We start from the raw sequence: 131,939 nt of genomic DNA, 5'->3' as shown, positions 1-131,939 counted from the left end.
CTCTTCTATCTAGTTTCGCTTCCTCTTGTTTCGTTAAAGTTGTTATAGTTTATATAGGAAATATAGTAGGGTGAGGCAATTTTGGACATCTTTTTAGCAACCTTTGTACAAAATCTATATTAATAATTTATGACCAAATACCAAACATGTTTTAAAGAGAGGGAGGTCTCATCTATAAAAATGGATTGTTTCATAATCATCAAAGAATTAGAAATTCTCGTATTACAGTAATAAAAAAATATCTCAGAGGCGAGGCAATTTTGGACATTGAGGCAATTTTGGACACGTCTGTATCTCCGTTAAGCGCCAATGCTCAGTTGGGCAAACTATGAAAATTTGTGGTCCCTATCAATATAAATATGCTAGAAAAAAATTATAGACTTACATAAATTTTTGTGTCCGTAATTCAAGATTGTCCAATTTTGCCTCGCCAAGAAAAAAGTGAGAAGTTTGCCTGTCCAATTTTGCCTGACCATGGTTTTGAAAACTGTCCAATTTTGCCTTACTAGATGAATATGTAAATCAAACTTTGTATTCGAGCACACAAATATACTTTTATGTATAGATATGCATATATGTAATAATAAAAATTAAAAAAAAAAAACATAAGGGGTGCAGTAAAAGGGGTGTCTGCCCAAGGTGACACCCTAAAAAGTGAGTGACACCCTGAGAGTTACATTAAAAGAAAAAAAAAAGTTTCTTTCTAGCTCAATGGTTATGATATGATTTTCAAAAAGTTATTTAATGCTGGGGACACTCTTAAAGCTGTTGACACTCAGGGAGTGAAACCTTCAAAAAGATTGACCAAAACATGGTAACATCCTCGAGAGGGGTGTCAACCCAAATGCTAGAAATATCTAAAAAAAAACTCTACTATATACATTGTTCCTATAATAATTCACATATCCAAATGAAAATTTCAGGAATTAAAATAGAGTATATTTTCACTGTCCCTGCTAATTTCCATGTTGATAACTGTCATGTTGCCTTTTTGATATGGTGTTAAATGGAGCAACATCAGAGTGAACAGCATGATAGATACATCAGGGAGGGGCAAAGCTGATCCCATAAACAATATTCGTCCTAAGTTGTACCTATCCATTTTATTCTTATCATTGTTACCTCATACTATGAACGAGCCATCAAAGAGATACTTTTACCTACAAAAGAAAGGGATACAATCGAAGATTTAAGAAAAAAAGATGAAATGAAGAAAAATAAAAGGAAAAACACAAAGAGAGATAGAAACATGACAAATCACGGAAATACAAAGCAACCAAATATCTCCCGATTCTTTAAGAAAAAATGTCTGCAAACACTAACGTAAATACAAAAAAATCTAAATTGACCAGGTAATAAATAGGGATAATTGAACCGCCAGGATAGTCCCGATAGTGAATGATAAGGATTTATTTATACCTAAAATAAAAGAAATAAAGAAGAAATTCAAATTATTTTGGAAGATATTAAGGATCGTCCATTATTTTGCATTGGTAGAGCAACAGAAGGGTTTTTAGAGGAAGAAGGAGGCTAAGTGACTCGCCTTGAGCTAGATGCTTGAAGCCACTGCCCACATATCATTATCATCTCCTCCCACGCCTATTGACGCAAAGGGCCTCAATTAGATTTCGCTAGTCATCTCTATCTTCAGCTTTTAATTCAATACTTCTCCAATCACAATATCCTACTTCATGCTTTATAGTCCTGAGTCTTCCAACTCTTCTAGTGCCTTGTGGAGGCCAGTTTAAAGTTTGGTGAACTAATGTCTCTTAGGGAGAACAAAGAGCATCCCCAAACCATCTCCATCTACCCCTCACCATGATCTCATCCACATGTGGCGCTCGAGTAATCTCTTTTAGTTTCATTTCTAATCCTGTCCTGTCATTTAACACCCAATATTCTTCTGAGGTCTTTGTTCTTAAATCTACAAAATGAGTTTCATTGATATACCAAGATTCACGACCATACAGTAACACCGATCTCACTAAACTGATATATAGCCTGATTATTATATGCAAGGCCAATTGGCCTTGATTATATGTAATTTTAGGCGACCTGATTTCCAAATTTGACTTAACCTAGCCATCCTCTGATTTGCTTTTTTCAATCTTTCATTAAACTCAAATCCTAAAGCTCCTATATTAGATATCAAAGTTCCTAAATATTTAAATAATTCTATCTCAATCGTTTATCCTTCCAAAGATATTTCATCCATTGCATATTCCGTTCTCATCATCTGTCTTTCTTCTATTCATCTCGAGCCCAACCTCATGTGATTTTTTATGCATTCTGGTAAGCAAGCTTTCCAAGCCCTGTGGTGTTCTGCTAATTAGGACAGCGTCATCAGCATACTCTAGGTCTCCTAATTTTCTGTTACCAATCCAGTCCAATCCTTCTCCACCATCCCCAACCGATCTATGCATTACAAAATCTATGAGGAGGATAAACAACATAGGTAACAACACATTCCCTGAGAGTACTCCACTTTTCACTGGAAATTCGTTTGATAAGACGCCACTAACATTAACCTTGCATTTGCTATGCTTAAGAACAGACAATTAAATTTACATATTTGAGAGGAACTCTATAATGTCGCAGGACTCTCCACAAAATTTGCCAGAGCACATAATCAAAAGCTTTTTCATAGCCCACATATACCATAAAAAGTGGAATTCTATATTCTATATATTGCTATACCACATGTCTTAAATAAAAATGCTTGTTCATCTCTCAACTTTTCATCAATCTTTCTCTCTAGTCTTTTTAGAATGAGCATTCTATATATTTTCATGACAGCTGACGTAAGTGTGATGCCTCTGTAATGATTGCAATCAGTTAGATCTTTTTATGTCATTTTCACCAGCACTCCTAGCTCCCATACATAAGGCTTTGCCTCTTCACGCCACATTCTACAAAATAATCTTGTAGGTAATCTGGGAGTCACTTCATTTTCAGGCAATATCATCTCGGCAGTTATTCCTCCGTATCCATGGGTTTTCCATCTTTTGAGTTTTTTTAAGAATAGCTTCGACTTCAAACACACCTAATTCATTCATGGGCACATCAAGGTCTTCATCAGTTTCAGGTATATCAACCAAATTATTCCCTTCGTATTTCCTATTCATGACCTCACTAAAGTGTTCAATCCAACGTTACTTTTCTTCATGTTCTTTCGTTATAACAGATCCATCTTTCTTTTTGATGGGTATATGCTTCTTTTTTCCCGTAGAGATTTCATTAATAATTCCAAGAACAATTCCTACAACAAAGCCACTCCCTAAATTCATAGCTTTGTCAGCCTCATCTGCTTTCCTGTCTAAATATTCTCTCCAATCATTCCTGATATTTCTTTTGACCTCACTATCAATACTGAAATACTTGGCATGTTCTGCCTTGTAATTTTCATTACTTCCTCGAAAACTTTAAGAAATCAATTTCTGTCTTTGCCTTCTTTTTATAGTATCCCAAGTATCATTTGATATCCATGGTTTTCTCCTTGTAACTGCATGTTCCAAAACTTCGTCTCTTAAAGTCTCTTAAGACTGTAAATTGATTCCTACATTCAGTTACAAAGATTTCTGTGCTCATCCTCTAGAAGCTTAGTTGTATCAAACTTAGGTATTCTATCTACATTTCTGTTGGGCTCTTTCAGTTTTAATATTTGTGTGGCAATGGGGAGCTGGTGATCACTACCAATAACTGCACCTCTATAGCTTGTTACATTTCCAAAAATCTCCTTCTCTCTTTATCAATGGCTATGTGATCTATTTGATATTTGTAATTGCCACATGGTGAAGTCCTTGTATATTTGTGGATCTCCTTGTGCTAGAAAAGAGTACCTCCAGTAACAAGATTGTTTGTTGAACAATAACTTAAAAAATGTGCCCCATTTTCATTTGCAACCTCGCCAAGAACCTCAACACCCATCACATTTTCTATCCCTTGATTATTCCTTCCAACTTTAGCATTGAAGTCATTAATCACAATTTTCATATCTCTCTAGGTTCTCACCTATTATACTCTGCAGTTCTTCACAGTATTCATCTTTCCTTTCTTCAGGGGAATCATTTGATTCGCCTTGGAAGATGGAATCTTCGGGATCTTGAACCTTTCTGTAAAGCCTCTTCCATTTTTGCCCGGCGGGCATACTGGCATGCGTTTGCGGGGAGGGGAACGGGGCAATTTTAACCTGTCAAAAAGTTTTCATTCTTTTTGCCTCTCACGCGAGTGCGAAGGGGAGTACTGGAGCGTTGGCGCACAGGATGCTGCTGGTGCTCAGTTTCTGCTGAAGCACAGTTTTTGGTGAAGGCGCAGAAAAGCGCTGGCGCACAGGAAACCAATGCGTAGGGTGAATACACAAAGAATAGGCCAGACTATTTGGCCTCTATTTTGAGGTACCTTACCCCTAGCATTAGAGGCTCTTTGACCTTTTATTTTGATGTGCCATACTTAACATTAGAGGATATTTAAGCTCTATTTTGAGGTGCCATACCTTTAGTATTAAGGGCTCTATGACCTCTATTTTGAGGTTCTATAATCTTAGCATTATATGTTCTTTGATCTCTAATTTGAAGTGCTTTACCTCTAGCATTAGAGGCTCTTTGCCCTCTATTTTGAGGCTCCTTACGTTTAGCATTAGAGGCTCTTTGACCTCTATTTTGAGACTGCTCACTCTTAGCATTAGAGTCTCTTTCACCTCTATTTTTAGGCTCCATACTTTTAATATTAGAGGCTCTTTGACCTCTTATTTTAAGGGTCCTTACTTTTAGCATTAGTCTCTTTCACCTCTATTTTTAACCTCCATACTTTTAGTATTAGAGGCTCTTTGACCTCTTATTTTAAGGGTCCTTACTTTTAGCATTAGAGGCTCTTTGACCTCTATTTTGAGACTTCTTTTAGCATTAGAGGGTCTTTGACCTCTATTTTGAGGCTCCTTGCGTTTAGCATTAGATGGTCTTTGACCTCTGTTTTCATGTTCCTTACTTTTAGCATTAGAGGCTCTTTGACCTCTATTTTGAGGCTCTGTAAGGTTTAGCATTAGAGGGTATTTGACCTCTATTTTGAGGCTCCTTACTTTTAGCATTAGAGGATCTTTGACCTCTATTTTGAGGCTGCTCACTTCTAGCTTTAGAGTCTCTTTGACCTCTATTTTTAGGCTCTTTACTTTTAGCATCAGAGGCTCTTTGACCTCGGTTTAGAGGCTCCTTACATTCAACATTAGAGGCTTTTTGACCTATTTTGAGACTCCTTACTTTTAGCGTCAGAAGCTCTTTGACCTCGGTTTAGAGGCTCCTTACATTTAACATTAGAGGCTCTTTGACCTATTTTGAGGCTCCTTACTTTTAGCGTTAGAGGCTCTTTAACCTCTATTTTGAGGCTCTTTACTTTTAGTATTAGAGGGTCTTTGACCTCGATTTTGAGGCTCCTTACTTTTAGCATGAGAGGGTCTTTGACCTCGATTTTGAGGCTCTTTACTTTTAGCATTAGAGGGTCTTTGACCTCGATTTTGAGGCTCCTTATTTTTAGCATTAGAGGCTCTTTGACCTCTATTTTGAGACTTCTTTTAGCATTAGAGGGTATTTTACCTCGATTTTGAGGCTCCTTACTTTTAGCATTAGAGGGTCTTTCACCTCGATTTTGAGGCTCCTTACTTTTAGCATTAGAGGCTCTTTGACCTCTATTTTGAGACTTCTTTTAGCATTAGAGGGTCTTTGACCTCGATTTTGAGGCTCCTTACTTTTAGCATTAGAGGGTCTTTGACCTCGATTTTGAGGCTCTTTACTTTTAGCATTAAAGGGTCTTTGACCTCGATTTAGAGGCTCCTTACTTTTAGCATTAGAGGCTCTTTGACCTCTATTTTGAGGCTCCTTACTTTTAGCATTAGAGGCTCTTTGACCTCTAATTTGAGGCTTCTTATGTTTAGCATTAGAGGTTCTTTGACCTCTGTTTTGAGGTTCCTTACTTTTAGTATTAGAGATTCTTTTACCTCTATTTTGAGGCTCCTTACTTTGAGCATTAGAGGCTCTTTGACCTCTATTTTGAGGCTCCTTACTTTGAGCATTAGAGGTTCTTTGACCTCTATTTTGAGGCTTCTTACGTTTAGCATTAGAGGCTCTTTGACCTCTATTTTGAGGCTCCTTACTTTTAGCATTAAAGGCTGTTTGACCTCTATTTTGAGGCTCCTTACTTTGAGCATCAGAGGCTCTTTGACCTCTATTTTGAGGCTCCTTACTTTGAGCATTAGAGGCTCTTTGACCTCTATTTTGAGGCTCCTTACTTTGAGCATTAGAGGCTCTTTGATCTCTATTATGAGGCTTCTTACGTTTAGCATTAGAGGGTCTTTGACCTCTGTTTTGAGGTTCCTTACTTTTAGTATTAGAGATTCTTTGACCTCTATTTTGAAGCTCCATACTGTTAGCATTAGAGGGTCTTTGTCTTCTATTTTGAGGCTCCTTACTTTTAACATTAGAGGCTCTTTGACCTCTGTTTTGAGGCTCCTTACTTTTAGCATTAGAGATTCTTTGACCTCTATTTTGAGGTGCTATACTCTAGCATTAGAGTTTCTTTGACCTTTATTTTAATCCCCTTACCTCTAACATTAAAATCTCTTTTGACCTTTATTTTTGGGTGCTTTATTTCTAGTACTAGAGGCTCTTTGAGACCTCTGTTTTAAGGCGACTAACCGCTAATAGTAGAGGCTATTTGACCTCAGTTTTTAGGTGACTTACCTCTATAATTAAAGGCTATTTTTTATACTTCTTCTTATAAAGGCTTTCCTTCTCTATTCTCTTCTGTCTTTTATAGTTTTTCAATATCTTCTTTGCTTAGTTCGCCAGTCTCCTTCGAGATTTCAAGAGACATTTCATTGCTGTTTGTCCTTGGCTCGTCAGATTCCTCGGAGAAATCGATGGCTTTCATGTCTTTACCTATAAGGGCGATGGGTAAAGACATGGATGCCATTGATTTCTCGGCATACACTATACGCCTTCATACTAAAGTCAACGAAGAGTAACATAATATATTTACCAATGCTGTCCTGATGAGTTCTATCTTCAATGCCGAATTTTGAAGAAACACGCGTCGCCCACCGCTTTGCACCAATGCAATCCAATTACAGGACATCGTCGCTAAACCGCAAGCAAATTATCCTTCAAGGCGCTTACGTTATCTGCAAAGCTCGCCAACTTCGGCAGCACCTATCCAAACTATCTGTAGATGAAGGTGTTTCGAATAGCCTCCAGTTCATCCTGTAGCTGTAACAAAATTCTCACAGTCAGTTACCTGTTCCGCCAGAACGCGAACTCTGTGAGTAAAGTGAAATCCTCCTCCCAATGTTCACTGCGTAAACTTCCATAGCTACAGTACTTACAGATCGTGAGGTGTTGTAAGGTATGTTTAAAAAAAAAAAAGAGAGAGAGAGAGATCAGGTCTTCAGAAGTCTTTTGGAATCCGGGGCGGAGCCGTTCAGAACTACTCCTGGAAGATTCCGTTCTGGAGTCATTCAGAGCTCTATGCTAAGTCTACGGCAATTTTTTCTGAAGTCATTTGGAGAGGAGATTCGGGAAGATTTTCTTCCGAAATCGTTCAGAGATTTCTGGAATCATTCAGAATTCCATGCTAAGTCTATGGAAATTTCTTCTGAATTCTTTTGGAGATGCACGAAGATTTTCTCCCGAAGCCGTTTAGGACTCGCGAAAAATTCTCTTTTTTTCTCTGATTTCAATAGGCCCTAATAACTCATAACAACAACAACAACTATAACTATAACTATAACTATAACTATAACTATAACTATAACTATAATAATCATAATAATAATAATAATAATAATAATAATAATAATAATAATAATAATAATAATTTTTGTAAGTAACAATCTGCTACCTACAGCTCTCCATTTGGTTAATGCCTTTTCTGCTCTCGGTGTCATCATCATTATTCCTACCCCTTCTCTTCTAACTCCACCTGTTCCCTAGGGCCAAGATATCCAAACTATATTTCATAAATTCATTTTCTACTAGCTGTAACTTCCCAGTTTGATTCATGGTTCTAACATTTCAATTACCAATTTTCAATTTTTATTTAGTATTTACAAACCGGGAGTTTCTTAGCAACCCACTACGGCCGGGACTGGAGGCAATTCTTTCATTTTCGCTTTCCATAGACTGACTAATAGAGGATTCATAGGCTAAATTCATCAAAGAATAGCCAGTATCTTAGTGATGCGCAGCGCCTATCTAAATAAGGCATGTGACCCCTGCCGGTCCATACTAATTCCAGTAAGATCAACTGCCGGGCATTAGGAGTAGAGGAGTATCCAGACCACCAAACGGATACATACCTTTTTCAAATTACAGATGGAATTAATGGTCCTTTATTTATGGAACCCATGCCTCAGAGAGGATGTTTAGTGCCGTATTTAAAAGAACTGAAGCTGTTTTTTGAGCATTCGGTTGAATTAAATAGACCCGTCATATATTCAAGCATTTAAATTGTCACGTATATGGTTATAGTATATATTGAATTGTTCACCTTTATTTCCAATTTTGTACTTGTCCCTATTTTCTCATTAGTAATAGGTTTGATTATCATTTTCTATGAAAAGAAATCTTTTTCTTTTTTATTTTCTTATAAATCAATATGATTTTCTATTGAAATAAATGATAGAAATATTTTCAAAGAACTATCATTTATCTATATTTCTAGTTGAAATTATTAAGAATATATATATATATATATATATATATATATATATATATATATATACACATATATATATATATATATATATATATATATATATATATATAGATAGATAGATAGATAGATAGATAGATAGATAGATAGTTTACAAAATCTATTACTTAATAACTTAACATAATGAATTGATGTTTTTTTTCAAATTAAGTGTCAAAAATTGCCTTACCATTTTTCAAGGCGAGGCAAAATTGGACACTAGATATTCCATATTTTTTCATTCATTTTTTATTTTAAACCTTCCTTTAGCATCATCCACTAATTTGTTTTTAGAAAAAATAATTTCATGTATTATTTCTGAGAATCCCTAAAATGAAGGTGAGGCAATTATTGGACACTCATATTCAACAATTTATGTAGGGGTACTTAATACTTTTTAAAAACGAGACATACTAATATTTATAAAGCAAAAGATTGGGCAATTTCTAATAGCATTATAGTTTTCGAAAATTATAAATAGTTTTAGAGATATTGTATCTGTCCAATATTTGCCTTACTTGTCCAAAATTGCCTCTGTCCAAAATTTGCCTTACTTGTCCAAAATTGCCTCTGTCCAAAATTTGCCTTACTTGTCCAAAATTGCCTTTGTCCAAAATTTGCCTTACTTGTCCAAAATTGCCTCTGTCCAAAATTGCCTTACCCTACTATATTTATTTTAATGTTGTTACTGTTCTTAGACTATTTTTTCCTTGTTTCTTTCCCTCACTGGGCTATTTTCCCTTTTGGGGCCCCTGAGCTTATAGCATCCTGCTTTTCCAACTAGGGGTGTAGCTTAGCATTTAATAATGATAATGATAATTCCCTTTTATGTCTAATATCAGATAGATAAAAAGAGTGTAAGATATTATGGGTTACCTTAAAAAGAGGGAAAATATTATAAGCAACAAACAGTTATCAAGAAATGACAGGAAAAGTTTATTAAAGAAAAACAACAATTATGTATGAGAGTACCGGTGAACTGTTCAAGAGCTGGAACAGCAGTTCCAGTTGTTCACCGTGATATTTCAACTAATGAACAGGCCGTAAATTGTTTATTGGCTTGTAATGAAGCTGTTCCATACCTCCTATTTCTGCATACACATTGTCCCAACTTGTATGGAACATGGGCTCTTGCTCATAGCAGCCTTTCAAATGGAAGGGTTTAGGATTGGTTGATTAAGATTACCATGCCTCATTTGGCATGGCACTTCTTGCTCGTGTGCAGTCCAGAAGAGATGATGGCTTTTAAAAGGGTTCAACATAAGTTCAGGACATCGGACAAGGATGATTATGATATAAGAATAGCACCATAGATCAGTGGCGGGACAGGAAAGGATCCGTAGCTGAAAAATCCATATGGGCTGGCAGTTACAGATCAGTGCCCTTGAGCTGGTTCCCCTTCGGGCCTCAATACGTTTTCTAATGCTTAAATCGTCCTCACTGGATGAGCGTCAGAGAGGGAATTATCAAGTCAGGGTACGATTGCCCCACCCTATATGTGACACGGGCTCTTGATTAATTTCAAGAAAATGTGACAGTGCAGACGTTATAGTAGAAAATTGAACATTGTATTTATGGAGGTTCGATTTGTTGCTGAGTAGTGTTCTTCGTAGACTGTTTGTTAGTTTCAACTCTTTGGATTCATCCTCAATTCGCAGAGAAAGATAAGAATGAAGCATTGACAACTGCACTTACATACATACATACATACATACATGCAATAGATAGTGTATGTGGGACAAGGTATGTGAATTCACATGTAAGCCTCACAATAAGGGCTGATGAATATAATTTAGCTAGCAGAAATAAACTACCAATCCTTGCGGCCGTATAGAAAACGGGATTTATCTATCCCATTTCCTCGGGAGTTGTTTGTAGCTGTTTATGAGTAGGTTGGCCCAACGAATTGATACGATTTAATCACGTCCTATAACATGTGATATTTAATGCCTCTTTTTTTTACTTTCCTGCCATGGATTCACGGATCTTATAGACCTGCCTTGCAATCCAAGCAAACTTTATCTGAAATCAATAAGCGCTTCGCTGGTCATGAAATCTCACATGACACTGGTTGAATATACACTTGTGGACCCTTCATGCACTCAATATCAGTCATGCTAAAAGGGAAACTTTCAGATGAATTTAAGTGAACTGATCTTGTCTATATAAAAAAGTATACAAGTTATTCAGTGTTTGTTGCGTCATTTGCACTTCTTTCGAATTAATTTTTCGCTAATTTCGTCTGCATTACAGCCAAGGGAAGAGCAAACATTGAAATGCTCTAATGTGAACTGATTTTACGTCACGATTTAGAATTAAACTGTGAAGATTATAGATTCATCGGGTGCACTGTGGTCTGTAGCCTGTGTTTGGCAAGAAGGGTCCGGCAATCTCAACAAGATAACCAAGTCTAGTTACCGAACTGGTTTATGACTTCAAAATCAATGTGCATTGACCTGATATTTACTATCTTGTAATGTTTTTGGCTTTCCATAAAAATATGTAATTACGAATTTATAGTCTTTGGCAATGTAGATCGATGTTTAAACATTAAAATCTTTTAAATGTAATGAGAATTCTGTCGTGAAAGGGCATATTATGGCTACCGATGTTTAATAGACAAATATCTCGAAGAGGCGATGTAAACGTGGATGATTGGATGATTTTACATAGATATCAAATCGTATCAAGCAAGTGAAATTGTATACTCTACAGTATATGTATTTAGGTTAAAACGTAACACAACACTATCAATTTAATTGAATATTTAAATCATGAGAATCTGGATAACCATATAATCCATTATATATTCACAGTGTAGTAGGTTGGCTAGGGCACCAGCCACCCGTTGAGATATTACCGCTGCAGAGTTATGATGTCTTTTGACGGGCCAGACAGTACTACTTTGGATCCTTCTCTCTAGTTACGGTTCATTTTCCCTTTGCCTACACACACACACACACTGAATAGTCTGGCCTATTCTTTACATATTCTCCTCTGTCCTCACACACCTGACAACACACATTACCAAACAATTCTTCTTCAATCAAGGGATTACTGTGGCCACATTCCTCTTGGTAAGGGTAGAAGAGACTCTCTAGCTTTGGTAAGCAGCTCTTCTAGGAGAACGACACTCCAAAATCAAACTACTGTTCTCTAGTCTTGGGTAGTGCCACAACCTCTGTACCATGGTCTTCCACTGTCTTAGGTTAGAGTTCTCTTGCTTGAGGGTACACTCGTGCACACACTACTATCATATTTCTCCTCCTCTTGTTTTTTTTAGAGTTTTTATAGTTTATATAGGAGATATTTATTGTTGTTACTCTTCTTAAAATATTTTATTTTTCTTTTTTCCTTTCCTCCCTGAGCTATTTTCCCTGTTGGAGCCCCTGGGCTTATAGCATCCTGCTTTTCCCTCTAGGGTTGTAGCTTAGCAAGTAATAATAATAATAATAATAATAATAATAATAATAATAATGATAGTTATAGTTATAGTTATAATAATATTCATGATTATAATTATAATTATAATCATTATCATTATCATTATCATAAATTATAAATTATAAATTATAAATTATAAATTATAAGTTATAATTAATAATTGATAATTAATAATTAATAATAATTATAATAATAATAATTAATAATAATAATTAATAATAATAATAATAATTAATAGTAATTAATGTTAATTATTAATAATGATTAATAATAATAATAGCTGAATGGTTTCTAAGCAGTTAACTGACTTATTTTAAGTATAATCCATAGCATTTATAAACTGATTGTCCGAGTAGATTTCAGTGAAAGGGAACATCATATTGATTCCTAATTATAGTTGATAATTGAACTCTAATTGAGAAAATTTGTTTATTACTCTTCAACCTTGAAGTAAATTGTTCAGTTTTTTACGAAACGCTGAACTGGTTGACGATGGCACTTTGGGACCCATGTTTCCGTTTCTTTTTATAAGCAAAGAGCAGTTCGCTACGAGAAGTCAGTGTTTTGAGAATCTACAGTCGCTCTACATCTGCGTTGAACTTTTTATTGAATATGGCTATCCACGTGAACCTTGTAAGGTAAGAATAGTCTTGATTTTGGAAACAGACTTATTTGTTAACTTCATCCTAACAATGTTTTTATGCTTTGAATGTGAGAGTTTTAGAAATCATTTTCCATAAAGTGGAATCCTTTAAGACGGACTTCATAAGAGTGCTTTAATTTTCATGCAATTGGGTTTAGCCTACAATTATGTTTGTGTGGTATTATTAGGAAATTGATTTCTAAGTCAAAGTAAAACTATACTGGCATCTAATATCCAGCAATCGAACGCAACAAATCACGGATAAAAAGTTCGTAATTATTAATCAGTTTTTATGAATTCACTTTTACAATGAAAAAGTTTTTTTCATAATGAGTTTACCAACACTTTAGCAAATAATTAGGCTTAACCGTATGCCTTTTGTGTGGTAGCGTTCTCTGTGCCATTCACTTTTGAAGGCAGATACTATAAAAGATGTTTAATTTTATATATATATATATATATATATATATATATATATATATATATATATATATATAAAATATATATATATGATATATATGATATATATATATATATATATATATATATATATATATATATATATATATATATATATATATATATGGCTGGTTGTCAATTTATTTTAGGTTTGAAATTATACAACTTTGTGGTTTCAAAAGCAAAGACATCTCTCCGGACAAACTGAATTCCAGTTAGGTTTCGGGATAAGATGAAAACTGCATTTACTTCTATCCAAATTATAATTTGGGTCGCCACAGTCTTTCGAATCACTCTCTATACATTTCCATTTGAAGGCTATTGGGGGAAAATTAAGATACATATATATTTGGTGACTTACAGCCGTTTCTAGTCCACTGCAGGACAAAGGCCAAAGACATGTCAGTTCATTTCTGGAGTCTGGCCAGTTTTCGTCACCATGCTGGTCAGTGCGAATTGGTGATGGTGGGAGATTTCTGTTTGATCACTTATAGTAAAGTATGAGTGGCCCTGATATATATATATATATATATATATATATATATATATATATATATATATATATATATATATATATATACACACACATATATATATATATGTATATATATATATATATGTGTGTGTGTGTGTGTGTGTTGGGAGAGGTATTGACAAAGAAGAGCTTCAACATCCGGGGAGCAAGAGAATGCTTTGCTTTTTATCAACGTTTTAAGTTAAACGATACAGCTCTCAAAGGCCTAGGTTTTGTAGGCTTAATTCATTTTATCAACGAACAAGTTCATTATAGGTAGTTGGGTAGTTGGTTGGCCAGGGCACCAGCCACCCGTTGAGATTGATTGATTGATTTAAAGTTTTCAGGCATCCTGACATCTGAGGTCATTGACGCCGTTGAGATGCTACCGCTAGAAAGTTATGGGGTCTTTTGACTGGCCAGACAGTACTACATTAGATCCTTCTCTCTGGTTACGGTTCATTTTCCTTTTGCCTACACATACACACACTGAATAGTCTAGCCTATTCTTTACATATTCCCCTCTGTCCTCATACACCTAACAACACAGAATACCAAACAATTCTTCTTCACTCAAGGGATTACTGCACTGTAATTGTTCATTGGCCACTTTCCTCTTGGTAAGGGTAGAAGAGACTCTATAGCTATGGTTAGCAGCTCTTCTAGGAGAAGGACACTCCAAAATCAAACCATTGTTCTCTATCGTGGGTGGTGCCATAACTTCTGTACCATGGTCTTCCACTACCTTGGGTTAGAGTTCTCTTTCTTTGGGATACATTCGAGCACACACTTCTATCTTATTTCTCTTCATCTTGCTTTGTTAAAGTTTTTATAGTTTATGGGAGATATTTATTTTAATGTTGCTCTTCTTTTCTTTTTTTTCCTTTCCACACTGGGCTATTTTCCCTGTTGGTGCCCTTGGGCTAGTAGCATCGTGCTTTACCAACTAGGGTTGTAGCTTAGTAAGTAAGTAAGTAATAATAATGATAATAATAATAATAATAAGAAGAAGAAGAAGAAGAAGAAGAAGAATATCCCCTACATAAGTTTGAGGCTTCACGCGGGAAAGTAGTATTTTTACTTACCATTTAATTTTTCAATGACGTCCATCATTGTCATTCTTTATGCTTTGCTGACGATTGCCTCCTATCCATCTGACATAGTCTATTTGTTCTTCCTTTATAGTTTACAGATATTTTTAATATTTTTTTTATATCATAGATTTTCAATATGCTTGTGTCTTTATTCCATCTCCAATACATTCCCATTGACGAATTTGAAAGACTGCATCTATATTTATTGATGTTCACTTGGGTCTCAGTTACTGCCACTTTTATATTTTTTTCCTTTTGAACATGTAGGCCTAGGTTTATCTGCCCATTTACATTTCTTTAACCTTTGGTCCTCTCCACACTTTGGACATGAGACTGTACCCTTGTCCTGTTAGTATACAGATTTCACCCTACTGGAGTATTGCGTCAAATGGCATTTGTTATCAACAGTCGGTACGTTATGGGTACACCATAAAGCTGGACTATCTTAGTTATCCCGGTTTCCTCTCATCAGTATTTATCATAAAGTGATGCAATGTTTCATCTCCGGTTATAAAATGTAACAGTCATCTTTTAAGTCCTTTTACACCAGTTTCTTGTTGTTCGTGTATTCAATGTGTAAAACGCTAGCTATCATCATCTTTATTCTTTGTATGATTTTTAACTAGAGTGCTTATCTATCACAATCTTACCATGAACTCTTTAGGAAAGAGATAATATTAGGTTGACTTTTATCCCAATAAGGGGGTGGGGGCTGGTGTTTATATATATCTTGGGTGGGGTAGCGCCATTAGCGTATCCTACGGGGTGTACTGTAGGTATTACATTATAGTTCTTGCAGCATCTACTTTTTAGCCTTGTTTTTACCGCCATTCCCACTTCCCTTTTTAACTAACTATCTTGCTGCCAGATTCTTTCGGTAACATGCAACTCGTATAAAATCCAAAGTGCCATTCTTGATTGCAATTACACTTCAAAGAAATATAAACAGTCTCTTTTAGTAATTACTCATAAGGTCGGTATCTCTCAAGATTTGTGGAGACCTGTCTATTACTAGGAAATTCTTTCATTTTTTTTTCTGCCTTATCTATACTATTGTTCTTTTGTCTGTTCACCCGCAGCTGACTTTGATCATTTATTTGACAGAAACTTTTTCCTGATCCCTGATTTGAATACTATAATCCAGTTAGCTCTTTGTGTAAGCTGAACAGGATTTTCCATAATTCTGACCATCCTTTGGATTTAGATCTTCTTAGACAAACTATACCATTCACCGTGTAGTACAGCACAAGGTTTGCTCTTAATTACCTTCCTAATAAAATGGTTAAAATTGCACTTTTTTGAGAGGGGTAACCTAATCATGTTTCATAAGTTCATGTTGCATAATTGTGTAACATATTTTTTTCGTATTTTATTTTGCATTTATTACTCTACGCTTGTAATATATTTTATGCACTAGACTGCTTTTCCTATGATATAGCCCCTTGGCCTTATAGCTTTCTCCTCTCCAACTAAGGTTCAACTTAGCTTGTAATAATGCAATTTTTATTGAATGATTCTAGAAAACCTTACGAATTATAACTCAAAATTTGTGCATATTCTCTTTAACACGATGGGTCACCGTTTTACTATATTAGGTTTCATAACTCTCAAGTTAAATGAATCCATGCGCCACTTCTCCCGTAGGGGACAATGCCAGCAGTGCGCCTGAAAGGGTGAAACGGTTACTACGATCGGTCAAGTATAGTACTGTCCTTTACGCCTTCATTATCCCAACTTTTTAGCCTTCTTCTTTACCTGCGTTCCTTTCTTCCATATTGTGGTGGCCTGCTGGTAACGTCCTTGCCTGGTGATCGCCAGGCTGGGGTTCGAGCCCCACTCAAAGTCGACAGTTCCTTTGGCCGCTGCAACCTCACCATCCTTGTGAGCTCAGGATCTGGGGTTTGCGGGAGCTTATAGGTCTACCAGCAGAGTCATCAGCACCCTTTGTCTGGTCCTCTCTGGTCGTAGTTTGGGTGGAGATGGGGCTTGGGCGCTGATCATATGTATATACGGTCAGTCTCTAGGGCACTGTCCTGGTTTTGCTAGGGCATCGTCACTGCCCCGCCTTTGCTAGGGCATTGTCACTGTCCCGCCTTTGCTAGAGCATTGTCACTGTCCCTTGTCTCTGCCATTCATGGACGACATTTAAACCTCATTTATTATTACTTTTTTAGTGCGGCTGCAGAGTTTTCCGCTAGTTACACCTTGACGCTGAATGATCTCGGCCCCACTTCTTAGTCATATTACCCAAATTTCATAAACAGTACGTCATTTCTTAGATCAAAATGAAAAAAAAGTAGTACTTGGCTTATTCACTTCTTTATTCTTTATTTCTACTAAACATACTTATGAATGAATTGAATCTCAGGTCGTTTGCTTGTTTATTACTGTTTTGTGATCTCTGGCAGTTTTATTTATTTTTTTTTTTTGCTAAGACGACTAAAGATATATTTAAAAAATATATATGGAATTTTCTAGCGTTGGATGAGTCCGTGGATGTTTTACCACATCAACTAAATTTTCGCTCCTTTAGTCACTGGGTTGAAAATCAACAACATCGAGTCTACCCGAGCATAGGTAACTGTCATATTCATAAGGTGGCTCTCTTTCACAAGGACTCCTCCCTATAACCTATAAGGTCACAGGTGGGGGAGGGTATGTAAGGACAACGATATTTTCGTCGTCCAGAAAATCGACAAACTACTTATTTATTTGAATTCTCTTTTCGCCACACTGTGGTTTCCCATGTATATATATTCCGGTCTACCAGAGCTACGTTTTGACATATGTATCATTTCATAACATGTTTCTGTCAACCCATAATTCATATATTTGTAAGTGTAAGAAAACACATATATTTTGGCGGGCGCTTCAATCTGATTTGGCGCCAGCGTCATCCTACCTTTCCGTCCGCACCTTGTAATATACTCCCATGCACATTTGAATAAAGTATCAGTTGATCTTGGTGACGCTTGTCTCACTGTCCTTACAACTGGTGACCCCGGAGTTGAAAGTAGCATCAGCGGTTTTGGCTTTGCCATTAACGGACTTATTACGGCCGTGCTACCTTCTTCCATACTCCGTTACCTTAGGCACGAGCCTGCCTTTGGTTCTCCCACACTTCGGTGAACGTAAGGCAGTAGGATGAGCTTAACCGACATATCAACTTCTCACCTCTTCGCCGACTCGTCGTCTGGCCACGATGCAGGAAGCAACACGCCCATCGCACCCAACGGCCTCGCCTCCACGCCCAAAGTCAAATTGCCCCCCTTTTCTCAACACAACACCGCTTCCTGGTTCCTGAGAGCGGACGTACTCTTCCACGTCGCTAGACTCAGCGACTCCTGCGCCAAGGCTGACATCGTTCTCACCTCCATACCTGAAGAGGTATTCGACAAGATTTCCCCATGGCTCGACGCCCAGGCCGGCCAAGTTTCATACGACGACCTGAGAACGAAACTCATCGGTATCTACTCCCTCTCCGTCTCAGCAAGGGCACAGAAAGTACTGGACCTCGCCGGCAAGCCCATGGGTGACACCTCTCCTGTCGAGGCGTGGGACAAGCTAACCGGCCTGCTTATGCTCCCCGAAACAGACAGCCACGGCCGACGACGTGAGATTAGCTTATCTCGCGAAATCTTTCTTCGACGCCTACCACAGGACGTATGGGCCCAATTGACAGACGCCGACACGCTCCCGATGAACGAACTCCTGTCGAAGGCTCAGAAGCTCCACGAGGCCTCCAAAGCATCTCGCCTCGGAGCATCATCGTCAACACCGCCTCCGTTCTCCTCCTTCAGCAGCTGCTCTTCCATAGACTCCTCGGCAATGGCCCTTGAAGACGACGTGATCAACATTCTATCAAGAAAGGAGCCACCGCAACCGACGCGAACGAACCCTAGGCCTAACCCAGCATGGTGCTTCTACCACCAACAGTTCGGCAGTGACGCCAAGAAATGTAGAGCACCATGCAGTTTCCCTAGAAGATGACGCCAGAAGCATCCACCTGCCACCATCGCAGCCGCAGTTAACCAAAACAAGAATGGTTTCTATATCCTCGATACCATTTCCAACCGTAGACTCATGGTGGACACCGGCGCAATGCAGTCAACGTTCCCTCCTTCAAAGTCCGACCTAGACCGTGGTCCCGACAAAAACGCTCCCTCACTCATCGCCGCCAACGGATCTCCCATACGGTGCTATGGGATCAAGACCCTCAAGATATCTATCATGGGCCGTTCGTATTCTTGGCCCTTCGCTATCGCCGACGTCAATCGCCCCCTCCTCGGTGCGGATTTCCTCGCCCACCATGGACTCCTCGTCGATGTTGCTAACAGACGTCTCATCGACACGGGAACCTGCCAGTCCCGCGCCCTAGAACACGGCCTTTCAACAATGTCCGTATCCGCCGTAACGACGCACCCCTACGCCGACCTCCTACGAGAATTTCCCGAGGTTTTCAAGCCCGAGCTCCGACACTCGCCAGGTTCCCCGTCCAAGCATGGTATCTACCACCACATCACAACGACAGGACCTCCCACTCACGCCAAATTCCGCCGCCTCCCGCCCCAGAAACTGAAGGATGCCAAACGCGCCTTCGAGGACATGGAACACATGGGTATCTGTAAGAAAGCATCGAGCCCCTGGGCATCACCCATGCACATGGTTAAAAAGCCGGACGGGTCCTGGAGACCTTGCGGCGACTACAGGCGCCTCAACCTCATCACAACGCCCGATCATTACCCGCTGCCCAACATGCAGGACCTAACAAATGCGTTGCACGGCGCAAAGTATTTTACCAAGATGGACCTCCTCAAGTCTTATTTCCAGGTCCCCGTATTCCTGGAAGACATCCCGAAAACTGCCATTGTAACGCCGTTCGGGTCCTACACCTTCGCATACTCAACCTTCGGTCTACGCAACGCCGGGGCGACCTTCCAACGACTAATGGATAGCATTCTGGGTGACATACCTTTCTGCGTCTGCTACGTCGACGACATCCTGATATTCTCGAAAACCAAGGAGGAACACCGGGGGCACGTCCGCACCGTCCTCAAACGCCTACAGGAGAACGGCCTAGTCGTACGCTTCGACAAATGCACGTTCGGTGCGGAAGGAGTGGATTTCCTTGGCCACCGCGTATCCTCGCGCGGGGTAAAACCCATGACAACCAAGGTCGACGCCATCAGGAAGTTCCCAATGCCTACGACCATCCGCCAACTTCAGGAGTTCCTGGGAATGGTCAATTACTACAGGCGCTTCATCCCCAACATCGCACAAACCCTGTCACCCCTCGACGACGTCCTGAAAGGAAAAGCAAAAAAACTCGAGTGGGGTTTGCCCCAGCAACAGGCATTCACTCGGACGAAGGATGCCCTTGCAAATGCAACCACCCTGGCTCATTTCGACGACAACGCGCCCCTGCGACTAACGACCGACGCCAGCAACGTCGCCCGTGGGGTTGTGCTTGAGCAACTCGTCGATGGTTCTCCTCGACCGCTGGCATTCTTCAGCAAGAAATTGAAACCCGCTGAAACAAGATACAGCACCTTCGATAGTGAACTCCTCGCCGTCTACCTCGCCGTCCGCCACTTCAGGCACATCTTGGAGGGTACCCCCTTCACAATCGCGACGGACCATCAACCCCTCATACACGCCTTCACGAAATCGACGGACACATGGTCCTCCCGACAACAACGTCATCTCGCATCAATCGCCGAATTCGGGTGCACCATACGTTACGTCCCAGGAAAGAAAAACCCAGTCGCGGACGCCCTTTCAAGGATTGAAATTGACGCGATCCACCTGGGAATCGACTACGCCAATCTTGCAACCTAACAACGCACCGACCGAGAAGCACAGGATCACCTGACGGGGCCATCCGCGCTCAAGATAAGTGCGATTCCCCTCGGACCAGCAGGAGTAACTATTCTTTGCGACACCAGCACGGGCCGCCCACGTCCCTGGGTACCAGCCTCCTGTAGAAGGAAAATATTCGATATCATCCATGGACTTTCACACCCCTCAGGACGCACCACCGCTCGCCTTCTCTCTGAAAAGTTTGTCTGGCCAGGGATAAAAAAGGACGCCCGGGAATGGGCGAAGTCATGCATCAACTGCCAGTCAAGCAAGGTCAGCCGTCACACCGAATCGGGGGTAGGCGATTTTCCCCAGCCAAAAAGACGTTTCAGCCATATTCACATCGACGTCGTGGGACCATTGCCCCTTCTGGATCTGCTCGCTACCTACTTAAGATCATCGATCGCTCCACGAGGTGGTTGGAGGTATCGCCGATGACCGAAGCTACGACTCAAGCATGCGCCGAAGCCCTCCTGTCAAGCTGGGTGAGCAGGTTTGGCGTTCCTGACGACATCACGACTGACAGAGGCCCCGCTTTGCTCTCAGAAATATGGCTCGCTTTGGCGAACCTGATGGGGACGACGCTCCACAGCAACACGGCATACAACCCCGTGGCAAACGGCATGGTCGAAAGAACTCACCGCGCCCTCAAGGCGTCCCTGATGGCGAGCTGCACCGACGGGAACTGGAAATCACGACTTCCTTGGGTACTCCTCGGCCTTCGCACCGCCCCTCGCGCAGACGGCGAACCTTCGCCCTCCGAAAAGGTTTACGGTGAAGCGCTCGCAGTTCCTGGCGAATTCTTTCCCTCATCAACTGACGACACGCAGCTGGATCACCTAAGGGACATCGCCAGGAAGTTCAGGCCGTGTCTCAAAACTTACCAGGACAGAACCAAGCACTTCAAGCCAAAAAGCCTGGATGACTGCAGGTACGTTTTCGTCCGTGTCGACGCTCATCGACAACCACTGACTAGACCTTATCGAGGTCCCTACCGGGTAATTAAAAAAACAACGAAAGCCTTCCTTCTCGACGTCCATGGCCAAGAGGACTGGGTCTCAATAGACCGCGTGAAACCAGCATTTCTCGAAGGAAGCGACACCGCCTCCGCCGGACCTGGCAGATCCAGAGTTCCGCCTCAAAACAAGCCGCCCAACGAAAGAAAAATCATCAAACGACGACAAGAGGAAGAGATCCTTACACTGACCGCCAGCGCGCCCCTCCGTTCAAAAACAAGAGGAACCCTCCGACGCCCGAAAAGATACGAAGATTGATCATCAGCCCTCTACACCGCCCGATGTCTTGGTGGGGGGGTGAGTACTTGTAAGGACACCGATCCCTTCGTCGTCCAGAAAATCGACAAACTACTTATTTATTTGAATTCTCTTTTCGCCACACTGTGGTTTCCCATGTATATATATTCCGCTCTACCAGAGCTACATTTTGACATATGTATCATTTCATAACATGTTTCTGTTAACCCATAATTCATATATTTGTAAGTGTAAGAAAACACATATATTTTGGCGGGCGCTTCAATCTGATTTGGCGCCAGCGTCATCCTACCTTTCCGTCCGCACCTTGTAATATACTCCCGTGCACATTTGAATAAAGTATCAGTTGATCTTGGTGACGCTTGTCTCACTGTCCTTACAGGTACACTATTGCCCCAGGTGGAATGTGTGTGTGAACAGTTATTGCATGGATGCACTTCCACAATTGTTAATGTCACCACAGCCACCATTAAGATCTTGAGCAGTATCCTGTGTTGAGTTTTCCTCTTTTGTAAGATGCAGATGATATCAAAGTGTGGTGTAACTGAGTTCTCTGGACCAGGTTTTCGATGAGGCAACACAAGCAGTATACCTGGAAAGTTCACAAACCAGTTTTGAAGAAGCGTTAGACGATGCAATACTGGAGGTGTTTCCGTTATACTTTCATGATACCATATGATCATTTTTTTTTTCAAGAGTCTCTCTCTCTCTCTCTCTCTCTCTCTCTCTCTCTCTCTCTCTCTCTCTCTCTCTCTCTCTCTCTCTCTCTCTCTCTCTCTCTCTCTCTGAAAAAGTTTAGCTTTAACCTGGACCACCTGTTCTTATTAATGTACTTTTTTTTTCTGCAGATTGCGTGCATACTTTATTAATAAATTGTAAGCTATAGTCAAAACTTAAGTATTATCTGCCTTCAAGACTTGACTGAGCTACTACCGTAGTTTAAGGATTGTGTAAGGATTTATAGTTTAAAACTTTTTATTACTAAAATTGTCTCTTTTGAATTTGGTTAAAGGCTGGTGTATATGACAGTTTGTTAAAAAAAATCCAGTAATTCCTGGTATCAAAGATTACGTCACTTGTCTTAACCAGTTGTTTTCCTCCCAGTGATAGTTTTAGTTTATTTTAGTTTTACGATTAGGACAAAGGTCTCGTACCTTTGAAATTATTTCAGAGAGCTAATTACTATAATTCTAAAATGTTGAAATACTAAAAGGAATTTTCGCTTTCCAATTCTTTGTACGTTTGTTTGTTTGTTAGATGGTGTACTTTGTCACAGCCTTACTTATTACTGCGCGTTGAAAATTGTCAATTTGATTTTAGGTAGACTTCATGAATGAGATTCATAAGTAAAAGAGAGAGAGAGAGAGAGAGAGAGAGAGAGAGAGAGAGAGAGAGAGAGAGAGAGAGAGAGAGAGAGAGAGAGAGGGCGTTAATAAGTAGGAAGTCTTAACGATTGAACTGGGATTAAAAGTTTGATTCTTCTTGGTTGAACACATTTCGTACGACTCTTCGAAAAATAAATAACCAATACAAATTTGAATAATTATAAAGTGCTAAAGACATAAAATAACGAAACAAGAAGGCTGAAGGTATTAATTGCAAGCTGAACTGTTCAAAAAATATTGCTATTTTTTTTTTTTGCTTTGAAATCCAACAAGATCAGTCTCAAGATATTCCAGGAAAATTACAGATTTATGCACTTCCATGAAGTGGCTGGTGCATCAATTCCTTATTACATTCCAACCTGGACTAAACCTGGCAGTTTTTCTTTCTATTTCGTAATTCCTATCTTCTCTCACCATACCCTCATTCGTTATATTTACTTCCACATATTTATGTAAAACAACTATTTCTTTTATTCTACCACCCATAACACCATTAATTCCTAAGTACATATATTTATTAAGAATCTATACTCTCTAGAGGCTTGTCCATAACTTATTTGTTGTCTCTGCATTTTCATTGAACATTATCTTAGTTTTTACGTCTATTAATTTTCAGTCCTACATTTTTGCAAATCTTAAGTTAAGTTATTCCCCATTAATATTAATTCATACGTTTCCTCAATCTAAATTCTTAAAAACAGAACCAAAGGCTTTCTCGTTGTTTATAAATGCCATATATAGTGGTTTGTCATACTCTTGATTTTTCCATTAGTGAGTTAATTGCATGGGTATGGTCAGTTGTTGAAACCCACTTCTAAAGCCTATCTGCTATCTAGGTTGATTGAAGTCCTGCTGTCTTTCTATTCGGTTTAGCATGATTCTTCTTCTTCTTTTCCCACCTTTATGTGGGGTCGATGTTTCTGGCCAGCGTTCTCCATCTACCTCTCTCCCACACTTCAAATTAAAATAGCGTATATAATGTGTATATATATATATGTAATAATAAAATTTATATATATATATATATATATATATATATATATATATATATATATATATATATATATATGCACACTATATTATAAACATACATAATATATACTGCATGGATACAGTACATGTATATATACAAAAATATGTATTATTGTATACTGTAGTACCGGTAAAACATTTCACAGTATGAAGTGAAATGATGCTCAAGATAGGAAACACGTGTTAAGATCAGGTTTTAAGGTTTTGTTATATCCTAGTATCACATGCTCTTGTGACTTGAGGCGTTTCTATGTAGTTATATGTATTAGGGTTTATAAATTAATATACAAAGAATCTAACGATAGTCCTAACCAATTGCTATTACAATGGGTAAAAATAACCAATTGCTATTACTATGGGTAAAAACTTGGTAAAAGACCAGTTCTAATTTACTGCCTTTGAGCTTGGAAAAATATTTAATCATATTCTGAAGATTTTAGTATAGTATTAAACTGGCATTGTTTTAATTATGAAGCCAAATGAATAAATAAATATTCTTAATGACAAACGACAAAATCTTATAGCAACCATGACTCGTTACGTAAGCACTAAATAATTTTCTTTGATTGCATTAAACCAAATTGTGAAAAATTTAGATATCAAATTAAAATTTCTGCACCATGAAAAAGTGCAATAATCTCCCCAGTGATAGTTTTACTTATGGGAAATTTAATGTCAAATTTATCTTTTAAATCATTGATTGCATGTCTTTCTGTCTTTAGAATCTAAACAGTATTTGGGTATTTGTCAAACAAGATTGCCCTTAACCAGAGTGTATTCTATATTATTGAAAGTTTTATATTATTTTTTTATTTCATATCTATCATTAATTCATTATAACAGGCTTCAGTGATGTAAGATAATTGCTAAGTTTTTAGGTTCAATTCAGCCCAAGTTGTTGTAGTCTTAATAGCTTTATCTGTCTTCATATCATTTATTATTTTTAACTGTGTAGTATTATAAAATTAATGTGCTATTGAAAGGAAGCCTAAAAAAGTAAGGGTAAATAAACAACTATTTTACAAACACCTATCATATTTACATCCATAAATATTTCAATATACATAATAGAATTATGTATTGTAATTTATTACAAAAGTTATTTACAAATATGTACACGTATTATATACAAAACCAATCAGTAGTATAATGAGTTGTTAAAAATGTCTTTTGAAATACATTTCACTGCTAAATCTATATCAAGAGTTCACACTGAAATGATACAAGCCTGAATTTAAACATTCTCAAAATGAGTTAACCCTTTTAACCCCCAAAGAACGTACTGGTACGTTTCACAAAACTCATACCTTTACCCCCATGGACGTACCGTTACGTCCTTGCAAAAAAATGCTATAAATTTTTTTTTTTTTTCATATTTTAGATAAATTTTTGAAAAAATTCAGGCATTTTCCAAGAGAATGAGACCAACCTGACCTCTCTATACAAAAATCAAGGCTGTTAGAGCAATTTAAAAAATATATACTACAAAATGTGCTGGGGAAAATATAACCCCTTGGGGGTTAAGGGTTGGAAATTTCCAAAGAGCCTGGGGGTAAAAGGGTTAATTTACTCGTTCTTAATAGCCTCTTATGGATAACTTCTCGACAGAGCTAGTGGAATATATATATCTTTATTTTCACCCATACTCCATGGCAAAGGGATTCTTATTGTGTTTTGAGCTGAGGCATGTAGGAAATACAGTATGCAGATCTTACTTAATTCAATTCTACTTTGATGTACGTACAGTGATAGTAATTACCCAGAATAAAAAATACCATTGACAGGACAAGCAGATATTTCTAATGAAATAACAATAAAAAGATCTTTTATATGATAAATTACAACAAAATATCAAGACAATGAACAATTATAAACTAAATATGACTACATATCTATCCACTTAAACTTCAAAACATGAAAATAACATAGTCATAACTGTTAAACATTCCTCCAATTATGAGTTTGCGAAAGCATAAAATATATTTCATCATAATGAGAATAGAACTTTCCTGAACATTCTAATTCAGTACAGTTTATGTTAGAAACATTACATAATACCACTTAAATAGACAAGCTTTTTCACAAATTTCTAACTGAAATTATGTCATTTGGTCTGTATCACTGTCATAGCTAAATTACACCACGCTGGCAACAGAAACAACTGAGACCTGTACTCTTAAAGCACACTGTAAATAGCTAAGAGAATAAATATATGATCTACAAACTGTACTTGTGTCTGAAATCAATTAAAAGGATTACAAATTACCCCAAATGACCTATTATAGGTATGACAAACAATATTTGAATTGATAAGAAATAACAATCCTTTAGGGTGCACAAAATAGTTCTTGTTTATTAAAGATATATTTATGGAAGATGAAATGAATATCCTAAGTTATGCATATGATTACAGTACAATTACATAAGATACTTGTAAGATTTTTCACAAAAAACAAAAACATATAGGAGGAATACAAAACATTAATAAGTTCCACAAATTAGAAAATGTAATACAAAATGGCACCCTACACAAACTATACAAATAGCTCCAAATCTCACTCTGTTGTAGGATGTGATGAAATCATCATGTATTGAATCATGGTTGTTCTTTTTACCTGGCAATGTTTCTATTTTCACAGGAGAATTATTTGCACTATGGTCATCAGTTAAAATGACTGAAAACATGCTTCCACATATATTCAAAAATTTTTTAATGTCTAGGAGTGTTTTAAAAGAGATTAGGTTTTAATGTTGGGATATGATAGATAGCTACTTTTATGGATATTCAGGAGAATGGTGATGCTGATAAGCAGCCATGTCTTTATCTACCATGATCAAACTAAATAATGTATAAATGAATATTCCCCTAAATCGGTTACCTTTATGAAATGGGAAGATTTGTGGAATAATTGATTTGATGTCTATAAATTGATGCAATTGCACATACAGTACTATTTATTTAGTGATTATTTCAGAGCATCAAATTGAAATCTTTTATTGTAATTCATCAACATCCACCCTTTTGGCAACTTAAATTGAATGATAATGATGATAATTTTCTATTTTCTATACACTCTTAGTTGCCTATAATGTTCAACTAAGTACAGGTTCTAAATTACTGGTGCTCTTTGTCCACTTAATCTAAGTTAACTTAGATAAGCATCTTACAATTAAAAAGTTATTTCGACAGATAACACTACCTGATGAGCTTCATTATTTCAAAATTTTACTTTATAAATCTTGAAACCCCAAACTAAAACTTGATGCAAAAAAGATTATCATAAAAGCTGTCAAGTCAAGTACTTCATCAACCACTTATACCTTTAATACCTACATGGAAAAGAATAAATAGCATAGGAATTAATTCTGATAGAGCTAAGACGATCTTGGATTAACTGAAAATAAATTTTGGGAGCATTTCTTAATTTCTGATAAATATAAACTGTCAATATGTATACCGTAAAAATACCATCACTTACTATACTTTCCAAGATATTTTACTAATGGCAGCATATTGCACTGAACTATGTAACATTTGTCAATATTTGGAACTTTTGAAGACAATAACAAAGTCCACATTGGTGTCAAGAACAAACATCATAAAGAAATTTCCCCTTATCAACCTTAATAAAATGGACTTTGATACACAATTGACAGGTATAATTCTATATGTGAAACATGAAATAATGGAATGCATACAAAACACACTATGTACTGTAATTCAGAAGATAGCAACAGCTCAAATTGCTGTCTACCATCAAGAAACTTCAACAAATGCCTTGCAATACAACTTGCAATGACTGAATGGAAAAAAATTATGAAAATATTAAGATGAAAACTAATTTTATAAAAAACCTATTGTAATAAATTTTCAGCACAGAAATAACACATTAATCCCAGTATTTTATGAGTCCGTCCCATCCTGCAGTGGCAATCTTACTTGTCTCATGAGGGTGCCATAAAATTCCAATGCAAACATCATCGTGAGCTTTCCACTTTTGATACAACTTAGTGGTTTTCCAGTCCCACACATATGCTTTACCATCGGCGTCACCTGAAACTAGATAAGACATGTCTGGTGAAAAGTCCAGAGTACAAGCATATCCAGCAACCATGTGTCCTGTAAATGTTTTTTTGCGATTCATTTTGAAACGATCTAGGGCAGAGAATATTACTATCTTATTGTCCATACTCTGACATGCTAACCATTTTTTATTTGGTGAAAGGGTCACTGCTGGCATAGAATGCATAGTAGGGTCTGCAATGTACTTAAAATCCACTGGGATATCCCACTCCCACACACGTAAACTTTTATCATCTGATGTTGACACAAATCTTCTGTTCTCATCAATAAAGGTAATGGAATTAACAGCACCTAAGTGCCGATCATACTCTTGCACGATCTCGCCAGTCCGTATATCCCAACAAACTATCTTCTTATCAGAAGTACCAGCCACAAAGAGATTTTGCTTATCTTCATCAGGATGAAATTTAACACAGTAAGGGATTTTTCTACTCGTAAATCTAGAAATACAATCTCCTGTCTCAGTGTCCCAAAGTTTAATAAACCTGTCATACCCTGCTGAAAGGAACTGTTTTCCTTCTATATCAAAGCAAGCATCTCTGACTGCTTGCTTATGACCCATGTAAGTTCTTATACAACGACGACTGTTGAACACCTCCCAGATTTTAATCTTCGTGTCCATCGAACAAGACAGCATCAAATGTCCTGACCTTGGGAACCATCTTATTGCAGAAACTCCCTTGTTATGCCCCTTCCAAGTGTGAATCAATTTCTTGGGCATGAAACATTTTTCTGGAGGCTCTGGGGATTTCAAGTTTACTCCCACATCTTGTGGAATATGCAAGAAAGATCTGCCTTGATAATCATAAGCATCCTTAATATGTAAAAGTGATTTTTCCTCAATGGGTTTATCATCTGTTTGTTTCCCTCGTTTCTGTCGTTTAGCTAAAATCTCATCTAAAGCATGTTGCTCTTCTTCTGATGGTCTCATTACTGTCTGTTCATTTTCATATTTGGCCCATGGCCCTTGGAATCCATCAATATCACTAGCATCATCATTTTTGTCACGCTTGCGTTTTGGTATTTGGTCGGGCTTGTGTTTGGTTTCAAATACTGTAATGCCTGAAGTTTCCTTTGCTGCAGACACATCGCCCACATATCTACGACCGTCATCAGGATTCCCTGATATAGATGGATCAACGGCATAACCTGAAATATACAAAGGCAAATTTAATACAACGTAACATCTCCATTTTTTCTTGAAAAACATGTTGATTTAAAATTTTACACTAGACTCGCAATCTATCCACAAAAATCAACAGAATTCTTTCCAATGATATATGAAAAAACTAAATACAGCTGCTCAATCGCAATCTGATAATAAATTCTGATAGCTTTGATTACTATGAATTCTCGCTTTAAGTAACTTCAGTCACATCTCACTCTTGTTATCTAACTGACTAATATTACTAATAAACAATAACCTTCCTACATAAACTACAATTCTATTTTTTTATGTGAAACATAACAGCACATTACCAACAGGAATTAAACTCCAAATTTATTTTTCTAAAATTCTTGAAAAAATAAATGTATTGCATTTTAATGTATTATATATTACAGTAGTGCAATTGCAAAATTTTCTTCAATTTTGTCATCACTTTTCATTGACCAAGAACAAAAATGTACTGTAAATAATAAACTAATTGTAATTATAATTAGTACAGTATTCTACAAAGATTGGCTGACTTTCCTAGATGAAGGTTTATCAACCTTTCCTCGATGTACATCCTAGTGATGCTATATGTATATTCTTTGCAAGCAATTTTTAAGGTTTTAAGATCTAATGGACCAAACAGAAGTAATATCAAGCAACTGCAAGGGAGATTTATATGAAAGCCATCTTTAATCCCAAGTGTCAAAGATGGTAATACTGTACTGTATACACGATTCTGTAACACCGGAATGCTTATGAACAGTCCTAGAGGACTTCATACAGTACAGTATATGAAAGCACAAAACTAATACTAATGATAAATAAACCAATATTATTACAGTATTGAATATATTGGGAGAAGTCCTCTTTAAAACATGAACTGTGAAAGATTATAACTAATTCAATTGTGTTAATATTTTTCTTCAATGATCACTTTTCAGCGTATACAGTAGACATACATTACGTCAGTTCTCCAATGAACATACCATAAAGAAAGTGGGTACGTTAGTGATTAATGATATTAGGCATTCATGCATAGTTATAATTGGCAAAGTCTGCATGAATAAACTGGGCGAGTGGTGTCAAGACTGATGTGTCAATTATCCCATCTGATTTACCCACTTTATAAATTTGTAATACTGTAGTTTCAAAATCAAATTTGTTTGTTACAGTATGGAAAAGATGTTACATTAGCAGGGGGTTTAAGGCTCTTGTTATATTGGGTTTCAGGGCACACTTATAAAGGTTGTCCTTAGCCTCACTATTAGTTTCTGCATCCTTCAAAATAAAATCCCTTGTAGACCCCCCCCCTTGGTCATGATCTACTTTTTGATTAAGGATGCAGAATTTATAATCCAAAACAAATGGATAAAGTTATATATTGTACTTAATTTGTCTGTGTGATACTGGTGAACCTTCAATAATGCTGTTATAAAAAGGTTATAAATGCAAATATCTCTCCTGTAAGGGCTCAATTCTAAATGTTAACTAATGAAACACATGGTCACACTATCAGTTAATATATATACAATTTATGTAAATTACAAGGACATGTTATTCAACTTACCGTAGGAAGTGAAAGTACGTCTTTGTGATTCAAATTCAAACGCATTGAAATGAGCGGGTTCTACATATCCAGCAAGTGTGTTTCGAGGAGCCTCTTGGTATTTAGATTCTTCTGGTCTGAGTGGACCAAGAGTTGGTGCAAATAGTTCTTCATACTTAGGGTTGTACTTTAACTCGTTCTCCCGAGGATCAATGTGACGTCTATCATCTAGTTCTTTCTGTAAATGTATTAAAATATCAAATTAGACTTGCAGTCCTCCAGTGATTACTATACAGTACATCTTGGCATTCCAATTCAGACCAATATTCTAAAGAAAATATTTTAGCTAGTGCATAGTATTTAACCTATCCCCATTAAGTATCTTGGAGAAGCAAAACACTGCTAACCAGGTATTTTTCATAGCTAACAAAATATACCGTATCTTGATAGACATTTTTCTTTATATTGCTATTACTATAGATCATAATATGACAAATTTGGAAATATGTATTTTTCCAAGCCAAACAAACCTGTAGTTCTTTATGTAGGAGATACATTCAGTGCGAGCTAGTGTTCAAGCCATGAAAATTTAGAGCAAGGTGGCACCCAACCTCCCGGCAGAAGTGGGGGGGGGGAGCAGACATTCCTTCAATTGCCTTCACACACACTACCTCAACCACTTCAGATTGCATACAGGACCTTACTGGGGGAAGGCAATGGAATGAGTTTGTGTAAAGGACTACAGGCTGGATAACCTCCAGACAGGAAGTCACATATGAACTACCCTGTGGTACATCTTCATGTCTGGTTGACATAGAAGGTGGGCCACAAAGAGTTCTCTCTCAGAACCTTGACTAACAGATATAGCAGCAGATCAGGATACAGCAAAGCTAAAAGCCAATGATGAGCCAGAAAGGTCTGAATCTCTACAGCAGCCAACAAACACACTTGAGAGAGAGAGACTTCCTGTCTGTTGACAGATGCCACCAAGGCTGCGCTGCCTATTAACACAACTAAATGGCCCCTCAGTCAATCCAGAATGTATGAAGAACTATCAATGGTGCAATCATCTCCAGAATATTCATGTGCAGGTGAAGGTAATCTGCTGTCCACACATCTAAAGTGAATAGGTCCTACTGGTGGGCACCATTCTTTTCCCTTGATACGCCAGATCACAGGAGAATGTCTAGAGGAGAGAAGAGGAGTTTAAAGAAACTCCAGTTGTTGAGCTACCATATCAGGTCTAACCTAAATTCCTGGCTTATGGGCATAGGATGAGAGGGGGGAACCATGGAGGCTGACCATTATTGTTTAAACACTACTAAATTGAATGTTGGAGGAGGCACGAGCTTCCAAGGGCGAGTATCCTTCCGCCCCGGAGCGCCCTGACATGGTAACGGAGAGAGGGGGAACTACGCAAAATTCTTGGTCGGTAAATGACGAGATCCCAGATCCTCCTAAGAAAGTAGTTCGAGGTAAGTACTCCGTGTTGGAACAACTCATTATTCCAAAACAACTCCAGCAAGTCCAAATCAAGGCATTCTAAACAACTCTATTATCAAAAGACAAAATTGTGCCTTCAGGAAATGTCAAGGTTCCTTCTTGAGAGCCATTGTGCTTATGAATTAGATCAATGATCTCAAGTGCTTTTTCCAACTCAACTTACATAAGTTTTGAGACTACTGTACATGGCCATCAAGTCTCAGAAAGCCCCATGCTCCCTGAGAAGATTAACTCCCCAGAAAGGGTCAAGACACATTAGTGAATACTCTTGTTAATATGAGGCTTGGGGCTAAGAACCACGCAGCTGAGGATAAAGCAAAGTAGCGTGCAATCTTACCAATTCTTTCTTCGTCCTTAGCAAAGGATTTGGCAACACACACTCCCGAGGAGAGAGAAATGGTAGTAGTGACTTATTGTATGAAACTCTTATCTATCAGTCTTGAAGGACTTATCGTCCAATAAGGGAAAAGGAAGGGCAGGGGCCATGTTTTCTTCTGATTGGTATTGTGTTGTGTACTGTGCAAAGTCAGCTGACTGACTATGTCTCTGAGATCAAGGGAACATGAGGCTCGTCAATACAGGGATCCGAATATGAGCAGCTCGCACATTCCAGAGAGGGCACCCAGGAATCATGTCTCCTCAACTGGTCTTGAGGATACATCTTTCCTTGGGGGGAGCATGCTAAGTAAGGTGAGCGCAAATCCATGGGATGAGTGTGAGTGTGTGCGCACTGCATAGTTGCTAATACTAAGTGCGTGCCATAGGACCATTAATGTTAAGCTCGATAGTGTGAGAGCAGAATGTTGTGTGCGTATCGGGAAGAAGCCGAGCATAGACAAGTTCTGCCGAGCAGGGTTTCCAATCTAGTCGGGAAAGAGAGCTTGTTCTTTCCGAGCCATCTTCCAAACTTGGACAATCGGGAAAGTCTGATTCAAGAGCGAAATATTAGCCGGCCCAAGAACAATGTCATAAGAAGCTAATGTTCATTCCCCTTCCGAGGGATTAAGTCCACAGGTGTATCAGTGTCGAACCTGAGAACAAGATTTCAATACCTCAAAAAAAAAAAAAAAAATTTAAAAACCAAGTTTGCCCAACTGTAGACATCCTATGGCAGCAAACAATTACAACCACACTGGAAAGAAAAATGTTATTTTCATTAGTAAAATAAATTTTTGAATATACTTACCCGATAATCATGTAGCTGTCAACTCCGTTGCCCGACAGAATTCTACGGGAGGGATACGCCAGCTATCACTATACTAGAAGGGGGTGTACTCACCAGCGCCACCTGTGGCCAGGTACTGCAGTACTTCTTGTTGACACCACCTCACTTTTTCCTCGGTCCACTGGTTCTCTATGGGGAGGAAGGGTGGGTCAATTAAATCATGATTATCGGGTAAGTATATTCAAAAATTTATTTTACTAATGAAAATAACATTTTTCAATATTAAACTTACCCGATAATCATGTAGCTGATTCACACCCAGGGGGGTGGGTGAAAACCAGTGTACATGACTAAAGGATAGCTAAGTATCCCGTATTTCATATAATCAGTTATTTCAGAATAACAATGAAATAATAAGTACCTGGTAAGGAAGTCGACTTGAACCGTTACTCTGCCTTTATTAAGTTCGTCTTCCTTACTGAGCGCAGCGTTCCTCTTAGGAGGCTGAATCAACTCTAAGGTGCTAAAGTATACAGGGCTGCAACCCATACTAAAGGACCTCTACACAACCTCTAACCCAGGCGCTTCTCAAGAATGAATTGACCACCCGCCAAATCAAAAAGGATGCGGAAGGCTTCTTAGCCTACCGTAACAACCCAAAAAACAACAATAAAAGCATTCAAGAGAAAGGTTAAAAAAAAGGTTATGGGATTAAGGGAATGTAGTGGCTGAGCCCTCACCTACTACTGCACTCGCTGCTACGAATGGTCCCAGGGTGTAGCAGTTCTCGTAAAGAGACTGGACATCTTTAAGATAAAATGATGCAAACACTGACTTGCTCCTCCAATAAGTTGCATCCATAATGCTCTGCAGAGAACGGTTCTTATTAAAGGCCATCGAAGTGGCTACGGCTCTCACTTCGTGGGTCCTTACCTTCAGCAAAGCAAGGTCTTCATCCTTCATGTGAGAATGGGCTTCTCTAATCAGAAGCCTTATATAATACGAAACTCCATTTTTGGACATGGGCATCGAAGGTTTCTTGATTGCACACCATAAGGCTTGACTGTCCTCGTATAGGTTTTGACCTATTAAGATAATATTTCAGAGCTCTGACAGGGCAAAGAACTCTTTCTAGCTCGTTACCTACCATGTTGGAAAGGCTAGGAATTTCAAACGATCTAGGCCAAGGACGTGAAGGAAGTTCATTCTTAGCTAAAAATCCGAGCTGTAAAGAACATGTTGCAGATTCGGATGTGAACCCAATGTTCTTGCTGAAGGCATGAACCTCACTGACTCTTTTAGCTGTTGCAAGGCAGACGAGGAAAAGAGTCTTGAGGGTAAGGTCCTTGAAGGAAGCTGACTGGAGAGGTTCGAACCTAGGAGACATAAGGAACCTTAAGACTACGTCTAGATTCCAGCCTGGAGTGGGTAAACGACGTTCTTTAGAAGTCTCAAAAGACTTAAGGATGTCTTGAAGGTCCTTGTTGGAAGAAAGGTCCAAACCTCTGTGGCGGAGAACTGAAGCCAACATACTTCTGTACCCTTTAATCGTAGGAGCCGAAAGGGATCTCTCATTCCTTAGATGTAATAGGAAGTCAGCTATTTGGGTTACAGAGGTATTGGTAGAGGAAACTGCATTGGCTCTACACCAGCTTCGGAAGACTTCCCACTTGGATTGGTAGACTCTACGAGTGGATATCCTCCTTGCTCTGGCAATCGCACTGGCTGCCTCCTTCGAAAAGCCTCTAGCTCTAGCGAATCTTTCGACAGTCTGAAGGCAGTCAGACGAAGAGCGTGGAGGTTTGGGTGCACCTTGTCTACGTGAGGTTGACGTAGAAGGTCCACTCTTAGAGGGAGAGTCCTGGGGACGTCGACCAGCCATTGTAGTACCTCTGTGAACCATTCTCTTGCAGGCCAAAGGGGAGCAACCAGCGTCAGCTGTGTCCCTTCGTGCGAGACGAACTTCTGAATGACTCTGTTGATGATCTTGAACGGTGGGAATGCGTAAAGGTCGAGATGGGACCAATTCAGCAGAAAAGCATCCACATGAACTGCTGCTGGGTCTGGAACTGGGGAACAGTACAAAGGAAGCCTCTTGGTCATGGAGGTGGCAAACAGATCTATCGTAGGCTGACCCCACAAGGTCCAAAGTCTGTTGCACACGCTCTTGTGAAGGGTCCATTCCGTGGGGATGACTTGATCTTTTCTGCTTAGGCGATCTGCTGCGACGTTCATGTTGCCCTGAATGAACCTCGTTACTAGAGTGAGGTTTAGACTTCTTGACCAAATGAGGAGGTCCCTTGCTATCTCGTACAGGTTCCTCGAATGGGTCCCTCCCTGCATGGAGATGTAAGCCAAGGCTGTGGTGTTGTCGGAGTTCACCTCCACCACCTTGCCTAGCAGGAGGGACTTGAAGTTCATTAGGGCCATATGAACTGCCAGTAGCTCCTTGCAGTTGATGTGGAGCGTTTCCTGTTCCCTGTTCCATGTTCCCGAGCATTCCTGTCCGTTCAAGGTCGCGCCCCAGCCCGAGTCTGATGCATCCGAGAAGAGATGAAGATTGGGGGTCTGAATCGCTAACGATAGGCCCTCCTTGAGAAGGAGGTTGGTCTTCCACCACAAGAGAGTGGTCTTCATCTCTTTGGTGACAGGGATAGAGACTGCTTCGAGCGTCAAATCCTTGTCCCAATGAGCTGCTAGATGGAATTGGAGAGGGCGGAGGTGGAGTCTCCCTAACTCGACGAACAGGGCTAATGATGACAGGGTCCCTGTGAGACTCATCCACTGTCTCACCGAGCAACTGTTCCTCTTCAGCATGCTCAGGATGCAATCTAGGGCTTGGCTTATCCTTGGGGCCGATGGAAAAGCCCGAAAATCCTGACTCCGAATCTCCATTCCCAGGTAAACTATGGATTGGGAGGGAATGAGCTGGGACTTTTCTAAGTTGACTAACAGACCCAGTTCCTTGATCAAGTCTAAAGTCCAGTTGAGACTCTCCAGACAGCGACGACTCGTGGAGGCTCTCAACAGCCAGTCGTCTAAATAAAGGGAGGCTCTGATGTCCGATAAGTGGAGGAATTTTGCAATATTCCTCATCAGATGCGTAAACACCATAGGAGCTGTGCTTAGGCCAAAACACAGGGCTTGGAATTGGTACACAACCTTTCCAAAAACGAATCTCAGGAAAGGTTGGGAGTCTGGATGAATAGGAACGTGAAAGTAAGCGTCTTTCAGATCCAACGAGACCATCCAGTCCTCCTGCCTGACCGCTGCTAGGACCGACTTCGTCGTCTCCATAGTGAACGTCTGCTTGGTGACATAAGCATTGAGCGCGCTGACGTCCAGCACCGGTCTCCAACCTCCTGTCTTCTTGGCCACCAGAAAGAGACGGTTGTAGAAGCCCGGGGATTGATGGTCCCGGACTATAACCACTGCCTTCTTCTGTAACAGGAGCGACACCTCCTGGTGCAACGCTAGCCTCTTGTCCTTTTCCTTGTAGTTGGGAGAGAGGTTGATGGGAGAAGTGGTCAGAGGGGGTTTGCGGCAGAATGGTATCCTGTAACCCTCCCTTAGCCACCTGACAGACTGGGCGTCTGCACCTCTCCTTTCCCAAGCTTGCCAGAAGGTCTTGAGTCTGGCTCCTACTGCTGTCTGGAGAGGAGGAGAGTCAGTGTTTGCCTTTTGAAGTCTTGGGACCTTTCCTAGACTTGCTCCTGGAAGAGTCTGGACGGGAGCTTCCTCGGCTGGGGGCTCTGCCACGAAAGGGCGGAATAAACCTTGTAGCAGGAGTATCAGCCACTGTGGTGCGGTAAGTCCTGGGAACTGAGGGAGCAACCTTAGTCTTACGAGCTGAAGAGGCCACAAGATCATGAGTGTCCTTCTGAATCAGGGCCGCAGACAAATCCTTGATAAGCTCTTCGGGAAACAAGAACTTAGAAAGCGGAGCAAAAAGGAGTTGAGACCTTTGACAAGGTGTGATGCTGGAAGAAAGAAAGGTGCAAAGTTGCTCCCTTTTCTTAAGAACTCCTGACACAAACATTGAAGCAAGCTCGCCAGACCCATCCCGAATTGCTTTATCCATGCAGGACATTAACAGCATGGCCGAGTCCTTGTCCGCAGGGGAGGTCTTCTTGCTTAGGGCCCCCAGGCACCAGTCTAGAAAATTGAACATCTCAAAGGCACGAAATACACCCTTTAGGAAGTGGTCTAAATCGGAGAAGGTCCAGCAAACCTTAGAGCGCCTCATTGCTGATCTACGAGGAGAGTCGACCAAACTTGAGAAGTCAGCCTGGGCAGAGGCAGGGACTCCCAAGCCTGGTTCCTCTCCTGTGGCATACCATACGCCTGCCTTAGAAGTGAGCTTAGTAGGTGGGAACATAAAGGAAGTCTTCCCTAGTTGCTGTTTAGACTGCAACCACTCCCCTAATATTCTTAAAGCTCTCTTAGATGACCTAGCAAAGACGAGCTTAGTATAAGTTGACTTAACAGGTTGCATGCCCAGCGAAAACTCAGATGGAGGAGAGCGGGGGGTAGCAGAAACAAAATGGTCCGGGTATACCTCTCTGAAAAGAGCCAGGACCTTACGAAAGTCAATGGGTAGAGGAGAAGACTTGGGTTCTTCCACGTCTGATGAGGGATCCAGGTGCGCAGCTTCCTCCTCAGAAACCTCATCACCAGAGTGTAGCGAAGTGAGAGGTAATGTAACAGTGGTATGCTGAACAGCAGAATCTGAACAAGCGGGTGCATAAACGCTAGTGGTTTCATCCTCAAGTCTCTGTTGTTGAGTTAAAACCTGAGGTTCAGGCTGCAAAGACTGGTCAGGAAGAGTAGAGGAAGGTAGGCGCATGGGTTGAGGTGGCTGACTCCTAGCATGAGTTTCTTGTCTCAAGAGTTGCGCTTGCTGTAAGGGTAGCGGATGCGCAGTAGCAGGTTCCTGAGGAACGAGTTGAGGTTCCTGAGGTGTGAGCTGCGAGAGTTGAGGTAGCGGCTGCGCAGAACGCAGTTCTTGTCTCGCGAGTTGAGGTTCCTGAGGTGCTAGCCTAAGGAGTTGAGGCTCTCGCCTTGAGGAGGGTTGAGGTCGCTGCAGCGAGTGCTGAGGTGGCTGCCTCATGGATGGAAGAGGTTGTCGTACCTCAAGAGATTGTTGCCTCGCTGGTGGAACCGCAGGCGGAAGCGGAGGAAGTAAGGCATAAGACTCCTGCTCCCATTGCTGAGGTTGCCTTAAGGAAGGCGGAGGTTGCTGCACACCGCTGGTAACTGGCAACTCAGTACGCGGTAAGGTATCCTGAGGAACCTCAACTTCGTACGCCTGGCAGACTGGACTGCGGTGAGGCAGAGCGATCGCAGGAGGAGGTGTAACCTTCTCAGCCTGACACTCACGCATTAAGACCGCAAGCTGTGACTGCATGGACTGCAGCAAAGTCATCTTGGGGTCGACAGACGCTAAGGTCTGCTGAGGCAAAGCCTTAACAGACGATGAGGTCTGTTGCGGCATCACCTTACCTCTCTTAGGAGGTGTGCAGTCACCTGATGACTGCGGAGAGTCAGAGCTAATCCAATGACTGCAACCAGGTTGTAGAACTCTTGAGGTCTGGACTTTGCGTTTGAGAGGTCTTGAGACCTGAGTCCAGCGTTTTCTCCCTGACATTTCTTCTGCAGACGAGTAAAAGACGGGCTCAATCGTCTGCGGGTGGGAGTGACGGTCTCTGTAAGACACGCCCGCAACCACCGAGGATACTTCTGTGCGCCGATCAAGGCCTGCCGAACCCTTTTGCCCTTCGACATTGCTTCTCCCCTGGGCTTGGGAGCTTGCAAGAGGTCCCGGACTGGGAGGACGACTGGCACGCACAGAAGTACCCTCACGCACCACACTGACACTGACACTAGCACTTGGCACTGCACTGACACTAGCACTTGGCACTGCACTGACACTAGCACTTGGCACAGCACTGGCACTATCAACTCCCACTGCACTTTTGACCTTAAGTTCTTTGACTTCTGCCATAAGAGACTTATGGTCACTAACCACCGATTCCACTTTGTCACCTAAAGCCTGAATGGCACGCAAAACATCGGACATATCAGGTTGAGCACAAATAGAAGGTTCGGGGGTAGCCACTACAGGGGGAGGAAAAGGTTGAGGATCATGAGGTGAGGAAAAAAGTGAAGAGCGAGAAGAACTCCTCCTAACTCTCTCTCTCTCTAACTTGGTTGAATATTTCAGGAATCGAACAAATTCAAGTTCCGAAAGTCCGGCGCATTCCTCACATCGATCTTCCAACTGACAGGGTCTTTCCCTACAGTCAGAACAAGCGGTGTGAGGATCAACCGAGGCCTTCGGAACACGCCTATTACAAGACCTACATCGTCTATGGGGTGGGGCTTGTGAAAGGTCAGACATCTTGAATCAAAGAGTTAGTCAAGGGGGATTCCAAATCAAGCAAAAAGATCGTTAACCATTAATCAAAACCAAATAAAAGCTATCTAAGCTAATTAGAAAAGTTTCCAGTATAGCGAAAGCTGAAATCTTAGAGAAATACTCTACCAAAAACCGTGAACAATACTCCAAAATCATAAGCGTATCCCAGAATGTCTTGCCGGAAGCACGACAGAGGAAAAAGTGAGGTGGTGTCAACAAGAAGTACTGCAGTACCTGGCCACAGGTGGCGCTGGTGAGTACACCCCCTTCTAGTATAGTGATAGCTGGCGTATCCCTCCCGTAGAATTCTGTCGGGCAACGGAGTTGACAGCTACATGATTATCGGGTAAGTTTAATATTGAAAACCACAATTACACAACCAAGATAATCCAGCTAGTGGAAGAACATCTGTTCCCACTGACAGATAGAATCAGAGTGACAGCTTAGTGAGCAAACATGAGGGCATGGCTTCCCCGCTCCTAGCCACCTGTTTACACCTCGCTATAAAAGTTTAACTACCAAGTGCTCCAGCTTTGCTGATATCTATCCTATGTAAAGAACAAAGGTTTGTACTGTATTAATGCAGGAACAAATGTGCTTCTTAAAAATATTTAAATCCTATGGCAAGCCCAGAACACTCATAATGAAAGATACCTTTTGTGCATAAAAGCTGTTATTCATACAATATCCTGAGAATAACAATCAATATACATGGTTGGAGCATGCACGTAGCTACTATACACACAATCAATTGTGTTTATACACATGATAGTATTGCCTGCATATCTGATACCTATACAAATTAGTGGTGTTAAAATTATTAACTCAAACAATTAATAAAGGTATGAGTGAACAGTATCACCTAATTTTTCATAACTTATACTGTATTTGGATAAGCTTTAGTAGAAAGATTTTAATTTATACACATACAAGAATATTGTGTATTAAAAACTTGAGAAATGACATTTTAGGTTATGAATGGTACTATGTGGCAATTTTTGTTCCTATCACAAATTCACAAAAATGACAAATTCGAAGATAATTTGTATTTTTCCTAACCAAACAAACCTTAGCTATTTACATTGGGTTTACCTTTTAGCGCAGCTGAAATGACGAGCCAATAGTTTTAACGAGGGTTAATTACCCCCGCGCTAGTTAGCGGGGGATAGGGGAAGGGTAGCTTGCTACCCCTCCCCCCCCCCCACACACCGGTGACTTGCTTCACTTCACTTAGAGGTAGGACTTGACTTGGGGGTCAGGGATGGCGGGCACATATGTGTAAATAGCTAAGGTTTGTATGGTTAGGAAAAATACAAATTATCTTCGAATGTCATTTGTTCCGTAACCGAAATACAAACCACGCTATTTACATTAGGTGACTTACCCCTTAGGAAGGATGGAAAGTCCCCAGCCTTACTGACTTCGGCTTGCCCGGGGGCTCAATCCCTCAGTGAGCAGCATTAGAGAAAAGGAGCCCCTGCACCTCACAAGTTCCTAGCATCGCTAGGAACGAGTAATGAGTGGCCTACATAAGCAGTGTGTGGAGGAAAGTGTGACTCGTCCTATGAAGTTGACCTTGAGACCTTTAGATAGGAATCTAGGATAGGACGTTCCCAATACCACCTCGTCAGAGTATGGGGGACACAACAGTATTAAGCTTAATACTAGGAGCACAAAGAAGCATTGGTTACCTGCAGAGGTCGAGGTCAGCTATGCGAAGACCAGGATGCTGCTTCACCAAGAGAGGGGAGAATGAAGAAAGAAGTAAGGGTCAGACATACTCTTTCATTCACGCAGACTAAGACCGGGTAACAACGCCCTCAACCTACTGCTACTTGTCCAAAAAGGAGCCTGAGGTTAGACCAGCTGTTGTGCAGCCACCACAGGGCCGATAGAAAACGTATCGAGGCTCCTGTGGGTCACGTCTTGCAGGTAGTGGGCTGTGAAGGTCGTCTGACGCTTCCAGACCCTAGATGGAAGTACCTGCGTCACAGAGAAGTTTCTCTTGAAGGCCAGGGATGTAGCAACACCCCTGACATCGTGTGCCCTAGGGCGACGTGACGGAGGAGGGTCTGGATTCAAGGCATGGTGGATAACCCTTCGAATCCAAGCTGAGATGGTGTTCCTGGTGACCCTCCTCTTAGTCCTGCCTGTGCTCACAAACAAAGCTCGCACTTGAGGACGGACTGCAGCCGTTCTCTTCAAGTAGTGCCTCAGACACCTCACTGGACATAGTAGTAGCAGCTGGTCTGGGTCGCTTGTTACAGAACGGAGACTCGCGATCCTGAAAGAGTCGAAGCGAGGATCCGGCACTCCAGGATTCTGAGTCTTGGCAACAAACTCAGGGACGAACCTGAACGTTACCTCCCCCCATCCCCCTTGAATGGGCGATGTCGTACGAGAGACCATGAAGTTCACTAACCCTCTTGGCCGAAGCCAAAGCGAGTAGGAAAGCCGTCTTCCAAGACAGGTGGCGATCGGAGGCCTGGCGTAATGGTTCGAAGGGAGGTCTCTTAAGAGCCCCGAGGACTCGAACCACGTTCCAAGGAGGAGGTGTCACTTCCGACTGGGGGCAGGTAAGCTCATAGCTACGTATGAGTAAAGAGAGTTCTAGCGATGAAGAAATATCCACGCCCGTCAGTCTGAAGGCCAAGCTTAAGGCTGAGCGATAGCCTTTCACTGCCGAGACAGAAAGGCGCATTTCTTCCCGCAGATAAACGAGGAAGTCCGCTATTGCTGGAATAGTGGCATCGAGAGGAGAGATACCCCTCCCACGACACCAACCACTAAAGACTCTCCACTTTGCTTGGTAGACTCCCTCAGAGGACCTTCGCAGGCGCCGAGACATTCTCTCCGCAACCTGTTGCGAAAAGCCTCTCTCCGTGAGGAGACGCTGGATAGTCTCCAGGCGTGAAGCCGAAGCGAGGCCACGGCCTTGTGAGGGACGCCGGAGTGGGGTTGTCTGAGAAGCTCATGTCGTGGAGGAAGTTCCCTCGGGAGCTCCGTCAGGAGCTGCAGAAGGTCCGGGAACCATTCCGCGTGATGCCATAGCAGAGCTACCAGAGTCATCGAACAGTTGACCGATAGTCTGGTCCTGTTGAGCACCCTTCTCATCAGACAGAACGGTGGGAAGGCGTACACGTCGATGTTGTCCCACCGTTGCTGGAAAGCATCTTGCCAGAGTGCCTTGGGGTCCGGGACTGGGGAGCAGTACAGGGGCAGCTTGAAGTTCAACGCTGTCGCAAACAAGTCCACAGTCGGGGAACCCCACAAAGTCAGGACTTTGTTGGCTATCTGAGGATACAAAGACCACTCGGTACTCACTATCTGCGAGGCCCTGCTCAGATTGTCGGCGAGCACATTCCTCTTGCCAGGAATGAAGCGAGCTGATAGTGTTATCGAGTGGATTTCGGTCCACCTCAGAATCTCTACTGCAAGATGGGATAGCTGCTGCGAAAAAGTGCCTCCCTGCTTGTTGATATAAGCCACTACCGTGGTGTTGTCGCTCATCACCACCACGGAGTGACCCGCCAGGGACCGTTGGAACTGCTGAAGAGCCAGAAAGACGGCCTTCAATTCTAGAAGGTTGATGTGTAGACACTTTTCTGATTCTGACCAAAGGCCTGAGGCCCTCTGGTTCAGAACGTGCGGCCCCCACCCTTCTTTTGACGCGTCCGAAAACAGAGTCAATTCCGGGGGGAGGACAAGAAGACTCAATCCCTTCCGTAGGTTCTCGTCGACCAGTCACCACCGTAAGTCCGTCTGTTCCAAAGACCCCATCGGGATCAGAATGTCCGGAGAATCGGATACTTGATTCCACCGGGACTTGAGCCGCCACTGTAGGGATCTCATTCTGAGGCGGCTGTTTGGAACCAGACGAGCCAGGGAGGATAGGGGACCTAAGAGACGCAACCACGACTGGGCGGGAAGCTCTTCTCGCCTGAGGACGGGTTCCGCCACCCTCCTCAGCCTTGCTATCCGGTCGTCTGATGGAAAGGCTTTGTGGAGATTGGTGTCTATTAGCATACCTAGATAAACTAGTCGTTGGGACGGCTGCAGAGAGGACTTCTCGAGGTTTATCACGATCCCCAGATCCTGGCAAAGATCCAGAAGCCTGTCTCGGTGCCGAAGAAGGGTCGACCCCGAGTCTGCTAGGATCAGCCAATCGTCCAGATAATGAAGGAGACGAATGTCGTTCCTGTGCGCCCAAGATGAAATCAGGGTGAACACTCTGGTGAACACCTGAGGAGCTGTGGAGAGACCGAAACACAGCACCTTGAACTGGTAGATCTTGTCGTCTAGGCAGAATCTCAGGTACTTCCTGGAAGACGGATGGATTGGGATCTGGAAGTACGCGTCCTTTAGATCCAGTGTGCACATGAAGTCTTGTGGTTTCACCGCAAGTCTGACCGTGTCTGCTGTCTCCATGCTGAACCGGGTTTGCTTGACAAACTTGTTCAGAGCTGAGAGGTCAATGACAGGTCTCCAGCCTCCAGACGCCTTCTTCACAAGAAAGAGTCGACTGAAGAAGCCTGGGGAGCCATAACGACCTCCTGGAGAGCACCCTTCTCTAGCATGGTCTCGACTTCGGCCCGAAGGGCCAGCCCCTTTGCCGACTCCGTGGCATAGGAGCTCAACGACACTGGATTCGCTGTCAGGGGAGGTTGAGACGCGATAGCCTTGGCCGATCACTGAGACCGTCCAAGCATCGGCCCCGTGTTGCTGCCACCTGCGGACGCAACGCTGAAGGCATCCCCCCACAGGTGGACACGCAGGGGGACTGCCACCCCTAGGGCTTGCAGCCGCGGCCGCTACCCCTAGGAGTCTTGCCTCCCCTGGAGGACTTGCCGCCCCTCATGACCTTGGCTGGAAAGGGCTGGGGCTTAGACACCACTTTCTTAACTGCCGGTGCCTGCTTCGGAGCCTTACGAGGCTGCTGCTGCTGTTGCGGCGGAGCTGGAGGCTTATAGGGCCGAGCTGTAAGGGCCCTTTGGAGGAGGGAGTCCGTGCTGGATTTCCTCCACCTCTCAGCCGTTCGCTCCATGTCCTGTGGCTTAAACAGGTTCTCCCCAAGAAGGGAAGCATGTCTGAGCCTACACACATCCACGTCGGGGACCTTTGGATGGAATCTCTCGGTCACTGCATCGCGCCGCTTCAACACCGAGTTGGCCCACAGGGTGGTGACCTGGTGCGCCAAAAACTCGATGGAGCGGGTGCCCGAGAGTAAGAAGGTCTCCAGGGCCTTCCTATTGGTCTCCTTAGACAAGTCCTCGGAGCGCAATAGGATGCCCAGAGTTCCTAGCCAAAAATCCAGCCACGAAGTGGCCTGCATGGCACACTTCGCGACCTTTTCATGGCTAAGGATCTCTGCTGCCGAGAACGAAACCTGCCGGGCAGAGAGCTTCTCAAGGGGAACTCCCTTCGCCAGCTCCTCCACGGAGTGATGGAGAGGAAGAGCGAGACTGGACTCACCCAAGATCTCAAAATACCTCCTCTGCTGAAGACGAGGAGGAGGGATGAGCTTGTTCTCGGCAGAGGAACGACTGGAGGAGGCAAGAATCGCGAGCTGGGCGTTGGCCCTGGCTCTGGCACTCTTCAGACCCCGAGACCAGGGCAGAGCCGCACTGGACTTAAGGGCCTTCCGAACGTCGAACACTTCGTCCAAGATAGTGTCCTTGCCTTCATGGGGGGCGATCACGGGGTCCATAAGCCCGTTGAGTTGCCTCATCAGGCTCAGTACCTGCCTGAAGGCATGTTCGGATTCCTGCTGATCTCCTCCTTGCGGGCTGGCAGCTAAGTCTCCTGTCCCCGGAATCTCTTCCTGGGGTGAAGCGTGGACGTTCCCCCGGGGAGCCGTGGGTTCCTGGCGAATCCTCGAAGATGATTTCGGGACGGTCTTGGAGTCCTTGGATTCCCTCCTGGGAGGGATACAGGATCCCAACAAAGAGGTTCGAAGAGCCCCTTCCGCACGTGTCGAGGGGAAGACTACCGCTTCACTGGACTCACCCGAGGACGGAAAAGCCTCGTCCACGGGAGAAGGAGAAAACGCTCGAGCAGGAGAAGGGGCCTTCGCGACAGACCTCTTGGGAACCAACTTCGCCCTGGGGGAAGTCACCACGAAGTCCACTCCTCTCTTTCTCTTCAGCGTAGGAGAGGCAGCCGTTGGTTTGTTGCCCTGATCGGCGAATGCTGGTTTCATTACCCTCACTAACGCCCGCATCAGAGGACCAAACCAAGTCTGTTGCTCCACGGACACAGAGTCCGAAATCCTCGCTGGAGGGAAAGGGATCGGGCGATCCTTTGGAGTGGACACCACAGTACCTGCCTGAAAAGAAGGGGGGGAAGAAAGACGCACTAACCTCTCCGCAGTGTCTTCCCTGTCCTGCACAACAGTCCTGCGTTTAGATGGAGGGGATCCAGAGCGCTGTCTGGAAACACGCGTTCCTGCTGCTACCAATGGCTGCGAACGAAGGTCGCGCGGGCGCGCAGGCGAGGGAACGCGTGACCGAATCGGCGAACGAATGCGTTGGCGAGGGAACGCGTTGTCGCGTGGGCGAGTGAGAACGCTCCGAAGATCGCTGGCGACGTAAGTCAGGAGACCTGTAGCACGAGGGAGAGCGATTGCGAGCAGGCGATCGGTGGTGAGCTGGCGAACGCTGGCGCGCAGGTGAGCGATGGCGCGTTGTCGCATGGTGACACGTTGGCGAGCGATAGCGCGCAGGACGCGCAGGTGAATGATCGTGCGAGGGCGAGCTATGTCCTTCCAGAATCTCTGGCCGACGACGCGTTGGAGACCGCGTGCACGCAGGCTGTAAGTCACGCGGGAGATCCGGAGATCGCCGATGATCAGGTGATCGTTGACGCGTAGGAGAACGCTGACGAGCAGGCGATACTAGGATCGTCTGTGAACGCTGGCGAGCAAGAGGGCGACGCGTGAAATCCTGTGAAGGAGCAGTTGGCACGGCGCGTTCACGAACAGGAACAGGAAGAGCGTAGGCGCGTGGGCGAACATGTGCTTTAGAAACACGCGCTGGAGAACGCGGACGATGTTGAGTAGAAACAAGATGAGGATCGCGAGAGAGCTCAGGAGACTGATGGCGCGCAGGGTGCCCAACAGGGACTGCAGGATGATCAGAGACCACAGGGGAGCGCTGGCGAGCAAGAGGGTGATGATCCTCAAAAGAGCGCTGACGAACGGGAGAGCGCTGACGATCAGGAGAGCGCCTGTGCGCTAACACTGCAGAAGGGCGAGCAGAGGAACGCTGGCGCGCTGAGCGCTCTTCAGGAACCACAGGATGGAGGATGTCCTCAGGAGAGCGCTGGCGAGAAGGAGGGCGAACATCAGGAGACCGCGGGCAAACAGGAGAGTATTGACGAGCAGGAGAGCGCCTGTGCGCTAACGCTGCACGTAAAAGGGAAGAATCCCTTTGCCCCGAAGGGACCGTTGCCCGTCGGGTGACGAGGTCCCCAGGAGGTGAAGTTCTAGCAGGAGTAGGAGACCGGTCCGCAGAGAGGTCCAAAGGAGCAGGAGCTGTAGGCTGAATACGACGAGGAGAGTCCCCTTCGGAGGAAGAAGATCCAAAAAGGCGCCTCTTAATCCCCTTATAAGGGGATGGGAGGCCCTTGCGACGCAGCGGACGGTGAGCCTTACGGCGAAGGCGGCCACGGGGAAGATCATCAGGACCATCAGTCCTCCGAAGGGGAGTCTCAGTCAAGGCACTCCCCTTAGAGGGAAGCTGGACAGCAGACGAGCCCGTAGGACTCACTTCCCCCTTCGAAGGATGTACGGAAGGGGGAGGAGAGCCGTCAGCACCAACATCCTCAACTGCACCTGCAGAGGATTGCCTCGCCCCGTCAGAGGCCTCTGCCACCACGACGTCGACGATAGACAGAGGGTCTACCTCTGCTACCGCTGGCGACTGCTTAACGGCGGCCCCCAACGAGACAAGGTCAATCAGGGCAACCCTGGAGGGCAAGCCCTTAAGCCCCAGGGAAGCCCAAATCTGTAAAAGATCATCTTTAGACAATGAATTATCAATAACCTCCCCCGGAGGAGGAGGGGGAACCGCCCCGCTATGGGAGGCGACGCCCTCTCCCCCCACCCAAGGTCGGGAAACAGAACTAGGGCCTGCGCTACCACTCAGCCGACTCTCCTTAGGAGCCGGACGAGGGGGAGCTTCGGAGGAGGTTTGGGCGACGAAAGAAGAGTCCCGAGAACCTTCCTCCTTCAAGGCAACCCCCGAAGGAGAACGGTCTCTCTTGGACTTCTTCTTACGCCGGCGGCCAAACCTCTCCCACTGGGAGGCAGACCACTCCCTACACGTTTTCCTGGTCACACCGTCGGCCCCGACACTGAGGGCAAAGGGTGTGAGGATCCGTATCCAAGGCCGACATAAAGGTCCCACAAGGGCGGCCGGCAATACCAGGGCACGTACGCATAGCAAAGATAAAGGTAGTCAACTTCAAACACACACACAAGCTGTAGAGAAAAAGCAGAAAAAAGATTAAAGGCTGTCAACGAGGATGATGGACAGACACGTCTGTTCATCGCCGAGCCAAAATTGAAGTGAAACAAGTCACCGGTGTGTGGGGGGGGGAGGGGTAGCAAGCTACCCTTCCCCTACCCCCCGCTAACTAGCGCGGGGGTAATTAACCCTCGTTAAAACTATTGGCTCGTCATTTCAGCTGTGCTAAAAGGTAAACCCAATGTAAATAGCGTGGTTTTTATATCGGTTACGGAACAAATGTAAATTCGTGTTTTCAGTGTGAGAGAATACTGTGCACCAAGTGGCATACTGTAATTTCATTCTAGTGCTGAAAAAAAATTTGATAAATTTACCTCCATGCTGCTAGATTCAATTTTACAGGACCAGTTGCACGCAAATCACGGCCCATCTGCGGTAAAACAAAAAAGTGTGGGTCATGCAAAGACCCTTCAACGAAATAGAACGAGATATACCAGCCATGAGGTAACATTGGGCACTGAAATTTCCATTTCTCATTTGGGGGATTCAAGAATTGAATTCTATACAAATTAATCTTATAATACATGATCTGATCAGTAGAGTGTTGAGGATATGCCTTTATAAGCACTCTTCAAGAATCCTTTCTCTTATAAAGTGTTTTGTTTCATTACTGAAATTATTTCCTTTCAGTAAATATTTACTCGTGAGCCATCACTATCACATCAATAACCTAACCTAGGATGCCATATTCTTACTCTCCCTGTCCCCAATGCTTAGGAACTTGAGGTAGAATCTATTTCTGAAATACCTGGTACATTATAATTATTAATAGCAAAGCTACATCCCTAGTTGGAAACGCAGGATTGTACAAGACCAAGGGCGCCAACCTGTGTAGCAACCCAGTGTGGAAAGGAAATAAGAGAAATAACAAATAAACCACATATGAGAAGTTTGAAAAAATTGTAAAATACATCATGATTAGTAACAATATCAAAATAGATCAGTCATACATAAACTATGAAATGACAACCTGTTCAACAGAAAAGCATTAGCAAAAAGTTTGAACTTCTAAGGTTCCACCTATTTAGCCACCAGATAAAGATGATCATCCAACAATCTGATCAGAGCAGGAATAAAACTTCTAGAATACTTTGCAGTATTCAGCCTTATGATCAAGAAGGCAAGACTGTTAGAAATGATAGCATACCTAATACTGCTGAATAACACTGCCAGAGATTAATATTCAGATAAGGGACAAGGAATTAAAAACAGCAGATTTTCATCCAACAAATTAAGGAGGCAGCAGCCAAAGACCGGACAGGAGAAAAATACTCAAAACAGGAAAGAATGAAAGGTTCAAAAAATTTTTAAGGATAGACTGATCACTGAAAATCATAAAAGACATTCTCAATATGATGATTTATTTTGTGCAATTAAAGTAGAAACAGACCAGATGTACTTCTCAGAAAGTAAATTTGTAATCAAGAATCATGAATAAAATTTTAAGAGAGTTCTGTATAATTATGTTATTTTCATTAGTAAAATAAATTTTTGAATATACTTACCCGATAATCATGTAGCTGTCAACTCTGTTGCCCGACAGAATTCTACGGAAGGGATACGCCAGCGATCGCTATACAAGAGGGGGGTGTACTCACAAGCGCCACCTGTGGCCAGGTACTGCAGTACTTCTTGTTGACACCACTTCAATTTTTCCTCGGTCCACTGGTTCTATGGGGAGGAAGGGTGGGTCAATTAAATCATGATTATCGGGTAAGTATATTCAAAAATTTATTTTACTAATGAAAATAACATTTTTCAATATTAAACTTACCCGATAATCATGTAGCTGATTCACACCCAGGGAGGTGGGTGAAAACCAGTGTACATGTATATCAAGAAGCTAAGTATCCCGTATTTCATATTATCAGTTATTCAAAATAACAATGAAATTACAAGTACCTGGTAAGGAAGTCGACTTGAGCCATTACTCTGCCATAAATAACTTCGTCTTCCTTACTGAGCGCAGCGTTCCTCTTAGGAGGCTGAACAACTCTAAGGTGCTGAAGTATCAAGGGCTGCAACCCATACTAAAGGACCTCATCACAACCTTTAACCTCGGCGCTTCTCAAGAAAATTGACCACCCGCCAAATCAACAAGGATGTGGAAGGCTTCTTAGCCGACCGTACAACCCATAAAAAGTATTCAAGAGAAAGGTTAAAAGGTTATGGGATTATGGGAATGTAGTGGCTGAGCCCTCGCCTACTACTGCATTCGTTGCTACGAATGGTCCCAGGGTGTAGCAGTACTCGTAAAGAGACTGGACATCTTTGAGATAGAATGATGCGAACACTGACTTGCTTCTCCAATAGGTTGCATCCATAACACTCTGCAGAGAATGGCTCTGTTTGAAGGCCACTGAAGTAGCCACAGCTCCCACTTCATGTGTCCTTACCTTCAGCAAAGCAAGGTCTTCTTCCTTCAGATGAGAATGTGCTTCCCTAATCAGAAGCCTGAATAGTAAGAAACTGAGTTCTTAGAACTTGGAAAAGAAGGTTTCTTGATAGCACACCATAAGGCTTCTGATTGTCCTCGTAAAGGTTAAGACCTTTTTAGATAGTACCTAAGAGCTCTAACTGGGCAAAGTACTCTCTACAGTTCATTCCCCACCAAGTTGGACAGGCTTGGGATCTCGAACGACTTAGGCCAAGGACGTGAAGGAAGCTCGTTTAGTAAAAACCGAGCTGCAAGGAACATGTAGCCGTTTCAGATGTGAAAACAATGATCCTGCTGAAGGCGTGGATCTCACTTACTCTTTTAGCTGTTGTCAAGCACACGAGGAAAAGAGTTTTTAATGTGAGGTCCTAAAAAGAGGCTGATTGGAGAGGTTCAAATCTTGATGACATAAGGAACCTTAGGACCACGTCTAGATTCCAGCCTGGAGTGGACAACCGACGTTCCTTTGAGGTCTCAAAAGACCTAGGGAGGTCCTGTAGATCTTTGTTGGTGGAAAGATCCAAGCCTCTGTGGCGGAAAACCGCTGCCAACATACTTCTGTAACCCTTGATCGTAGGAGCTGAAAGGGATCTTACTTTCCTAGATATAACAGGAAGTCAGCAATCTGGGTTACAGTGGTACTGGTTGAGGAAACTGCATTGGTCTTGTACCAGCTACGGAAGACTTCCCCTTGAGACTGATAGATTCTGAGAGTGGATGTTCTCCTTGCTTTGGCAATCGCTCTGGCTGCCTCCTTCGAAAAGCCCCTAGCTCTTGAGAGTCTTTCGAAAGTCTGAAGGCAGTCAGACGAAGAGCGTGGAGGTTTGGGTGTACCTTCTTACGTGAGGTAGACGTAGAAGGTTCACTCCTAGAGGAAGAGTCCTGGGAATGTCGACCAGCCATTGCAGTACCTCTAAGAACCATTCTCTCGCGGGCCAGAGCGGAGCCAACCAACGTCAGCCGTGTCCCTTTGCGAGAGGAGAACTTCTGAAGTACCCTGTTGACAATCTTGAACGGCGGGAATGCATACAGGTCGAGATGGAACCAATCCAGCAGAAAAGCATCCACGTGAACTGCTGCTGGGTCTGGAATCGGAGAACAATACAACAGGAGTCTCTAGGTTATCGAGGTAGCGAACAGATCTATGGTTGGCTGACCCCACAGGGCCCAAAGTCTGCTGCAAACATTCTTGTGAAGGGTCCACTCTGTGGGGATGACCTGACCCTTCCGGCTGAGGTGATCTGCCATGACATTCATACCGCCCTGAATGAACCTCGTTACCAGCGTGAGCTTTCGATCTTTAGACCAGATGAGGAGGTCCCTTGTGATCTAGAACAACTTCACGAAAGAGTCCCTCCCTGCTTGAAGATGTAAGCCAGGGCTGTGGTGTTGTCAGAGTCCACCTCCACCACTTTGTTAAGCTGGAGGGACTTGAAGTTTATCAAGGCCAGAAGAACCGCCAACAACTCCTTGCAATTGATGTGAAGTGTCCTTTGCTCCTGATTCCATGTTCCCGAGCATTCCTGTCCGTCCAAAGTCGCACCCCAGCCCGTGTCTGATGTGTCCGAGAGGAGACGGCGGTCGGGTTTCTGAACAGCCAAAGGTAGACTTCCTTGAGAAGAAAGCTGTTCTTACACCACGCGAGAGAAGACCTCCTCTCTTCGGAAACAGGAACTGAGACCGTCTCTAGCGTCATGTCCTTTATCCAGAGAGCAGCTAGATGATACTGAAGGGGGGGAGGTGGAGTCTCCCTAACACGATGAACAGGGCCAGCGATGAAAGTGTCCCTGTTAGACTCATCCACTACCTGACTGAGCATCGGTTCCTTCTCAGCATGCTCTGGATGCATTCTAGGGCTTGGAAGATCCTTGGGGCCGACGGAAAAGCCCGAAAAGCTCGACTCTGAAGATCCATACCCAGGGAGACAATGGTCTGGGATGGGATGAGCTGAGACTCCTCAAAGTTGACCAGGAGGCCCAGTTCCTTGGTCAGATCCATAGTCCATCTGAGAATCTCCAGACAGCGACGACTTGTGGGAGCTCTAAAAAGCCAGTCGTCTGACGGAGCCGGACACAAGATCATGGTACTGCTGCACAGTCTGTGAACTGTCAACCATGGGGAAGCGAGGAAGTACAGTGACAACCCGAAGCTGTCTAGACTGTCTGGGTCGTACAGACAACTCCTTATCGGGTTGCTGAGGTTGTCGCACTGCGTCACAACAAGTCACTTCTGCTGGTTGTTGAACGTCTTCCCAGTGACACACTGACTCCGTAAACAAAAAATCCTTTAACAAGGACTAAGCTTGGACTGCATGTCTTGCAACACAGCTCAAGGTCTATGGGAGCAGGTGTGGTAACAGACGGGGTTAGTGACTGAAGTGGAACCATTACCTTCCCTGGAAGCATGTTATGCTTAAATAAAAGTCCATAGGAGGCTACGCAGCTAAAGGCTCCTCTCCAAATGACAGAGTCCTCAAGGGAATATCAGAAGGAGGGAGAAAAGCACTTTCTCATCTACAGGGACCATATCCGAGAAAAGCTAAGTTCTCTCAGTGAGGGTTTCAATGGTGCAAAAGCAGCAGACTAGAAGGCAACGTTATGAAACTGCTTGACAGTCTAGTGAGTTGGCAACAACCAAAGATGTGTGACTGAGAAGCATGCGGTAAGGTATGCAGAGCATGCTGTATGTAGAGCATGTTGTATGCAGAGCATGCTGAATGCAGAGCATGCTGTATGCAGAGCATGTTTTATGCAGAGCATGCTGAATGCAGAGCATGCTGTATGCAGAGCATGTTGAATGCAGAGCCTGCTGTATGCAGAGCATGCTGTATGTAGAGCATGTTGTATGCAGAGCATGCTGAATGCAGAGCATGCTGTATGCAGAGCATGTTGTATGCAGAGCATGCTGTATGCAGAGCATGCTGTATGTAGAGCATGCTGTAAGGTAAGCAGAGCGTGTTGCATGGCGTGTAACATTTCTCAGAAATTCCATGACCAGTGCTAGAGTGAGTAATATCGCATTACCGTCCATTGAAAGTGCACGTGCCGAGGGAATTGATTTAGACTGTTTTGTTGATGAATTTGATAGCCGGCATGATAATCGTAGAATTAAGCTACACTAAATGTACTATAATCTACTTCACCTCAGGAAAGGGAAACTCGCCCTGTTGGCAACACTGCATTACTTCATGCATGCTTGCATGGGGTTTTAATATCAACATAATATTTACCTTACATTCATAACTCATGATTCATTTTTGTTTTGAAGATATTTTTGCCATATTTTGCGATATTGTTAAAAATATATTGCAAGGAAAACATATATATTTTTATATAAGTAATACAAATAACCTCCATTATCATAATGTTTGTGTAGGCATACATGTATATGATTACAAATGCAAGTTATGAAAGTAATGAGGTGTTATTATTGTCATTTGTTATTTCCAAGTTGAATGGGAAGAGGCTCAAGTTGAGGAGAAAGTGGCAGATGCATGCGTTGAGGTGGCTGACTCATAGCATGAGGTTGCTGCCTCAAGAGTTGCGCTTGCTGTAAGGGTTGCGGATGCGCAGTAGCAGGTTCCTGAGGAACGAGTTAAGGTTCCTGAGGTGTGAGCTGCGAGAGTTGAGGTAGCGGCTGCGCAGAACGCAGTTCTTGTCTCGCGAGTTGAGGTTCCTGAGGTGCTAGCCTAAGCTGCAGCGAGTGCTGAGGTGGCTGCCTCATTGATGGAAGAGGTTGTCATACCTCAAGAGATTGTTGCCTCGCTGGTGGAACCGCAAGCGGAAGCGGAGGAAGTAAGGCATAAGATTCCTGCTCCCATTGCTGAGGTTGCCTTAAGGAAGGCGGAGGTTGCTGCACACCGCTGGTAACTGGCAACTCAGTACGCGGTAAGGTATCCTGAGGAACCTCAACATCGTACGCCTGGCAGACTGGACTGCGGTGAGGCGGAGCGATCGCAGGAGGAGGTGTAACCTTCTCAGCCTGACACTCACGCATTAAGACCGCAAGCTGTGACTGCATGGACTGCAGCAAAGTCATCTTGGGGTCGGCAGACGCTAAGGTCTGCTGAGGCAAAGCCTTAACAGAAGATGAGGTCTGTTGCGGCATCACCTTACCTCTCTTAGGAGGTGTGCAGTCACCTGAAGACTGCGGAGAGTCAGAGCTAACCCAATGACTGCATCCGGGTTGTTGAACTCTAGAGGTCTGGACTTTACGTTTAAGAGGTCTTGAGACCTGAGTCCAGCGTTATCTCCCCGAAATTTCTTCTGCAGACGAGTAAAATAAGGGCTCAATCGTCTGCGGGTGGGAGTGACGGTCTCTGTAAGACACGCCCGCAACCACCGAGGATACTTCTGTGCGCCGATCAAGGCCTGCCGAACCCTTTTGCCCTTCGACATTGCTTCTCCCCTGGGCTTGGGAGCTTGCAAGAGGTCCCGGACTGGGAGGACGACTGGCACGCAAGAAGTACCCTCACGCACAACACTGATACACTTTGCGCTAATCACTTATCACTTTTGAATTTCTGTTTGCACTTATTTCACTGAACTCGAAACTTTAAGTGGTTTGTACCTGAAACACGCAATTCTATCCTTCTTTAAAAGTTAGTAATTGCGAAAACAGAATTACAATGTAACAGAAAAATCTAATGAAAGATAAATAATTCAGTGGCTGGAAAGAGACTAAACACTAGATCAAATAAACTACGTTTAAAATCTCTCACCGCATAAAGCTTGAGAACAAGAATAAACTCTAGAAACGTTTACCTTCTTCCCCTAAAGAGACTAGGGAGAAGAGCGAAAACGATAACAACGTTACTCGCTTGAACGAAACGTTTATCCAGCTCTCTCTCCCTCCGTCTCTATCTCTCTCTCTCTCTCTCTCTAGACTTAGAACCTGAGAGAAGAGCCCAATCATATATACTCGTTAAAACATATTATTGTTAAAGGAAAAAAACTGAAAGATTTCCCAAATAAAAAGTTCCTTTATTAGAATTAAAACCATTAAGCTAAGAAAGAATGAACAAAACGTTATAAACGGTTTACTCTTACTGCAACGTGACACCGTGAAAATTCTCTCTCTATCGTAACGATAGAGCGCAAGTTGAACGTTCTGAACGTCAACAACTGCAGAGACAAAACAAAACGTTAGTTCAACTTTGAAACAGTACGAGACTATCAAAGAAATTCTTTCAAAAACATTAAAATAGCATAATATGTTAACAGGTAAAACCGAAATGACGGGCTCAATGTTAATTAACTTCGGTACAAGAAAAGACCGCCTACTATTAGGAAAGGTCGAATATAAACAAATATAAAAATTAATTTTAATAATTTTATAATAAAAGGAAGTTAATCGAAGAGGCCTATAAAAGGCGGAGAGATATAAAATAAATCTATAACTTTTGTTAAGCAAAATTAAGAAAAAGTCTATACTCTCTAGACACCAACACTTCCGTCTAAGGGAAGGGTCGGCCATTTAAAGGTGAAAGAGAGTTCATACTCTCTTCGTCACCATAATTAATCAAATTAATTCCAAAAGCTAGCTAAGCTAATAATAGAACTTCCTGAATAGCGAAAGCTGAAATCTTAGAGCAATACTTCACCAAAAACCGTGAACAAGACTCCAAAATTATAAGCGTATCCATGAACGTCTTGCCGAAAGCACGACAGAGGAAAAATTGAAGTGGTGTCAACAAGAAGTACTGCACTACCTGGCCACAGGTGGCGCTTGTGAGTACACCCCCCTCTTGTATAGCGATCGCTGGCGTATCCCTTCCGTAGAATTCTGTCGGGCAACAGAGTTGACAGCTACATGATTATCGGGTAAGTTTAATATTGAAAAAGAGAGACATTATAAATGTAAAGATCTGGATGTTGAGGAACCATGGTCCTAGACCTACTTACTATCATGGTTTTGTTAGAATAACTTAATCCCCCATAACTTGCACCATTCATTATCTTCAACTATATTTTGAATTCAACAACTACAGGTCTACATTGAGGATATGGAATTGATGCTCAGGGCACCAGCCACTCGTTGAGATACCATCGCTAGAGAGTTATGGGGTCCTTTGACTGGCCAGACAGTACTACATTGGTTCCTTCTCTCTGGTTACAGTTCATTTTCCCTTTGCTTACACACACACACACCGAATAGTCTGGCCTATTCTTTCACTGTCAAAGGCATGGACATTTTGATAAAGACTGTAAGTTCCAAACTGATGTTAATGTCTAGGAAATGTGCAAAAAATTATAATATCAAGGATTATAACTTTCAAGAAGTAAAAGGTATAAATTACATAAAGTTTAAAAAACAAAATGATCACATGGTGAATTTGAGAAATTGCCAAGCTTTCAATATGTTATTAACGAGACTAGCAGAGAATATTGATCGTGGATACCAAAGACATCCTATTAATAAATGAGAAATGTTTTGACATATTAGCGATATCTGGAACACTGGTATATGATTTTGACAAAGAGCTGAAACAGCCCCTGTTATAAATGCTTTTTTTTTCATATTCTGATAGAGGGTAAAGCTACTTTCATTCAAAATATTTTCGAAACCTCCAAGAACAAATGCAAATGTCTTTATTGAGTTTGGTATGCTCATTGAGTTGACTGACATGCCAACAACAAAATTAGTTATCTGTGGATATTTAATAATATGAATTATACTATTATTTTAACTAGGCATAGGTTTTAAGTGATGGAATGAATACAGTACTACATTGGATCCTTCTCTCTGGTTATAGCTCATTTTTCCTTTGCCTACACATACACCAAACAGCCTAGCCTATTCTTTACATATTCTCCTTTGCCCTCATATACTTGACAACACTGAGATTACCAAAAAATTCTTCTTTGCTCAAGGGCTTAACTACTGCACTGTATTTGTTCAGTGGCTACTTTCCTCTTGATAAGGGTAGAAGAGACTTTACGGTCTTCTAGGAGGCGGCCACTCCAAAGTCAAACTATTGTTCTCTAGTCATGAGTAATGCCATAGCCTCTGTACCATGGCCTTCCACTATCTAGGATTAGAGTTCTCTTGCTTGAGGGTACCTTGGGCACATGATTCTATCTTATTTCTCTTCCTCTTATTTCTTTAGAGCTTTTATTGTTTATATATGAAGCATTTATTTTTATGTTGTTACTGTTCTTAAAATATTTCATTTTAATTGTTCATTACTTCTCTCGAAGTTTATTTATTTCCTTTCCTCACTGGGCTATTTTCCCTGTTGGAGCCCTTGGACTTTATAGTATCCTGCTTTTTCAATTAAGGCTGCAACTTAGCAAGTAATAATAATAATATTTTATTAGATAAGGTGGTAGAGAAGTCCACTATTTCTTGTGTCCAAGCTTATGACTTTATCATATAATTGGTAATATTTCGGTAGAATTTCACCCAGCCATTACAGCCTGCCAGTATATATGAGCTTGATGTTTTTCTTTTTTTGCGGGTGAAGCAAGCGCACGACTGAGCAAAAGCCATAAGACTATTGAAATATTACCGAAAACTATTGGTTTTTGCTCTGCCGTGAGTTTGCTTCACTCGCGAAAAGAGAAAAACATCAAGCTCCTGTGTACTGGCAGGCTGTAATGGCTGGGTGGGATTCTACCAAAATATTACCATTTAATCCTTACAGAAACACAATACGTAAGAAAATAAGCTTTAGAAATGAATAAAATTTCTCACTAACTCTCCCAGCATAAGGATACTGCTCCTAGGTCAGGCGGTGCTCTTGTGTTTGTTTCACTTTTAAAGTATGGTTTTCAGTCATAATTTATGGAATTTGGGGCATTTGTATATCTGCGGCCAGTTGCTCGTGCGTTCATTAAAAATGGACATCAACTAACCTAAACATTACCCCCTAACCTACAACCCGTGTCCTTACCTACTTACCCAACGAGGGGTCCCTTACACTGCCGTATTATAAGTTATCCATAATGATACATACAGGTGGCCGCTATCATACATACACCCCTAGAATTTTAAAACTTCTAAAATTTAATAAGTATGGGTTTCCCCTCTCAGGTTCAGGTTCTGGGGTGAGGCATAGCCTTTACAACGGCGCCTCTGTGTCTTTTAGTTTTGTGTGTTCCTTATTTTCACTAGTTTTTCTCTTTTCATCCACATTTGTTGTAGTATACTTTTCTTATTTTCAATATTCTCTTCACAAAAAAGGAATTTTCCAACTGTTTGTGCACTATCTTCTTCGTATGGTTGTTGGAGCTCAATTGCTTTTATTCTTATATCACTAAACTGTGGACAATATAATATAAAGTGGTTAGCATTTTCTTCTACATCACAGAATACACAGTTTATATTTCCATCTTGGTGTCTGTTTCTTATATTCAAGCCCAATGAGTTTGTCCTTGCTCTAAATAATAAAATTGACGAAAATGTATTGTCATACACTTCCTCCTCCTTGATTTCACTTTTCCAGTTTTTATACAAAATTAAACTCTCCTTACACTCCATTTCACTCTTCCATTTCCTTGTGTCCCATTCTCTTGTTCTCTTCTTTATGTCCTCTTTCGTACATCTCTTGACTTCTCTCATCGCCATCCCACATTCTTCAGCATACTTCTTCACATGCATCCACCACTTCCTCTCTTTTTCTTCCATATCATTGACTATTGCTGTAAGTAGGTCCTTTTCTCCCTTAAAAATGCTATTAAGGTACCTCAGCTTACCATCCATTACCCTTGTTTTCATAGCTGATGCTCCTACATCCCCTCTCAAGGCTGCAATTGCTGTATTCTTTACAGCCCCTAACATCCTTCTATACACTCCATTCTCTATTCTCTGCAACTTTTCTATTTCCGTTTCTGTTAAGTTAATCACATTTGTTCCATATAATATAGAAGGTAGTGCTACACTTTTCCAGTATGTTTTCCCTATCAGTATCTTATTACAACTTTTTTCTATGATCGAATATGTAAGATTGGCTAGCTTTTGCGCCTTAACTATCATTTCACTTTTCTGTGTTTTGAACATATTCCTACCATCATCTACCTTGATACCTAGGTATTTAATATTGCTTACTACTCTTATTCCCTCTATATTCTCTGGTTTCTCCTTCATATTATATATAAGTACGCTACTTTTGTCTCTATTTATGTCTAAACCACACTGCTTTCCTATATCTATCACTTTCCTTATGTTTAATTCAGCATCCTCTATATTCTCAGCAAGTACTAGGACATCATCAGCAAAAAATAATACTACTAGCTTTATAATATCATTTTTAAAACCATTACCTTCCTTTTCTACTTGTTTTATAATCTGATAAGTAATTAATTTGAATAATGTTGTAGAGGCAGTACAGCCTTGCTTTATTCCACTACTTACGCTCAATTTTTGTTCTACTCTTTCCCCTATGTCTAACGTAGTCGAGTCTCCCACATACACTTCAGCTATAGAGTTAATTATACTAGTATGTACTTTGTATTGCTTTAATGTTTCTATCAGTGCTTCCCTTTTTATGGAATCGAAAGCTTTTTTGAAATCTAAAGAGGCCACTATGAGTTTTTTCTTATTTTTGAAAGTTTCTTCGACCATGTATTGTAAGATGAATATATTATCCTCAATCCTTCCTCCTTCTGTAAATCCCTAAATATTTGCCCTGTAGACCAAGAGGTTTCGGTATCGACCATTTTACCAAGGTTTCCACGTGTGATACTTAACTGCAAATAGTTGCTGTTATTTGCCAGACTCTTGCACGGTACCATTCATAACCTATTGTGAAATTTTGTTATTAACGCGAGTTTCTCTCCTCTGGCGTGTGCAACTTAATAGTAGCCAGGCTTGCCCAACACATCCTAAAAGTAAAGGCTAACGTAGCCAAGCAGTTGGACAAAAAAACAGCTATGCTAAGCTAACCTAAAATATACACTTTGGACAAGCAAAACAAGAAAGACTGACCTAGGTTTAAAGCTAGCCATACCAGGTAGCTTTATTACTTACAGTTGATGTAACTTGTGGTGTGACATTAAACTGAAGATCCGTAGACACTGTGTTACCACTTTCTATTGGTTTCAAGTGCTGCATATATTCTTCTGCATTTGTATCACTATCACTGTCACTACCATAACCTCTTAAAAATTGTAGGGAGGCCATAATAAGCAACAGAATGAACGTTTAATATAGGCTTGTTCACCAATGTTGACTGGCGAGTGGCGATATTGTTGAAAGACCAATCTGAAGTGTAGTTTCTCTAATATGAAGAACTAAGCAGAAGAAATGTATATAATAGGGCAGCGCATCTAAATATATTTATTAATAAAAGTATTAAAAAAGTTTAATGAATAAGATTTGTCTTTTGTAATACACGCAAAGCTCAAAATTATATTTCTTATCGTATAAAAGATGAGAAGCTTTACTAATACTAAAACGAACGTATTAAATAGTACTGTATTATTTGTTTATTTCTTTTCAGCGTCAGCGAAAGCAATCCACACATATACATATAAATAGAAATGGTATAATACCTCTAATATAATTAAAATTTTGTTTTTAAAAAATATTATGTTTCTAAAAGTAATAATATAATTACTTATCTTCTTTAAAATTTATTTTTCATGTGGATGTACTTTGGGTGTGACCGTAGACGTTACTCTCCACCCTCTTATGTTATGGCAGGTTCGTTTTGTTATCATTAATGAAATAGGATTTCTCCTTATCTGATTTTAAATCTTCTGAGAAGGGTAAGTGAAGTGTTGGCGAAACGTTTATGCGAAAGTAAGGGTGGTTACTTGCCTCTGAATTGGTGAAAGTGTCTTTCTTCGTAGAAAGTAGAGATAGTCTTGAAAACAGACGCCATTTCCTCATTATTTTCTTGTGATATTGTTGTGAAAATTCACGTGAAAGTCTGTCTGGACTACGTTTTGAAGATGACAGAAGCTACATGATAATCTTGCATTACTAATTTATAAACAAGTGTTGATGTGACTATTGATTTCATTGATTAATTTGCAAGTAAACGATGAGTAATGGGATTGTTTACGTAGGCTGGTGCCCCTCCCCTCTTTCGGCTGTCTCATAGTGATTCCATTTAAAAGGAAATTTTTATACTAAGTAGTCTCAGCATGTGCTCTATCACTCATTTTCAAGTAGATAGTAAGTTATTGTAACTTGGGAGCTTAATTTAGTAGGCAAGCCTGTCACCCTCTGACCTAGCCTAGCACATCCAGTAATTAGGACGAAGGGAAAAGTAATTTGTTGATATTATGATAACTAGGTTTTAATTTATTAGGTTTTATTATCTTGTTTGTGCAGTCCGTTCTTTGTGTCTCAGTAAGTAGGTGAAATTTCGTAATTGCACAAATTTGATGTTTTTACAAATTCTGTGCATTACTCTGTCATTAGGAACTGGCTGAATGCTCATCTGATTGTTTAATGAATGACCCAACATTTTGCACAGAATGAATGCTGCAGACGAAATAAATGCTTTTTTTTTTTTGTATAACTTATTTGTTATTGTATTTGCTGTTCATTTCGCTGTAGATATAAATAGTTAATGAGTGACCCAATATTCTTCACACTATGATCACTCCACACCAAAGGAAGTTGGAACTTTTATTGTCTTCATCTTTGATATGGCGTTCTACAGACATTCACAACATCAGGTGTCTTTGTAGATAAGCGGCCAGGTCTTCCCGCGCATGTAGAAAATGGGAATTTTTTTCCTGTTTTCTAGCTGTTTGTAAGACGAGGCTGTTGTACTATAAAAAGCTGTTTCTGTTCTGCAAAACCTTTACAAAAGAACACTACCTAACTTAACCTACAAGACGTGTCCCTACCTAACGGGGCCGACTAGCGCCCCTTGCGACCCCCCCCCCCCCCCCGTACATTGTTGTATTTGGTATTCGAACAGAGAATATATGTTTTCCTATAGTAAATGACGTGATTTAACCGAATTTGACCCTCATTTCAACCGTAAACAAACGGATCAACTAATTCGACTGACTTTAAGTTGCCGAATTGGTTGTTGTTATTACGGATGAAATGAAGGTGAAAACCGGTTAATTCACGTTATTTTCTACAGGAAAACATATATTTACTGTTAAAATGGCTGAATATAATCACTGTTGTCATATATGTTGTGTTAAAATATTTAAATATAAGCTCTTGTTCAACGGTGTCACTTCACTCACGAATGTACTGCGAACGATAACATTAACAACGTTACCAATGATATACAGTGTTACCAACGGTGCCTGGGACTGTTACGGTAATATTACCGGTTACACTATATAAAAAGTACAAAAAGGGTACAGAACCTAACAGACCCACCTAACCTAACCTAGTAGTTGGCAGGTCACAAACCTCAGGTACTTACTGAGAACGGTAAAATTAGCCACGATATGAATGATACATAGCGGTACCAACGGTACGGTGACATTACTAGCAATAGTAATGCTAGATATTTCCATACGTATTTTAAATTTTTCTGTATAAGTTTTACACAATATATAAAAAGTACAAAAAGGGTACAGAGCCTAACCTAACCTAGGGGTTCCCAGGTCACAAAACTCCCGTATGTACTAGGAATGTTAAAATGAGCAACGTTACCAATGATACACAGTGTTAACAACGTTACAAAGGCATTGCTAACGGTACCAATGCTATGGTAATGTTATCATGTGTATTTTAATGAATTGTTCCCTATACACTTTACACTATATAAAAAGTTACAGAACCTAACAAACCCACCTAACCTAACCTAGAAGTTAACAGGTCACAAAACACATCTTTATGAAGGGGACGTCGAAACTTACGGGACACGGGAGGGTGAGACTGACAGCTTAACTTTAAATAATATTATCTTCCATGGGGGTAGGCAACTTTTAACCAAAAATGTACCTTTATGAGAAGTAACGGTATAACCACAGCGACGTTTCTTTTTGGTTTTAGGTATCTTGGTTTCGGTATTACAATAAAACACGTGAATGCCTTTCTTGTGAGATAGGAGGGAACGGCACTTGGGCCACTGTAAACGTTGAGGAATTACATCGTGTGCTTTAGGAAATTATCAACATTGAATGAAGAATCATAAAAATCACCATGGAATTTAGAAAATGCTTTTAGGTATGGAATACTGCAGCCGTTACAAGTTTCTATAACTTCCTCCATCGCGAAATACGAAATAATAAATCTCACTTGAAATGACGGACACCTTACTAGGACAAAGGTTTCCAGCGAAAAGGATTTGGTGGAAGGGGTATAAATAGACCACTTACCGAGATAAAGGAAGGGGGTAGGGAAATATTAACTGACAACCCCCTTGTGTAAACTTTGAATACGTATAGATTCGTGATTGGTTAACGGGAAAACAACGGAGTCTAGAGGGTAAACATTAATGAACTGGGTAGGGAAACTTGTATAGAGCAAGTATTTATGTGAAACTGGGGTGTGACAAAGAAATAACAAAAGGAATAAAACCAATATAGGAAGATAAAATGTGTTGTATGATAAATAATATTGAATGGGAATATAAAATGAGTTGATTTTATAAGGTATAGGATAATAAAACGAGTAATTCTTGGCTCAAAAGTAATATGTATACGGGGGTATTTCATAAGTAATCATGTAATAGACTTGAACAGAGCTGGTAGAGAGACGGAGAGTTACATTTCACGGTTAGGGAAGAAGAAATCCTATTGGTGGGGGAAAATTTTCTGCGTAGGGAGGCACGGTTTTTGCGCAGAAGATTGAAAACTGTTATGTACGAACTTACGTACGTGAGTGTGCTAATTTTAGAATGGAATGCTAACATTTGGTCTACATCAGACATTGGCAGCACTGGTTACTGTATTTTTTCATGAGGCATAGTCTTTGCAATGGCATCTCCAAAGTTTAGCCAGTTATACCCTTTTGTCTTTTCCTCCGGTTATTATAAATCCAAGAAGGTGATGCATAGAGAAGAAAATGCTTGTTTTACAGTTACACATCGTTTCCCCAGTATTTTTTCCCCACCCAAAACCCCGAGTTCCGACTGGGAGTCCCCATTACCGAAGGATATAGATATATATATTTCTGAAACTATTCATTTGCGACGGGAACGAGTGTCATTTTCGAAGAGAGCGTAATTTTTTCTATAAGAAAAAGTATGTTTTTTTTTACTGTTACATTGCCCTGTAATACTCTACAATAATACCCCGTATTCTTATTCTTAAACCTAATGGGGGGCTAACGCCCTCTGCGACCCACCTTACACTGCCCGATTCTTTATTGGCCATCATGGTACATACATGTGCAATCACTCGTACACCCACAACATTTAATCAACCATTATGTAATAGGGGAATTGGCTATGTCCTCAAAACTAGGTTTTCTTAAATTTTTTTTTTTTTTTTTTCAACTTGACGGGCTATACATTACGAACTTGCTGTTCAAATAACGCATTTCATGCATATTTGTTTCATGTGCAACTTTTACCTAAAGTAATATAAACATTAACAGAATCTATTAATATTTCAGTAGTGGGATTCTGTCCCCCTAGCTTTCACTCCCTTGTTCATTCTCAACCCATAACACAACAATCAACAGAATTATGGATAAACACAACCAGTGTTCTGATTGTCACCCATCATATGAGAATTCTGCATTTGAACAATGTCTTAGGTTTCCATTTTCAGTGAAAAGCTAGATTCCTGAGAATATAGTTTCCAGTATAAAAAGTACTAAATTGTTTTTGTTGTGAAATTAACATATTTCCTCCATTGATCTTACCTTACCTGAAGTTGTTTAATTAGAATTCCTCCGGTTCTAGCCTTCTAAACCTTTAACATAAATGATTAGAAGTAGGGCATACGTCATGTTTAAAGTGTCTTCTGTTAATGAATTTTGTCCACTGGAGGGAAAATTTGGCTGATGTTGAGTGGGTAAATGTTTGAATTTAGTATATCAAAGCCAACATGCAGCTGTATCTATATGGATGTATAATGCTTTCTGATGCAGTACACAGCAGAATATTGGTCATACAGTACAGTGATTTCTGCGTACTGCATCTAGACAGAATGTTCCTTTTCCTAACATGACTCTATAAAGTTCATCTACATGTTTTGTTTCCCTGAGCTAACATACAGTCATTAACTTAAACATGCTTAAAAATTATATTGTTCCAACACGAATACTTACCTCGAATTACTTCCTTAGGAGGGTCCTTGACCTCTCAATCTCGACCAAGATTTCCCGCGCTACCCCCCCTATCTCGCTCCCGATAGTTCCTACCCCCCGCCGCCAGGATAAGTCCTGCGGCCCGGATTAGGGCAGGTCACTGCTTTTCCCGGGTCAGGATCTCATTAAGTCCTTGGTCGTGAGATGCGAAACATCTCACTCTCTCGCTTAAACTCTCGATCCTTTGGCGCGTTGTGATCCCACGTGTTCCCAGTGTACGGACTTGTGTTTTTTCTGCGATAGTGCGTTTTCGCAAAGTGTTCTCAGTCCGTTCCCCTTGAGTTTATCCAGGGTTTCTGTAACTCGTTAGTGTTGACCTTCGTGTGCGAACGATGGAGAACGTGCGTCGTTGTCCTGGTCCTAGAGCAGGAAAGTCGTGTGGGGCTTTCCTCTCTAAACCAGAAGTGGACCCGCATTCCCTTTGTTCCACGTGCAGGGGTAAAGTTTGTTCCTCCTCGGACACGTGTCCCGAGTGCGTGAGTTGGGACGGCATTCAATGGGTACGGTATAGTACAAAGAAAAAGAAGTCGTCGAAGCGTTCCCCCAAGAAAGTGAGTGGCGTGTCCTCCTTACAGTCGGTCAGGGATCGGTCCGACGAAGCCTCGGCCTCTCCGTCTCCTTCGCAGAGGAGTGGGCAACAAGCCCCCAGTGTGATTGTTAGCCATAGTGTTCTCCCAGGTGAACCCAGTGTGAGGGAGGAACCAAGGGCTGGCCCCTCGGGAGAGAACGGAAGGGCCGCGAGTGTTTCGGGCGAATCGGGCCACGTGGCAGGGGATCACGCTTCCTCAGAAGACCCGGTGTGGGGCAGTGTGGCGATCTCAGAGTCCCCCCCGCCCTCGTGGGCCGGTGCGTCGGGTTCCCCCCCGCCAGAAGAGAACCACGCGAGAATTCGTCGCCCGGGTAGCGATGCCTTCGGGTGGAAGTTACCGAAGACTCCAGGGAGGTCACCGCTAAGGATGGACGTATCCCTGGGTCCCTGGCCTTCTAGCAGGGACAGAGTGGACTCGGTACCCTCGGTATCTACAGCAGTTCCCGAGGACTTTCTCCAGCACCCTGTCTCGGACGGTCGACGGCGAAGGGCCTCCCCTGCGCATCACTCGAGCAGTCGTTACGTGAGGACTGTGGCACCCTCGGACTCTTCGGAAGCAGACTCATCCTCCGGGGGAGAACGCAGGGAGAAACGGCACCGTAAGAGAGAGCGGACCGATAGTGATCGTTCCCGCTCCAGGTCGAGGTCGCGGCACAGTAGGAAGCGCCCACGCTCTCACTCCCGTAAGTACAAGAGGGAGGTCTCTCCCGGCGGCGGCGAATGGTTCTACGTCCCCCCAGGAGAGTCCAGGAAGCACCGCTCTCCAGACTCTCGGTCCAGTGATCGAGCCTCCAAGTTGTCACTGCCTACATACAACTTGGAACCGCTCGACCGGCCACGCAAGAAGCACTTCACTCTCAGGCACAAGTCCTCGAGGCCTTCGGTTCACCCCGCCCGGCGGGAGGAAGCGCGCTTCCGAGAAGACAGCCCGACCGAACCAGCCCAGCTGGGTCGGACGTCGAGCAGGAAGGACCGGTTTCCGGGGTCGGGTCTTCCCACCAGGACCGTGTCCTCCGCTTCCAGAGCCTTGGGCCAGTCGAAAGGCCTCCCGGAGTCGGTGGCACCCGCCCCCACGGCGAGACCCAACCGTGTACGGTGCGCCCTACGGTTGCGGGACGGCCTCCCTGGGACCTAGTAGGGAGCGGCCAGTTTACCACCCAAGCACTGCTCCCCTCAGCCAAGCCGATGCCTCGGTCGACGGAGGCGAGGCTTCCCCGTCGGAGGACTCCGCCTACAGAAGAGTGGTAGGCCTCGTCAGAAGGATCCATGGAATTCCGGAACCCTCGGCGACGAAGGTGAATACCTGGAGGTCGAGCCTCTTGAGATATACGCACCGGGACGTCCTTCCGAAGTCCTCTCTGGCCCTGCCTCTCGCCCCAGACCTAGTACTGGGACAGGAGTACATCGACAACTTGGTGGCCAGCACTGCGGAGGCCCCCAAGTCCCAGAGTGCCTCCAAACTCCTCCAGGGTCTTAAACTACAGGCCAAAGTTTATATCCCGGAAGGGCGACGCCCAGGCCCCTGTAGAGTGGACCCAGCCGTGGATATCCTAGGACAAGGCGGCTCGGACGAAAGAGCCGGCTCAGCCCGTGTCCTTCTCGGCCTCTGAAGCAGGCATGATGGAGGAGATGTCGAGAGACATGATTAACGTCTCCTCATGGCTGGACTGGTGGGCCTCCACGTTGGTTAATGTACAGGCCTCCACAGACCCCGACGACCCGGAACAACAAGGTCTCCTGTCAGACCTTCTCACCTCCGGGGGGAAAGCCCTCAAATTTATGGCGTATCAGGCCCTCTCCTTGACGGCCAACTGGGTCCTCCGAAAGCGGGACACACTGCTTTCCAAAGTGTCAAGAAAAATCCCGGACAGACAGGCGCGAGTGATTCGCACCCTACCCCTAGGAGGCGAGTCCCTGTTTCCGTTGAAGGAATTAGAAGTGCTGATGGAGAAGGTGTCCAAGAGGAGAGAAACCAACGTCCCCAAGCAAACATCCTCCAGGAGGCCTCCTTATAGGAGGTCAGTCTCGGATAGTGCCGTGACCCCTCAGGCTGTCCCCAGCTCTTCGAGGAGGGACGCCCCCGCCTCCTCCAGGACATCAACTCCACAGCCCTCCCGCAGGGGAGCTACAGCTTCTGCCAGCTCCTTCAGGTCGGGTTACTCCGCCTCGAAAAGGGGCAGATCAGGCCGCCCCTCTAGGAGAAAGTAGAGGGAGAGGCCCCCTACTCCCGCCCAAGCCTCGGGTTGGGGGATGCCTCAGACCCTATTGGCAAGCATGGAAAAAGTATGGGGCGGATGCTTGGACGGTGTCCGTCCTGAAAGAAGGCTACAGGATCCCCTTCATAGCGGACTCACCCCCTCTTATTCCAGCCACCCAAACAGAATGGTTAGCTCCCAGGGACCCGTTGAAAAGGGCTACCCTGCAAAAAGAAGTTTCCTCCATGTTGGAAAAGGGAGCCATGGAAGAAGTCCTTCTCCCAGGGCCAGGCTTCTACAGCCGCCTGTTCCTGGTGGAGAAAGCAACGGGGGGGTGGAGACCGGTGATAGACCTGTCGGCCTCAACAAGTTCGTCAAGAAGACGGACTTCAAGATGGACACCCCAAAATCCGTCCTGATGTCCTTGAGGGAGAAAGATTTTATGATGACGGTCGACCTCAAGGACGCGTACTTCCAAATTCCGGTCCACCCGTCGAGTCGGAAGTTCCTCCGGGTAAAATGGGGCTCCCAGATCCTGCAGTTCCGGACCCTCTGCTTCGGACTGTCGACGGCCCCTCAGGTGTTCACGAGGGTCTTCACGACAGTCTCAGTATGGGCTCACGAACGAGGTATCCGCCTCATCAGGTACCTGGACGACTGGTTGCTCCTTTCCAGTTCAAAGGCCCTCTTGGAAGAGCAAGGAAAGGACCTCCTCCGTTTCTGCAGGAGTCTGGGAATCATTATCAACCTGGAGAAATCGAACCTAACTCCATCCAACAAAAAGGGGTACTTGGGGATGACGTTGGACACCGTGCAGGGGAAGGCCTTCCCCTCGGAAGACAGGATACAGAACCTTGTCAAGATCATTCAGCCGTTCCTGTCGGGGCTTCCCAGGAAAGCGAAAGACTGGCAGAGGCTGATAGGCCATCTGGTCTCATTAGAGAAGCTAGTCCCCCAAGGGAAGATACGGCTCAGACCCGTACAATGGAACCTCAAGGCTCTATGGTCCCAGACAGGCTCTCAGAAAACATCGATCCCAGTCCTCCCGGACACGAAAGCAGCCTTGAATTGGTGGCGATGCCAGTCGAACTCCCTCAAGGGGATGCCCCTCGGGTCCTGTCCCCCCGAGTTTCTCCTGTTCACGGACGCCTCCAGCCTAGGGTGGGGAGCCCACCTGCGGGAGGAAACAGCAAGCGGGACCTGGTCGGAGACCGAAAAGCATCTCCACATCAACGTCCTGGAGCTAAAAGCAGTACAAAAGGCATGTCTGCACTTTGCAAGTCGGTTGAAGGGAAACACCGTGGCCCTAATGTGCGACAACGCCACGGTGGTAGCCTACATCAAGAAACAAGGGGGCATGAAGTCGAAGGAACTGTGCGACCTCACCGTAAACATCTTGCACTGGGCGGACGAACACCAGGTAACACTGCTAGCAAGGTTCATCCCCGGGAAAAGGAACGTGCTAGCCGACGGCCTCAGCAGGATAGGTCAGATAGTAGGGACAGAATGGTCCCTACAACCAGAGGTGGCCAGACTCATCCTTCAACGCTGGGGCTCCCCGGTGATAGACCTATTCGCAACAAAGCTCAACGCCAAGTTACCGGTTTATTGCTCCCCGGTACCAGACGAAGGAGCAGCCCTAGAAGACGCCTTCCAGCACAGGTGGGACAACCTGGACGTTTATGCCTTTCCCCCCTTCACGCTGCTAAGGCAAGTGCTCAACAGAGTAAGAACCTCCCAAAACCTAAAGATGACTTTGGTAGCGCCCTGGTGGCCGGAGAGAGAGTGGTTCGCGGATCTGAAGGACCTGGCAAGCCATCCGCCATGGCCTCTGCCCCCCAGGTCAGATCTACTGAGTCAACCGCACTTCCTCAGGTTCCACGACAACCCTCTCTCTCTTCGCCTTCACGCCTGGAGACTATCGAGCGACTCCTGAAGAAGGAGGGGTACTCCTCCTCCACAGCCAAGAGGATGTCCCTATACCTAAGAAAATCCTCTACCGTAGTCTACCAGGCGAAGTGGGCCGCCTTTACGAAATGGTGCGCGACAAAACAAATAAGACCTCTTAAAGCCTCGGTCCCTGACATAGCTGATTTTCTCGTGTACCTTAGAGATAAAATAGGAATGTCAATCCCGGCTATTAAAGGAGTACGAGCTGCCTTAGGCCAAGTCTTTCTCCTGAAAGGCATCGACCTGGGGACCTCAAGACACATAGGGATGCTGATTAGAAGTTTCGAACAATCCTGTCCTCCCCAAGCCAGGAGAGTGCCCAGATGGGACCTGGCCAAGGTCCTGAAAATGTTGTCGTCCGCCCTTTGAACCACTCAGAGATATCGGGGACAAAGATCTCACCCTCAAGACAGTCTTCTTGCTAGCCTTAGCTTCGGCTAAGAGGGTAGGTGAGATCCACGGTCTCTCCTACGACGTGGCACACTCCAAAGGGTGGAAGGAGGTATCTTTCAAGTTCGTACCCTCCTTTGTAGCAAAGACTCAGAACCCAGCAGTCTGGGACCCGAGGTTTGAAGGTTTCTCAATTCCGGCCATCCCCAAGACAGGCAATACGGACGACCTGAAGTTATGCCCGGTCAGGACGATCAGGAAATACCTGGAAAGGACGGCCCATCTCCGTTCGGGTGCCAAGAACCTCTTCGTCTCTTCAGGCGTTAATAAGAAGCAAGTGTCCAAGAACACTATTTCCTTCTGGCTGAGACAAGTCATCACTAGGTCTTATGAAGAAGACAAGGTGGCAGTACCAGGCGCTCCCCGTCCCCATGACATCAGAGGCCTGAGCACTTCCTTGGCCTTTGAGAGAAATATGGCAGTGGGGCAGATCCTGCAGGCCGGCACTTGGTCACACCAGTCGACCTTCACGGCCCACTACCTCAAAGACTACTCAAGAAAGTCTTTGGATGGATTCTCCATTGGGACAGTCATCGCCGCCCTCCAAGCTGTGTAGTGGCAGGCTGGAAGACGTCCCCAACAGTGAATAGACTCATCCCTACTTCTTCAGGAGAAGACTCAGTAGAGAAGATGTCAAGAGGTAAGCCTTAAATTATAAGCGTAAGGTTTCCACTGCTACCCCCATCCGCTCTCTGTACCCCCGCATTACGTAGCCCTCCAGGCACCATGTGCCTAACCAAGTGGCAGAATGGCTCTCCCACCTCCTAAAGTATAAGTCTCCTAAGGAAGTAATTCGAGGTAAGTATTCGTGTTGGAACAAATTAAAAATTTTAAGTAATTTTTATTTTTCCTAACATACTTACCGAGAATTACTTCTGGGTAATGGCCCTCCCTTCCGTCCCCGAGTGCCATTCTTCCATTGCCGGGTCGGGCTAAACGGAAAACTTAATGAGATCCTGACCCGGGAAAAGCAGTGACCTGCCCTAATCCGGGCCGCAGGACTTATCCTGGCGGCGGGGGTAGGAACTATCGGGAGCGAGATAGGGGGGGTAGCGCGGGAAATCTTGGTCGAGATTGAGAGAGGTCAAGGACCCTCCTAAGGAAGTAATTCTCGGTAAGTATGTTAGGAAAAATAAAAATTACTTAAAATTTTTAATATCTTTCTCATTGTTGTATACTTTCTTGTAGTCAACACTATCAACCAGTTCAATTTGAATATAACAGTGTGTTCCCTAACTAACCTTGATTATAAATATGTAATTTGTAATAATAGTGCAATTACGTTATAACACTTGACCAGAGGTAAGAATGTATTAAATTGAATCTTGTTCTAAACTTCTGTTTGATCGTGTAATAATTTCAATCGCACATGGCCACATTTTTTTCTTAGCTAACAAATTAGTGTATCGTGTAAATTCAGAAGATTTTGTTAATGATATGTATATAGAAATGACCTAACACGTATACATTTATTCGGCAAGAAAGTGTTCATCCGAATAGGGTCTTGTCAAATTTGCGATCATGTAAGTTGGCAGTGGCTTTATTAATCTTTATTTTTATAATGACTTAACCATTGTTTAGAGGTACTGTATATAGTTCTTCCTACACTTCATACAATCATCGACCTATAAGAGGACTATGACTTCTTTGAAGCTGAAATGGCTGTTCAAACTTTGAGTGGGTAATAATGGTAGCTGATAGGAGCCTGTGTAGGCCCTGTCCGGCTAGCAAATAACGTAACCTTCGCTTTGACTTCGGCCGCTGGAGAGTACAGACGTACTTCTTGGCGTCCTTATACGGTTGTTTTGATCTTTGCTTTTTCTTTCAAATTGAATAAATGGTCGTGTAGACAATAGTGTTCAAGGGATATTAGTGGAAGAAGTCAAGGATATGCAATGTTTTGTGATTACAGTACTGTAATTGTTTCAAGTTTTGTCTGCTACCTGCCATTATCCAATACTTTACTGTATAATTGTTCCTGTTGGGTGGGATCTCTGTTGCTGTCTTATCCCTTGTTTGTGTGGCTGTGCAGTGACGACGATGACGAAGTGAATCTAGGGGAGTTGGTTTTCCTTGGTTATTGGTGATGCTATGTCGGGAGAAGAATTCCTCCACCACAGTATGTCAAGAGATGGGGCGTCGCCCTTCTTCTTTCCTTCAGTGTCAGCCAAGCCCAGAAGGTGCTAAGGATGTACTACTTGATTGTTTTATCAAATTTTCTTTCCCGGTGAGTGTCGTCATCCGCTTACACAACTCCCAAGAAGGTGGACTTCAAGTCTTACCTTCTTCCCTGGCTCATTTTTTTCTGAGGCTTTGCTATGACTTCTATAAATGGACAGGAATGTGGTACCAAGAACCTCCCTTCTTGAGTGAGTGCCGAGAGTTGTCAAGGCACTTTGCATGGGTGTTCTCACACTTTACCTGTGCTCAATTTGGTGTTGGGAGGAGAGCCAACAGTTGTCCCATACCAGGAAGAAGCATCTATTCTGAGGGAGGGATACTGCCTACCTTTCACCTGATTTCATCCTCCCCTCACTTGCTTTCCGGTGATGTTCGTGATGTACCCTCCGAAATTGCTAAAAGGTCTTCCATCCGACTGAACAAAAAGCTCCCAGATTTATGCTCTGCAATAACAGACCTGTCAGCAGCAATGAAGAGCGCCTTCCAACATCCTTGGGACAACCTAGACATGTACGCCTTTCCTCCCTTCTGCCTACTACGTCGGGTAATCAACAGACTGTTGATGACCCTGAGCATCAGGCTAATCCTGGTGGTGGCCCCAATCCCAATGAATTACAGACCTGCTGATGCTCCTTGTAGAGGTACTGGTAAGACTACCCCAATGGCCTGACCTCCTATGTCGACTTGGCTGCTTATCTAACTTTTCAAGGTTGGTGACTTATCCAGCATCTCCTCCAAGTGAAAATCTTCACAAAGCACTGCACTGGAGAGATCTGGATACCTGCATGGATCTTCTGCAGCTGTCTACCAGGAAAAGTGGGCCGTCTTCTACAATTTGTGTCATAGACAGGATACTACTCTAGTCGGAACTTTTAGGCAACTGATTGCTGATTTCCTCATCTACCTTCACCAAGAGAAGCTCCTCTCAGTCCCGACGGTGAAAGGTTGTTGCTCAGCCTTGAACCAAGTCTTCAGACTGAAGTGCTTGGACCTTTCTTCTTCATAGAAATTATCCATGCTCATGAGGAGCTTGCAGTTTTGCCTGTGCAAAAATCTCAAACCCTCAGTTTGGAAAATCACCAGAGTTCATAGTTCTCTAGAGCATTTACATTATGAACCCTTGAGGAGAGCTTTGGATAGGAATCTGACACTCAAGACTGTCTCCCTTCTCGCTTGAGCTTCGGCGATTAGAGTACATGAAATTCATGGCATATTCTCTGCCATGAGTCATTCCAAGAAATGGAAGGATGTTTCAATATCCTTTGTTCTGGATTTTGTGGAAAAGACCGAAAACCCTACTGTCCACAACCCAAGATTTGAGCCCTTTTCCATCTCTCCATGACGCAACTAGCGATGGTGATGATCTCTTCTCTTCTGTCCTAGGAATGTGCTAAGATGCTACCTCAAAACAACCTAGCACTTAAGACCAGAGCACCAAAGGTTGTTCGTCAACATTGGTAGGGTGCTAAAGCTGATCTTCAGGAATACCATTTCCATCTGGCTTTGGAAAACCATCAGAAATGCATATACATACTGCTTCCAGAGAACCCACAAGTATTTAACAGCACGGGGCCATGAAGTTAGGAGTATGTGATCTACCTTAGCCTTCAGCAATAATCTGTCCGTAGTGCGAGTGCCGAAGGCAGGAGTTTGGGAGTTTCAGACAACCTTCACCTTCCTCTTCCTACAGGAGTACTTAATACCCACAACTCCCTAGATACTTAGCTGGTTTTATGGAGAGCCTAGCTCCCTTAGAGAACAAGAAGCATCTCGTTTTAGAAAACTGTCGTGACTTTAAGTCTGAGAATGAAAGGTAAGAATGATTGGCCTTTATCCTTTCTTCTTCCTCTCTCAGGGTTTATCTGTCATTCCACTATGGAGTTGGACTAGATGGTCAATGCTGGTAAGCTACCCAGAAGAGTACCTTTTCCTTATGATATGTTTTGTATTGAAATATCTCCCCATCCCTCTGCTGAAGGTAACGATGGATTGAATGTATGCACAGCCATTTCTCTTCTATGCCAAGACATTCAGACATCCATATCCTGAGGGATATAGATTCTTCAGTGACTGCTCACCAATTCTTTGTGGAGAACGACCCTATCACCTGTGACATATCCATGCTCGGGTAGTTAGAAGGTTGACAGGAGTCATGACTTCAGCTCTCATAGAGGTCCAAAGTTCATTGACATAGCTTAGGCCAATAGAACCAGCCAGTTTGATTATAGGGATACCTGCCCTCTTGAAGGTTGAAGGTTTGTATGATGTATAGGAACAAATCACAAAATATGTAATCTGCCAGTATTTTTCCTAACCATACCAATCTGAGGCCTTCAAGTTACACTGCCTGCCTCAACCACTCCATAAGTCCTAGGTCAAAGGTCAAAGTGAAGATATTGCTATCTGTTAGGTGGGTGGAGCTGCCCACCACCAGGCAACCAACTGTGTTTATTTCATTGAAAATAGAAACAGCCGTTCCAGCTTCACTAAAGTCATTGCTTTTGTAAGTTTCGAGTTTAGATGGTTACGAAAGGTAAGGGATATACAGTAGCCATTTTATGTACTGTCTACTGATTAGGAAAGTGATGACAATTGGGAGAATATGTCTGCAAAAGTGAGGATGATTTGTTACACATGGAGGTTATATATAGCTCTTTAACACATAATTACAATGTTAATAAATATTGAATTACTCTCGTATATGGTCAATTTTTTTTTTATCAAATAGATACTGCTTATTTTTAGAACGAAAACATTGACCTAGAGAGTTTGTAGGTAAAATGTTGATGCACCATAATTATTCACTCAAGATCTCAAAATCATTGAACCAAAGGTTTTTTTTTTACCTTTCTACCTAGTATTTTGATTATTTCTAGTAAATAATTAAACAATACATTATTATTATAATTTTAAATGCAATGTAATAGTTGTATGATTTAATTAGATGTAAAAATAATAGATTTATTATCAGATGTAAGAATACTGTACATATAGAGGTCCCTGGAAAGCATTATCATAGCCCTTCATGAGTTAAAACTTCTCTTTGGAACCAAACTTAGATTAATCTTTTTTTTTTTTTTTTTAAAGTAGCTTTATGTCAAACCCAAAACCTTATAGTGTAAAATAGTGTTATGTCAACCTCAAAACCTTATAGTGTTGGTAGTAACAATCATTTATTGGAAGTACTGTACCTATTATTAAGTACCTTTTAAAGCTGAAGTCTAATTGATTAAATTAGTATTCGGATGGTTGGTTTTTAAAAGGAATTAAGAAATATGGCCTACCCCAAGTAACCAATTTACTTCTATGTAAAAATGTACTGTACTTCTTTGTATGTAACACTTTAATCTACTGTACCATTCAGTAAAACCATTACATTGCTTATTTGTCACTTTAGTCAGATAGTCTTTATTTTTTTTAGGATAAATCATTGTGCCACTGTATTCCAAGTCATGTATTAGTTATGCTATCATATATTTATTGCTATTTTATTTAAAGTGGGCAAAATATTTTGTGTGGTCAACTATAAAAGGAATGCAGTGTTCATAGTAAGAAAAGTCAAGCTCATGTGGGTGAGTGAGTCAGCCTTAGTGGCTGTACATCCTTATTACCCTATTGTCCATAGGGCAAGTTGCCTTTTCATTCATGGTGAACCTGACTTTGGATTTATTGTTATGATGTCTTTAAGGCATGGTTTATTTGATGGTGGTTGGTTGAGAAATTTATTGCAGGATAATTGAGATATTTTTGTAACTTGTAAAATACTTTGCTACAGTAGCTTTCATACCCGGATTGCTTTGTGAAGGTGGGTTGCCAAGTTGCCTTAACCAGTGGTTTTTATGCAGGATAGGCAGCACCAACATTCCTCTTCATCCTGTCCCTAAAGGGGGAAGTATCTTGGTGTGGGGAGGAAGTTATATTGACTATGGGAATGGTACAGATTTAAAGGTACCTTGTATTTTTGTCAGTTGTGATTCCTTTGGATTTTTTATGCTGCAAATACATATTTATTTTATTCCCTCAGGAAAAATGTTTTCATCTGGTGACTGAGATTTTGTGTAACGTGACTTCTGTAAATGAGGCATATGCCATCATTCAGAGTGGCGGCCAAACACAAGGAGTTTGGCCACACACACTTACTAGATAACCATAGGTAAGACTTGTAAGATTTTGTTTGCCTCTTATCAAATGGTAAAGCTTCAGTTATGGGAATGATTTTCCGTGAAGGTTATATCATTGATCAATTAGATTTTTCATTGCTTTCATTATTTATTATTATATTTGTTAATATCCTTTGGATCAATTCTTAATATTTTCTAGATAGATTTTGAATTATTAGCAGTCTACTGTGACCCAACCCTTGCATATTTTTCCAGAAACTGTAGTGTGCATTGTAAAGTGTTATGTATTTATTGATCTTTATCACCATCATGATTATTGTTAGGTAACATAACATTTATACCGGTTTTGTTTATTTCCTAACCTCTGTCAGGACAAGAGTTGATAAAGGAAAACTACCCTGTAAATATCTGGTCTTCCAAGTAATACTGCATATAGATATTTTCCATGAGAATCGAACATTTTAGAAGCCTGGAAATTGGATGAAAGATCAAACAGAGGCCACCTATTTTTTTTTTTTTCTATAAAAAATTATACGGAAGACTATAAATCTTGAACATTCTCAAGTTGAAATTAGGGGAAGAATATATTGTACATGAAAAGTAATACATCAGAAATGACTTGGTGAACTTTTAGCTATTGAAAAAAATTTAAACATAATAGGTAAGTGGTATTAATGAAGTTACCGTACTGTATACAGTAAAGTAATTTTGAAAATATAGTCAGTACAGTACATGAATCCACTATGGAGAGAATAAGAAGTTTATCTAACTGCCTCAATCTAAATTATGACCTTAAACCAGTTAATTTTAAAATCATAACAAAATCTTATGGTATTGCTTTACAGAGTTAGAACGTAGCTCAAGATGCCACTTTTAAAACGTGTGGTGTCACCCGTGCATGTGTCACGGGTGCCATTAGTTGAAGAATTGGTGACAGATGAACACGGGAAGGTGTTCCCGGCATTGTTTCCAGCAACTAATCAACCACAGGACTTGGAATCGTTCACCAATTTAACGCTTGCAAATTTGATTACTCAAGTAAGAATTGTGAAATTTTTATCAGTTGGCATTTATTTCTTTTACGTCAATGTTGCATAGTTAATGTAAACTGTCAAGGGATTTTGGGTTTCTTACTCATTTTTGTGGATTGAAGGAATTAGTTTTGCTGATGTTACAAGCCATCTTGTTTTGCTAAGTAATTCATTGCCCATTTACATGAATGTTGAAAGTTTCCTCAATGAGTAAAGCTTGGTAATTTGATATCCTCATGTCAAGAAAATGTGATATTTTTTCTTTTGTAGTTTATTTAAATGTTCTTATGTTTGAAAATACAAGTGAAAAGTATCTCTGTTGTGTAGTTTGCAAAAATTTAATCAAACTAAAAGTGTTTCACAGTTGTTATGAAGGTTTTCATTATTTTGTTAATAATAAGTTACTTGCTTAAAATATACGTTGATTTCATAGCGCTGTAAAGTATTTATATCAGTTAAAAGATAATTCACTGTTTGGTATATTAGATGATATTTTTTTGAAGTTGTAAGGATTTAGGCACAATTTATAATGAAAAGATGACCGTCATAGGTCTATAGTATTTTAAGATTTTTTCTGTCGGATCACTGTTGATTCAATTTGTTTTACAGCTTTCTTCACTCTCTCGATATGCCGAAGACTTATTTGGTGAAATGATTGCGGAATCTACTTCAATATTGAACAGAACAGTTTCATTACAAGGTCGTGTTGATAAGCTGTCAGTCAAGGTCAAGAACTTAGACAGCAATGTAGAGGAAGGTAAGCAGAAGAGCTTTCTAATAAATAATCTAAGTTTTGAAATTTATGAACTGGAGTTGTCATTTTCAAATTGAATTGTTTTAGTACAATTTTTGTAGTTTTGATTCTCAGGTTTACGTAATGTTGTTGATTAGAGTTTACCAATTATATAAAATGCTGATCCATTTAATTTGTATTGCTGTTTGCATTATCTATTATTTTCTGTGTATTTTGTAGGACCTAGTATACTCCTGGTGGAGCTGTAAAGGAGCTTATTTCAATTTGATTTGTTACTATTATGAAATACAGTAGTTTGTATTAAGAATACTTTCTTAGCTATTTTAAATATAGATTGATTTAAAGTAAACCCTGACATTTCAGGAATAAAGAAGATATAAATGAAATAACACAAAATTTTCCAGGATATTGCGTTCCACTCCTCTTCTGCAATGGTACATCTTTTGTCACTGACAGCTGCACTTAAAATTATGGGATTGGCTTGACATGAGAGTTATAGATTACATTTATTTTGATTCCCTATTTCCTTTTGACTGAAGAATCCCTTCCCTGAAGAGTGGTAGAATTTTCTAATTAAACTATTAGTAAAATTGACTAAGACTAGAACAGTAAAGAGTAATTTGATATATCCAAAAAGTTGTCCAAGTAGATAATGAAAAAATTATGATTTATGAACCCAAATGGTACCACAGCATTATATAAGGCTGACCTTAGGTATTAGAAAGTAGTTTAAGATAATGTTTCTGGAATTTCTAGGGCTTGCTTGAAGTATTTTGTTCTGAAATAATCGGGGAAAACTGAAGTAACAAGAAGTTATATTAGTTGTTTGGCCTTTTAAGAATACCAAATGGGGTGGGAGGGACACTGCAGAGGACATTCAGCTTCAGTACAGCGAGGCTACCTATAAGCTCACATAACATGGAGTTTTATACTTCTGTTCAGATATCTATATTCAGAATTCCTATAAGAGAGAGAGAGTACAATGCAGAGGTGTAAGCAACATATACTATAAAAGGAAGACAAATAGGTTTTTTTTGCTAAGATAGTACATCAATCTATTGAACTATAGTACTAGAATGTAATGTATTAGGTCAGGAATTTTAAACATTGACATTTTATAAAGTTGGATTTTCCTTAGCTTGTAATTATGTCTGAATGGTTTTCCTTTTTCAATAAATGAAAATTCCACTTACATGATGGTAAAGAAGCACTGAATGATTATTGAGCTATTGTTAAATTCAACTATATATGTTCTTTTAATTATGAAGTGTTTACAGGATTTTGAGTGTTCTGCTTTTGTTAATACTGCAATTTTTTTTTTTCAGTTTCCTTGCAGGACATTCATATGCGAAAAGCTTTCAAGTCATCAACCTTATTTGACCAGCAAGTGGTGTCTAGAGATACAATACCAGCACCAATGTTAGAAACATACCAGACTTGTGAACAGCCACCACCTCTACATGAGCTGAATCCATACAGGTAAGACAGAAGCTCTTGATGCTAAATAGGCAGGGAAAAAGCAATCATCTACACTAGCAATAGGATCTTGACAGGTCAAATTTATTTAGGATAGATGTGTATACTTAACCCTTTTACCCCCAGGCTCTTTGGAAATTTCCAACCCTTAACCCCCAAGGGGTTATTTTTTCCCAGCACATTTTGCAGTATATTTTTTTTAAATTGCTCTAACAGTCTTAATTTTTGTCAGTTTGGTCTTATTCTCTTGGAAAATGCCTGAATTTTTTCAAAAAATTATCAAAAATATGAAAAAAAAAATTTTATAGCATTTTTTTGCAAGGACGTACCGGTACGCCAATGGGGGTAAAGGGATGGGTTATGTGAAACGTACCAGTACGTCCTTTGGGGGTAAAAGGGTTAACATGTAAACTATTACGGTTTACTTGATAAGAGGTATAGAAATGATGGAAACCAACATATAAACATTGTATACAATCACTTATGTATATGGTATTCCACTAATTTTATTAACTGTTAATTTGAGAGAACACACCTTGGTACACTGTAAGCATTACTTAAGGGTCTTTGCAGCATGCCTTTGGCCCCTAAATGTACCCACTTTTGTCTTGTACTTTACCCTTTGTTTCCGCTTCTTTACTCGCTGTCCAACTTTTTAACAAATTTTTCTCTATAGTCCCCTGTTACACCTTGGCACTGAATTGATCCTTAGCCCCTGCAATAAAGCTCAGTTTATAAATTACACATATATACATATACCAAAGGCACTTCCCCCAATTTTGGGGGGTAGCCGATATCAACAATGAAACAAAACAAAAAAAAAGGGGACCTCTACTCTCTACTTTCCTCCAGCCTAACCAGGGATTCAGCTGGTACTGCTAGGGTGCCACAGCCCAACCTCCCACATTATCCACCACAGATGAAGCTTCATAATGCTGAATCCCCTACTGCTGCTACCTCCGCGGTCATCTAAGGCACCGGAGGAAGCAGCAGGGCCTACCGGAACTGCGTCACAAACGCTCGCCATTCATTCCTATTTCTAGCACGCTCTCTTGCCTCTCTCACATCTATCCTCCTAAAATTACAGCTGCATAAAAATTTTTTTTTGCATATTTAGTTTCATTTAAGTGTTCATGTCTCATTTAGCGAGGTAATTTTCAAATGATTTTTTCTCAGGGATGATGGTAAAGATGGTTTGAAATTCTACACTGATCCATCATACTTCTTCAATCTCTGGAAGGAGGAAATGACTCAAGAAACTGAAAGGTTGAAACATGATAAAAAGCAGAAGGTAAGATCACTGATGATGATTGACTTATGTTCATTGTGACATTCTTTCCCCCACCCCCTATGCTGTCATACCTTACATGCTATGTAAGCAGCCAGATTTAAATTTAATTTCTGATATTGCATTGAGTAAATTATTTTTTAATAGTCGTATACTTTAAAGATGTTCTGCATGCATTTGTCATCATAGTCATTACATAAGCATTCATATTTTTATTATAATTAGGCCTAATGTTTTGGTACTTATGATTTGCCAGTAGATTGGTTTATGTTCCAGTTGCTGTACCTGGTCAGTTGCAACGAAATGATGAAATTTGATTTTATATTCATACCTCCATTATATATTTTCATTTTTAGCATGCACACGCAGGGGACCATCGAAATGAGGCAAGTGTGTCTGTCAAAGTGGGTGCATGAATAATCCTATGGGCTCTGTTTATGTACAAGTATATTCTTTTGTAAGCTAAGGGGGATGACTTACATGCCTGCAAGGTGGTTTTATTTTTCATCTCATACTTGTTCTAATTTTTCTCAGATATTTGTAGGCTAGTTCATTTAACCTCAACTTATACTTGTACTGTCACTTTCACACTGATCGGTCTTGTTTTTATCATTACCCAGCTGAAATTTCAGCCTGTGGCTATTGCATATATAAATACATATATATCATATATATCTATATATGTACCAAAGTAAAAGCATTTATATATGATAGATAATCTTTGGAGTGGAGCCCCAAGGTTTGATTTCTATCCATGGGTAACCGTGTGGTCACATTGCATAGGATGGTGTGGGAGAGACCCACCATGACTGACACACTGCCCCGCCACTACTCTGTGTGCACTCATCTCTTAAGCTACTTCCTGTTGATCAGAAATTAGTATTTTTAATCTATTATATATTTCATCCTTAAAAGCAAAAGTACCTTTGAAATTCTCCATTTTTACTGATGAATTGCTGTTTGGGATTTTTTTTTCACATTCAATTGATTCTTAATTATTGTTCTTTCTTGTTAAATTGGATAATTGATAGTGCCTTGCTTTTGGTGTTTCTGGTGAAGAGACTACAAAACACTTCAAAATAAGTTTATGTATTTCCTGAAAATGATGTGTAAATATGCTTTTTAAATTTTTGGTAGGCCTTTTTTTCACTTTAAATAATTACTTGTTAGATGTAAAACTATCAAGTCAGGACCTGTTGATATTGACATACAAGACATTGTTGCACTGGTAAATCTTGTTCGTTGTTTTTAAAGATGTTTATGTTAATGGGTAGTTGCGTCGATATCTCAAAAGTTACTCTTGTCAAAGTAAGAACCACAAAAGTCTAGTATAGTAATCTAATGTTTCAACTTTTTTGTGTTTAGTAATCTAATGGTTCAACTTTTTTGTGTTAGAAATGAAGTGTTGTTGTTTATGTTTTCTTGAAGTATTAAAGTGGCCATATATTTTTATCAACTTCCCTGATATTCATATTGCTTCTCTTTCGGAGGTGGTTCCATCCTAAAGTGAAAAAATTTCTGTTTTATTTCCGTGTGATATCCCTACCCATCTAGTGGAGTATTTAGGTTATGTGGCTGTCAAGTGGAGCATTGAGGTTATATGGCTGTGTATAGTTCTTGGATACACCATATTTCTGTTGTGTCCCAGTTTTCTCATTGCCAAGTTAAAAACTAGTCGATATATTGTCTCCAGCTTATTGTTTTGTGATTTGGGAAATTATTTTGAAACTCCGTAATTATTATAAATTAAGAGAAAATATCCTCTTCTGGCTGTGCGAGGCATTCCACTGTGTACTGCTAAAGGGATATATTGCTGTAGAATAATGATCATCATGGGGAGAACAGTAACATTTGAATAACCATTGTCAGATTGAAATTTTTTTTATGAAGGAATATGTTCAGTTAGTGGCTGACCATGTGAAAGATACAAATCTTAAAAATCATTAAGTTTTAAGTTCAGGGTAAATGCCAGAGAAGACTAGGTGAGTTTATTAGTGATGGTGAGGTTGCTAAAGCCACTCCAGCTGTTACCAAGCTCACTGTGGTTGATAGTAGTGAGCTTCATTTAGCTTTTTTTCTGACTTTGCTGTGTGTGCAATCTAGAGCCCAGTGAGCCTTTGGGTAAAGGCAGTGATCTTAGTCTAACCTGCTCTGTTCAGAGTCCTAGGCTTACTCCTCAGTTTGTGCCCAGCAATTCTGGTGTACCAGTCAGTAAGTGTTGGTCAGGGCACCATTCACCATCCTTGAGATACTACCGCTAGTGTGTTATTGGGTCCTTTAACTGGCTAGACAGTACTTCATTGGATCCCTCTCTCTGGTTACGGCTCATTTGTCTTTGCTTACACATGCACCGAATAGTCTGGCCTATTCTTTCCACATTGTCCTCTATCCTAATACTGGCATCAAAAACCTTAGATGTCAGGAGGCCAGAAAACCTCAAGTCTATCTATCAATCTATCCTAATACACCTGACAAGACTGAGATTATCAACCAATTCTTCTTCGCGCAATGGGCCAACTACTGCTCTACAATTGTTCAGTGGCTACTTTGCTCTTGGTAAGGGTAGAAGAGACTTTAGCCATGGTAAGCAGCTCTTCTAGGAGGACACTCCAAAATCAAAACATTATTTTCTAGTTTTGGATAGTGCCATAGCCTCTGATCCAGGGCCTTCCACTGTCTCGTATTAGAGTTCTCTTGCTTGAGGGTATACTCGGGCATGCTGTTCTATCCCATTTCTCTTCCTCTTTCTTTTCAAGTTTTTATAGTTATACTGTATATGAAATATCTAATTTAATGTTTTTACTGTTCTTATAATGTTTCATTTTGATTGCTTATTACTTCTCTTGTAGTTTTTAATTTTCTTGTTTCCTTTCTTCACTGGATCATTTTTCCCTGTTGGAGCCTTTGGGCTTATAGCATCTTGCTTTTCCCACTAGGGTTATAGCTTTTAATTATAAAGATGATAATAATAATATAGTCTCTTCTCTAGCCTTGCTGTCTCAAATTATCTTAGGTCCATATATTGTAAATCCCTCACCTTTCTATTATCCAGAAGTTTAAAATTTTTCCACAGTGATTAAATAGTCAAAAGTGGAAAACAAACCAAATAATTCTTTGAATCTTTGGTTGTTAAGACCTTAACTCTCACAAAAGCATTCATTAATTTTTCAAACAAATTAATTGTCTAGTTTCATTATTTCTCCATAACAGGCTAATTCGCATGAATCAGTTATCAAGTCGGCTAACTAAAGAGTGGTTATTTCTTCAGTTAGGAAAGAAAAGCTTGCAAGTCACAGATCTTAATCTTACATAAATTACATAACCTGTTTTGACAGAACAATTTTGATTAGGTCTGGAGGCTTTTACAATGCTGGAATTTTGTTGTTAAATGCCAGAAATAACTATGTTCCTCCATGGTAAGGACAATTTCCAGTACACACAAACATGTGTAACCTACTTCTCCAATATTGTGTCCCATGATCAAAATCAAATTGATAATGTTGTAATATTATTATTATTAGCCAAGCTACAACCCTAGTTGGAAAAGCAAGATGTCATAAGCCCAAGGGCTCCAATAGGGAAAAATAACCTAGTGAGGAAAGGAAATAAGGCTATAAATAAATGATGAGAAAGTAGAAGGTTGATCTCGCAAAAGCTATCTTATTCTCTGTACTGTTCTGTGGCTACTTCTCAAGATGTGTTTTTTACCTCCAAGGGAGTCTTTTCGAAATTGATAAATCCATGGCATTTTGCCGTAACAGAAGGCCGAGCCGGAGGGCCAACAGAACTCATCAATCTTATTCAGTAGAAGAACACAATGACTTTCTCAAGAGGTTCTGGTAGAGGGAATGCTTTCACACTTTTATCAGGTTTGGGAAAATCTTCACCCCTCTCTGTGTTGAGAGAGGGGTTTCAATTTCAGTCTTCTTGATTTTTAGAATTTCAAGCATTTGTCTCAGTGGGTTGCTGAAAGATAAGGAATTTTGTTTGTTTGGTTAGCAGTGGAACAAGACAATCAATCTAAACACGGCGCACATTCCAGTGATGACTCAACTACCACAAGTGAGATGGTGGGAAGATCCTCGTTAGGTTCAGGAAATGTTGGAAGTAAGATTTATGCACGTCTGCTGTTATACCCCGGGAAGTGTGGGGAGCAACCATGGACATTCTTCATCTGTCAGGAAGATGGTCGAAGAAAGAATCGGCGCAGCATATCAGTTGCCTGAAATTCTTGATGATGCTCAAGGTTCTTCAGGCTCAGGAGTCTGGTAGTGGGGAAGTACGTGGAAGTGTTTTCATACAACTGGATACCCATTGGTTATATTTGGAGAAAAGGGGAATCTGTTCAATATTCCTGTTTTCGATAGCAGAAGTACTATTATCTTGGACAGCACTGAGGGGAATAAGTCTTCTGTTCCTCGGGTAATTCAAGGGAAGTTAAACAAATAAGAGATCAGTTAGCAGGGAACAACAGCTACTTGTATGCAAGTTGTCTCCATATCTTAGTGTTCAGATATTCTGATTTGGTGGGGAAGACCATTCATGGAAACGTTTTGGACTTCTCTATGCAAGATAATAATGTGTTATTCTCTCCAGTTTCAAAATTCATTAGTAAAACCGTTTTCAAATCTGAATCTGTATTTCCTCCGTTCTTAATTATTAGAGTTGTAATGAGCAAATTCAGGGTATCTTCAAACAACAGGATTACTCATGTGCCCCCTTTTGGTTTTGGAGAGAGTGATTTACAGATCTTGGGCCTCTGTTGTTGGAGTGTCATTTTTCCACAGTCTCTCTTTGGAGAAGAAAGTAGATGATACATCAGAAAATGGATTTACATGTACATCAGGAGATAGGTTCCTAATTTGTTTCTGGAGGGTTAGGATCTTATACCGTCCCCTCTCAAAGAATGCTGTCGTTTCTTATTGAGAGGTTTTTGACAAACTCGTAGAGAATAGGATATAAGTGAAATGAAGGACCCGAAGGTTAGAGGTCATGATATTCATAGTACAGCTACTTCTCTTAATTTCTGTATGAATCTTTATTTGGAACAAGGTTTGACGTCAGCTCAGTGGCATACCCAGTCTGTTTTCACCAAGCATTAGTTGAAAGAGGCAGTTTTCCTATTTCCTATGAGTTACTGACCGTTGAATGCTGTGGTAGCTGTGGGTGATGTAGTATTAATAAAAATATCTTTTAATTAAAGCTTAAAATCTAGGTGATAGTTGATATAGTAAAAATACAGTTTTAAAGTTACATATTGAGTATGTATATTTGAGGAACTCTTATATTTTAAATTCTTTTATATCATTAATAAGTGTTAGCTCCTCAAATATTTAGTATAGATTTTTTCCAATCTGGACGAGCGAGTTATTACGTATAATTATTTAGTTCATGGGAAGTTACCAAAAAACTAGTATGAACTAAAGTAGTGTCTGGTAGTTAAGTACATATTTTGGATAGGACTTCAGATTTCTTAAAGCTTTCCTACACTATCCCCCTCTGTCTGGGAGCGGAGGTCAGTAGCATGGACATCTGGTGAGGTTCAATGAAATAAATAGTATATTATTTAATGATATTATTTCTATACTCCCTTGATATTTATATTCATCCATCTGAATATTGATGTCAAGAGGCTATTGAAGTAGTTATAGATGTCAAGAGGTTATTGAACTAGTTTTGACTTTGAGACTGAAATTCAAAATAGAAATGGCTCACACTTGCAATCATTGTCATACACTGCCATATAATTGCGATACTCCACTAGAGGGGCCAGGCTATTACAAGGAAATAAAACTGGAAATTCATTTGTGTTAGGGTATATGTCAACATTTACCCAGTTTTGAAAGAGAAGCCATGTGGACATCAGGTGAGTCTAGAAATCATGTTCTTTTATTTTTCTTTTTATTAAAATTCCTGTTATATATTATTGTTGTTTTTTTTTTTTTTTTTTTTATAGAAAACATATTTGTTTCTCTTCAACATTTTTTTGGTCAGGTTTGCATGCCTAGGTATGCAGACTTTGCAGATGGTATTGGAAAGAAAATCATGTGGTTAGTAAACAGTAATACCGGTTACAAGGTTTTTCGGGACTATCCTAATTGTCGCATAATTGCACATCATTTATTCTGCTCTAGATAAATTTAATTATAAGGTTGAATGAAAGTTAACTAAACTTTTGTTAAAAGTACTGCACTATGATTAACATTGCATCTCATGAGGTAATAATATAAGCTTAGGAGCTAACTGCTTATCTTTTGTCTTGATAAACAAATAGTGTAATAATATATTATTTTTGATTTTTGGAAACCTTATTCCTTGTTGATAATGATTATGATTGTTCAACGGAAAGTTATTCCATAAATATTGCTTTAAATTAGTTGTATTGATGATGGATTGCTTACTTGAAATGTAGAAAACTTCATGTAATGCTATATGTATTTTTTAAACAGCCTAGTAAACCTAAAAGTGATGGCCGTAACAGCAAAACTAGAAAAATACCTCGTCAAGCTGGCAACACTAGAGAAAGGCACAAGCAAATGGCTATTGCCCAGGGTGAATACATTGGAAAAGAGGGTCAGTATAGACCACCTATAAATCAAATCAATGAGGTTAGTATTATTTGCCATTGTATTTTAAGTGATAGATATTGTACAGTTTGTCTAGTATTGCATTTCTTATTGGGTTTATGGATTCTGTATTTGATAAATAGCTCATGTGATTCATTCCCATGATCTACATATTTTATGTAATGGTCCAGTTTTTAACTAATGGTAAAAGGTAAAACTCAAATTTAGGTAACAATTTCCAGGTATTGCTTTTGTAGTATTCAAAATTCCTGTTTATTCAATTAATAGATTTTATAGAGCAGTAGTTTATTGAATAAGGTATATAATTATTAAGAAAAATTCATAAAGGGCTAGCATTTTAGAGTTGAGGTATTGACTCAGTGGTCTGGTTAGACTACTTATTAATGGTAGCAAGGATCATATCAGCTATGTAAAATTTCAAATTATCTGAGATTGAATAAATAATTTGATATAACAGAAGATTATGGTTTTGTCTTCCAAATATTTTCATTATGGTACTTTGATGTAGGCTAAAAGTATGTTGTTCTGTGTAGTGTAAATTATTATTAATGTTATTGGAGGCTAAGCTGTAAACCAGTTTATAAAAGCAAAAATGCTACAGTTGTTCCCAAGGGCTCCAGCAGGGAATGTAGCCCTGTGAGGAAAGGGAATAGCAATTAAACTATATTTAAGTAATGAATGAACATTATAAAGTATCTTAAGATTAATAGTAACGTCTAAATTCATTGTACTCTACCTTGACCTCCCACTTTTTTCCCCTCGCAATCTTCTCACAGAAGCCTAGATGAGCAGGTTAATGGTGTCCTTTTTGCATAAACTATTGCCATTATTAATAAGTGTAATGAAGTGAATTAATGCCATTTCAAAATATCCAAGAATGGTCCTTGAAACCAAGGGAATCTCTCTCTCGCTCAGGCTGTCCTTTTTGCATAAAGTATTGCCATAATTAATAAAACTATGTAATGAAGTGAATTAATGCCATTTCAAAATATCCAAGAATGGTCCCCAAAACCAATACTCTTGTAATTAAAGGAGAATCTCTCTCTCTCTCTCTCTCTCTCTCTCTCTCTCTCTCTCTCTCTCTCTCTCTCTCTCTCTCTCTCTCATATATATGTATGTATTTTATTGATTGAGTTACAGTAACTTAATAAATATGTCTTGTTTCCAATATTTTGTTGAATTATGTCTCATTTTCTTATGAATTAATTTAGATACGAGTTTTTCCACTTTTTTTCAGGCAATATGTGATCCGTCAATTGGAATTAATCCTGCAGATGGGAGACCCCTTCGGCCTAATAGCATCGAGCTTCGAGGTCACCATGGCAATGCCTATCCTGGGGTAAGTGAATCATGGATTTCTGCTCCCACACTGATGGAAATAGGTGGCACTAATTGTAGTACTACATTCTTATGCCATCATTAAAGTCATGGAATTCTGCTTTCAATGACTGATATTATATACGTACTGAACAAATTTAAGGTTGTGACTACCAGTTACTTTTCTTCCCTTTGGATGGGAAATCACAAAATCTTAAATGGCATACTGATTCCATATGTTCTGGCAAGTAATTTTGTTTAGATATATAGAAATGTTCAAATTAAGAATTGAAAAGATAATTGTACAAATAATCTTTTGGAATTTGATTAATTGTTGTAAAAGTGGGAGATGGATTATTTTTCAAATAGAAATTCATTACAATTTAGAAAGAACAAAGAGGTCAGTAGCAAGCAGATGAAGCTACCAGAGGTGAAGGAACAAGGTTATTTTCATTATATTTAAATGTTTAAATGGGGTAACTACTCCAAAGGAATAATGTTACATCATATTTAGCCACCTTTATGATGTAAGTGTTGCGAAAGAAAGGAAAGGTTGGTTACACCAATGTTCAGACATCTTATGTTCCACTTTCTAGTCTGGAACCTTTAATGACATAGTAAGGTTTCTAAATTATTAAATGCCATATTTGGACGAGTGATATGATATACTGTACAACAAACTAATTTGTGAGACCGTAAAATCAACCTATGATTTGCTTAGGTTCCTCAAAAATAAGTCAAGGGGATTAATCAGATATTTTAAGAATTAAAATGGGGATGTGGTCTTAGAAACTTGAAAATAATGAAGAATTGATTATTAGAAAGCCTCCCAAAAACTTTAGAGCATATATTGTATTTGCAATAGTTATACTGTATAGCATTCATAAAAACATTTGAAACCAATCTTTAACCTTTCCAACTACTAGCGAGGTTAGCATAATTTTCGTTTTGATTAATTAGGGTAAATGTGGAAAGAGGCATATTACTGCATAGCATATACTTTGTATGTAAAATCTTATAATACACACATATACCAAGGCACTTTCCCCAATTTTTGGGAGGGTAGCCGACATCAAACAAATGAAACGGAAAGGGGACCTCTCCTTTCTACGTTCCTCCCAGCCTGACAAGTCACTCAACCGAGTTCGGCTGGTACTGCTAGGGGTGCCACAGCCCACCCTCCCCCGTTATCCACCACAGATGAAGCTTCATAACACTGAATCCCCTACTGCTGCTACCTCCGCGGTCATCCAAGGCACCGGAGGAAGCAGCAGGGCCTACCGGAACTGCGTCACAATCGCTCGCCATTCATTCCTATTTCTAGCATGCTCTCTTGCCTCTCTCACATCGATCCTCCTATCACCCAGAGCTTCCTTCACTCCATCCATCCACCCAAACCTTGGCCTTCCTCTTGTACTTCTCCTATCAACTCTTGCATTCATCACCACCTTTAGCAGACAGCCATTTTCCATTCTCTCAACATGGCCAAACCACCTTAACACATTCATATCCACTCTAGCTGCTAACTCATTTTTTAAACCCGTTCTCACCCTCACTACTTCGTTCCTAACCCTATCTACTCGAGATACACCAGCCATTCTCCTTAGACATTTCATCTCAAACACATTCAATTTCTGTCTCTCCGTCACTTTCATTCCCCACAACTCCGATCCATACATCACAGTTGGTACAATCACTTTTTCATACAGAACTCTCTTTACATTCATGCCCAACCCTCTATTTTTTACTACTCCCTTAACTGCCCCCAACACTTTGCATCCTTCATTTACTCTCTGACATCTGCCTCCACTCCACCATTTGCTGCAACAACAGACCCCAAATATTTAAACTCATCCACCTCCTCAAGTAACTCTCTATTCAACATGACATTCAACCTTGCACCACCTTCCCTTCTCGCACATCAAATAACCTTACTCTTACCCATATTAACTCTCAACTTCCTTCTCTCACACACCCTTCCTAATTCTGTCACTAATCGGCCAAGCTTCTCTTCCACTTCTGCAACCAGTACAGTATCATCCGCAAACAGAAACTGATTTACCTCCCATTCATAGTCATTCTCGTCTACCAGTTTCGATCCTCGTCCAAGCACTCGAATTCACCTCTCTCAACACTCCATCAACATACAAGTTAAACAACCACGGCGACATCACACATCCCTGTCTCAGCCCCACTCTCACCGGAAACCAATCGCCCACTTCATTTCCTATCCTAACACATGCTTTACTACCTTTGTAGAAACTTTTCACTGCTTGCAACAACCTTCTACCAACTCCATATAACCTCATCACATTCCACATTGCTTCCCTATCAACTCTATCATACGCTTTCTCCAGATCCATAAACGCAACATACACCTCCTTACCTTTTGCTAAATATTTCTCGCATATCTGCCTAACTGTAAAAATCTGATTCATACAACTCCTACCTCGTCTAAAACCACCCTGTACGTTTAAGATTGCATTCTCTGTTTTATCTTTAATCCTATTAATCAGTACTCTACCATACACTTTTCCCACCACACTCAAACTAATACCCCTTGAATTACAACACTCGTGTACATCTCCCTTACCCTCATATAGTGGTACAATACACGCACAAACCCAATTTACTGGTTCCATTGACAACACAAAACACATGTTAAACAATCTCACCAACCATTCAAGTACAGTCACACCCCCTTCCTTCAACATCTCAGCTCTCACACCATCCATACCAGATGCTTTTCCTACTCTCGTTTCATCTAGTGCTCTCCTCACTTTCTCTCTTGTAATCTCTCTCTCATTCTCATCTCCCATCACCGGCTCCTCAACACCCGCAACAGAAATTATATCTGCCTCCCTATTATCCTCAACATTCAGTAAACTTTCAAAATATTCCGCCCACCTTTTCCTCGCCTCTTCTCCTTTTAACAACCTTCCATTTCCATCTTTCACTGTCTCTACAATTCTTGAACCAGCCTTCCTTACTCTCTTCACTTTCTAAAAATTCTTCTTATTCTCTTCATATGAATGACCCAATCCCTGACCCCACCTCAGGTCAGCTGCCCTCTTTGCCTCACTTACTTTAAGCTTTACTTCCACATTTTTCTCTCTATATCTTTCATACTTCTCTACACTGTTACTCTGCAGCCATTCTTCAAAAGCCCTCTTTTTCTCTACCACTTTTACCTTCACTCCCTCATTCCACCTTTCACTGCCCTTCCTCATGCTGCCTCCAACAAACTTCTTGCCACACACATCATTTGCAATCCCAACAAAATTTTCTTTTACTAACTTCCACTCCTCCTCTAAATTACCAGTTTCTCTTTCTTTCACTTCGTCATATGTCCTTTTCAACCTTTCTTGATATTTACTTTTTACCCCTGGTTTTATTAGCTCTTCAACCCTCACTAGCTCCCTTCTACATCCACCTACTCTATTCCCCCACTCTTTTGCTACAACTAATTTTCCTTCCACCAAAAAATGATCAGACGTACAGTTAGCCATACCCCTAAACACGTGTTTCGTCTTTCAATCTTCCAAACATTCTTTTAGTTATGAACTTATAATCCATTAACGCCCTTTCTACCACTGTTCCATTTGCCACTCTTACCCATGTATACTTATTTTTATCTTTCTTTTGGAAAAAGTTAGAAGTTATCACCATCTCTTGCTCAACACACATATCAATCAGTCTCTCACCACTCTCATTTTCACCTGGTACGCCATACTTCCCAATGCCACCTTCTACCTCTCCAGCGCCCACTCTAGCATTTAAGTCTCCCATGACAACTACATAATTCCTTCTACCCAGTCCTTCTACACACCTAGTTAATTTATTCCAGAACTCATTCTGCTCTTCTTCACTTTTCTCACAACCTGACCCATACGCACTGACAAAAGCCCAACATTCCCTACCCAACCAAACCTTATCCACATTAACCTAGATGATATCTCCTTCCATTCCACTACTTTATCTGTCATCCATTCACTCAGCAATAAAGCCACACCTTCTCTTGCTCTTCCCCTTTCAATCCCAGACACTCTACCAGACATTTCACCAAACATCACTTCACCTTTCCCTTTTATCTTTGTCTCACACAAAGCCATTATATCCATCCATCTATTCCTAAACATACTTCCAGTCTCCTATCTTTTACTCTATCGTACTACATCCACGCACATTCAAACACCCCAAAACTAGAGTGCGGAGAGCAGTCACTCTTCCCCCAGCTCCACCTCTTTGATGTCTCACAGGATTATAATACAGGAGAGGGGGTTCCTAGCCCCCTCGTCCCGTCCCTTTTAGTCGCGTCTTATAATAGATATGCTATAATGATTGGTGTAGTAGCCCAACATAAGTTAGCCCTGATTTAATTACTATTACAGTATCCAGACTGCAAAATTATTCGAATGAATTGTAGCTTTTTTTTTTTTTAGGGGATTACTGCTTGTTTATTCACATCACACAAAACAACCCTGCATTTCATTATACTGCATTTATCAATGAAATGTATTTTGTTGTTAGGTTGAAAATACCACATTCTTTTTATAATTGGCAACTCAGATATTTCAGGCTCCACAAACTATGTAAACAGTAAATCCTTAGAAATGGAGAAAAGGTAGAATGTAGATTGAATATCTTGTTTTTTTATTTTATTTATTTGTCAATTCACAGCCAGACTTACCATTTTGAATCTTGTAGACATTAGTCATCTGATTATTGTCATATTTAGATATTTGGTACTAGGTAAGCAACTATCAAAGTTGATAGAAATTTACGTCAAAGATGATAGGAATTGAAGAAGTCTAATATTTTATTTCTTCACAGGAAGCAATTTGTGGCAACAATGTACACCCACATGCATATTCTCCAACGCATGACATTGGTCAACCAGTTGTTGAGACACAGGGATATCCTCCTCCATATCAAGACCAGTACCCTGGTTACCCTCCTCCTCCATATACCCCTGATGGGGCTGGTTCACAGGGTAATTGTTCTTATTATTTTGGAGATTGATATCTTGTTTTTAGCTTTTAAATATCTTGTTTTTAGCTTAGAAAAATTAAGAGAAATTTACTACTGGATATATACATCTTGATTAGTAGCATTTATTTCATTACATGCCTTTTTTTGTTTACTGTCAGTGTTATTTTAACATGTTTATACTAATCTTCTAAATCTTGACTTTCACAGGTAGCACACCTATTCGAAATGCTGCACAGCGTCCTTCTAATCGACCTCTTCAGCCTCCTCCAGCTCCACCAAGTGACAACAACACACCTACACCACCTGGAGGATCACACAGTGGTACACCTACTCGGTCACGTGGTCCTTCACAGGGCCGTGAGTTATTACCGCCTCCACCACCACCACCTCAAGTTAGTATTTTGAACTAATGGGTTTTTTTATCATTGCATTCTTTTCGTTTCACATAGAACCTTCAGACTGACCTGTAGTAGTGTATGATGCATGTGCTACTCATATCCACAAGCAGCCATCAGTTGCCTTTCTCAGGTTTTTAATGGGTCTGTTCTGTTAACTACTGAGTTCAGATTCCATCAGATTTTATTTTTAATCTAACTACAGGATTTTCCTTATTCTATTTTAAACTATATTAAAATGTCTTTTTTTCTCCTTTCTCTGAAGTGATGGTGTAAATTTTTAAAACCCTGTAGCACTGTGTACCATGGCTATCACAACTTTTACTGTATCACAAAGTAATATCACATAATCACTATCTTTTCCTAACTTGTACTCGATGATTATACTTTCGTTTTTATATTCTAAATGTAAAATTCTTTATATTGAAAGAGGTAGCTGTAAAAAAGAATAATTGTTGTAGCTAAGGAGTCTTTTCTTCATACCTACAAGATGAATTAGAGATCACTAGTCAACCATTATGTGATAATGTATGAATGGATTTTGTACATTTTAGGATAGTGCAATGGAAATTTTTTAGAGAGAATATTAGAAGCTTCAATAAATGTGGAAATATATTGAATTTCATCACGTGTAGGCATTAAGGGAAATTAAGATACTGATAAGGCAGGCAGTAAGACTGTTATTATGTATGTAAATCAAATATTCCCTCTTCCTTCCAGTTATTTAATACTACTTTATATATGTAGAATGCATCTTACTACTGTATATAAATGGTAGACATTTTGAAATAACAAATGTGACAATAATAAATTGACACTTTAAACCTACAGTTTGTGTTTTTGATATAAGAAATTAGAGGACCACACTGAAGAAATGTTAGGCTGTCTTTGAATCTATTGCACTCTTTCAACCCAGGGCTGTTAGATGAACAACGCACTTGACCCAATCCCAGAATGCAGAACAATGCTTACAATCCAACATGTTTTTGTGATTATTCCAGTTTCAATTGACAATGTATGTCAAATATTGAAAACAAACCCTTTAAAAGATTTTGTGTCAATCTTCAACTTATCAATCATATATTCTTTAAACAGCAACCTGTGTCACACATTGGATTATCAAGAGGAGGTTCCTTGAATCATGAGCCAGAACCTCATATCCAAAACAACTTGCCACTTCCACCACCGACACCTGATAAAACTGAACCTGAACCGCCACCTCCATCTCCGCCACCACCTCCGCCAGTTGCTGGCATGCCACATTCTGGTGTAGGTCTACCACCTCCACCCCCACCTCTTCCTCCTGTGCCCAATGGAAATGCTCCGGGAGCTCCTCCTCCACCTCCAATGCCCATGCCAAATGGTGTTATCAAGCAGGTATGTATTGTTTCTTATTTTTGAGTTCCATTTAATGTAGTAACCCTTCAACTACAGGCATCAATATAAGACTTTTGTACTTAAAAGTATCATTAATATGTTTGGATCTTGAAATTATATGGAATATATCTTGTGTCTGGGATATCGCGAATGTTAGAGCTTAGGCAATTGTATAGAGTCTTACAAATGCATGGGGCAGCTTAGAAAATGTTATGCATTTTAAGTTTGGATTCACTCGAATTAGACTTTAGTATAAAGTAAAATGATTTAGTACTTTTTTTGAGTCCTTTAGTCAAAGTCTCTAGAATGATTTAATTCCATTCACTAATGTTTTTCTTTTTAATTGCAGACTGTTTTAGCCAAACCTAACAAGATAGAGAAGAAGATTGTTCCGCATGTGGAAACTGATGGAAGGAGTGACTTACTGAAAGCTATAAGAGAAGGTTAGTTTATATATGTTATTCTCATCATTATAAATTTTCTGAAGGAGATGCCAAATATGTTATAGATTAACAGGAATTAATTTCAGTTTTTGCATAAATTGTTTAGGCATGCTCACTCAACAACATGCAAAAAAATTATTGAGGGCCTAGTATATATTCTTTTTGAGTTGTCCCATTAATATAAAAAAAAAACTATACAGTATTAGAAGAGAATGTTTTGCAAACTTCATGAAATTAATTGAGCAAATTAGTTGATCATCTTAGTGGATTTTACCCGTAGGTCACATTGGTTATATAAGTGAAGAAATAATTTTAATAATGAAATTTGTTTCTATATTCACCTAATGTGTATTGCTTTTTCAGTGTCAATATTGACTTTGAACAAAGTAGATGTGCTCCAGATTGTCAGTAGTTATTTTTTATTTCGTTTAGTGGCTAAAAGATGATGTCTCCTGGATTTGTTAGCATTTGCTTCATAATTGTGCAAAAGAATTGTTTTTGTGTGATCATGATCCGCATTCTCTTTGTCTGCCTGGAAAAATTTTTAGGGAATCGTGACGAGTACATAGTCTTCACTGTTCCTCTTTTGAAAATGTTTTATGGTTGGTGATGAGATTAACCCCTTCACTGTATTGTACTTCAATGAATTAGAAGATTAAAAGATATTGATACAAGTATCATTGGTAACGTTATAATCATGGGGTAAACTCATGCAGCTACATTAACAACAGAAAAAATCGTCTGACTTCTATTTCAATCATTGGTCAATTTTTTCTACATATATAGTAATTTTGAATTGATTGACTTAGTATCCTATAATATGCTCAGTATAATCATATAGCTGTAAATATTTACGACAGTAAATAGGTATACAGTGTACAGGGAGAACTGGGACGAGTTGGGTGGAGAGTGAGTTAAGTGGCGCATAGCATGTTTAGTGTAAAGGAGTGTGGGCTATTTTACATCCTCGCGCCACGATTTTTTATCGCGAATGTAATTTTTTATTTTATAGTTATTGCATTTCCCTGTGTTGTGAAGTGAAATTGCAAAGAGAGAACTTGCTTAAAAAAAGGCCTGACTGTATACCACATGGTTGTATATTACACACAGTTCACACTCAGGAAATTTGTCCTTCCAGACTACCCCTGCAGGGGTCAACAGTTTGTTGACGACAGCAAAGTTTGGTATGATGCCGATTGTTTGAATGACCATACGCAACATGGTATCTGAGCTGGCATTTTTCCATATTCCTTCATCAGGAAAACTCCTCAAGATTGTCCTTAATTATCCTAAAACTAATGAATCAAGTAGGAAACGTTATAACTTCCTGTGTCCTAAGTCATTCTAAAAGAAAGAGGATCTACACCACCTTAATTCAGGAGTTCGTTCTCAGGACTTAGAACAAAGTCTTTTCCGACTTCAAATCCTTCTTCTCTTCTCTACAAGAAGTAACTAGTTGGAACTGGGATGACTTGCCTCCCTGTTCTGGGAGTACACTAGAATATTTCAGTAGATCCTAGAATCCTGTTTCTTTCCTGTATCATTGTACAATCAGATGTGCTTTTCTTGCAGGCAAGGAGATGAAAACACCTTCTCAGAGTCGTCTGCACAAAGTTATATATATTGGATTTATCTTAGATTTTGGAAGAACTGTGTCAGGAATGCAGTCCTTGAAGATGAGTCGGTTAATAATAGAACATTCTGTGCCCATTACCTATGGGAGTACACCCAGGTTCCCAGCTACCGGTATCATAGGCTGGTAGTAGTTGCTCTGCAGATCTTCTAGCAAACCTAGTTTGTTCATGGGACAAGAAAAGCACAAAAAATAGCTCTTATAGCATAAAATTCTCAACGTAAATCTGTAATGAGAGGTAGGATCACCAGGCCTTTTTACGTCTTCTTTCTTCCCCTTCCTTAAGGTGCAGCAGTCACTCCATTGTTCACTAGATCAGACTATAAATGCATGTGAGCCACATGATTGAGCAACTTTTCCTAGTAATAAGTGTTTAGAAGTATTTCCCCCATCCACCCAGAAGATGGAGAGGATGGACAAATGTATGCTTCCATTTTCTCATGAAGACCATACAGTACATGTAGACAACATATTCTCCACAAATATAGGTTGTTCCTTGACCATCTACCTATCTGTGGTAGTAACCTAGCCTAAGACTTGCTTCATCTTCATGTATGGGTCATGGGTAGGTTGACTGAGTCACCACTTCTGTTCCTATATAGGACCAAATTGCCTTTTGACAGTTCCCAGGAAAGTAAACCACCAAGAGGGAAGTTCCTCCCTCCTAAGGAGAAATATCCTATTGAAGGACAAGGATTTGTATTTGTGTTGGAAGAAATAAAAAGAAATTTCAAGTAATTTGTATTTTCCCAAACCGAGTCCTTCAAGTTAGACTTCCCGCCTAAACCAAGTTGCATGTCCTAGGTTTAAGATCAAAGTGAGAACTCAATGGGCTGTTGGATGGGTGGGGTCTAACTCCGCCACCCGTCGGTAACAACTCTCACCTCATCAAAGTTTTAACATCCACATTCAGCTTTGCTGAAAGCATACTCCTCTTAAAGGACTCGGGTTTGTATACTTAGGAAAAACACAAATTACTTTAAATAATGGGATTTTTTCAATCCATTTTAAATTTTCCAACAATTATATAAGCTTGTTAAAGAATAAAAATGAGATATTTAAAGAAATTAATTTTATATTAACAAGATCTGTAGTTGAGCTCTAAAAGATTTAAGAACTTAACTCTTGCGTTCTGCTTAACTACCTAATAATGATAAAATAATAATGTGAGTATAAAGGTTTGTTAGTGCCTCTATTTTCAAAGTTCATTTTTTAATGAATGCGTTTAGGAAAGGGAAGATAGGAGTTTAAGAATGATGCAGTAGTGACAATTTATAGTAATCTGAATACCTTCTTATTCTCTTACTGCCAAAAGCTACTAAACTATACATTTAGCTTGATCAAAGTAATGCAGTATACTATACATAGTTTGCTTATTAGTTGATATTTTCATTATATTTCAAACAATTTAATTGACTGTGCAAACAAACTCTTGTTTGTAAAAGTAGTATTAAATTTTGTAAAGATATGAAGGGAGAGAAAGTGTCAAGGTCATTTTATTGTTTATAACTTGAAAATATTATTCATTATTTAAAGATACTTCATTCTGTGTTCATTCTATTGGAGTCCTTTGTAGGGGAATGAATTGTATGTAACTTTTCCTTATTGAATAAATCATAAAAAATGTTGCTTTCAAATTACTACAGGTATCAAATTAAGGAAGGTGGATGATGTAAAAACAAGACCAAAGGAAGACCCAGATAGCGTTGATGTGGCCTCAATTCTTCAGAGGAGGTTTGCCTTTGAAGTAAGCGACAGTGAAACCTCTTCAGATACAGAAAGTGACAGTGATGAGTGGGATGAAACCAGCGCTTAGGAAGGTGAATACGAATCGTTTATTAACTTTATATTTCTGATAGTGTTCCTCCATTCTTATTAATCAAGTAGTTCTTGGCTATCATACCAGTATAACTTAGACAGAAAGAGAATTGGTTACCAGAAATAGGTCTAATAGGCTGTTACTACTTTGCTTATTAATAGTATGATTATTACTTTCATTAGCATTGTATCAAAAACTATTGTAGTAATGAAGCTGGGGAAGGAACAAACATCTTGGCAAATTATCAGTATCCATGTGGAATAAATACAAATACTCAAGGCAGAGGGTAAAACATGAAGCAATATCCCCACAGGGGAGTAGTGGTATCAGTGCACCTCCTGCAGTGCACTATAAGCATTATTTTAGGGTTTTTGTAGTGTTCCTTCAGCTCTTAGCTGCACTTGTTTTTTTATCTATTTACTTTACCTCCGTTCTTCCTTCCATTCTTTCGTCTTGCTGTCCAACCTATTTCTAACTTTCACTTCATAGTGTAATTCTAGGGTTTTATTCTAGATGCACTTGGGCACTCATACTCTCACAGACCCCAGCACCGGGCTATATAGCCTAAATCCGTAAATCCAATCCAATGAACCAATATATGAAATGGATTTGGTAAGGATTAGCAGTGGAGTTGGCTTAAATTCTTTCCATGGAAGGCTTTTCTTTTTTATTGTTATATATGTATACCCTCAGACTGATTTTGAAAAATTTTAATGGCATATCTTGTATACATTTTGTCCTAATATAATACTGATTGCCTGCTGCAGAGTATTTCTTTATGCAGTTACCCAACTACCTAATCTGGAAAAATTTGCAATATCACTGGTAAATTGTACTATTGTACTTGTTCTGCTAACACAGTTGTTGGTTGTGAATATTTTATACTGTGTATTTTGTGAGCAGTTTTCAGCTTCCAGAGATAAACTTGGTGTCTTCATACTCTGGATAACCTCATTTTGTAACATAATCTGAAGAATGTTTATTTTGAAGAACTGTTGATTGCAATTTTATTTATGAGTTTTAGAGTTAAAAGTTGTAAAATATTTTCCTGCAAGTACAATATAATTTTTTCCTTTTAGTAAATCTAGAAACTTGAGAGGGAATTTCTATCCCTTATTGTCATTTTATGATGTATTATCTTCATTTTGACCTTGTTTTTGGTTTTTGTTTAATGTCATTTATGTTTACCTCATTGATGGAGAGCTTGCATTTATTGTACATCAGTAAAACTAAAAACTTCTTATATTTACCTGAAGTCTTGGTTGTATGTATAGTGATACAGAGAAAATTTAAGTATTATTTCATACAACTAACTGTAATGTTATTTTTCCAGCCTCTTTTAGATTCTTACAAACCTTTGAAAATTTCATCTTCATAACTTGCACACAAAAAAGGAGCTTTAGTATAGTTTTTATTCAGTGACAGGCATTATGAAGTTGATAATACCTTTTATATGATAAACGTCTTTGTTTATACTCATTGATTTTTAACTGAAGTTTTCTTAAACTACTTAATATTTGATAGATATTTGTGCATCAAGGCATTAGGTACTCTACACATTCCAGTGGTTTTGTTAAACTAGATAACAACAACATTCACTTGCAAGCTTTATGTATGAGCACAATGATTATATAGTATCAGAACTTAACATTCCTCTCTGGCTCTGCAGTTGTTTCATTCAACTCTATTGGAAAACTAACTATTTACCATGCACCACTCACCACCATAATAATCAGTCTAGGATTGTGAGAACAGCTATGGTTTATAGCTTCTGGTTTGACTATTGTAGATTTGGCTTTCAGTTTAATTACTAAAAAGTGCCCCCTTCTTCATTTCTTACTGGTAGAATTTTATTCTGTCTTCTGTCATAAGGAGTCCTGGGAATTTTGAGAAAGAACTACTTGAATTGGGAATAATTGGAACGTAAAGAGAACTGGTTAATAATTAAAGAAAACTTTTGTATGTTTGATGTGTATTTTTAAAGATACACTGTCAAAGCTGAAACTTTGGGACCCGTGTGAAATGTTGGATGTGATATTAGTAAATCCATGTTTTGTTGTTTAAGTGAAAATGAAAGAACATATAAATTGTAGAACTGCTTTTAAGGTGTAGCTGATATCAATTTTGTAGTCAGAACTTTTTCATTCTTAGGGCAATATTCACCTGTGACTTTCATGCAGTTTTGTTAATTATCATGTCATGTATAAATATACAGTATATATATAGCCATACTAAGCTCACATTTAGTCTCAAAATAAACTTATGGAGTGAGAAAAGGCCTATTGCCTGATGTGCATTTGCCTCTTATGTATTATGATAATAAAGAGGCAATGTATGAAGAAATCTTACTAATGGATTTTAAGTACTTTATTCTGAAATATGTCAGCTGTATGTTTCTTCATCTTATTTTGTAGCCCCCCCCCCCACTAAGCAAATTTGTGGTACGGTCACTGTTTGTAACCTTTTCACTAGAGAAGAGAAACAAGGGAAACTGCTGTGTTCACAAGAATTCCTGTAATATATTAACAATAATTACAACTATAATATTGCAGTAAACTCTTAATTTACCATAAATGTCTGTTATGAAGGCCATTAGTGGGGGAAGTTTGTATATATAAGTGCAGGTGCGTTTAAACTAAGTGTATGATACAATTGAACATTTCGTTGGAAGTGAAATGAAGCTAAAGATTATGATTTTAAGAACAATTTGTACATATGTACCCATGGTAAAGTTGATATTGGTCACAATGTTTTATTACTGTGCGTTGTGCAGATACCAAATGGCTTTTGTATGCTCTGTGAAAATGACTAATTATGTCTTTTTGCTAGATTAAGGGTTTACTGTAGTACCTTGTATATGCTTCATTTATGTGATATCCTGATAGCCTATTTTGTCTGTGCTAAGACCATTAGTTGCTTAATTGTTCATGGTTATAATTTTCTTCTCCAAAGATTGGACAATTTATATACATATATATAAAAATATATTATATTTGTAGACTCTGGTAAATTACCACCAGGAATGTAATGAGGACATTCTTTTCCTAACCTAGTGAAGTGTAGGACTGAACTTGGTTGCTTAAGAACTTTGTCTTTAATTCATAGGTTCTATTGTCCTACGCACAAGAAATTTAAGTTTTTCAATGTTAATAGAACTTTTGTACATTTTCTTTTATCTTCTGTACATTTTTCTGTCATTACTGAAAATCTTTAGCAGTGTTCAGTTTACATACTAGTCAGTTTTCATTTAGAAACAAGTTCCTCTTCTTGAATTGCTCGTAGATTGAGTTATCCACTTTTCCAAAAAGTTCAATGAAATTTATGTGATCATACTGTAAATATTGTAATGAAAGTGTGTCTTATGGATCCAATAATTTTTGTTCCAAATTGTCCAAAAAAAAAAAAAACTAAAAAAAAAGGAAAGTAAGTTTGGGACAGTGTCTAGCTTTTTGTACCTTTGAATCTTGCAGTGAAATGCATTCAGTAGTAATTATTTCCCTAACAGCTGTCTCTTGGCATTCTTTCACTGTTATTTGTTACTTAACCATATCTATTTCTAAAGAACATGTTGAGAATTTGCAATGGCAGTATTAGGCTGTTTGTCACCCCCCCCCCCCCCTTCCCAAACTCCCATAGAAGAGGAACAATGAGGATGCATGTGTCTTTGTGGTGTTTAGTCTTTTTGGCCTCTGATCCTCTTTACTTGAATTGTAATGGTGAGATCATATTTGCAATGTCTGGTCTTTTTCCTAGAGTAATTCACCCAATTTACTAATGTGGTTTCCCATCTTAACTGATATTGCTGGAATGTTTTATTTATATGGGTATTCATTTTCTAGTACTTTTGGGTTCTACATCATCATCACCATTGCTACTGCATCAGTATTATGTGAACTTCCTAAGTTTATTGGCAGTGAATTTTTCTTTTTGAAAATTCCAAAGGCATTATAATTTAGAAAATGCTATGATTCAAGTATTTCCTGAGTGGTAGTGAATGGAGTCGTTAAACCTTTATTTTTTATTTCACTTGGGTACAATTTATTGTTAATATAAGATAGAGTATACTCTAACTGTTAGCATCAATGACTTATCAACAGAAGTAACCCGAGTGTGTTCTTTTATGGACATTTTCACCACATGGTAAGAAAAATAGGTTCAGTGTCATGAATACTCAAGGAAGGTGCTTGAAACTTTAAGACTGTTTAAGGTTGCTGTGCCTTCCTTCAAATTCCAGAAAATGAAAGACCTTTAAAAAACTCAGTATTTTTCCTCAGAAATTAACCTTCATTAACATCACTAATGTAGCTAGCTCCTTGGTATTGCAGAGCTAATATGATGTAGAATAATTGTGCCCCATCTAGCATATATGTATCTAGTTCTTGGTTTTCTCATCTTGGGTTTTTAGTGTATTTGGCTTCCCAAATGATTGTGGTTGGTAAAATGGTCATGTTAATATATGTGGAATTTGGTAAGACAGATGCTTGAGATTTATAGATTTTCCAAAACCAACTTCATACTATTAACATTGTTTCACACATTAAGTTTCATTAGAATCTATCATTATTTAATACATTAGGGTGCAATATTGAAAAATTGCTCATGATTTGGATCTGGCTGTCTTTTTCTATAACTGTCCTGTGAATTCCAGCAATTGTGCACTTTCTTTAATGATTTTTGGGTAGGAATAAATTTTATGTAATCAGTTATTTAGCTATGCCCCTCTAGTCAGTTACGCAATGATATTGTAGTAAGATTTTGAATGATCTACTAATGTGTTTTGTTCCCTCATCCTTTGAAGATTTCTGAATATAAACATTGGTAGATAACTACTATCCTAATTACTTAGGGAAGTTTTTTCCGGAAGAATTTATTAGTTGTCTTGAACCTTGAATCATCAATCATCTGTAAAACCATTTTGACAAAGTGTAGGGATCCAAATTTGGTGTAATATTGGACAGATACTTTTTATAATCTACAAGAGCCTTGGATGAGAAAACTAGACTAGTGTGATACAGCCTCTACTTACATATTTACAATCGGGTTTGCTTTGCACTCGTCGTGTTACTTCTGTATATGTATGCTACAGATGATAGCCATAAAACTGGTATTTCATCTCTTCTTACTTTTTCTCTAATGTCGCACAATTTATTAATGATTTTCCTTATGTGCTATAAACGTTATATATATTTTACGACTGAATAAGTAAACAGTAAATTTCAGTTTAGTAAATGGTATATGTGTTAATTTTGTTTTAATAGGCTCAAAACCTTTATAATAAATGAGATTTCCTGGAGTTTACTTTTGAATATAAAATTTTTTAAGGAATGTAATAAATGTTCTCATTATAAGTGTTTTTTTTTTTCTTTCATACAGTACTAATGCTTCTTAAATTAATTCAAATTTTATAATGGTCTAAGAATTCAACTCAAATTTTATAAGTCTAAGAATTCAACTCAAATTTTATAATGATCTAAGAATTCAACTCAAATTTTATAATGGTCTAAGAATTCAACTCAAATTTTATAATGGTCTAAGAATTCAACTCAAATTTTATAATGGTCTAAGAATTCAACTCAAATTTTATAATGGTCTAAGAATTCAACTCAAATTTTATAATGGTCTAAGAATTCAACTCAAATTTTATAATGGTCTAAGAATTCAAGATAAACTGGCAAAGGATTTCTTGGTCACCAAAAAATAGGAGCATTACATGAACAAGAAGATCGGTGAACTGTGGCTATTTACAATTCTTAATGTGTAACCCTTGGGCTTGGCTGCCAAAGAAAATTTTTCCATACTTGTAGACTTCAATTGTTCACCAGCATCTAAAAACCATTCCTGTTGTAACCCATATTTGTTTCGACACAGAGACTTACCTCGAAACACTTTATAGGAGATTACTGGTAACTCCTCTCCGACGACCAGATTTTTACGTAGTTTCCCCCTACTTCCATGTTCTATACTGTCCTGAATAACGGGAAATAACATGACCTGGGGGCATTGCCCGGGAAGGTCGCCCGTCTTTGAGAAGCCCTCTCCAGTAAGTTTTCTGGTCGGTTCGTGAACACACGTGCTTCACGAAGCTCCTCATACTCCGTGCGATTCCCTTTGTGTTTGGTTCCACGTGCTTCCCACGTGATCGGGATCTCAGTGTGTGTTTAGTGCTTTCACTAAGTGCTTTTGATTTCGCTCCCTTGTGCTTCCCTAGTGTTTTAGTGCTTTTCCTTTGTGGCTTGCTTGTGTCTACGGCCCTTTGTGTTGCGTTATGGAACGCGTTCGCCGTTGTCCTGGGCCTAGGGCCGGTAGATCATGCGGGGCTTTTCTGTCTAAGCCCGAGGTTGACCCGCATACGTTGTGTACCTCGTGTAGGGGTAAAGCTTGTTCGCCGTCGGATAAGTGTTCCGAATGTGCCGATTGGCCCGAGGTCCAGTGGATAAAATTCCGTACCAAAAAGAAGAAGGCATCGAAGAAGTCCCCTAGGAAGACTAGCGTTTCTTCCCCTGCGACTTCAGCAGGAGAAGGGTCAGGTAGGGTACATCCGCCTTCCCCTACCCAAAGTAAGGGGCGAGGTAAGTCCAGGGAGAACATGCAGTTGGCTCCTCTTTCCCAAGAGAGGGAATTTGTGGGCGGTCCTTCGTTGGCCAAGGCAATTCAGGCGACCGTAAGTGAGTGTAGTGGGGGTCCGGGGGACGTGGCTCTCTCTCATAAGGGCCACGTCTCGTCGGGGGACCCCATGTGGTCTAATAGTGTCCCTTTTTCTTCGTCAGGTTCCTGGGTGGAAGTTCCAGGGGCATCAGCGACGAGTGGTGGCGTCGGCAGAGAGGAGTCCCCGCAAGAAGATCCATTGGCTTGGGACGTGCCGAGGACTCCGATGAGGTCCCCACTGGACATGGAGGAAGGCCTTGGCGAGGCCTTCCCCGGTTTGGCGGGCCCGTCGGGATGGTTGCCGCCGAAGACTTCGCTACAGGAGAGTCTCCCCATTCCTTCTCCGTCAGGGGTACGGCGTAGCCCCAAGAAAACGCAGTCACGTGCTAGGTCACGATACGGGGGTCAGTCTTTCTCGTCAGGATGTGACTCTTCGGATTCGTCAAGCAGTGAACGGAGGAAACGAGATCGGTCGGTGCGGAGGAACTCCCCTTTGCGGTCTCCCACAAGATCTCGGGACAGGGTGAGTCCCAGTTCCCCTCCTCCCAAAAGCAGGAGAACAACCCCCCCAGTAGGGACGTGGAAACGAGGTCGGTCTGTGCGGAGGAACTCCCCTTCGCGGTCTCCCACAGGATCTCGGGACAGGATGAGTCCCCGTTCCCCTACACCCAAAAGCAGGAGACCAGTCTCTCCGAAAGGGACGTGGGTGTTCGTCCCAGGGAACAACTTTAAAGACTTTTCCAAGCCTATTGGTTCGACGCATGAGCGGGCAGGAGACAGTCCCCCTAGAAGGACCTCCACGTGCCGCGTCAGGGAATCACCAGATGAGCGAAGGGCTACATCTTGCAGGCCTAAGACCCGTCCTGGAGACGTTTATCCCGCCCAGCGCAGGGGGCCGTCGTCTAGGCCGGGCAGCCTCGACAGGTCTCCCCATCGAGACCCCAGAAGGGGAAGGACACCTCCGTCGAACTATCTCACGGAGGACACCGTTTCACCGAAAAAGGCCACGAAGAGGAGAGGGACGGCGGACGTCGAAGGTAAAGGGAACCGTGGACCCCGCCATCACGGCAGAGACCGAGATGACGATTCGCCCCGTCGGTCGGAAGGAGGGGAGGGCGAGTCGGCGGTGACGGAGGACTCAGCGTACAGGAGAGTCCTTGCCTTAATTAGGGGTTATAACAACCTTATAGAACCCGCCACTCAAGAGGAAGAACCCTGGACTTCAGGCCTGAACAAGTTCATAGCTGTCCCCGCCCAGAAAAAGTCCTCTCTCTCTCTTCCCGAGGCCAGTAACGTGGGGATTGGAAAGACTCACATTGATAAGGTCATATCCCGCAATAGCGACTCCTGCAGGGGTCACAGCTCAGCAAAGCTCTACAGGGTTTGAAGTCGCAGACGAAATACTACTCTTTAGAAAATAGGCCGACCGGTGCGTGCAAGACCGAGGAAACCATAGACATCCTGTGCCAGGGCATCTCCGACGGGAGGGCATCGGCAGCATCTACCTTCTTCTCCCCTTCCGAGTCGGCAATGATGGAGGAGATGTCCAAGGACTTAGTTAATGTGGCCTCCTGGCTGGATTGGTGGGCCACCACCCTAGTAGGCACCCAGATTCCTACAGACTCCATGGAACCTGCAAAACGGGAGGCTCTGAATGAGTTGCTGGGATTAGGTAGCCGCGCCCTTAAATTCCTGACCTTTCAGTCTTTGGCTCTCTCCGCAAACTGGATTCTCCGGAGAAGAGACGCCCTAGTCAAGAACCTTCCCATTAAGATTCCTGACAGGGAAGCGAAAGCCTTGAAGACCTGCTCCGTCTGGGGGGAGCAGCTTATTCCGACGAAGAAGGCGGAAGAGGTCGTGGAGAAGTTGGCCAAAAAGAGGGAGCTACCTACCCTGAAGCCACAGACGGCACGCCGCCCCATCTTCAGGAGGCCAGTGACAGAAGCACCCATGGCCGCGCGTACCACACCAACTCAAGGAAGGAGGGAACCCTCGTCAGGACAGTGGTCTTCCTCTGTGGTTCCCCCCGAAGAGGTTCATCTTCTAACCCCCCAACGTATAGGTCTTCTTTCTACTCCTCCAGGAGGGGGAGAACAGGCCGTTCTTCCCGTAGGAGATAAGATGGGAGGCCCCCCTGCCCAAGCCTCAGGTAGGGGGATGCCTCAGACTCACTTGGCAAGCATGGAAGCTCCACGGAGCAGATCCGTGGACAGTAACAGTACTAAAGGAGGGCTACAGGATCCCCTTCATGGAAGAGACACCCCCCCTAGTTCCAGCAACGCAGGCAGACTGGTTGGTGCCCAAGGACCTGGCGAAGAGGGCAGCGTTGGACGAAGAAGTCAAGACGTTGGTGCAGAAGGGAGCTTTAGAAACAGTGACATTCCCGGGTCCGGGGTTCTACAGCCGCCTGTTCCTAGTGGAAAAAGCGACAGGAGGGTGGAGACCTGTAATAGACCTGTCAGCCCTCAACAGGTTTCTCAGGAAAGTGACCTTCAAAATGGACACTCCAAGAACGGTCATGGCATCCTTGAGAGAGGGCGACTTTATGATTTCTATAGACCTCAAGGACGCCTACTTCCAAGTGCCCATTCATCCGTCGAGCAGGAAGTTTCTCCGGGTCAAGTGGGGTACCCAGGTGTTACAATTCAAGGCCCTATGCTTCGGTCTTTCAACAGCCCCCCAGGTATTCACGAGGGTCTTTACGACGGTCTCCATATGGGCCCACGAACGGGGCATTCGACTCATCAGATACCTGGACGACTGGTTACTCCTTTCATCCTCAAAGGAAGACTTGAAACAACAGGGCGAAGATCTTCTTCAATTGTGCAAGACCCTGGGCATCGTGGTCAACTTGGAGAAATCACAGCTAACCCCATCCAACAGGAGGACGTACCTTGGAATGGTCCTGGATTCATTACAGGTCAAGGCATTCCCAACCACGGAAAGGCTGGACAACCTGGATCGAGTGCTCCGGCCCTTCCTTCTGGGTCGCCCCAGAAGAGCGCAGGATTGGCAAAGGTTGGTAGGGCACCTGGTGTCCCTAGAGAAGCTGGTACCTCACGGGAGACAGAACTTAAGGGTGGTTCAATGGAACCTGAAAGAACATTGGAACCAGAAAAGTTCCCCGGACATTGTGGTTCCTCTCCTTCAGGAGTCCAGGAAGGCCTTGGAATGGTGGCAGGATCGGTCGAACACCCTAAGGGGGATGCCACTGTCCTCTCAACCTCCGGAGGTCCTTCTCTTCACGGACGCATCGAAGGACGGGTGGGGAGCCCATCTCCGGGAAAAGACAGCAAAGGGGGCGTGGTCAGAGGGGGAGACATCCCTACACATAAATATCCTGGAAATGAGAGCGGTCCAAGAAGCCTGCAACCACTTCGAGGAGGACATGAGAGGGCATTCGGTGGCCCTAATGTCAGACAATGCAACAGTGGTGGCTTACGTGAAGAAGGAGGGGGGACTGAGATCAAAAGAGTTGTGCAAACTAGCCCTTCAAATCCTAAAATGGGCGGAACAGAAGGACGTCATCCTGACGGCAAGGTTCATTCCAGGGAAGAACAACGTCCTAGCAGACGGCCTCAGCAGAGTGGGGCAAGTGGTAGCAACAGAATGGTCCCTACACCCACAAGTGGCAAGCTTCATTATACAGATGTGGGGATCTCCGGTAATGGATCTGTTTGCAACAAGGTTGAACGCGCAACTCCCCGTATTTTGTTCTCCCGTCCCAGATCCGAAGGCGGCAATGGAAGACGCCTTTCAGCACAAGTGGGACGGACTGGACGTGTACGCCTTCCCCCCCTTCTCCCTGATAAGGCAGGTCCTCAACAGAGTAAGGGCAGCAACCAACCTAAGGATGACTTTGGTAGCGCCTTGGTGGCCGGAGAGAGAATGGTTCGCGGACCTAAGGAACCTCACCGTCCTACCTCCTTGGCCTCTACCCGACAGGTCAGACCTATTAAAACAGCCTCACTTTCAGCGGTTTCACAGAAACCCTCAAGCTCTTCGTCTTCACGCCTGGAGATTATCCAGCGGCTCCTGAAGAAGCAAGGGTACTCCGGCAAGACAGCCAGGAGGATGTCGCTATACCTGAGGAAATCATCCACAGCCGTCTACCAGTCTAAGTGGGCGGTATTCGTGAAGTGGTGCAGGGACAAGAAGATAGAGCCCTTGGAAGCGTCAGTGCCCGTGATAGCCGACTTCATGGTTTATCTCAGGGACAAGTTAGACATGTCAGTTCCAGCGATCAAGGGAGTTCGGGCGGCTCTGGGTCAAGTCTTTCTTCTCAAGGGCATAGATCTCGGCTCCTCCAGGCATATCTCCATGCTTATCAGAGCGTTCGAACAATCATGCCCCCCTTCCGCCCCTAGAATCCCGAGTTGGGACTTAGCGCGAGTCCTAGATATGTTACGGAAACCACCATTCGAGCCCTTAAAGGACATTGATGACAAGAATCTCACGCTCAAGGCGGTCTTCTTGCTAGCATTAGCCTCGGCTAAGAGGGTGGGCGAGCTACACGGACTGTCATTCGAGGTGGAACACACTAGGGGATGGAAGGAAGTAACCTTTAAGTTTGTCACATCCTTCGTCGCCAAGACTCAGAACCCCTCGGTGTGGGATCCGAGGTTTGAGAGTTTTTCGATTCCGGCAATCCCGAATAAAGGAAACCCGGAGGACCTAAAATTATGCCCGGTCAGGACTATTAGGAAATACCTTAAGAGAACGGCAAACCTCCGCCCGTCTATCAAGAATCTCTTCGTCTCATGGGGAAAAATAAAGAAAAACATATCCAAAAATACGGTTTCGTTCTGGCTCAGGAAAGTGATCACGCAAGCCTACTTAAAACAAGGTCTTCCTACACCGGGGAAACCCAGAGCTCACGATGTTCGGGGCATTAGCACCTCTCTAACGTTCGAAAAGAACATGTCAGTAGCGCAGGTTCTTCGAGCGGGAACTTGGTCCAACCAGTCGACCTTCACCGCACATTATCTCAAGGACTGTACGAGAAAGTCTCTAGACGGGTTTTCTATCGGGCCGGTCATCTCAGCCCTGCATTCGGTTTGACGGCTCAAGCCCCAGGCTCAATCGCGAAACAGAAAGTATCTAGACACAAGGAGCCGAGTTCTATTTTCCCCCCTTTTCTAACTTTCTCGTACCGTCAGTCGTCATCAAGAAATATCACTCATTACACAAGACGAAAATTCGCCATATCAAGCACAACGAAGATATTGCAGAAGGGTAAGTGTTATATCACACTTAATGAGTCTTTTACGTAGTTTTCCCTACTGTCCATCGGGGTCAGGGCTAAAGGGCACTCCCCCCTCCTAAGGTGTAAGTCTCCTATAAAGTGTTTCGAGGTAAGTCTCTGTGTCGGAACAAATCACAAATTTTAAGTAATTTGTATTTTTCCTAACAATACTTACCGAAGAAACACTTTCGGTTTAGGGCCCCCCCAACCGTCCCCGCAGTGCCCCACTGACCTCGTGGTATTGTTCATTACATAAAACTTACTGGAGAGGGCTTCTCAAAGACGGGCGACCTTCCCGGGCAATGCCCCCAGGTCATGTTATTTCCCGTTATTCAGGACAGTATAGAACATGGAAGTAGGGGGAAACTACGTAAAAATCTGGTCGTCGGAGAGGAGTTACCAGTAATCTCCTATAAAGTGTTTCTTCGGTAAGTATTGTTAGGAAAAATACAAATTACTTAAAATTTGTGATTTATGTTCCCATACTAACAAACCTTCCGTTAATTTATGTGGATATTCTTTCAGTGGCAGCTGGAGGTAGCCAATAGAAGTGCGAGATGTCACTTTTTCTTTTGGCTCGGTAGTGATTGGACGTTACCGCTCTCCTCCTGATGGTCATTGGACTCCTTAATTTGTTTGCTTTCTCTTTTCAGGTGTGCGTGTCCTTCTACGATCGCCTTCATCATGCTGACGTTTCCAGGGCGAGAGGGTGCCACGTGCTGGACCTTTATGTCCTCGTTGTAGACTGACCCGCACTCTCTGCGTCCTACATGTCGAGGGCATCGTTGCGAGCCGCCCTGCGCAGAGTGTAGGGAGTGGTCTACCTCCCAATGGGAGAGGTTTGGAAGGCGCAGGAAGAAGAAGGTTGAACATAATCGTTCTTGCTCAAGGGCAGGTGGGATGCATTTTTCTTCCTGCACCCCTAAATCGCTTTCTAAAGCTCTTTCTTGCGTGCGTTCTCACGAGGGACATGCGAGCAGGAGCGCAGACCAGTCATCTTCCAGGCAACCCCAGGGTACTGGGGGAGTTGTTGCTTCCCCTAGAGGAGCACCTTCTCCTTCAGCTGCTGGCGAGCCTTTTTCCCTTGCAGATTTTATACAGGTGTGGTCGTCCTTAGGGATTTCGGGACCCCCTTCAATGGAGCTCCTGCAGCGCCGCCTTTAGTGTGGTGCAATGAGGGACCTTTCTCCGGAGCCATCAACATCTCATACACTGGAAATGTGCGAGGTTCATCTGTTGCCTTCCCTTGACCCTTCCACGCGTGGACAGGTGATCGTTCGCCATCGCCTTACCAACGACCCCCTGCTGATGATGAATCCTCTCCCCAGCCTGGGACCTCGTCGTCCTTTAATCCGCAACCCTCTGTTTCTTCCTACAGGAATTCTCAGGTTGCAGATGATGATCTTCCGGGAACCAGCATACCTTCCATCAGCAATGTTAAGGGACGATCATTGCCATCGCCTCGCCCTTCTGGGACTCCCCCTGATACGATCGGAGGATCGTAATGATTGTAGGTCATCAGGATCAGAGCGTTCTTCTCTTAGAAGATGCTCACGCTCTAGAGCTTCTCGCTGTGGTCTCAACGCTCTCTTCGTAGACGTTCCTTTTCACGAGGATGAGATGAGTCCAGACCTAGATCCAGATGCTCACGTTGCAGATCACAAGGACAATACTCGCGTTTGCAAGGAGGACACTCGCGATCACGAGGGCGGCATTCGCGCTCGCGAGGGTATCGTTCCTCGTCTAGAAGTAGAGGTAAGCGTACGTGTAGCCCCTCAACCACCAAACGACCTTAGACCGAACCTGACGATGAGCATAACCACTCCTCACCCAAGGGTCCAGCAAAACCCTCTGTGTCTTTTGCAGCCTGGGGAGTCCCTATTCAAAGGTCTCCTCTACCAACTTAGTCAGATGTAGGTGCTCCTCTGGGGCCGTTGGAAGTCGTTAGACCTTCCTCTCCATTAGTGGCTCCTAGTTACCAGCCGTTCTGCTCGTGAAACGCTCCCGTCAACACGTGAAGTTCATGATTTCGCTTGCATCAGTGAACTTCGCAAGCATGTCACGAATAAGAGTGTCGGTATCGCGAGCAAGTGCGCACCCAACACCTTCCTCTTGTCCTTCACTGTCTATCACCTCCAGCGGAAGACCAATACCCTTTACTTAGGGAGCCACCAAATATATTTACAAACGGTCCGATTAGTCCAGAACTGCCTCCGCGTCCACGGGAACGTATTCCTCTGCCTCAAAGGTTGTCTCCTCTGCCGGCTAGTCATCCTGCTAGGGTTTCACCCAGATAACGCTCGCCTAGGAACCTCCCAAGGTGGATCTAGGGACACAGAACTTCCTACATGGGCAGCGATCTTCGAGGCCGATATCCGGAAGATTCTGCATTTGGCTCCTGCAGTACCACAACCCCCGACTGTCTCGGTCAGGGCTACCGCTAGGATACCTTTGGGGTCCTCGTTGATTGGGAGTCTAAAGGCCAAGCCCCTGCGGACTTGTGTTTGGCTAATTTGCCTTTCATGCCGGTGAAGGTTAAAGAAATCATCACGAGGAAGCAGAGGAGACGGATGAGAAGCGTGACCCCTCCCCACGCTGATATCCTCCATCCTAAGACGAGTAGGGACTAAGGCTCGCCCAGGGAAATCGCTATCCATCCCTTTAACCCTCAGGATATCGAGATAGCACCCAGTGAGCCTCCAGCTCCTAAGGCCAAGGTCTCGTCCAAGTCTTCAAAGACCTCGCAGATTCCCCCTCCTAAGATCGCGGAGGACCCGTACCATGCGAAGGGAGTCGAAGGACGGCCGAGGCACAGATGCAATCCACGGGGTGGGGCCCATCCACTGCTCCAGTTGACGATCCCTTGGACTCGGAGGATGAGAATCTTCCAAAGGCGGCCAATCCAAACTATCACTCCAAGAGAGAACATACCTTTTGGCAGGTCCTCGCCTGTATGAGGGCCATTAACAGGCTATCAACTCTTGCCTCCACCATCCAGGAAGGGAAGGAGACGGTGCTCGATGTAATCTTAGAGACCAAGAAGCCTTCCAGGCCCAGTGTGGCTTTACCCTGGTCCAAAGGCCTAACAGCTGCTAAGAGGAAAGCTATCTCCCAGATACCTGGAACTTCCAGTTCCTTGAGGGTGGGGTCATCCTCTCTGTCTACCACTTCCTTTTGTTACAACGGAGGTACTACGAGATGAAAGGTGAATCACACTCCACCATGACCTCCGACCCTTCGATAGAGTCCTAACAAAGGGCGTTCATACTCAAACCCTCTCCTCACTGTAGGCGCTTGAACTCCTGAACCTAGAGAGAGGCGCGAAGTTTGCTATCATAGTTGGGATCTCTCGGCTTTCGTTGTTCGCTCCCACGACTTGTGAAAAGAGTCAGCCAGGAAAACTGAGTCCTTCCTATTATCAGGTACCAGAGCTCTCGAGTTCCTTTCGCACCACGTTGTCAACCTGTGGGTGAATGCAATACTCTAGAAGGACACCATCATAGGACGGTTCCACAAACAGGTGCCGAATGTGGAGGTCTCTCAGCTGAGGAACTCTACTCTCGAGGGTTCTTCTCTCTTTCTTCCAGAGGAGATAGAGGGCTGCTGAGGTGGAGGAAAATCGTCCAACGATTCTCTCCTCCATAGTGCCATGAAACCTTGGTCCTATGGTAGACCTTCTCGGCCTCAGCAAGCTCCTTCCTCTAACCAGTCAACTGCTATGTCCTCGGGACCTGTTAAGGTGTCTAAGCGACAGAAGGACAACAAGTCCTTCTCAAGTTTTGTCAGCATCTTGGGTCCTGATAAATTGCTTGAAGTCATAACTGCAACCTTCACAGAGACTGGTATACCTCAGAATGATCATAGACACAGTCCTAACGAAAGTCTTCCCATCCGACGAAAGAGTACACAGGGTGAAGGAAGTGGCTGCTTCCTTCCTCAGGAAAGAAGTTTTTCCGGCCTCCTGTTGGCAGAGTATTAGGCCATCTAACCTCTCTCATCCGTCTTGTTCCAAGCGGCTGCCTAAGGATAAGATCCCTTCAATAGCAGCTGAAGTCTGTGTGAAATCAACACTCCAATCCACCGGACACCCGAGTTCTGATAACTCAGGAGCAGGTGACGGATTTGGTTTGGGGGATGGTGGACGAAAACCTTTGGAGAGGCCAGAGCCATCTCGTTCCCCTTCCGGATTTAATGCTCTTCACAGATGCATCAAAAGAAGGGTGGGGGCTCACCTGCTGCACCATACGATCTCTGGCCTTTGGTCAGAATCAGAAAGGTAACAGCACATAAATCTGTTACAGATGAGAGCAGCCTACCTAGCTCTTCATCAGTTCCAACAGTTGCTGGCAAGTCGCAATGTGGTGTTCTTGAGCGACAACACCACAGTAGTGGCTTACATAAACAAACAGGGCGGTACCTTTTTGCAGGCTCTATGCCATCTTGCAGTAAAGATTCTCGGATGGTCGTAAGAACATTCGGTGGCTCTATCGGTTCGCTTCATTCCCGGCAAGAGGAATGTGGTTGCGGACAACCTGAGCAGAGTGACTCAGATAGTAGACTTTGAATGGTATTTGAATCATTAGATACCCCACAAAGTCCTGACTGTAGGGTTTCCCGACTGTAGACCTGTTCGCAACATCTCTGAACAGCAAGCTCCCGCTTTACTGTTCTCCGATACCGTACCTTCTGGCTCTATGGCAAGATGCATTGACGTATACGCATTTCCCCCATGTTGTCTGGTGAGAGGACTGCTTAACAAGACCAGAGCGTCCAAAGATCTATTGATGACCCTTGTAAATCCGCTATGGCATCACACAGAGTGCTTTCCAGACCTCCTGCAACTTCTTGTAGATCAACCAAGAGAACTCTCTCCACAGCCAGATATAGTCAAACAGCCATGGGACTATCCAGTGTCTCCTCACTCAGAGGGGCTTTTCATGACAAGTTGCGGAACAAATGTCCGGACACTTGCGTATGTCCTCAGCCTTGGTCTACCAGGCCAAGTGGAAAGTCTTCTGTGGTTGGTGTCGTGGAAGGAATACATTTAAGTTTCATAGCAAATACAGAACATAGTAAAATCAAAGGACTAGTTAAGAGTAACAGCTAGGAATAGATATTAATATGCAAATAAAAATATCAATACCCATATCTACGTAGATTATGAAATTGATCGTTCATGCTCAGTAGTCCAATAATATGGAAAATACAAATCCTGAAATAAAATATTTACAACAAACCTAAATGACATACTAAAGTATAGATACTCTTACTCTTTGCTACAGTACAGTAAATGAATTTTGCCAAATTCACTACCAAGCACTAAGTAATACAGTAATTCTGAGTATAATGAACTTCTAAATGGCAAATTTCAAATCCTCCATCCCCATAAGTCCACTGAACTTGGCAAATTTGTTAGTAATTTGTGTTTTTCCAAACATACAAACCTGGAGCTATTTAAATGGCGTAATCGCTGTTAATGTGGACCATTGATCATGCTACGAAGGACTTCCAGTCCGAAGGGCTTGAACCTGGAGGTCGAGTTGCCTGGAAAGAAGTCTGATATTATTTGATTCCTTGCCATGAGCGAGAGAGATGTTGAGGGTGACCCATATGATATACCTACTTTCTTAGCTTGGGAAGACACGTCCTCAGGATCAGGTGAAGATCTGCTATAGGAGTCCAGGGGGGGGGGGGGGGGGGCATAGGTACCGTAATAAGCAGACCATGCTCTGTGGAGGGGCTTGATCATCTGACTGTGGGTAGGTAGGCTCGAACTCTGGATGAAGCGCAACGATGGTGACGTAGAAGAAAAGTTGATGTTTTGGTCTTGAGGAGATGCTCGAGGAACGAGCAGTGTCCTCCTATTACCTGAGACAAGGAACGGCCTTCCTCCCAATGGCAAGGAACTATTACTGGAATAGTGACCTTGAGAGGAGAGAAAACTTACACAATTCTCATACATACATACACATACCAAGGCACTTCCCCCAATTTTGGGGGGTAGCCGACATCAAACAAATGAAACAGAAAAGGGGACCTCTCCTCTCTACATTCCTCCCAGCTGACAAGGGACTCAACCAAGTTCAGCTGGTACTGCTAGGGTGCCACAGCCCACCCTCCCCTGTTATCCACCACAGATGAAGCTTCATAACGCTGAATCCCCTACTGCTGCTACCACCGCGGTCATCCAAGGCACCGGAGGAAGCGGCAGAGCATACCGGAACTGCGTCACAATCGCTCGCCATTAATTCCTATTTGTTCCAACACGGAGTACTTACCTAGAACTACTTTCTTAAGAGTTACTGGTAACTCTTCCCAATCGACCAGAATTTTGTGTAGTTTACCCTATTCCCGTTTTCTATGGGGGGTAACCTCAGGCGGAGTGATACACGCCCTGAGGCGACCCGGGGTCGGATAGGGTGCTAGCTCAGGTCGTGCTCCTCAGTAAGTTTCTGGTCGCGACGTGATTACCATCTCGCCGCGCTCTCTCTTACCCTGTGCGACCCTTTGTGTTTACCACGTGTTTCCCACGTGTCCATATCCTTATCCTTTCCTCTGTGTCCCTGCAGACCATGCTCTGTGGAGGGGCTTGATCATCTGACTGTGGGTAGGTAGGCTTGAACTCTGGATGAAGCGCAACGATGGTGACGTAGAAGAAAAGTTAATGTTTTGGTCTTGAGGAGATGCTCGAGGAACGAGCAGTGTCCTCCTATTACCTGAGACAAGGAACGGCCTTCCTCCCAATGACAAGGAACTATTACTGGAATAGTGACCTTGAGAGGAGAGAAAACTTACACAATTCTCATACATACATACATACACATACCAAGGCACTTCCCCCAATTTTGGGGGGTAGCCGACATCAAACAAATGAAACAGAAAAGGGGACCTCTCCTCTCTACATTCCTCCCAGCTGACAAGGGACTCAACCAAGTTCAGCTGGTACTGCTAGGGTGCCACAGCCCACCCTCCCCTGTTATCCACCACAGATGAAGCTTCATAACGCTGAATCCCCTACTGCTGCTACCTCCGCGGTCATCCAAGGCACCGGAGGAAGCGGCAGAGCATACCGGAACTGCGTCACAATCGCTCGCCATTAATTCCTATTTATTCCAACACGGAGTACTTACCTAGAACTACTTTCTTAAGAGTTACTGGTAACTCTTCCCAATCGACCAGAATTTTGTGTACTGTAGTTTACCCTATTCCCGTTTTCTATGGGGGGTAAACTTAGGCGGAGTGATACACGCCCTGAGGCGACCCGGGGTCGGATAGGGTGCTAGCTCAGGTCGTGCTCCTCAGTAAGTTTCTGGTCGCGACGTGATTACCATCTCGCCGCGCTCTCTCTTACCCTGTGCGACCCTTTGTGTTTACCACGCGTTTCCCACGTGTCCATATCCTTATCCTTTCCTCTGTGTCCCTGTGTCTCTTGGTGTCTTAGTGTTGCGTTATGGAGCATCCCCGCCATTGCCCTGGGCCTGTGGCCAGGAAATCTTGTGGGGCTTTACTTTCCAAGCCCGAGGTTGATCCCCACTCGCTGTGTTCGTCGTGTAGGGGCAAGGTGTGCTCCCCTACCACCACGTGTTCGGAGTGCGAGTCCTGGAACGAGATCCAGTGGGTCCTCTACGGCACGAAGAAGAAGGCGGCGGCCAGAAAGTCGCCCAAGAAAGCCAACGTGTCTTCTTCGTTGGTGTCGCCAGATGCCTCGTCGGAACGGGGCTCCCTTCCATCTTCCCCTACCCAGAGTAGGGGACGAGGTAAGTCCGTTGCGGGGAAGCGGCCTATTGCCCTTCCCCAGGAGTCTGAATTGCCTGTGGGGGAGGATTCTGGTGTTATTCAGGCATGTGAGGGGTCTGAGGGAGGTGCGGGAGTGTGTTCGGGAGAAGAGGTCCTGGTGCCTACAGGGCCCGTCTCTTCGGAAGATCCTATGTGGGGGAAGTTGGGTGCTACCTCTTCCCCAGCGTCATGGGCTTGCGTTTCAGGTGCTTCAGCTGCCGGGGGAGACGCCGAGAAAGAAGGCTCGTCAAATTCGGACCCCGCCGCTTGGGATCCCCCTAGGACGCCCTTCAGGTCACCCTTTAGACTAGAGGAGGAGTTCGATCAATGGTTCGCCCGTAAGAAGGTTCCTCGGTCTCCCCCAGCGCCCTCGTCAACGCTCCCGCCCGTCTTTCTTCAGCCCTTAACACCAGAGAATCGACGTGGAGTCCCCCCTGCTGAGTTGGACGTCTCAGGCGATTCGGCGGATTCCCTCTCCTCCTTGTCGTCATCCTCATCCTCGGACTCATCATCGTCGGAGGACGAAGCCACGAAGTCCACGAAGAGGAAGCGGGAGAGGTCCCGGAAGAAGTAGTCCCGCTCCTATTCCAGACAAAGCAAGAAGGAGTCCAAGCCCTCCAAGAAGAAGGCTAAACGGAGTAGATCGAAAGATTGGGTAAACATCACGGTACCCCGGAGCGAGCTGTTTAAGGTTACCACAGCCGCGGCCGCTTCCAGTTGGCTCCCTAGGGCCTCGTCTCCACCGTCTCACCCCTCCTTCTCCTCCTACAGACCAGAGTCCCATCAGGGGAGGTCAAACCAAGCCCCCCGTGACGTACCTAAGTCCACGAAGGCCTCCGCTACATCAACCCAGCGGAGGGAAGTGCTTTACCAGACGGAAGGCATGGCGTCAGCCGCAGGCACCTTGGGGGACTTCAATAAGCACCAAGGGCGTCCGGCGGTCCGAAATAATCCCACTGACACGAGAAACCCCGCAGAGCAGGGTAATCCCATGACGGATACCTTCGCCTCAGCAGGTCCGCCCGTGCCACTGGCAGGCCCGTCCAACGTTACCCCCCCACCGTCACGGAAGATACTCGTACGGAGGAACTGGTGACGGAGGCCCTGGTAGAAGGAGGAGAGTGCTCTTCGGATGACATCTCCTCCTATCGGAAAGTATTGGCCCTCATAAGGCGGCACCATCGGCTAGATGAGCCCAAGCCCTCGGCGGAACAGACCTAGCTCTCCGGACTCAGTAGGCTTGTGGAGAATCCTGTACAGCAGAAGCCTTCCTTAGCTCTCCCTCTAGCTCCTGACGTCAAGCTTGGGATGGAGCACATCGATAAGTACTTGGCCGGCCTGGCAGACGCCTCTAGGAGCCATAGTTCCTCGAAACTTCTCCCTGGTCTTAGGATGCAGAAGAGGTTCTACGTACCAGAAGGTCGTCGTGGAGGGCCCCGCGCGGTTGAGTCAGCGATAACCACGTTGAACCAGGGTGCCGCAGAAGACAGGGCGTCCACGGCCCCAGTGTGCTTTTCCCCTACAGAGACTTCCATGATGGAGGACATGGCTCAAGATTTGGTATACGTGTCCTCCTGGTTAGACTGGTGGGCCTGCACATTAGTGGGTTTTCAGTCATCACATGATCTCTCTCTCCCGGAGAACCAATCCTTGTTGAAGGAGTTGATCAGCTCAGGGGGCAAAGCGCTTAAATTTTTGTCATATCAATCCCTCTCCCAGGCCACCAATTGGGTTCTGCGGAAGAGGGATACAGTCCTCAGCAAGCTAGTGAGGAAACTGCCCAACCAAGAAGCGAGGAAGTTGAGGAATACCTCGGTGTGGGACGAGTCGATCTTCCCCCTCAAGTTAGTGGAAGAGACAATAGAGAGGGTGAGGAAAATGAAGGACGTGGGAGAGCCTAGGCCTCCCCCCATGAGACGACCAGTGCACAGGAGACCCTCTGTGGACGTCCCTCATTCATCCCATGCATCTCCTACCCAGTCTAGAAGAGAGGCTCCTTCGGCCCCTTGGCTCCAAGCAACACGACCCCTCAGTCGGCCTATAGACCGTCCTTCGGCAACTCAAGGAAAGGTCGGTCCGGCCGCTCCTCCAGAAGGAGATAGGAGGAGAGGCCCCCTACTCCTACAGGAGCCTCAAGTAGGAGGATGCCTCAGACTCTCTTGGCAAGCATGGCGGGATTACGGTGCGGATCCCTGGACAGTGACAGTCCTGAGGGAGGGTTACAGACTGCCCTTCCCAGCAGAACCACCACCACTCATTCCGGCCCTACAGGCCGAGTGGTTGATACCCAAGGACCCCTTGAAACGGGCGGCGTTACAAGAACAGGTGTCGTCCATGATCACCAAAGGAGCGTTGGAACCAGTCGAGGACCCCGGCCCGGGGTTCTACAGCAGCCTCTTCCTGGTGGAGAAGGCAACAGGGGGGTGGAGGCCAGTCATAGACCTGTCGGCCCTCAACAAGTTTGTGGCAAAAACCGACTTCAAGATGGACACTGTGAGGACAGTGTTGGCCGCCTTAAGGGAAGGGGACTTCATGATGTCCCTGGATCTCAAGGACGCTTACTTTCAAATCCCCGTTCACCCCTCCAGCAGGAAGTTCCTCAGGATAAAGTGGGAAACCCAAGTCTTGCAATTCAAGACCCTTTGCTTTGGCCTGTCGACAGCCCCTCAGGTGTTCACGAGAGTTTTCACGACGGTCTCCGTATGGGCACACAAGCAGGGCATTCGCATGATCCGATACCTGGACGGTTGGTTGCTTCTTTCAGCCTCAAGGGAAGAACTGAGGGAGCAAGGCGTGAAGTTGCTCCGTCTCTGCAAAGAATTGGGTATCACAGTCAACTTAGGAAAATCCTAGTTGAATCCCATCACCAGGATGACCTACTTGGGGATGGTCCTGGACACCCGATTGGTGAGAGCCTTCCCCTCATTGGAGAGGTTGGAAAATCTGGAGCGAGTTCTGCAACCCTTCCTGACAGACTAACCCAGGAGGGCCAAGGATTGGCAGAAGTTGCTAGGCCACCTAGTGTCGTTAGAGAAGTTAGTGCCACAGGGGACACTCAAACTCCGGGCGGTTCAATGGAACCTGAAGGAACACTGGACCCAAGGAAGAAATCCTCTCAAAGTAGTTCCGGTTTTCCCAGAAGCGAAGGAAGTTCTACAGTGATGGAACGACAGAACGAACACCGAGAAGGGGATGCCCTTCACACCCGACCCTCCGGAGATGCTGTTGTTCACGGACACATCGAAGGAAGGTTGGGGGGCTCACCTACCCGACAAGTCGACAAAAGGAAAATGGTCGCGCGAGGAAGCAGCGCGACACATAAACATTCTGGAGATGATGGCCATGCTGAGGGCGTGTCAAGAATTCGTTCACCTCCTCCGGGGAAACACCGTGGCGTTGATGTGCGACAACGCCACGGTAGTTGCCTACGTAAAGAAGCAAGGGGTCTAAAGTCAAAGGAGCTATGCACTCTATCGACAGAACTACTGAAATTGGCTGCAAAGGAAGGGATCAAAATCACAGCAAGGTTCATCCCATGAAAGAAGAACGTGCTGGTAGACGGCCTCAGCAAAGTAGGCCAGGTGATAGGATCAGAATGGACTCTACACCCGGGAGTAGCTCGGGCAGTCATCCTGAAGTGGGGCTCTCCGGTAGTAGACCTTTTCGCCACATGTCTGAACGCCCAGCTCCCCGTGTTCTGTTCTCCAGTCCCAGATCCGTCGGCGGCGTTCGAGGACGCCTTCCAGCATCCTTGGGACGACCTCGATGTGTACGCCTTCCCTCCCTTCGGGATGATCAGGCAAGTACTCAACGGAGTGAGAACAACGGCCAACCTACAGATGACTTTGGTAGCGCCTTGGTGGCCGGAGAAAGAGTGGTTTGCAGACCTAAAAGAACTAGCTCTTCTTCCTTCTTGGCCGCTCTCAGACAGGCCAGATCTCCTCCGTCAGCCTCACTTCCAAAAGTTTCACGAAAACCCTCGATCCCTCTGCCTACACGCGTGGAGGTTATCGAGCGGCCCCTGAAGAACAATAGATACTCATCGAGGATCGCGACGAGGATGTCAGGTTACCTAAGGCGTTCCTCAATCGCAGTTTACCAGGCAAAATGGGCAGTCTTCTCAAAATGGTGCACTTCCCGGGATATCAAACCCTTGAGGGCTTCAATTCAGGACATAGCGGACTTCCTGGTGTACCTCAGAGACGATGTGGGCACTTCCATTCCAGCCATAAAAGGGGTACGTGCAGCATTAGGTCAGGTCTTCCTCCTAAAAGGCATTGACTTAGGAGCCTCCCGACACATCTCGATGCTCATCAGGAGTTTTGAGCAGTCATGTCCCCCCCAGGAGGTGAGGGTACTGCAGTGGAACCTAGCTAGAGTACTCAAAGCCTTGTCAGAACTGCCCTTCGAGCCCCTCAAGGACACCCTGGATAAGGAACTCACCCTCAAAACAGTCTTCCTCTTGGCCCTGGCTTCGGCAAAGAGAGTTAGTGAGTTACACGGACTATCGTACGAAGTCTCACACTCAAAGGGGTGGCAAGAGGCTTCATTTAAGTTTGTCCCTAGTTTTGTGGCCAAAACACAGAACCCGGCTTGTTGGGATCCTCGATTCGAGGGTTTTTCGGTGCCAGCGATCCCTCGGTCCGACAACCCAAAGGACTTGCTCTTATGCCCTGTTAGAGCAGTAAGGAAACACCTGGAAAGGACATCCAAGCTCCGTCCTGAGATCAAGAGTTTATTCGTCTCGACAGGACGTGTGAAGAAACCAGTTTCCAAGAATTTAATCTCCTTCTGGCTACGCCAAGTGATCAAGAGGGCTTACGACGTCTCGGGAACCCCTCTCTCAGGCAAACCAAGGCCTCATGATATTAGGGGTCTTAGCACCTCCCTAGCCTTTGAAAAGAACATGGCCGTGGGCCAAATCCTGAAGGCGGGCACTTGGTCCAGACAGTCCACGTTCACGGAGCACTACCTGAAGGACTGTTCAAGGAAATCCTTGGACGGGTTCGCCCTTGGTCCGGTCATTTCGGCCCTTCAAAAGATCTAAGGTCATGGCCCCGGGGAAGCCGTGGGCAGTAAGCCCAAGAGACACACGTTCATCCCTTACCTTTCCCCCTATCATCTTTCCCCTGGCCCTTAATTCCCTGCGTGGAAGTGACTCAGAAGACCTTAGCTACCACGGGATACATCTTCAGCAAGGAATACGTCTCGGAAGTGTTTTGTACAGAGGTAAGCCACTTAGACATTAAGTTAGTTTTTTGGGTAGTTTCCCCTATTTTCGTACGGTTTGCTAGTAGTGGTCATCGGAACCTAGTCTCCTATCTAGGTTTCTTTCCCCTCGTGCTTCCAGCCTTCGGTCTCTAGTCCCTGCAGGACACTCCCACCTCCTAAAGTTTAAGTCTCCTAAGAAAGTAGTTCTAGGTAAGTACTCCGTGTTGGAACAAATCACAAATTTTTAATTTGTATTTTTCCTAACATACTTACCTAGAACTACTTTCGGGTTATGGCCCACCCATCCTTCCCCGAGGGCCCTGCAGGGCTGAGGAGAACCTTTCCGACGAAACTTACTGAGGAGCACGACCTGAGCTAGCACGCTATCCGACCCCGGGTCGCCTTAGGGTGCGTATCACTCCGCCTGAGGTTAACCCCATAGAAAATGGGAATAGGGTAAACTACACAAAATTCTGGTCGGTTGGGAAGAGTTACCAGTAACTCCTAAGAAAGTAGTTCTAGGTAAGTATGTTAGGAAAAATACAATTTTCAATATTAAACTTACCCGATAATCATGTAGCTGTCAACTCCGTTGCCCGACAGAATTCTATGGAGGGATACGCCAGCTATCACAATACTAGAAGGGGGTGTACTTACCAGCGCCACCTGTGGCCAGGTACTATAGTACTTCTTGTTGACACCTCCTCAATTTTTCCTCTGTCGTGCTTCCGGCAAGACGTTCTGGGATACGCTTATGTTCTTGGAGTATTTTCATGACTTTGGTGAAGTATTTCTCTTTGATTTCGGCTGTCGCTTTACTGGAAACCTTCTTATATTAGCTTAGATAGCTTTTATATAGTCCTGATTAACGGTTAACGATCTTTTGCTTGATTTTGAAACCCCACTTGGCTAACTCTTTGGATTCAAGATGTCTGACATTTCACAAGCCCCCACCCATAGACGATGTAGGTCTTGTAATAGGCGTATTCCGAAGGCCTCGGTAGATCCTCACACCGCTTGTTCTGACTGTAGGGACAGGCCCTGTCAGTTAGAAAATCGATGTGAGGAATGCGCCGGACTTTCGGAACTTGATTTTGTCCGTCTTTTGAAATATTCAACTAAGTTAGAGAGATGCAGAGTTAGGAGGAGTTCTTCTCACTCTTCACTTTTTTCCTCACCTCATGATCCCCTACCTTTTCCTACCCCTGTAGTGGCTACCCCCGAACCTACTATTTGCCCTCAGCCTGATATGTCTGTTGTGTTGCGTGCTATTCAGGCCTTAGGCGATAAAGTAGAGTCAGTGGTTAGCGATCATAAGTCTCTTATGGCCGAAGTCAAGGAGCTTAAGGTCAAGAGTGCAGTGGGTGGTATTAGTGCCAGTGCTGTGACGAGTGCTAGTGTCAGTGCAGTGCCAAGTGCTAGTGTCAGTGTCAGTGTGGTGCGTGAGGATACTTCTGTGCGCGCCAGTCGTCCTCCCAGTCCGGGACCTCTTGCAAGCTCCCAAGCCCAGGGGAGAAGCAATGTCGAAGGGCAAAAGGGTTCGGCAGGCCTTGATCGGCGCACAGAAGTATCCTCGGTGGTTGCGGGCGTGTCTTCCAGAGACCGTCACTCCCACCTGCAGACGATTGAGCCCGTCTTTTACTCGTCCGCTGATCAATTGTCAGGGAAGAAACGCTGGACTCAGGTCTCTAGACCACTCAAACGCAGAGTCCAGTACGCGAGCGCTCAACCGGGCTGCAGTCATTGGCTCAGCTCTGACTCGCCACAGTCATCAGTCGACTGCACTCCGCCCAAGAGGAGTAAGGTTCTGCCGCAACAGATCTCTGCTGTTCAGGCTTTGCCTCAGCAGACCGTAGCGTCTGCCGACCCCAAGTTGTCTCTTCTGCAGTCCATGCAGTCACAACTTTCGGTCTTGATGCGTGAGTGTCGAGCTGAGAAGGTTGCGCCTCCGCCTCCGCCTGCACTTGCTCCGCCTGCGCTCGCTCCGCCTGACCGCAGTACCACCTGCCAGGCGTACGATGTTGAGCCACGTTCTGAGTTTACTGTTCCCAGTGGTGTTCAGCCTCCGCCTTCCTTAAGGCAACCTCAGCAATGGGATCAGGAGGCTTATACCCCTCTTCCTCCGCTTCCACTTGCTGCTCCACCAGTGATGCAACACTCAGTCGAGGTACAACAACCTCTCCCAACCATGAGTCAGTCTCCTCAGCTCTCGCTGCAGCGAGCTCAACCCTCCTCTAGGCAAGCACCACAACACCTTAGCCTTGCGCCTCAGGAGCCTCAACTGGCGAGACATTTACTTTGTTCTGCGCAGCCTCTATCTCATCGCTCTCCGCTCACACCACAGGAACAGGAACTTACTACTCCGCTTCCGCCAACCTCTCAGCAAGCTCAACCCTTGAGTTCAGCCACTCATGCCAGGAGTCAGCCTCCTCCACCCATGCGCCTACCTTCTGCTTCTGCTTTTGTTCAGCCTTTGCAGTCTGAGCCTCAGGTGTTCCCTCAACAGAGTCTTGAAGAGGAAACCACTAATATTGATGTTCCAGCTCGTACTGACTCTGCTGTTCAGCATACCTTTCCGATCTCTTCGCTACACTCTGGTGATGAGGCGTCTGATGATGAGGCGGCACACCTGGATCCCTCATCAGACGTGGATGAATCCAAGTCTTCCCCGCCTTCTATTGACTTTCGTAAGGTCTTGGCTCTGTTTAGGGAGGTATACCCAGACCACTTTGTCTCTGCTATTCCCCGCTCTCCACCATCTGAGTTTTCGCTGGGCATGCAGCCAGCTAAGTCTACCTTTACTAAGCTAGTCCTAGCAAGGTCCTCTAAGAGAGCGTTTAGGATCTTAGGGGAGTGGTTGCAGACTAAGCAGCACCTTGGCAAGACTTCGTTCATGTTTCCTCCGACTAAGCTCACTTCTAAAGCGGGCGTTTGGTATGCCACAGGAGAGGAACCAGGCTTGGGAGTACCTGCCTCTGCCCAGGCTGACTTCTCAAGTCTGGTAGACTCGCCTCGTAGAACTGCAATGAGGCGCTCTAAGGTTTGCTGGACCTTCTCAGACCTTGATCACCTTCTGAAGGGTGTTTTTAGAGCATTTGAGATGTTCAACTTCCTAGACTGGTGCCTGGGGGCCCTCAGCAAGAAGACCTCCCCTGCGGACAAGGATTCTGCCATGCTACTGATGTCCTGCATGGATAAGGCCATTAGAGATGGATCTGGCGAGCTTGCGTCGATGTTTGTATCAGGGGTTCTTAAGAAAAGGGAACAGCTTTGTTCCTTCCTTTCCTCCAGCATTACACCTTGTCAAAGGTCTCAACTCCTTTTCGCTCCGCTCTCGAAGTTCCTCTTCCCCGAAGAGCTGGTTAAGGAATTGTCTGCTGCCCTGATACGAAAGGACACACATGATCTTGTAGCCTCATCGGCTCGTAAGACTAAGGTTGCTACCTCAGTCCCTAGGACTTATCGCACCCCAGTAGCTGATACTCCTGCTACGAGGTTCATACCGCCCTTTCGTGGTAGAGCCCCCAGCCGAGGAAGCTCCCGTCCAGACTCTTCCAGGAGCAAGTCTAGGAAAGGTTCCAAGGCCTCTAAAGGAAAAAACTGACTCTCCGCATCTCCAGACAGCAGTAGGAGCCAGACTCAAGAGCTTCTGGCAAGCCTGGGAAAAGAGAGCACAGTCTGTCAGTTGGCTGAGGGAGGGTTACAGGATTCCATTCTGCCTCAAACCCCCTCTGACCACATCTCCCATCAACCTCTCTCCCAACTACAAAGAAGAGGACAAGAGGCTAGCGTTGCACCAGGAGGTATCGCTTCTTGTGCAGAAGAAGGCAGTGGTTATAGTCCGGGACCATCAATCCCCGGGCTTCTACAACCGTCTCTTTCTGGTGGCCAAGAAGACAGGAGGTTGGAGACCGGTGCTGGACGTCAGCGCACTCAATGCGTATGTCACCAAGCAGACGTTCACGATGGAGACGACGAAGTCGGTCCTAGCAGCGGTCAGGCAGGAGGACTGGATGGTCTCGTTGGACTTGAAAGATGCCTACTTTCACGTTCCTATTCATCCAGACTCCCAACCTTTCCTGAGATTCGTTTTTGGAAAGGTTGTCTACCAATTCCAAGCCCTGTGTTTTGGCCTAAGCACAGCTCCTATGGTGTTCACGCATCTGATGAGGAATATAGCAAAATTCCTCCACTTATCGGACATCAGAGCCTCCCTCTACTTAGACGACTGGCTGTTGAGAGCCTCCACGAGTCGTCGCTGTCTGGAGAGTCTCAACTGGACTTTGGACTTAATCAGAGAACTGGGTCTATTAGTCAACATAGAAAAGTCTCAGCTCATTCCCTCCCAATCCATTGTGTACCTGGGAATGGAGATTCGGAGTCAGGATTTTCGGGCTTTTCCATCGGCCCCAAGGATAAGCCAAGCCCTAGATTGCATCATGAGCATGCTGAAGAGGAGCAGTTGCACGGTGAGACAGTGGATGAGTCTCACAGGGACCCTTTCATCACTGGCCCTGTTCGTCGAACTAGGGAGACTCCACCTCCGCCCTCTTCAATTCCATCTTGCAGCTCATTGGGACAAGGGTTTGACTCTCGAAGCAGTCTCTATCCCAGTCACCAAAGAGATGAAGACCACTCTCTTGTGGTGGAAGACCAATCTCCTTCTCAGGGAGGGCCTATCGTTGGCTATTCAGACCCCCAATCTTCATCTCTTCTCAGATGCATCGGACTCGGGCTGGGGTGCGACCTTGAACGGACGGGAATGCTCGGGAACGTGGAACGAAGAACAGGGAACGCTCCACATCAACTGCAAGGAGCTACTAGCAGTTCATTTAGCCCTGCTGAACTTCAAGTCCCTCCTGCTAGGCAAAGTGGTGGAGGTGAACTCAGACAACACCACAGCCTTGGCTTACATCTCCAAGCAAGGAGGGACCCATTCGAGGAGCCTATACGAGATCGCAAGGGACCTCCTCATTTGGTCAAGAAGTCAAAACCTCACTTTGGTCACGAGGTTCATTCAGGGCAATATGAACGTCTCAGCAGATCGCCTAAGCAGAAGGAATCAGGTCATTCCCACGGAATGGACCCTCCACAAGAGTGTGTGCAACAGACTTTGGACCTTGTGGGGTCAACCTACCATAGATCTGTTTGCCCCCTCCTTGACCAAGAGACTTCCGCTGTACTGTTCCCCAGTTCCAGACCCTGCAGCAGTTCATGTGGATGCTTTTCTGCTGAACTGGTCCCATCTCGACCTTTACGCATTCCCACCGTTCAAGATAATCAACAAAGTCCTGCAGAAATTCATCTCGCACGAAGGGACACGGCTGACGCTGGTTGCTCCCCTTTGGCCTGCAAGAGAATGGTTCACAGAGGTACTTCAATGGCTAGTCGACATCCCCAGGACTCTACCTCTAAGAGTGGACCTTCTACGTCAACCTCACGTAGACAGGTTACATCCAAACCTCCACGCTCTTCGGCTGACTGCCTTCAGACTGTCGAAAGATTCGCTAGAGCTAGAGGCTTTTCGAAGGAGGCAGCCAGTGCGATTGCCAGAGCTAGAAGGGTTTCCACTCGTAGAGTCTACCAATCTAAGTGGGAAGTCTTCCGGAGCTGGTGTAGAGCCAATTCAGTATCCTCTACCAATACCTCTGTGACCCAAATAGCTGACTTCCTATTACATCTTAGGAATGAGAGATCCCTTTCAGCCCCTACAATTAAAGGGTACAGGAGTATGTTGGCTTCAGTTCTCCGCCACAGAGGTTTGGACCTTTCTTCCAACAAGGACCTTCAAGACATCCTTAAGTCTTTTGAGACTTCTAAAGAGCGTCGTCTATCCACTCCAGGCTGGAACCTAGACGTAGTCTTAAGGTTCCTTATGTCACCTAGGTTCGAACCTCTCCAGTCACCTTCCTTCAAGGACCTTACCCTCAAGACTCTTTTCCTCGTCTGCCTTGCAACAGCTAAGAGAGTCAGTGAGGTTCATGCCTTCAGCAAGAACATTGGTTTC

At 42.8% G+C, this 131,939-nt stretch overlaps 2 protein-coding genes across 7 annotated transcripts; one reads left to right on the top strand and one right to left on the bottom strand.

Moving 5' to 3' along the window:
• Window positions 1–12,797: 12,797 nt before the first annotated feature.
• SCAR (wiskott-Aldrich syndrome protein family member 3 SCAR) lies at window positions 12,798–105,134 on the top strand. 5 transcript variants are annotated; one of them, XM_068366708.1, is made up of 14 exons: window positions 12,798–12,818; window positions 77,847–77,975; window positions 78,789–78,981; window positions 79,584–79,731; window positions 81,054–81,207; window positions 82,381–82,495; window positions 82,849–82,878; window positions 88,942–89,100; window positions 90,317–90,418; window positions 95,230–95,389; window positions 95,596–95,780; window positions 96,879–97,160; window positions 97,510–97,603; window positions 100,883–105,134. In XM_068366708.1, the coding sequence occupies exons 3-14, from the start codon at window positions 78,808–78,810 to the stop codon at window positions 101,050–101,052; spliced, it is 1,773 nt and encodes a 590-aa protein (XP_068222809.1). In that variant the 5' UTR covers window positions 12,798–12,818; window positions 77,847–77,975; window positions 78,789–78,807; the 3' UTR covers window positions 101,053–105,134. The 5 variants fall into 5 exon arrangements, with proteins under 5 accessions (XP_068222809.1, XP_068222806.1, XP_068222805.1 ...); XM_068366705.1 differs by lacking the exon at window positions 12,798–12,818 and adding an exon at window positions 61,829–61,918; XM_068366704.1 differs by lacking the exon at window positions 12,798–12,818 and adding an exon at window positions 61,867–61,983.
• Window positions 28,290–61,485, bottom strand: LOC137634328 (pre-mRNA-processing factor 17). 2 transcript variants are annotated; one of them, XM_068366711.1, is made up of 4 exons: window positions 61,244–61,384; window positions 49,152–49,207; window positions 31,248–31,464; window positions 28,290–29,673 (listed from the first exon to the last, which is right to left on the bottom strand). In XM_068366711.1, the coding sequence occupies exons 2-4, from the start codon at window positions 49,155–49,157 to the stop codon at window positions 28,331–28,333; spliced, it is 1,566 nt and encodes a 521-aa protein (XP_068222812.1). In that variant the 5' UTR covers window positions 49,158–49,207; window positions 61,244–61,384; the 3' UTR covers window positions 28,290–28,330. The 2 variants fall into 2 exon arrangements, with proteins under 2 accessions (XP_068222812.1, XP_068222811.1); XM_068366710.1 differs by lacking the exon at window positions 49,152–49,207 and having other exon boundaries at window positions 61,244–61,485.
• Window positions 105,135–131,939: the final 26,805 nt, after the last annotated feature.

Source organism: Palaemon carinicauda, chromosome 44 (assembly GCF_036898095.1).
Source record: "Palaemon carinicauda isolate YSFRI2023 chromosome 44, ASM3689809v2, whole genome shotgun sequence".
Classification (NCBI taxonomy): Eukaryota; Metazoa; Arthropoda; class Malacostraca; order Decapoda; family Palaemonidae; genus Palaemon; species Palaemon carinicauda.
This window is presented reverse-complemented; position numbering and strand designations above follow the sequence as displayed.

What these genes read in the sequence shown, in the direction of transcription:
- LOC137634328 (XM_068366710.1), bottom strand. Translation starts at nt 61,396, where the DNA reads ATGGCCTCCCTACAATTTTTAAGAGGTTATGGTAGTGACAGTGATAGT. An exon ending in CACCACAAGTTACATCAACT is followed by an intron (nt 31,465 to 61,243) that starts GTAAGTAATAAA and finishes ATACATTTACAG; the next exon opens with AAAGAACTAGATGATAGACG. An exon ending in ACGTACTTTCACTTCCTACG is followed by an intron (nt 29,674 to 31,247) that starts GTAAGTTGAATA and finishes TGTATATTTCAG; the next exon opens with GTTATGCCGTTGATCCATCT.
- SCAR (XM_068366708.1), top strand. Translation starts at nt 78,808, where the DNA reads ATGCCACTTTTAAAACGTGTGGTGTCACCCGTGCATGTGTCACGGGTG. An exon ending in CAGGGGACCATCGAAATGAG is followed by an intron (nt 82,879 to 88,941) that starts GCAAGTGTGTCT and finishes TTTTTTAAACAG; the next exon opens with CCTAGTAAACCTAAAAGTGA. An exon ending in ACTGAAAGCTATAAGAGAAG is followed by an intron (nt 97,604 to 100,882) that starts GTTAGTTTATAT and finishes AAATTACTACAG; the next exon opens with GTATCAAATTAAGGAAGGTG.